General features: G+C 52.1%; 3 protein-coding genes across 8 annotated transcripts; 2 read left to right on the top strand and 1 right to left on the bottom strand.

The window, feature by feature from the left end:
• Positions 1-13,211: 13,211 nt before the first annotated feature.
• KCNAB1 (potassium voltage-gated channel subfamily A regulatory beta subunit 1) lies at positions 13,212-81,788 on the top strand. 6 transcript variants are annotated; one of them, XM_086467573.1, is made up of 14 exons: positions 13,212-13,483; positions 58,034-58,077; positions 64,242-64,279; positions 65,696-65,775; positions 66,569-66,613; positions 67,749-67,793; positions 68,075-68,118; positions 72,257-72,343; positions 77,047-77,132; positions 77,612-77,732; positions 78,145-78,239; positions 79,720-79,840; positions 80,954-81,042; positions 81,699-81,788. In XM_086467573.1, exons 1-14 carry the CDS (start codon positions 13,212-13,214, stop codon positions 81,786-81,788), a joined length of 1,257 nt encoding a protein of 418 aa, XP_086323699.1. The 6 variants fall into 6 exon arrangements, with proteins under 6 accessions (XP_086323699.1, XP_086323701.1, XP_086323700.1 ...); XM_086467574.1 differs by lacking the exon at positions 13,212-13,483 and adding an exon at positions 16,590-16,831; XM_086467577.1 differs by lacking the exon at positions 13,212-13,483 and adding an exon at positions 34,799-35,022.
• Positions 81,789-85,525: 3,737 nt separating this feature from the next.
• SSR3 (signal sequence receptor subunit 3) lies at positions 85,526-89,181 on the bottom strand. Its single transcript, XM_086467961.1, has 5 exons — positions 89,020-89,181; positions 88,246-88,372; positions 87,733-87,831; positions 86,618-86,749; positions 85,526-85,944 (listed from the first exon to the last, which is right to left on the bottom strand). Exons 1-5 carry the CDS (start codon positions 89,156-89,158, stop codon positions 85,878-85,880), a joined length of 564 nt encoding a protein of 187 aa, XP_086324087.1. The 5' UTR covers positions 89,159-89,181; the 3' UTR covers positions 85,526-85,877.
• An 18,237-nt stretch (positions 89,182-107,418) lies between these two features.
• On the top strand, positions 107,419-131,954 carry TIPARP (TCDD inducible poly(ADP-ribose) polymerase). Its single transcript, XM_009961860.2, has 6 exons — positions 107,419-107,443; positions 109,545-110,545; positions 124,462-124,630; positions 125,812-125,993; positions 129,864-130,139; positions 131,240-131,954. Exons 2-6 carry the CDS (start codon positions 109,608-109,610, stop codon positions 131,685-131,687), a joined length of 2,013 nt encoding a protein of 670 aa, XP_009960162.1. The 5' UTR covers positions 107,419-107,443; positions 109,545-109,607; the 3' UTR covers positions 131,688-131,954.
• The last annotated feature ends 2,299 nt before the right edge of the window (positions 131,955-134,253 follow it).

The raw sequence follows: 134,253 nt of genomic DNA, 5'->3' as shown, positions 1-134,253 counted from the left end.
CACGTTTTCCTGTTGTTCTTACATTTGCTGCCTACACGTTATGGAAATTTAGTTGAATTTCTGCTCATAGGAAATGGCGAGCTTGTGTAGATTTATTCTTTTGCCTCTGTCACGGAGTGGTGGGTTTTCACCCCGGGGAGGAGGTGGCGTGTGACAGCCCTCTGCTCTTTGCAGCCTGCGCGGGAGAGCGGCAGACCGGTGGCCGGGGGTCATTTGGAGCGGGGGACGCCGCCGCCTCCTCCTCGCAGCCCTGCTCCTGCCTTGGGCAAGTTGATCTTGATCGATATCTCAATTGCCTCGTTTATAAAATGGAGGCAGTAATTCTCACCCACGTCTGCCACAGCCTCTTGGAGCCCTCTGGATGAGCTTTTTGTGATGTAAGTGAAGTATTATCGATACAAATGTTCTTTTGTTCCTGGACCGTGATCGGTAAGAGCTGTTGGTCAGAAACGCTGTGAGTCGGTGTTGGTTGTAGCACAGGTTCTGCTGGAAACAAATTTTCTTTGTAGCTCGTCTCGAAAGAAAGCTCCCTCGTGAAATTACGGCCTTGGAGCACGTTTTAACTTTGCGTCAGAAGAAGCTGAGGATAGTCGGTTTCCTTACTGCGTTGGTACCTCGGAGGTAAAGGGTGCGATGACAAGAAGCGAATCTCTTTGGTGTGATGCAGAAATCCTTCAGCCTTTTAACGCTGTAGCGGTTGTTGCTTGTTGTAAGTAGGCTTGCTCTCGCTGCTGCTGCTGCCACCGGGTTGTGTTGCCTTGACAGCAAATAGGCAAAGAGAAGGAATTGCTAAAAGGCGATGCCAAGAATATAGGGCGCCTCTTTAAACCCAAACCTTTCTCAGTTTTGGCTGAGACACTTGAGTTGGTCTCCCTGTAAATAAATGAGGAGTCTATAGTCCTGTAATTATGATGTAACTCGCGAGAAAACGTGCGTGGCGATGGTGCTGCCCGTTGGGTTGGGGGCTGGAGTGACTGTTGTGCTTCTGGACCACAAACTTGCCGCGTACCTGAACCGAAATCTCTTCCTCACTGCATGTTGCACACTTGGAAGTCCTTGCAGTTGCATCTTAACTATAGGCATGACGTCTGCCCGTGTACTGTGTGTATGCTGAGGTTTGACAGACACTTTTACCGTCTTTTGATCACCTGGGTTGCTTTCGTGCCTGTAATGAGATGGAGCTTGACAGCAACTCCTGTGCTTTTTAGGAACGTACTTTGGTGGTGGTTTTTTTTTTTTAAGCCAGAAAGTTGAAGATGGAAAATTTTAGGCATAAACTATTGCACTATAATCAAAATGTCTTATTGAAATGAAATTTGTGATCTTTGGCTCCCTTCCCCTTGTTTGACACCTGTGCCATGCATTGTAGACGTGGTGGGTTGTTCTTAGGAAGGTTGATGTTATCATCCCAGCGGTTCTTGAGTGTTTTATGGAATCCATGTGTATCGGACAGCCAGAAGTGGAGAGAAACAATACTCTGTTCACATTTCTTAAAAAAAAAAATATATATTTAGCACCTAGTTTACAAACTAATAACTGTAGCTGCCCTGTACAGTTGTCCACCTCGAGTCTTCAGTAAAACATGTCAGCAGTTAGAGGAATTTGTATTGGGGGCATTCCCCATCATTCTCAATTTTTAACATTTTTCTGCTTGTGAAATGATAAAGTACTGTGAGCCTTAATTTTTATCCACAAATAAAAATATTATGTTTGAACGTTGGTGTGACTTTTTTTTTTTTTTTTAGGGCTTACACGTAGAAACTACGCTATAAATGGCCTGTCCATTTTGGGTTGAAAGAGCTGGTTTGTGGCAGTCGTGCTTCCTGGCTGCAGACCGTCCTGGGGCAGGGAGGTGTCGCTTGCCGTGACAGGACACCCCAGGCAGAGTAATGGGGCACTCCTTGCCCCGTGGGTGCATTTTTACAGCGATATGCTATGGCAAATGGCACTTCTTCTTCCTGGAAACATGCACAGAGCCTTTCCTAGGGCTCGGTTCCGGCAGCCCTGCTGCCTCAACGACCCCGGTGGTGCCCGCGCAGACCAGGACAGGCTGCCCTGTCCCTCGGGGTGCTCCTGGTGGCTCCCCAGCGCCCTCGTGGGCAACTCCTCCAGCTCCTCCTTGCGGTGGGGTTGCAGCTGGTTTTGGGGCAGACCTGCTGGCGCGTGTTTTTTAGCAGCAGGTCACAAGTTTTAAGACCACGTGCGCTTTTCCCCCCCAGAAAGAAGGCGGCGGCTGAGATTATAGTTGGGAACAAAACCTTCACGCGCAGGCGTGAGGAGTTGCCGTCATCTGCGGGAGCGTGTGAGTGGGCACCGCTCGTTTATCTTGCTTGGAGATCCTTTCTCGCCGTGCGCAAGCTACGCTCTGTAACCGAAGCGAATGACCCCGGCGGCTCTGACGTGGGAATGAGAGATTTGGCCTCGAGCGCCGTGGTGGTTCTGGCTCCGTGGGCAGCGCCTGTGCCCACGCTCAGGCTGGGCCGGGCGCACGGGGAGGGGGGTTTGATTGAGCCATTGCTTATGATCCGCTCCCCGATGGGTGATGTAGATAATCCCTTATCCCCCCCGCCCCCGAGAGGGCAACAGCAAGTTGTTCTCGTCCAGATCCCCCGGCTGCCCCCTGCTCCATCTCCTGTTGCACCTCGGCAGCTGGAGCTGCAGCGGTCGCCCCGCGTTTGGGACCCGCGTACCTCGCAGGGCCTGCAGGGCTTGGCTTTTTTGGGAGGGATTGTCTTCCTGCAAGGGGTCTTCAACACTCATTTTTGTGTGGTTTTCTTCCGTAGCTCAGTAGCGATGCAGACTCGGGGGCAAACCCCGCTCTGTGCAGCTTCCAGCCTTCCAGGAGAGCACTAAGGGATTTCAGAGGAGCAGCGGGAAGGACCCGAGCTAAGCAGGGCAGGCGTGTCTTGGCTGAGCGTCCCCTGAAGCGCTTTGGGAGCTGGGGGTGCAGCGGGGGTGGGTTGGAGCAAGGTGACGGCTGCGCAGTCGGGCTCCTTGGGGAGCCCAGGGCTGCCCGGGTGGCAGGGAGCAGGGACACTTCTTGGGTCTGTCCTCCCAGTTCCCAGCAGCAGGGCCAGCGATGCCACCAGTGCATCCCACCGGCTCTGGGTGCAGCCCCGCGTCCACCCAGGGCCCGTGGAGGTGCTCGGGGTCCATGTTAGAGCAACAAACAAGTCAGTGGGAGCAACCCCTCGCAGCGTGAAAGCAGCCGGGGAAAGAATGAATGAGTGGTTGCAGAAAAAAAGCCAGAGTGCTTTTCACAAAACTGTAACTCTCCACGAAAGCTTTTTCAGAAACTTCATGAAACGAAAAGAAGTTTGGATTACTGACCTGGTTTGTGGTAGATTTGGAAGAAGTTTATTTTACCTTTTCAGCGCAGGCTGTTCCTGCAATCCTGCACGCTGCAGCATGGTACCCTCTGTGTCCTGCTGGAGTTTCCCCTGGTTTCATTTCCTCCGTTAAAAATACTTCAGTTAGTTTTGTAGTGATGTTGTATCCGTTAAGTTACTTTAAATAGTGGGGCACCGATTTCTGGGGCTGCTGTTCTTGCCCTGTGCTGGCTTTATTTAAAGGAAACCTTATTCTTCTCTCTCTCTCTCTCTCGCTTCACCTTAGCCCAGTAATGGTCTTTCTAGTTGAACAAAAAGCTTCCATCTCAAAACGTTTCTGCTGCGTTTTGTGGTGAACGCGGCTCCAAAGCGAAGTTTCTAACTTTGAGTTTGAGGTCGGCTCGGTCGCCGCGTGGCTGCGGCTCGGCCGTGGGCACCGGGGCTCCCCACTGCTGGGACGCGCCTGCTGGGGTTCCCCGGCGCTTGCTGTGGGGCTGCTCTCGTTCCTGCCCGGTTTCCTCGTCGAGTTAGAAGCGGATTGCAAAGAGACTAATGATGTAATAGCTGGTTGCAACTGATTTCAATGCAATTCAGGCCATTAACCCACTTGGCTAACACGTCAGTGTGGAGAAAGCCCTATGTAAAGGAGTAAAGTGGGATTGTGAAGCACAGTGTCGCAGCCAGACCGTTCCCATGTCTCTACCTAAAGATCAGGTCAAGAGTCCCTTGTGACTTTGCCTTCTAAAATTTATTTTCCCATCAAATTTCTTGCATCTCATCACTGGAGATGAAGTGCTCTTGCTGTCCCCAGGATAACCAGCCTCTGATGAAGTGCAGTGCCGGGAGCTGAATTGCATCTTATCAAGGGGGGTGGATTATTTCTGTTCCTTTAATTGCCTGAACATGAACTGCAGACAACCGAACCAGTGCCGTAACTGAGTTACTTGGTTATGAAATGGAAGAGTTTTAACACCTGAATGACTTGGCTGGCTTTTGCACCGTTGGTTCCTTTATGGTTTTGCTCTTACTGGTTTTGAAGATAGCGAAGGCAGTCCTTGAAGATGACATCCTAAACTCTTAAAGGTCAGGCAGATGAACCCCCCCCACACACACACACAAACCCACCCCAAAGCAGGGTGTGTAACCGCACGCAGAAACGCTGATTTTGTTCCCGTAAGCACCATGGAGGAACTGGGCATCCAGTGGGAATTCTGCTAGGAAATATTTCCAGGCTCATTAAATGCTTTCATTAGTGAGAGGATAAACCCCAGCCCCAGCCCCCTCCACACCACATGGCTCCCAGTTACTGTCCCCCGTGTCCCCGACCTTGCGGCTGCCTGGGGAGTGGGGACACGCTGCCCGGCCCTTTGGGGAGCTGCGGTGCCGGCAGAGCCGCCGCGGGGGAACACGGGGCAGCCCAGACACGCAGCAGCTGGCTGGGATGTTTTTTCTTGCCCTAATCCTGCCGCTGCCTGTCTCTGGAGAAGCAAATCCCTGGCTGGGTGACAGGGGGCTGGAACGGGAGCCCCTTCCCAGGGCTGCGCTTCCCACATCTTCAGCCCGGCTGCCGGTGGCTTTGGAGGGAGGGTTGTAGGTGTTCAGCACGAGGGAGTGGGAACGGTGGAGATCATGGAGTTTCCAGGGATCCGTTTGGCTGTGGGAGGCCGGGCCCCCTCTCAGCGCTTCCCCCACCCGAGCAGCGTCTCCGTGGGGCTCTGCGTTGTGCCCTGCTGCTCCCACCGGTTCCTTCTGTAGGGTGTGATGGATTGAAATGTGTGTTCAAGACCCCACTTGGAGCTGGGATGTTATTCTTGTTGATCGCTCCCCAGAGTGTTTTGGGTTACAAAGGCCAATGTAAAGCTGCTTGCAGGATTTCTTCCATTTTTGATGTTTTCTAGGGGAAAAAATAAAAAAGGCTAAGTGTAAGCTTCATGGACAGCCCGAGTTTGAATTGTGCGTTAATTACAAGAAATGTTAATTAAAAAGAAACAGTTTGTGCTCCTGACAGGAGGGTCTGGTAGTGGGTGACAAAGCTGAGGGGCTGTGCCTGGGGTGGGGTTGAGGACTGTCCCTCGTGTGGGTGTCCCGCTGCTCCCCGAGGTGGGGGCCAGCCTCACGCTCTCCGCAGAAAAGCGTATTGGTACCCCCACTCTCCTTAATGAAGAAGAAATAATTCAGAGCTGCCATGCATAATTTAGGGCACTCTGACGTGGGCTGCCATCCGAGCGTGGGCTTGTGGGGACCGTGACCCAGCCACGGACACCGGAGTCCCAGGGCTGTCGTTTCCCCGGTGGAACCCTGCGGTGCCACAGGGCAAGGGGAAGCTCAGCCCCTTTCTCCGCCGTGGCCTCCCAGTCCTGCAGCTCTGCCCAGGCTGGTGCTTGGCTCTTGCTCACATGTCGGGTTTTACGCCCAGGACTTATGTTCTTGTGCGGATTTTACCCTTTGAGTCCGCTGCAAGGTGTTCCCTGGTGATGCGGTGCTGCCGTTGCGGTTTGCGCCGTGGCTTAGTTTTGTTATTGTTTGGGCAAGGTGACGTGTGACGAGTCACTTGTGAGCACCCAGCGTGTGTTTTCATGGCTGATCTGCCCAGGGCTTGCCCAGCTCTCTGGGTTTCTTGGTGTGGAGGTGGGATGCTGCTGAGGACATCGGGAATGCCTTAGGAATCGGTGGGGTTTTAGTGGTTTTGGACACACAAAAAAGGAATCTCCTTGGCCACAGCCCCGTGAGATGTCCACCGGCTCCTGTGGAGCTCCAGTCTCAGCGGCAGGGCTTGGGGGTGGGCTGGGACCGAAGCAAAAGCCACAGGGAGCTCGCTGCTCTGCGCTGGATTTTGCAGGGGCGCGGGGGGGAGAACGTCCCCGCTGTGCAAAGGGGGGTGGCTGCCGAGCGGGGACCCGGCGCCACAGCCACGCCTGGGTCTGAAGGTGGCTGAGTCAGGGTTTGGATTCAGGACGATTTTTTTTTTGTGCTTTGTGGAGCCAACGTTTATTTTTAGTCGCTTCTGTAGTGCTGATTGCCATGGTAACGCAAGGGCATCGTGCGGCTTCTCCGAGGGCTGTGCTGCTTGGGCTGCTCCGGCAGCACCGGACCAGGAGGAGCAAGTGTGGGGACAGGGCTCCTGGCCATGGTTTTTGGGGAGGAGGTGGCAGCTCGATGTCCCGTGGCTGGTCCTTCCCATGAATTTGGCTTGCAGTCAGGGCCGGGGCTCGCTGCCACCCCCAACTGGGGCTCTCCGCCTCTGGAAACCGAACGCCATCCTCCGAGCACACAAACCTGTCCAGGAAGAATTTTAAATGCATCCTTGGAGCATTAAAGCTGCTCAGCAGGGAATTAACTGCTCAAAACCTTGTCGACTAAAGCGGATCAGCCTTTTTTGTCTGAAATTTATGCAGAAAAGTAAAGAACAACGTGGGCGGTTCTGCACCTTTTCGTACCGTTTGAAAGCAGGTGCTGAACGATCGGAGGGTCGTCGGGCTTCAAAGGCTGGTGCACGTGTCCAAGAGCAGAGCCAGGCACGACCTCCCTCCCCTGCCTGCCCTGGGCGGCCGCTCACCTCCAGAAGGGTCTGAACATCTGAATTCCCCTTGGCCTTGGAAAATCTCCCCCTTTCTAATCACGGATTGCTTGATCGCTGCTTGCTCTCGGTGCAATCCAGAGCAAACCCAGAAAAGCCGCTCGTCAATAATCTCGCTGAAGACTCAGTGAGGAGAAAAAAAAAAAAAGGTTAATTAACATATCCAGGAATTTTTCTTTTTGCTTGGGTGTGACAGGACTGGTATTTGGCTCCAAGATTATAGCTAAAAATTATTTGAGAAGATAAAAGGCTGAAGAGAGCCTACTTCCACTTCAGCTTTTTAATTTCAGCAATTGACTCACTCGACGCTGAATGTGATCCTGCGCTCTTCGAGCTGCCCAGCTCCCTTACGCCCTTCAAGGAGGTAGCTGGGAGCTTTCCAAGGGGCTGCCGGTGGGATTTAGGGAGTATGCTGCAACGTGCAACTGCTCCACCTCCATGTCATGAAGAAATACGGCGCTTTTTTTACCCTCTGCCCCTTTTGATTGCAGCGGTCCTTCAGTCAGAGGTAATAAATCCGGACGGCACAGCGATGTGGCCGTACAGCAGCAAATTGCAAGTGGCTGTAGTTGCCCGTGGGCCAGCTCAGACGCCCTCCCGGGTGGGAGTGGGCAGTCCCGCTCTCCCTCCTGCGCTGGGCAGCAGATGGGTGAAAAACAGGCAACTCGGCTGTTTTTTGGGTGCGACGGCTGATCTGAGATCTGCTTATCTGCAGGGGCTGGGGCTGCTCTCCCCACGCAGCGGTGGGGAATCCGTGGGCAGACGGTGCTCGACAGAGTCCATTGCACGAGCTGGGCTCGCTCAGACCACGCGGGAGTGCCCGTCCCCGGCTCTGCTGATGGCGCTGGGTTTCTTTCCCATGTGATAAACCCAAGGGCAGGCAGTTGACCTCAGGTTCCGTGTGCCAGGGAAGAGAAACACAGAGAAAACAGATGCTCCTTCCCCAGGAGAAACCCTGTAATGGTGTGCTGCCTGCTCCCGGGGTGGGAGGAGGGTGTCAGAACTCGGGGCTCTCCTGTGAGCCAGGAGATGCATTGTTGTGCTCCCTGCCAGGACAGGGCTGGATATGTGGAAATACGTTAACACCCATTTCTGGTGTATTGGATGTTGAGATTTCTCTTTAAAACCTAAAGTATGGAGATATAGCTGACTCTTGGCCATCCAGTAATGCCTGAGATGCAGTGATTTTCACCTATTTCTCCCCAAAAGCTGTTCTTATCCCTGTGTCGGGGCAGCACAGTGCCTGTCCAAGGCTCCTCGTGGGCAAAAGGCTGGAGGGGGAGTGTGTGCTGCAACGCTGCTGGTTTATAAACGTATTTCGTGCTACTGTTGGGCTCGGATCCCTGGCAACTGGGAGGGTCTTGGCCCCCCTGTGCTGCTTATTTAGGGGCTTTTTTGGGTGGGTTGACTTGCAGAGCTGGCACGTGTGGGGAACCAGAGCGCCGAGGGGGGGGCCAAGGAGCGGTTTTATAAATGAAATGAAACCTGGTGCAGATACATAACGTTTTTTAAATGTTGTTCGAACCTGTTCTTTGTTTCCCAGGTCGTACCTGCTTGCTGTGAATAGAGGAGTGAGCGGAGGGGGGGGCTGCTCCTCCGTCCTCGGAGGGCTGACGAGATGCCGGATTCCTTTCCAGCTTATTCCAGGAAAACGAGAGCAGCAGGGGATGCCGGACCTGCCACACGGAGTTTTTTGGAGAGCTTGCCTATTACTTCGAAGCAGGCTGACCTGGCTGATGGGGGGTCCTTCCCCTGGCGTTCAGGGGTGCGAGTACCGACCGCGGCACAGGGGCCGCTGCGGGGCGCGTCCAGAAGTTCAGAACCGTGAAGGTGGATCAGGAGAGGAGCTCGGAGGCGTTCCTCGGGCTTTCTTTGCAGGTGCTGAGGATGCCCGTGCGTCTCCTGCCCGGCTCTGCCCACGCCGCGCTGCCCGGAGCGGGCAGAAAGCAGCCAGGGCGCTGCCGTCCGAGCGGCGCGGGAGGGAGCCGAGGCTCTGCCCTCCTCACTACATTTAAACGCTGTCAGAGCAGGGTGAACCACTTAAAACCAATTAAGTACCTTAATGAATCTTTCCCCGATGGGGTTTCAATTACCTTGAGGAGAAGGCAGTGTGGAGCAGGCATGCCGTTCGCCTAAAGGCTATCGTTTAGACTCTTGCTAATTGGATCACGCATTTGAAAATTACTGTGCTCCTATGGGATGAAATCTATATGTTTACTTAGCTACCACTTACAGATACTCTCTGACTCAATCTCTACCTGCAGAAGGCTTGCATTTTTCTGCTAAAGTCCTCTAAATAGGACCTTCCAGGTTATTAACTGCTGCTAATTTGTCTGCTTGAGATGAGCCATGTCTGTGTATGCAAAGAGATTTTGGGAGAATATACACATAACTGAAAAATTTTGGGGAATACCTGTGTTTAGAGGCTAGTGTGGAATCTGAAAAGCTAGGGTGGATTTTAAGATTGTTTTAAAAGTCGATGAGTTTTAAATGAGTTTTAGTAGAACTGCCGTATCGGAATTTGCATCCTGCTTTCCTTCAGCTTGGAACGAGGCAAAATGAATTTGTTGTGAAGACGATCAGGACAGACTTCCCTTGTGTAACGTTGTGAGGCACTTGTTGACCAGCACAGGGATTTAACAGAAATGCACATCCCAACAGAAAACTGCTTAAGAGATTTTGAAAAAAAAGAACACTTTAAAAATGCAAACTGTGCGAAGTGTACTGATTCATCATGGGAACCTCGAGCTTGTCAGAGCAGAAAACATCGACTGGAGGTTTTTAGAAATGTTTCTCTTATTTACATCTGAAAAAATAGGAGGTTTGACTAAAACGGTGTCTGAGCCAGAGGAGAATGTATTAAACCCGTGTTCTGATTCCGGAGGTGGCAGGGCTGGGAATCGGGGGAACATTCTGCTTCAAAACTGGCGACACGAACAATGTCGTTTGGGTTTTTTTCACGGCTGTTCTGTACCTCTGCACCACGTGTTACTGCTGCAGCCTCCCTTCGCTCCAGCCGGCTCGGGATTGCGCGTTTAATACAGATAAGTGCAGGGCATTACGCTCGGCAGCGGGGGGATTAACCCACCCGCGCGGGCTGGGCGGCTGCTGGGGCCAGGAGGGACTCGGCGGGGGCTGAGCCACGGCTGGGGACCCTGCTGAGCCCCGGGACCTGCTGTGCCGGGGGTGGGTGCGGGGGGACCCGACCCGCAGGTGGGGGCGCTTCTGCGGAGAGCGGCACGGAGAGTGTTTCCATATGGTCTGTCCAACTCTAGGGACAGCGGCTGGAATAAAAATTGAATTTTATGAAGCGTTTTAAGAAGAGCTGTAGAAATTTTCAAAGCCTGGGGTGAGAGTAGTAACGATAAAGTTATAATTTCTAGTAAGTTGCCGGTACAGAAACGGGTAAACATGTTTCTATACATTTATATGGTGTATAAATAAGTTAGAAATACCTGAGTACAATCAGAACAATGACTGCCTAGAAAAAGCCGTATAAAGGGAAGGTGGAGCCCCAGTCCTAAGCAGGGACCAATTTGAAGCTTCCCTCGCCGCCGGAGCACTACACCCCAGCCCTGCACCTCGTGGCCCCCGGCCGCCTGCCCCCATGGGTGCGGGGTGAGGCATCCCCCCGGGCGCTGCCGCCTCCCTGCTTTCCCTGCAGGAAGGGAGCTCGTGGCAAACTGGTTAGTGATTAACCACCGGCCCTCGTCTGGGAGGCGTTATAGGAGCTGACTGGTCTTGCTCTAGCAGTGTTCACAAGCGGGGCGTCGGTCAGTTAGTGCCAAAGCGGGAGAGGATTCCTGGTGCTGCGGGGGGCTCATCCCATCCAGGAGACGCCCCCCCCAAGGGCCAGGCTGGACGGCCGTGCTGCTGCAGCGCAGCCCGCTCACCCTCGCTCGGCGAGCAGGTGAGGAAGCCGGGTATTTCGATACCGCCACGGAAATGGGGTATCAATGTTTAAAGCCAGCTTTGCTTTCAGGAAAGCGATCTTTCTGCATTTTTCATAAGGTGAGCCAGGGTCTCCTTACCTGCCAGAGCGTATAATCGCCGAAGAGACAATATCCGATAGCGTTACCTACCTAAGTGAGACGTGGTGGGAACATCCAGCCTCACAATAGCCTGCTGTATGACCAACAATGCTCCGTTGAGAGAGGAACAAATTGTCAGCATCTGCTTTTAATTTAGTTTACTTTTAAGGTGACTGATACCCTTTAAGGTCCTTGGGAACAACAGGGTGTTTCTGTGGTTAAGGAAATGCTAAACATGGAAGGCTGAGTAAGCACAATATGCCTTTTATACAACTGCTGAAGAACTTTATTTTGCCTTTGTTAGCCAAATTCCAAGTGAAAGAACTCAAAGAATCTCATCAGGCTGGAGACTACATGTCTGTAAAATACGTATCTATCACTTCAGCTGCTCAGGGTTGATTTAAAGGCTTCTGGAGTTGCTGGAAACCTCCTTCTTTTTGGGAAGTGCTATAAAGTTTAATGACAAATGAGGAAACGTGTTAGAAAAGGCACAGAACTAGAGTATTTTAACAGCTCAAAGTCCGAGTCATTTTCCTAGAGTTTTGCAAAACTTCCAGCGAACATTTCAGTGCCGTCTCTGCTGAACAGGTCGGATAACAGCAGTTTCTGTAGAAGGTGAATTTTATAGGATTTCTTCCAAAAGGGAGTGGAATTGCTTTCTTAAAAAGCGCCTAAAAAGGGCTTTTTTTTTTTTTTTTTTTTTTTTTTACTGCAGACACATCCTGAAACGCGGTGGGCCGGCAGAGAGCTGTGGCTGCGAGCAGGACCGTCCCCGCGCTGGGTTCCTCAGGGGGAGCACGGCCGGCAGACCTTCCCCAGGACCGTGTCTGGCTCAGGAGCTCCCTGGCTCCCGAGGGCTGGGGGGAACGGGCAGAGGCTGCCCGGGTGGCCAGAGGCCGGAGGGACCCAGGTCCAGGAGGGATGATGGGAGCTGGGCTGGTCCAGAGGGGACCCGGCCTGGGAGTGCCTGGAGGGGAGGTAGGAAGGTGGTGGATCCAAACTCTCCCGCAGAGCGACAGGTAGTAAGGCAGGGAACACCGGCCACAGCTCGGAGCTTGGGAGCTTCGGGATGGACCCGGGGAAGAGGTTTTCCAGCAGAGAGTGGTGCAGCGCGGGAAGAGGCTGCCCGGAGGGGACTCCAGCCTTGGGGGTCTGCAAGACTCGGGTGGGAAAACTCATTTAGGGCTGGTGGTGGAACTGCTGTGAGTGGGAGATTGAGCCAGAGACCTCCAGAGCTCCCTTTTCCCTGATTCCATCTTCATCCAGACCCCTGACCACCCTGCAACTGCTGTCAAGTCGCCTTTCCCTGCGAGACACGTGCGCCCTCCGCTCAGGGCACGGGTGGGCGATTACTCTTCTTTTCAATGCAATGGCTTTAAAATCCTGCTTGTCTTTAGAGGGTTTTTTTCCTCTTTGCCTGCCTCTCTCTCTCCAAACGAGGATATGTTTGTGCTCCCAAAGTGGCTGCTGTGATTAGTGCTGTAATCTCTGTACCAGCCTTTACATTTCAAACCAGAGAGGGAAATTAATTCTAGAATCTGCTCCTTTCATGCTTTTTTTCTCGAAACACCATTTGCTCAGCAGGCAAATGAATCGGGAAAAGTCGTAACTTTGTTCTCATCTTAAGGGCGATCAAATCCCCGAATTTCTAAGAATCCGTTGGAGAATGGAAGTTCCTGCCGGACTGGGTGGCCCCAGGAGCTGGAGCACTGCACGTGGGAGGACGAGGAGGGATGGACCAGCCAGCTCAGCCCTAACGCAGCTGGGCTGGTGAAGGCACCGACGCTCCGAAGCCGCATCCGACAGGAACCGCGCTGCCATTTGCTCGGGCGAGCCCACGTGGCCGCGGGTTCGCCGTCAAGGTGACACGTGTGACTTCACCTACGCTGGCTGGAGCCCTCCAATATTTACAGCTTTACTGAGCTGGAACTTTTTTTTTTCCCCACCGCTGTCCACCTAAATACCTTGTTTTGTACCAGTCTGGTTTAGGTGCGCTGCTTTGCACGTGTTTATATATTGTTTTTTAAGAACTGTCCTCCTTATTCGTTGCAAAACGAAGCCCACCGGCCGGAGGGAAGCTGCCACAGATGTTTCCATGAGAAGGTCGCAGCTCTTCTTTCTGGTTAAGCTCCGCAGACACATATCTAATTACAGCTTTGTGGCCGGCGTGAGGTTATAGAGGGAGGAAGGTCCGTGCTGAAAATCAGTTTAAATGATTTGAGGGCAGCGACTTAGTGCTGGCGGCGCTGCCTTCGCACCGAGGCAGGGCGCAAAATGCTGGCGGCACGCACGGGCACCGTGGGCAACAAAAATGCCGAGGAAGCCCTGAAGCTGAGGAAGCAGTCGGTGCTTTCCCTGGGGAGCAGGGAGAGAGCCCTGAAGAGCTCCTCGGAAAGCGGGAAGGACGGCCGAGCCCGGGCCAGCCAGCCGCAGCAGCGTGCCCGGCGGCTGGCTCTGCTGCGGGAGCTGGAGATGAACTGGTACCTGCGGGTCTGCGAGCTCTCCCACGAGTACACCATCGCCTACACCACCGGGATGCCCCACAGGTACGTACCCCGCGGGCTGTTTGGACGCTAGCAATTTGCCCTCCAGTTATAATAATGATAATAATAATAGAAAGCTTTTTGGCCTTACCAGTCTGACTTTTCTGATTATTTGTTTATTTTGTTTTTTTTTTTTCCCTGCACTGTGGTGGATGTGCATTGCAGAGCTGAAAATTCTGCAGACTTATTTCTTAGTTTCTGTAACTTCTTTGGCACGAACGGCCCGTGGTTGTTCAGCCTTGTTTCTCATGAGCTGTTGTGCCCAAGTGGCTGCAATCTCGTTCGAATTCAGTTGAAAAGTTGCCGCCGTTGTGCAGGGACTGTGCGGGTGACGGGAGAAAATGGCAGGAAAGCCTTTGCTGGGTGCTGCTGGCCCCGTGTCCCCATCTGTCCCTTCCCTCCCCGGACCCGGGCAGCGGCAAACAAGCTGCTCAGGAGGGGAAATCTGCAGCTGCTGGATTTCTAATTCCATCGATCTTAAATGTCGCAGCCTCCAGAATCTGATCTTACTCCTTTAAAAAAATATAAGGGGATCTTGGTATTAGTGGAAATTAGACGTGCGACTCTCTAATCCCCTGTGCCGAGTAAGACCCTTAATGAAATAGGAACCTAAACAGCAATTGCCTGGCAGGGCTATCTCAGTCCTGCCACCCCCCAGCAGCAGCATCGTGGGGACAGGTGGCTGTGCCGGGTGGTTTCGGGGACTGGAGGGGCGAAGATGTGGGTTTCATTCACCTCAAGCAACAGGGCTGCTGCCAAAGGGGGGGTTCAGCCTTTTGCCCAGCAATACTCACGTGCTTCAGTAAACAGTAGGGATTTCAGCTGAGAAATCGGGTGAGATCTTCCCTAATCCCGGACAGAAGGGGGATGCCTGATAGCGCCCGGCACAAACCGAGACCTCGCAGGCACGCTGGGGTTAGAAATGAATAAAAATGCCATTAGAATAAAAACTAGAAGTGGGATAACTGAGCGGGAAACGAGATAAAACGATGAGAGTTGGAGCAAGTAGTTATTAAGTGCAGGGATGTCTAACAAGCAGAATGAAAGGCACACGAGTGGGTGTGCAGACTAAGGCGGAGCAGCGCGGCGCCCGTCAGCCACACCAGCCCCTGGCCAGGCACCTGTGGCCTTGAGCGGTGCTGTAACGGCAAAGCACCGGGGAGCAGCTTTTGGGAGAACGAAGCTTCTCATGATGCTGATCCAGACAAGCCCCTAAAACTCCGAACCAGTGAAACTCTTCTGTCTGAAAAATTCAGAGGAGCTTGTGGAAATATTTCTTTGCCGTTGGTTCGCCTCGCGTTACAGGTGGGGAGAGAGGTGGATCTGAGAGGAGGTAAAACAAAAGGCGGCTGCAGCAGAGATGGCGGCTGCAGCTTTCGTTGTCACGCTGCTGGGAGTTAAAAATAGGGTTCCTACGAGGTGGGCAGTCACGGCTGCAGCCACAGGGCAGGTTTCCCTCCGTCGAGTGCACTCGTGTGGCAAGGAGGAGAGCTTGAAAGCATCTCCTGCCCCCCGCCACTGACGGTTCGACTCGGTCAGCACCGTGAGACGAGGATCCCCCGTCTTCGTGCAGCAGTGTGTCAGGGTACCGCGGGGCTGGGGGGCAGGGCAGGCCCCCTCCCGCCGCCCCAGCTGGGGACATTGGGGACATCAATGTTAGTGCCCGCAGGGTGCTGAGACGCAGTTGCAGAGAAAGAGTAACCGGGTAATCCAAAGGTCCATGCCAAGCTCCCCCCTGTGACATTGAATGATAGGCTTTTAAAATATGTCCTAGGTTTGGGATCAGTCTTTCTTTATCTGCTTTGAAAGATTTAAGGATTAGTTGAGTCCATGATACATCCATCACTTGATTATTTAACTTATTTTTCCGATGTATTTGGGTTTGAAATGACAGCCAGAAAGTGGGTTGAGTTTTTAAAATAGAAGGGCCTCAGAAATCTGCCTCCGTGGTGTGTATCGTACATGATTTGTTCACTGTGGGCTTGTGTGGGCCAGAAAAGGTTAACGTGGTGCTCCTGGATGTTACCTTGACCAGAGGGTGCTGGATGTCCTCGGGCACTGGCGTTGGTGATGCAGCACAACCCGTGCTGTTTTTCCCACCACCCCTCAGGGATGAAGACCCTGAGAACCAGAAACTTTTTGTTTACCGTGTAGCAGTGCTGAAATAGCTGTTGGTGTCGTCCCTTTCTTTTCAGACGCAGCGCTCAGACATGTACCTGTGTCCTCGCCTGCTGCCCCGCGCCGAGAGGCAGCTGGTTCTGTGGGGTGGGAGGTGTTGTAGCGGCTGGTGGCATCTCAGGGGCTTTGCTGGCTGCCCTCCCACAGCCCTTCTCTGTCCATGCACCGGTTCCTGTGGGAGCACGCAGCCTCCCGAAAGCTGGTGCTCCTTCCCTGCCCCGGCTCCCGTGCCCGTAGCTCATTCCTTCCTCAAGTATTTCCTTTGTCTGTTTTTCGGTTATTTTATTCTTCTTGGTGTCTGCCTGCTCCGTAGCCTTTGTTTTCTAATGAATTGTCAAAGCCCCAGGAGGCTGCAGACGCTGGGGAAGTTTACAGACTGGGTAACCTGAGCTGTGAGAGTTCACAATGGGCTGTGAGAAAACAACATGTTCTAATGACTTGCATCAGAGATGCTTGCAGCATTCGTCCCTCCAGGCCAAGGCCTGAAATAAACCCTGTGAGAATATTTGTTTTATGTTTACTGGCCTTGGATTGAATCCCAAACAAATATTTCTCATTATCTAAATATAAGACCTGGGAAAAGGCTTCAGTGCTCTGTTCCCACTGGCAGTCCTTACCCCTTGGAGTACTTGACCACTATAGGTTTCAGAAGATGAACAAGTTTGCTGATCTTGGCCAGAATCCACCCTGGGCATCAATTAAAACGAGCCAGTTGCAATAATACAAAGAACGGCTGGGAGAAAAATCCTGCCCCGTAGTCCTGCGGTCCTCTTGGGCAGCACAGCCCAGCTGGTAGCGACTTGTCCCGCTGGGAGTGCGATGGCGCTGGGCTCTCCTCTCAGCAGCCTGTCGGGTGGCAGCTCCTGAGGACCCCCCACTCCAGCATCTGCTGGGCGCCGAGGCTCCCTCCCCGCAGCCCTGCCTGTGGACCATGCATTTGTACAAGCCCACCTGCGCGGAGATCCCCCCGCCCAAGCCCAGCCTGCCGAAGCCGAGCGAGGCGCTCCTGAAGGGTAAAAAGCAGAGCGGGGCGCCCAGAGCCTGCCCGCCCGCCGCGGGCTGGCCGGGGAAGCTGAGCCCGGCCGCCGAGCTGAAGCAGCTGGAGAAGTTCCTGCACCTGCACGGGCTGTCGCTGCAGGAGACTGTCCGAGCCGAGACGGGAATGAAGTACAGGTACTTGGGCATGGCCCGTGCTGGGACGCTCGGTGGCTGGCTCTTCAGCAGCAAACGCCTAAAACCACGGGGAATTCGACCTAGCAGCCTGTTGGGCTACCAAAACCTGCAGACGTTGTCTGCTTTGGTCACTTATTCTTCTCTGAGTTTTCTGAGCGCCGCAAGAATTAGCGTGACTTTGAGCAAGGCTAAATGCATGTGACCTGCTCTCTTACAACTTTGACTTTGATCTTTCTCTTCTAACATTAGTCCTGTCCAGCTACTGAACTGCTTCTGTCAAATTTGGGTAAAAATATTTGCTCCTTCTGATATTTTGATGAAAACTCATTTATTTACGTGCATTAAAAGGTTAACAGCCGAACAGCGGAACAGAAAACGCAGAGAATAGAGGCGTTCTGTCGGTGGTGGTGTCCCCACTTTGCCATAAAACTGGAGCAAATGGACTGAAAGCCCGAGAACCAGCGTCTGACTGGGTTCAGGCTGTGAAATAGATGTCTCGTGTGTTAGAAAGAGCATGCGAGGGAGAGAACCTCATCCTTGCGGGGAACTGGGACAGCCTGGGGGAAGAGGGTGTAGGCTGGGGATGATGGGTGAAGAAGATATTGGTGTGTAGGACGATGGGTGAAGAAGACATCGGTGTGCTTAGTCTACCCGTTGTAGTTTTGTTTTGTTTCAAAAGAGATTCATTTGAAAAGGACGCCATCCCAGATGGAAAGCAGGTACATTCGCTGTGCTTCTAATAAAAGAATGTTTTCTTCAAAACATTTGCTTTCCCAAGAGATTGACTTCTGCCCGTGGCTGGTCTGAGCTTAGAATTGAAATAAGACAAGACTTTTACTATTTTTATGGAAACAGCACAGCGGTGTCACAGCTTTAGCTGCTGGTCAGGGGAGTTTATTGTTGTTTGGAAACACTGTCCAGGGAGGACAGAGTGTGTGAAGTGCTTTGGAGCCGGCTTCAAAAGAAACGGCAAAGGGCTTTGTGCCTCCTCTCTGCCGACGCCGGCTGGGAATCCTTGGAGCAAGCTGGGGTGACGTTTTGGCGTTGAAAGCCGCTATAAATAAGCAGAGAATTGAGCCCACAGTGTTCGAGCGATGAAAAGGGAAAAATGCCCAAAGGCAAGGGAATGGCATCCCCAGGATGCCATGCTCCGAGCGGAGCTGTGATAGGCGTAATCCCTGGTGTCGCCCTGGGTTAGCGACGCTGTCCCTCAGCGAGATACGGTGATTAACTGGGTGTTTTGGGTCTGGGAGCTTGCCTTCTGTCTGATGGGAAATGCTTTTGCTCCCCTTCTGATGATCCTGATCCCACGCAGCGGTTGTGTTTGAAGTGGTCGGTGTTAGTGTACACATGAAAATTCCCATTTATCTTATTTCTCTGCTAATTCTGTGCTTTCTGCGGTGTTGGTCCACCCCAGGCACGGTTTAGCACTTACTGTGCCCGTGCTGATAAGCACAAGGAACGTCGCAGCCGCACAGTGTTCCCATAAAGCGGTTGCCATCTGGAGTCTCAAGTTTCCTCCGCAGGCGATTGTCCTGCAAACCGCCCCGATGCACAGACACCTCCCTGGAACCGAACCTGGCTGCTACGGAGTCAAAAACACATTGGTCAAAACTCGGCAGCAACGTTCATCTCTCCTTGTGGAGCAGAAAACCTGCCCAGCCGGGAGGAGAAAACCTGCAAAGAGGTTGGGGAGAAAACTTCTGTAGGGATGGATACCCAGCGCCCAAACCCGCTGGAGACTGAGTTTTTAAGTCACAGCAAAATTAACTCGTGAGCTATTCTGGGACCGTCGTGTGCTCCAGGAGGAGTTGGTGTTGGCCTTGAGGCTTTACCCAGTGCCGAGGGCTGAGGTTGCACGCTCAGCTCTAGCACGGGCTCCGTGCAAATAGCTTCATCCAACCGCTCTGTTTCTCGGCTTATAAAATGCTCTGTGTCCATCAGAGCCTTCAGCCACGGTAAAATAAAGCGTACACTTCATTTCTGTTGAAGCTGATGGATTCAAGCATATGCTTAATTTTAAGCACGGGCATCTTTCGTAGTTGACAGAAGCAGCCGTAACCTACTGCGTTCCACACATATCGTACCCAGGAGAAAGAGGACGTCTGCGGGAGAGGGGGCTGTGCTGAGGGCCCTGCTGCAGGGCGGGAGGGGTTTTCCAGGAGTCACCACGTGCTGCTCTCTGTAGGTTTTTTGCTCTTCTAACTTTAGAAGTACAATGGCTCTTCTGGTCTCACTGTGAGCTTGAATGTTTTCTTTTCCAGCGTGGCTTGGTTTGCCTTCCAGACATTTCTTTAGATATCCATAGGTCTAGTCTAAAGACAGCACAATAAAAACCCCTTTTTTATTAAGAGCTATTTAATTATGTGTGTAAAGTAATGAATTGTTAACAAGAAACACTTGCTAAATACTCATAAGCTGTTTTATTTATGGGATGATTAGTTCTTTTTCCTTTTATTGCTTTAGCAAATACAGCTTAGTTCAGCCTATTACTGAATAACCGAAAGTGCAACAGTGCAGGAGCTTAGTTTGTTTCTGACGACAATAGTATGTCTCTCACATGAAACGCCGCTTGCAAAGCCAATTTGGTGTCTCGTTATCCAGCTGGGTGTTGATTGCCCGGCTTCCTTCCCTACACACTTCGCTGGGGTGTGAGCTCTCAAAGACTGACCTACACGGGCTGGGTCTGTCCTCAGGGCTGGGAAGCTGTGACTGTAAAACTTCTCAGTGTTCTGCTCATGCATGGCTAAAACAGCATCTCTGCCCTCGGGCAGCTGCAGTTTGAGAGCCTGGAGGTGAAATGTTATACGTGTGTATCTGCAAAAGCACCCAGGCAACTTCTGCAAAACACGCTGCTGGCAAACGTGGTGTGTGGAAAGCACTTATGGAGGTCAGGGACTCCCGAGGCGCTGCTGGATTGAGCCACGCAGCAGCCTTTGGAGCTGGGGGTGTAGTTTTCTATTTGGTTTTTATCCACTTTATCTTCCGTTGAGGTTTTGTTCAGGCAGGGTGAATTCTTCCTGCAGCACGCAAGCCCCCCCCGGCACACTCCCAGGCTGTCCTGCGGGCGTTCCCGCATCCCGCGAAAGGCCTGGGACGCAAATTAAACCCTGGAAGTTTAGGATTGTCCCGCTGAAGCTCTTGTAGGAAGACCATCCAGCAGGCAGCCCCGCGCAGGACGCTTCCTTTGTCTTTCATTTTTCGATCGCGGTGGGCCGTGTCGCCAGCGCAGAGCGAGCGCTCAGCCGGTGCAGCGAGGAGGTGGGGACAGGGACGGCGGGGAGAACACGGGCACAGACAAACCAGTGGGAAAACTTGCCCTCGCTCTGTTTTTTTTTTTCTTTCACCCCGAGTCGCTTGCGGTCTCGTTTGAGGCGTGAGGAGGTGAAGGTGGCTCGTGCTGGTGCACGGCGGGCAGAGGTGCTGGCGGTGAAAACAGTGCTGTGACCAGATAGCTGAGCTCTCTTAATTCTGAAAAATGAAAGTACTTACTGTGGCTAAACCCAGCAAGAGGCAATGCCGGAGAGCTCTAGGGACCAACTGATGGCGAAAGGGCTGTGATTTGTGTGCGTGTCTTGCGTTGGTACAAGTCTGTGTCGGGAAACGCAATGAAGGAGTGACATACACAGCCTGCAGTGCCAGAACGAAGGTCCTTCTTCAACTACGCCGTTCCTTACTTTCCAAGTATTACTAGAGATCAAACGTGCTCGATTTACTAGAAAGGCTCTCCAGTTTGGTAACCTCGCCAAGACAATTGTGGCACTTGGGTAACAGGATCAAATCCTGAAATAGCAAAAGGCTTTTGGTGAGTACCAGGATTTTGTGGTGGCTGCCAAAGGCACTGACCAGCATGGGCAAAACCGCAAAATATTCCTGCAGAAGAACTGCTGCTGAAAAGTGCCCCCCGTCCCTGAGTTATGTAGACAAAAAGGCAAAACGCTGTTTCAGAAAATGTAACGTGCATAACAGTAAAACACTGGGGGTTTAAAATAAATTTCTGGGAGCTGGCATTTTGAATCCCGCAGTCGGTGCTGGCCATCCCATTTTGAATGGATACAGTAAGCTGGGCTATAGAAAGCAGAGGGCTCCGAGTGATGGGATTGTCCCCGCACCGGGTGATTAAACAGGCTTTTAGCTTAGGAAGAAGATGACTGACAGGGTTTACAGCAGATGTGTTTAAAATCAGGAGCAGCCTGTAGCAAGTAACTCATTGTCTGCCATAGCGCAGGAACCAGGGGGAATGCAAATGGAATTTCTGGACAACTGGTTCAAACCCCAGAAGATGCTTTCCCTGCATCTTGTATTGAAGTTGGGCAACGCACTGGCACGGGATGTTTTGGATGCTGAAAGTGTGAGCGTGTTCAAAACGCTGTCAGGTGTCAGGCGAGGCCGTCAGGGGCTGTTACACCCAAAGGGGTGGGTCTGACCTCTGGAACAGCAAATTTTTCAACGACAGAAAGCAGAAACGATACACCAGGAAAGGCATTACTGCGTTTTTGTGCAGGTTTTTTAATAACCTTTTCTCAGCAGCCGCTCCTGGGCGTTGTGTGGGCCGCGCGGCTGGTCCGCAGGGATGCTCTGCTCTGCACCGGTACGGCTGTGCTTGCACTGCGAGACAGGTCAGCGTGCAGGGGGGCGGGCAGGCAGATCGCACTCTTCAGCCCTTATCCCTTCTTCTGGGGTCGTGTTTGTACCCCCACGGGGCTGCCACAGAAGAGGGGAATTTGGGAACGATCACTTTGCCGTAGCTGCTTTTCCAGGCTCCCTTGGTCAGGCTCCTTTCGTGCATCGAAGCTTTAAAATATCTAATCTTTAGATGGCAAAATATATGACAGCACTTGATGTGGTCCTATAATCCTGCACCGTAATCCCGTCCTAATCTGCTCAGTTCAGAGCACAGTTGCATTATATTTATTGGGATATAGCTTACACCATTAATGTTTTCCCTGTTTCCTGTGCAGGTTGATCTACAGAGCTGCATCCAGCTCTGTCCCTTTTCTAATAGCCAGTGGAATTTTTCCTAAGTGCTTCTTTTTCGGTCTGTTCAAACTATATGGCCTGCTGTCTAGTGCAATGGTGGTGGCAGATATTCCCACGCCCGTCCTTTTTCCATAGGATTTCAGTTCCCACTCGTGCCTTGGTTTTTGCAGGGTTGTTTTTGCAGGGTTCTTGCCCATGCACCAACGGGGGAGGACGGGATGAAAAGAGGGGCCGTGTGTGGGTTAGGATGTGAGCAGGGTATCCACCTGTGCGTACAGCGTTTGTAGCTCACTTCTTGAAGTGAGAAATCCCGCTTTAGTCCTTCGAAGGACGGTACCTACAGCCTGTGTGCGGCGGGAGCCCCATCTCCCCGGCTGGGTTTCAGCAGGAGGAGCTCTTTAGCTGCTCGTACGGTGCTGGCTACCTCATCCTGCTGCTTTCTGTCATCTCCAGCGACAAACACACGCGTGCAGCGTGCCTGCACACACACGTGCGCACGCAGCCGTGCACACACGCTTGCTTTGGCAGTATAAGGTCCTCAACGGCAGCGACAAAGCTCCGTAAAAGCTCGGCTCCACCCCACTGGTACTCCCAGGGTTACTCACGCCTTTTGGGGGGAAGCTCCCCGTGCCCTGGGTGGAAAACGAAGCAAATTTCGTCCTCCCAGTTCACCAGCCCAGCGATAAATGTCAGCTAACCCTTAGCTGCACGCAGAGCAGCAGCTCCTGCCGGCGCCCAGCAGGGATTTGCACGCTTGCTACTGCTTTTCACACACCTTCTGCTCCTGTCAAACTCCAGCTTGAAAGCCTGCCCTGCCAGCTGCTGAATAGCTCGCCAGCTCCGTGGGCAAGGTGCTGCCTGCTGAGCCTGCTCTCCGCTCCCCGCCGCGGCACCGGCGGTGCGGAGCGCATCCAGCCTCCCTCCAGGGGGCTGACTGGGAAGCTGGGGATATTTATGGGTGTATTTATACACAGGTTTGAAGTCTGCAGTCTGTGTGCGTGCCCTGGGGTGAGGCTCAGTCTGTACAGGCTTGGTTAAAACGGGTTTTATCTGGGAGTCTTTGGGCCGACTTTGGGCTCTGCTGAGGTTGGGGCCTCGCTGTACCCCGCACTGACACAAGCGGCTGAACGGTGGATCAAAACGGGGGTTGAGTTTAGGAAAATCCCGGCTAAACCTCCTCTAGCCGTTGTCAGGGTTGGTGGCTTGTTTCAAAGCTCCATCCTTCAGGAGATGATCGTACAACCGGGCTCCAGTGAGGCTTTGAAGAGATTAGCTTCAATGCCGGGCTGAGAGCAGGTCTCTGCGTCGCCGACGGCGGCGTGTGCTCCGGCAGTGCTGACTCCGCGCTTGGCGCCGCAGGCGGCCGCCGTTCAGGTGCAGTAAAGATGGATTTGGGTCTTCAATACAAATCCAGCACTGACGCAGTCGCAACTCTTTTGCTTTGCTTAATTGAAGTGAATAACCAAACACGATGGCAGCTGCTCTTCCAACATCTTTCTTCCTCCCTGCGGTTACTCCTCCTGCCCCACACCAATCCCTCCCACTGCAGGTCTCCCAGTATGAGCAGAAAATGCCCCTTTTCAGCCCCAGCAGTGCAGGTCTGTGCTTAGGGATTTCCCTTGATTTTCTCTCTTGGTTATCAGTGCTAGTTTGTGCACTGATGGGTATTAATGGGGAGCTTTCATTGCGTTCAGAATTTGCAGGGCATGCAAACTTGGGGTAATGTAAAAAGGAAACTTTTCTGGAAATGTCATACTTTATCCAGTCTAGGAGATTCCAAGGGCAAAACATTTAGGATAAGTGCCCTTCTAAGACCTGGGGATATGAGGAAGAATTTAGCAGAATCAAAATCAGTGTCTGAGAGGAGGCGAAGCTGCCTTGTGCTTCCAATCAAGCTCAATTTTAACAGAGAGCTGTCGGGCACAGGGACCCCTCCTCACTGGATTGCAATTTTCTCCTCTTCCTCAGGATTACTCCAGCATCAGGAAACAGTTGCCGGGTCAGGGGGGTGGATGGAGATTCAGGTTATGGTTGATGCCAGCCCGGAAGGAGGGGGTGCTGGCTCCCGGGGTGCCGCTGCGGGGCTGCCCCACGGCGCAGCCCCAGCCTGCGGCTGCTTCCCGTGACTGACTGCAGTAAATAACACGGGAGTAACAAATCTGACACGGGGCAGAGCTGGAGCGGCGCTGGGATGGGGCATCTCCTGGGGATTCTGCGCTCGGTTCTTCTAGGTGTTCTTTCTGGTGCTGTCTGCTGTGAAACACGGGGTGTAACGGCACTGTTTCGGGATGGTGCTTCAATCAAGGGCTCTCCCCTCCTCTGGGCAGGTGCAAGTTCGAAGGGGTCAGGCGTGCTCTGGGAGTACCAGCATCACCCCTGCACGCTCAGCAAGCGGTGGAGCTCAGCAGGGTGATTCTTCGCACCCATCTTTGAATCAAAAGTGGGGTGTTTTTTTTGTACAGTTGAAGCAAGCCAAAATCATAGAATCATAGAACTGTTCGGGTGGGAAGGGACCTTAAAGATCACCTCATTCCCACCCCCTGCCTCCCCCGGCTCTGCTGCTGCCCGGGGAGGCCGACGTGAAAGGCAGCTTTTCCCACGGCCGCGCTGCCTGCTGCAGACCTGCTGCTGCCTGATAAGCTTTTCCTTCGAGTTTCATGTGCATTTTTGTAGCAGCTTGGCTTCATCCCCGTGCCAGGAAGACTCCAGAAGACAAACACAATGTCTTCGTAACTCCGGTAGCATGGTTGCTGTTTTTTTCCTGGGGTGCTTGTGCAGTACTCGGGGGTCCTTAGCTTGTCCAAGCAGGCACGGGGAGGCGGTTGGGGGGAGCTGCTCACGGTTCTCCAGCCGAAGGTGGGGTGAGCAGCTCCCCACCCCAAGCCCTTGTTGCCCGTCCCAGCCGGGGTGATGAAAGGCACATTTTTCACTGCAGCAAAAGACACCCCGTAGATTGCAAGAGTGATTATTCTTTTCCCCTGAGGACCTAATGAGCGGTTAGGCGTTTGGCAAGTAAGGATCCTCTTGCAAATCCTTTTGTTAATGAAATGGGCGCCACTCCAGTATGAAAGTGGCTGCTCAATGCCAGTTTGGGATGCGCCTGGAGATCAGGGGCTACTCACCTGGCCAGCGCTGGCCCTGGGATCCAGCTTGGCTCCTCGGCTTGGCAGTGCTTGGAGATCACCTGAAGACTTGACAGCACCTTGCGTTTAATTTACTAAAATGTCGTTACATCGCTCTGAGGAGTGTTGTGCTCCTGCCTTGGGTGCAACAAACCCCCAAATCAGAAAGCCTTTGCAGAGGGCTCTGGAAGTGAAAAGAGCAATGTTTTGTTTTTTTTTTCCCCTTAGTCCAAAGGGAGTGGAGGGAAAATTAGGGAGCTAGAGAGGTCCCGCAGCCCTGGCTTTTGTCCGGCAGCAGCGTGGACTGCCTGCACCCCTGGGCGAACAGAGAACGGCCCCAAAGCCTCCCACCCGGGGGTCTTGCTGGAGCAGAAGTCACACCGTTCAGGTAAAAGGCAGATTCCAGAAGTCCTGACACGGTGATTTTTTAACCAGTGGCGTAAGCTGGTAACTCAGTCACCGAGGAAGTGCTGACACCACAGTTCTTGCTGTACTGCTTTTCCTGGCAGTGTGAAAAGGCAATGATAAAATTAATTGGACTGAAGATAATTTCTTAGTAATCTGCTGCATTTCAGCAAATGACATTGTTCTGGGTGATGTGATAATTCTCCTCAATGACTAATTCCAGCAGATGCCTCTCGTTATTTTGGGAGTGCTGGTCAATGTGAAAAGGCTTCTCTCCGATGCAGGGAGTGAGGTCCTGTGCCAGTTTTGCTGGATGTAACCGGTGGGATTCTTACCCCCTGCTTTAATAATCAGAAATGCTGTTGCAACTGAAAGAGAGAATCTCAGGAGAAGAATTAAAATTCCTTTTAAAAAAGTACTATTTGGGAAGGTGATATTTTAGTAGTGCCTATTATTCAGTGTTGGTTTATATAAGGTGATCCCTGATGGAGACCCTCGGCTTTCACTTCATTTGCTCACAACAGAGCACGGGTCCCGGCGCCAGCCAGCGGAGGATGCAGCTCAAGCGAAAGCTGAGGGTTCCCGGGCGAGTGGGACATTTGCCGAGGGGTATCCATCGGAAGAAAGTTTTGCAAACAATGCAGTCTGCTGTAGCTCATCTTTATTCTGACCCTCTGCCAGCTCATCTCAGAGATTCAGAAGTTATCGCACAATAATTAGTCATCCATCTGCTATAGCGCGTCCTGGAAAAGGGCAGAACGGAGCTGTGTATTATTCAGCATCCAAGACCGAGACCTTAGCAACATATTTCTTTATATAAGTTAATTTAGAGTTTTAAGCTGTTACAAGTAATGCTTGGATGATATTTGACGTGTATGAATAACAGAGTAATATACATAATTGCCTAAAATCTGCTATTCAACAAGCACAGCCAAGTTGGAAGAACATCGCTTGGGCTGAGCTTTATTTGGAATGCGTTTATCAACCAGGTTATGCAAAGCACCTGGGAAAAAAAAAAAAAAAATCTGCATTTTCTGTAGGCACAGTCTAGAATATGAATATGGCAAAATGCAGACCCATGTGTTTGCCACAAGCTGCCAACCTCAGCTCGTTTCTCGAACTCTTCACCTTCCTTTCGCTATTTTATATTGTTAGGGTAGAAAAAGTGGCTGTAGCTGAACACGTGGAGTTTTCATTTCCCACCTCCTGCAGGGAGGTGGTGTGTGGCTGGCAGACACGGGCTGGGTGCGGGAAGAGGGTGTGGGGGCCCTGGTGCCGCCGCCCTTGGAAATCCCCGAAATACCACAGAAGTGAGGAAGTGTTGACCAACCTGAGGCTGCGTGTTGTGTGCTGTCTCCAAGCCCGGCACGGCCACCCGGAATGCCCGGGGGTACGGCCAGGCTCCCCAGGATCCCGCTGCCAGGGATGCTCCTCTCCTCGGGGCCTGGGATGGATTGCTTGTGGCTGGGATGCCCGTGTCAGGGGTGCCTTGCCTGGGGTGGGGGAAACCCAAGGTGACCTCTTGTGCTGTGCCGTGGAGCTTCGTGCGGCTCTAAGTGTTTTAATCATGTTTAATCATACTCAGTGTTTTACAACGCATTAATATAATGGTCATTTCTGGGGCCCTTCTTGCAAGCTGCTGGCTTTCAGTCATCCAAGAAATTAAATATATAACGTGGAAAAATTAAATTACCTGGTTTGGCGTGGGGGAGCAGAGCAGGGCGACAGGCAGTGTGCTGGTGGATGTTTTCCATCTGCAGGGGTAAGTGACCGACTAATTGAATTGGGCGCCTGGTAGGTTACCTCCTCTTTGTAAGACATGACGACTCTGGGTCTCGGTTTCAGTATTGATTCTTTCACATTACATTAAGCCCCAATTTATTCAATATTCCGTAGAGCTGGACAGCTATTGCAAAGCTCTTTGGTAGCTCCTGGGAGGCTGTACTGGAGGGGGCTGTTGGCTCTCGATGGGGGCTCCCAGCACCCAGTGTGGGGCTGGTAAGTGGGTGTCTGGGACACGCAGGGGTATTGAAAATTAGGTGGGAGTTTGTTCAGGAGCGGATCTCTATATGATGCACAGATTGCAAAGAAAGAAAAGAAAAGGGGGGTGGGGTGGGTGTCTGAAACTGGGTGGGTTTAGGGAGTTGTTTGGAAAAAATTTTCTGATAGCAGGTCTCGTGTGCTATCAGAGGCAGCCTGGGCTGGGCATTGCAGCCAGCCTGGCTGAAAACCTGCCAGAAAGACGCATTTTAACTAAAAAACATTTAATGGGAATTTTGATCAGTCTTCCTCAAGTGCAATTACAAATGCAAATTCAGTTTTTCATGCGAAACCAGCGAAAATAAGAAGACTGACTGCTAGCTAAGTGCGGTGCTTTTGTTCTGCAGCTCAGTTCCTTGACAAGCTTCCAGCATCGTTATCAAAAAAGAAACGTTCCTCATGGGTTTCGATACACCCAAAAGAGCAACAAATCTCTGCGGGGTTTGTCGCTGCTGCTTCAGATGGGACCGCTCCTCAGCCGAGCCCGTGAGCACCCCGCGGCAGCGGGGCCTCGGCCGGTAATTGCAGCTAATGCCACGGAAGCCCTTTTGGGAGATGCATCCTAGCGCCAGCTCGCTCCTGGGCTCTTCTGCCCGCTCTCCCGGGTGGCAGCGCTCGTTATCTCACCAGTGTCCATATCAGCCCAATTTACGGAGATATAACGGAACTGCTGCCATCATAAGTAATTAGCCCAGCAGGAAACCTGTTTTCCAACAGCTATCGAGATGGAGCGAAATGGCAGAGAGGGGCGCACGGGCTGTATTTATAATCAGAGCTTTTATGGCCCAATGAAACTTTTATTGGGACATAACGCAGAATTTCCCTGAGTGCGTCCTGCTGTGCTGCCAAAGAATTATGGTGCGGAAGTCTGAAAATCAAGGATTTGTGACGGTAGGTTGAGATAATTCTCGCGAAGGCCAGTCTTGGAGACTGCTGCCTAAAATGCCTGCGCTGGATTTTGGAAAGGCAGCTGTGGTCAGGCTGCGCTGGCTGTGGCGAGGTCTGGTCCGTTAGATAAAATAAAGAAGAATATATTTTGGGTGGAAAAGCTCCAAGGGCAGAACTCTGTATGCCCCAAGCCCGGCTTCTGGCGCAGGATCCTGCTGTCACGGTGCTGCCGGGTGCATTTTCAGTGGTTCCATGCAGCTTCCTGAGGTTTGGCTGATCCAGTTACACTGAGCACCTGGTCAGAATGTCCAGCGTGGTTAAAACTCTGTCATGAACGCTGAAATCATATTTTTAATGTGCCTCTAGCCTGGAAGCGGTGATTTCTTCTGCATCTTGCCGGTCCCCGGTGCTGCTCCGGCCATGGGTGCAGAGGGCAGGTCCCCTCCCCGCAGGGAGCAGAGGGAAAGCTGCCGGGGCAGCAGCACCCACAGGGTGACGCGGCGGCTGGTACTCGAGGGCTCTGCTGCGTTTTGCACCCGAGAACCCAGTTAGGTGCTGGTTTTGCCGGCGTGGAGAGGGCTGGTGGGGTCTCCCCTGTGGATGCCCACCTGAGGTCCCGTAAGGCAGCGCAGAGCTGCTGTCAGCCCGGGCGGCCGCCGGCGGGGAGAGACTGCGGCCGCGGCACGGGGCAACGGTTCAGGCTTTGGATTTAACGTTGTGTGTAATGGTGCAGCGGTGGGGCCGCGCCGACCCTTGGCGCTGCCGCGGGGAGCCATGGCAGCCGTGAACTCCCGCGTCGCATCGCGGTGGTACCGGGAACAAGGGCAGTTGGAGCCACGTTCCCCCCCTCCCCTCCGAGCTCTCTGTGTGCCTGCCCGCAGCGCCTCGGGGAGCATCCGTGGGGCTGGTGGGGAGGCCAAAATGCGCTGCCCCAAGGGGTGCCCTGGAAGAGGTGGGGCTCAGACAGCCAGAACCCCCCGGCGCACACGACTGCTTTGTGCCGCGGAGCAAATGCCCTTTAGCTGCCACCCGAACGCTGCCCTAGGGTCAGCGCAAGCTTCAGCCGAGGGGCACGGGCACCCAGCCCCTGGCAGGCAGGCGTGAGGGTGCTTGGGACTCCAGGGCTCCTCCAGACTTGCACCCCAGGCACCTTGCTTGGTGGCACCTGCTGTCCCCAGCTCCCAGGAGGTCCCCAATGCCCGGCAGGGACACTGGCCCACCCCTGGGGCTCAGCAAAGTCCCCCCACGAGCCCTGCGAGGGGCTTGTGGCTGCACAAGCGTGACCTGGTGTGAGCAGCCGGTGCTCTCGGTGCAGCCCCCAAGCGCAATGGAAGGTATCGTTACCCAACCCCCCTGCTATATGGTATAGGTGCAGACACAAATTAAACAAAAAAACAGCTAAACTGAAGATAATTTTATGCATGGCTAAAAAAGAAGGCTTCTATCAACGCAACTGCAGAGGGGCTCATCTGACACTGGTGCTGACGGGTGCTCCGTTCGTTGCTGCCTTCTCTTGACGTTGAAGAGTTTTCAGTTAAAGAGCTTAAACCGGCCGAGATGGCATCATTATTGGTGACCTGGATTGCTGGTTAGCGTGCAGGGATGTAGGTTTATGTAACTGGCTGCCTGTGGTTGGTGTCCAGCTCTCCTCCGTATCGCAACCTGCAGCCAAACATCACGGTGTGTCTTCCACAGCGCAGAAACCTCCGACTGAAATAGGGTGAAAGCGTTCCCCAGTTACGTTGTGATTCACGGAGAACATCCCGGGGTTGCTGCCTGGCTCGCGGCCCCCACGCGTCCTTGCAGACGTGCCAATCCTGCCGCCCTTACGAAGCAAACCCGGGTGATTCGGATGAACGAGGAGGCAGGCAGCAGCCGAGGTGCCTGCAGCGCTGAGGGGTGGTGCAGAGAGCGTACGTGGGGCAGCCTTCCTGGGTGCTCACCCGCTCGGGCACGGAGCCGCAGTGCCTCATCCCAAGGAGATAACCGGGCTGGATTTATTTCATCAGGTCTTTCGATTTGTTTTATCAGCACTCAAAGTTTAAAAGACAACTTTGTAAGAAATTAAGGTTAAGATCGAAAAATGCTCAGGTTATTTGTGTAAGACGAGATCTTACACAGATTGATGAAAATTTCCAGTTTCCTTTTTTAGGTAGAAACATGAACTTTGTAGAAGGTGGTGAAAAAAACCCCATCTTCTTTTGTAAAAGGAAAACTCAAAGGCACTGAAGGGTTTTACTTGGTGAAGCACGGACAGCACAGGGATGGAGGCAGGGGTGATTGCTCTGCCTTTTACCCCACGCTCACCAGCTGATGTAGCCTCGTCGCCCTTGCAGAGCGTATTGTTTAATTAGCATACGTGGCAATCGCAAGTACAGCCTGCTGCTGAGGTCTGAGCAAGAGGGGTATGGAATTAAGACCTGCCATCTTAAAATTGACAGGGCCTGCCAGGATTTATATGCAGTATATCGGTATTACTGAAAATACAGGTTTAGCTGGCAATCAGCTTAAATGTAATGAAATTGGTAAGATGCTAGTTGGTGTTTGTCCAGGGGAATGCTCTGCTTTGGTAGAATAGCGTAAGCAGCCTATGACTGCAGCCATCAAGAAGCACAGTCTCAAGGTAACATTTCAAAGTTGCTTCGCTATAAGGTGAAATCTAAACAGAAAGAGAGCGAAGGAAGCAGCGCGCCCAGCTTAAGCCATGCCAGGAGCTCGGGGCTGCGTCAGCTTGAAATGTTTCATCCAGCCCAGACCACAGGACCTCACTTTTGGGCTGCAGAAGCATCCTTTTCCCAGTCGTTACAGCAAGAGCTGTGCTGCTGCCGGGCCCCCCGGGAGCGGGGAGCCCCTGCGCCCCCCGGCTCGGCCGGCGCTGTGAGCCCTGCCTGCGGGGAGCACCGACTGTGGAAGGGCTTGTCCGTCACCCGCTCAGCTGCACAGCCCCAGCTCCCCTCGGGGCCTCCGCAGGGACCAAACCTGCTCTGAATAGAATATTTTTTTTTTCCTTTTTGGAAGTTTCCATGCTGCTTGCCGCAGCGATGCGCGTCATCCCGCCCCTGCAAGGTCCCGGTCAGGGAAACGGACTGTCCAGGGCATTGAAACTGTGTGTTTGTGCAGGAGCGAAACATCTCCTGGCTTCTGCGCTTGCCCAGAGCATCCTGCTTGTCTGACTTTGGCTCTTGTCTTTATTTTGAACCCTGGGAGGGTGGCAGCGGTTCCTGGGGCGGGGGGCCAGCAGGGATCACGGGCAAAGCCAAGCCAGCGCGGTCGTGAGCATCCGTGTTAAAACAGATTTGCTTGATGAAGCGTTTTGAGCAAGTTGTTTAATGAGCGGCTGTCGTCTTCCTCAGGGGGGAAATGCATACGTACGTCTTGGCAAATAGCTGCGTCTGTCACGGTTTGGTGGCACTGAAGTGGCACGGAGAGCCTGGCCGGAGGCTCGTGGCTCGGCCTGAGCGGCCACCGCACCCCAGCACCGTCCTTTGCTGAGGCCGTCACGTACCTCTTGTTTTATAAGCTCAGGATTTTCGTGATACAAAATTATGTTATTCTAATGTTTTAGCCTAGAAGTGATTATCTTGTTCAGGCAAATGAAATAAATCCCGTATTTAAATACATATTTCTTTGGCAGAGGCTGTAACCCCTCCGAAGATAAGCGGCTTGAGTTAATATGCTCTGCGGGATGTGCCAGAGCAGAGTGCGACTGTCCCTTTCTGTCCCTCCCCTGGCACCTGAGGGCATGGGCAGCCGTGGCAGCAGGGACGGTGACCAGGACCTGGGCGACGGTGACCTGGGCGCATCCCCAGGACCAAGGCGCACCGTTCAGCAGTGCTGGCAGAGCCAGCTGCTGGCTGCGACGGGAGCACCCCAGACACGTGTGGAACAAGATGTAAAAATACATCTTCTTGAAACGTCTGTGCCCAGCAAGAGGGTGCCGCGTGCCCATCAGAGAGAGAAATAATCCCGGTTTTGTCAGTCTTGCTTTGGGCTCTGAAATGCAAAGCCGGGCTCCAAAAGTCACCTGGGCGCTTAGTGTGCTGCGTTGGGCTGGCTGCGCCGTCAGAGCCCTGGGGGTGCCACCACCACCGCTCCAGCCGCATCTCCCAGTCCCGTGGAGACACGGAGGATGTCCTGGGTGAGGTCCCACTGTGGGGCGCCTTGGTGTCAGCGACCCCCATGGTTTGTGCCCCCTGAAGACACACTCTTTTCTGGATATTTGTCAGGGTTTATTTGTGAGCTGTGATACTAACTCGCTGATTAAATATCTGGGAACCCTCTAAAGCATCTTGTGTCTGAGACAGAGCCTTGCAGCCGTCAGTTCAGGTAGTTATCCCTTCGCTTTCTGGCTTCCACCCCACAGATCAGCCCTGCCCTCGCGCCTTCCAAACCTCATGCCGAGGGGTCTGAATGCCCCAAACCCACGCCTGAGGGCGAGTCCAAGGGGGCCGCTGATGGCTGCTGTCTGATTAACTGCCAATCATCTTTCGGAAAATATCATAAAGCAACTTTATTTACTCTGACGTAATGCTTTCCGCCCTCAAAGGAGCGTGCTGCCTAAGCATTAGAGAGCCATTAGACAAACGAACGGCGAAGAGCTCGTCAGAAGCTATTCACCCTGTGGCCCCGCGTGGTGGGTGGCCTTGGCTGGCTGCCGGCTGCCCACCCAGCCGCTCTCGCACTCCCCCTCCTCAGCAGGATGGGGAGTGGGGGGAGTGGGGGGGGGAAAACCCCGGTGTGCCCCCACTGCGGGGGAGGAAACGGGACATTTGTCACCCCCCCCCCCCCCCCCTCCAGACCAGGTCGCCGTCGCCACACCGGCACCTCCGGCTTCTCTCTTCTTGCCACCGCTCCTGCTCCACCTTCGCGTGCCTCGAGCAGGAGAGAGCCTGGCAGGCCACCGAAGCGGCTGGGGGGGGTGTCTCCATCCTCGAAGTGACTCCCACCCCAAGGGGACAGGGTCCTGGGCAACCTGGGCAATGAGCAGGAGGTGGGCGAGAGGACTGCCGGAGGTGCCCCCAACCTCACCCCAGCCCTCCTGGGAGGCTGAGGGCTGATTTAGGAGTGGGGTGCGGGGAACCCCCGTGGACCTTTTCCCAGGGCTGCGGATGGGACAGCGGGTGACGGCAGCCCCGGCCCTCGCCCACCCGCCCACTCTGCGCTGCCACCCGTGCATACCTCAGGGGTCTGCACCCGGGGTGTCCCCAAACCAGGCACCTCCCCCCACCCCCCCCCACCTCCCGTCCTCCCCCAGGGCTGCTCTGCTGGGTGGCAGCGACAGACAGGGGTCCTGGGGGGGGTGTGGGGGTGTGACCCCAAACCTCCCCCCCATCCCTACCTCGCCCACCCACCGCTCCAGTGAGCAGCTCACCAGCCCAGGGGTCCCCGGGCTGCCCCTGCCCTCGGTGCCCAAAGCCAGCGCCCTGGGAGAGGCGGCGAACGGCGGTGGGCAGGGGCGAGGGGGGCTCCCCTGCTTCGACTGCAGCCCCCACTGCAGCAAGGGATGGGGATGGTTTGCTTCAAAGACTTCGTGCTGCGGCTGACACGGCTGGGGGAGAAGGGATTAACCCTGGCACTGCTGCGAGCGTGGGTCTGCAGGCGGCAGCTCCGGGTGCCAGAGACACGGGATTAACGTGTTAACTCCCTGACAGGCTGTAGCAGAGCGAGTTTTCTCCCCCTCCCCTTTATTTTTTTTTTTTTTTTTCATAATTAGCCCATTTTAACATCGGATTGTTCCCCGCTAGAAGAGGTCCTCTCCTGGCTTAGCGGTGCCGGCAGCTATTTTTTTATGGGAGGCATCTTCCTGAAGCGCCTGCCTTCCCTCTGAGCACAAAGGAGGCCCGTTCCCTCCTTCCCTGCTTCCCTGCAGGCTCCTGACGCGGGAGGGGGGGATCCCGGGAACCGCTGCAGAGCCGTGTCCGCGCCGCCCCCCACGCTCGCTGCCAGCCCCGGCGCTCGGGTGGGCTGCGCTGGGTGGGATGTAGCGGGCGGCTGCACCTGGGAGAAGGAGAACCGATGGATATCGCTGGTGCTTAGAGAGACTGGCTGAGCGAGCGGATGGTCCTCCAGCCGGCGAGGCTGCCTGCTCAGCAGTTCGTGGTCCAGCGGGCGTGGGAGCCAGCGCTTGCAGCATGCCCGCATTGATTTAAACCCGGCGAGCAGCAGCGGGGCTGCATCGAGAGAGAGCGGCGGTTGCTGCTGGCGGTTCATCATGAAGGAACAGCTCCATGTCTCTGGAAGCACCTGACTGGATGGATGCTTTTGTCTGAGCGGCGGCAAATACTGCGAGGGGAGAGCTGAGAGCGAGCGGAGACCTGCTTTCGCTATTGCTTTGTCAAGTTCGGGGCGTCTCTCCTCCCGGCATCTCCTGGAGACCCCCGCTGCCTCGGCCACTTCTGCGAGTTCAAGGTCGGCAGGTTTCCTCGGTGCGTTTGGGACCGAGCCCCGCGCTGCTGGGCAGCCTGCAGCCCGCGTTGGGGCAGCCAGGGGGTCTGGCTGCGACCTGGACGGTGACTAAAGGTGTACCGAGGGCGCGATGCAAGTGTCCATCGCCTGCACAGAGCACAACTTGAAGAGTCGAAATGGTGAAGACAGACTCATCAGCAAGCAGAACACCACTACCCCGAACGTAGTGAATGCAGCCCGGGCAAAATTCCGGACAGTGGCGATTATTGCTCGCAGTTTGGGGACATTTACCCCTCAGCACCACATTTCTTTAAAAGAATCCACCGCAAAGCAAACGGGCATGAAATATAGGTATGGTCACGGTATCGTTCTTTGTTACGTTGCAGTGTAATAGCTCTTTACTTTGCCTCTAAAGATTTGCCTGCCTGGATGCATCTGGTTTTGCAGAGGAGCTCTCTACTAAGGTTATTAATAGATTTTTAAACTTGTGCATAACTGGATAGCGTTTGGGTGTCAATGTTTTTGCAGGCATATGCATTTGTGATTTTATACAAAAAAAACCCCGCTTGCCTGGGTAGATTATATACCACATTGTGAATTTATGACAGTGGCATTAATATGGTTTCTCTTAAGTGCTCAATATAACTTACATGGGTGCTAATGAGCAGAAAAATCAATTAGCAAACCGCGTTTGAGGCTGGACAGGAAAAGTTCATTTGCAGTACGTTGTGTGGAGTGAAAAGAAGCGTCTGCCTTGGGTACCATTTCATCATAGTGATCGCTCACTGACTTTTCACCTGGTTCACTCAGTGAAGAGGAGATCAAAGCCAGTTTTAGGTGAAAGAAATAAATCATGGGTATTCTTATAAAATGCCTGGTGCATCTTACAGGTTTTCATTCCTCCTAACCTAGGCAGGAAACCCAACGAACGGCTGTGACTTCAGCCTGAGGTGCTCGGTGTGGGCGGCTGCTAAGCTTCTCTGTCGTGCCTCCAGCTGAAAACGAGCTGGATTTCTGTGACTTTGGCGGTCGGCTTTTGCCTGCTCAGGATGTCCCTTTCAGCAGCAAATGGGCGATGGTATCGGGACTGGGAGAAGGGAACAGCCCGGGGATGCTCTGCGCCCCTTGCCCAAGGCTGCCTCTGCGAGCAGCCCTATGCAGAGCAGCCTGGCACAAGGGGGTCTCCACGGGCAGGGCGAGGGGCGCAGGGCTCCGGGCAACTTTAGCCGCGCTCGTTGCCAGCCCACGGAATCATGGCTGACGCTCCTGCGTCGCCAGCCGTGCCCGCTCGGCGGGGGGAGCGGCGCGGGGCGAGGATGCCGGTTTGCAGTTACGCTGGTTTTACGGTCCTGGGGGCCGACGCGAAGCCAAGGTGGCCCGAGCGCAGCTGGTTGCAGGAAATCCAAGCTCGGCACAAGGGCTTGGTTTGGGCGATCGTGCGGTTCTGAAAATTTCCGTACGAGCTCTCGAGGAACCGCACAGACGGGGCGCGTGGCAGCAGAGCGAATGGGACGCTCCGGGGGATTTGCTGGGAGTTGCTTGGACGGTTGATAAATAACACGGAGGCTCTGCCCGTGTGGAAGCCCGGCCTTTGCCACTGCTTGTCCCCGTCATTCAGCCGTGACCAACTTTTAGCAGAGGCATCGCACGCTCCGGCTGCTCGCTCCCCCGGCACGGTGCTGGCAGCAGAACTGGTCCGGACGGCGCCAGCCTGCGGTGAGGGCAGAAATGCTGATTAGTATTTCCCAGAGGCAGCTCCCAGCCAGACGGGGTGCTGGGGGTGGGGTGGCATGGCGGGGCAGGCTCAGGGCTCTGGGGGGGTTCCCAGGGCGGGTGGCAGTCCCGGCTCCTGGGTGCGGCGGGCTGGCCCCGGCTGTGTGGAGGGCAGTTTGGGGGGTGGCAGTGGGTCCTGCCCGAAGAGAAGCAACTCTCAAAATCCGTATGACTTGTGCTTTGCCCAGATGCCTGCAGCCTCCCGGTGGAGTAGGGGCTGGTGGAGCGGTACCAGCCGGGAGCTCCCTGTGACCCCTCTCCCCTCCTGGAGCCCTGTCCAAGCCATTGTGCCTCCCTGCCTCAGTTTCCCCCATAAGCACATCTGTAGGAGACGTGTCTTTGAGTGTGTTGTTCAGAGACCTGATCTGTTACCCAGTCGTGGCTTCTGCTCGTTAGGCTCACGGACACCGTGTACTAATTGTCAGCAGTTATCTCTGCTGATTTCCCACGGGCTCCCGGCGCTATCAGTGTACCGACACGCCGGGTAATTGCAATTCTTTGCTGCCCCCATGACACAAACGCTCCTGCAGCCTGCGAAGTTGGGCCTTTGTAAATCCTTGCTGGCTTATTTCTAGATAAGGTTTCAATACCGAGGGCTGAACTCTCCCGCTGGTGTTCGGCACAGCCCTGACGGCTCCCCCGGCTTTGGCTGCCCGAGACCTGGGGAATTGCATCAGGAATAGCATCTCGTTGGTGACAAGGCTGATGTTTTATCTTTATGACTAATCCCTGTTTCTGGTCCCAAGTCTCTCCATATCTAGAGCTGATTTCTCCCCCAAGAGGAGAAGTGAAGGGGAGTTTGGAGGAAGAGCTGACTAAACCTCCAGGCTCAGCTGCGATGCTGCTGTATTGAGATAACCTTTAGTTAGGGAAGACGCCTACCAACGGCGATGGAGCTGGTATTTCGCGTTCATCTCTGGGCCTGGTTCCTCAGCCGAAGGGAAATCCAGCACCCGGAGAAGCCAAAGGCTTTTCCCAATGGCTGCAACAATAATCCTGTAAAGTCCTCAGCTCCCTTACGGTCGAAGCTGAAGCCCTTCCCAATTCATTTTCTGCTTGAATTATGTCCCTGATGCTAAGCTATACAGTGCGTGCTGCTCCAAATGATGTGCTAGCTAAGCTGCCCCTTGTTTTACGCTAAAAATACCAGTGCCTGCTCCCTCCTTGGACCCCGAGCGCTGCTGCTGCTGCCCCCCTGGCAGGGCTGCCCTGCAGCTCCCAGGACACTTCCCAGCTCCGGCTGCCCGGGGCTCCTGGTGCCACTGGGATTATGTAAAAGGGAGAGACAGCGACGAGGCCTGTCACAGGGGTGGGGGTGGGAGAGGAGCCATCTCCGGGGCTTTTCGTCAGACAACACGTTTCTGGACCCGTTCCAGCTCAGAGACCGAATCGGAATATAACAGGCAAAGTTTACGGGAATAAATATGTTCATCGGGGAACATCTGCAGATATCAGGGCTCAGGTGCGCTCCTGCGGTGTTCGCGTGAGCGACCCTCTGCTTCGCGTTTGCTGAATCTCGTTTTGCATCCTCCCTGTCGGGCTGTGGCATCAGCCAGACGGGACCTCCCCGGACATCACCCCTGCTGTCCCCGCTGGGGACAGCCTCGGCTGCCTGCGGGAGGCAAACGGGGAGAGGGGCTGTTCCCTTTTATCCTTTTTAATGCTCCGGTTCAGTCCCACTGGTGAGCCTGCCCGGAGGCTCGGGGAGAATATTTGGGATCACTTCAAGTCTTTCCTTGAAAATGCTGTAGTTGCAGTGCTTGGCTTGGAAAATTGCAATCTGCTGCACCGCTGCTGGAGACAAAGGATGTATTTTTGCATCCCTCCGGTGCGCAGCACGGGAGGAGGGCTGGCAGGCCGGGTCTTCACCTGCTTTGGACCATCAGAAGGTCGCAGCTTGGGTTCTCCTCCCTCCTCATTTGCCGTGTTTTTTTTTTTTAAAAAAATTTATTGCCAGCCCAATTCAAGCTGTCAATAAAGTGGATCCAGCCCTGATCCTGGTGCATGGGGCAATTTGGGATGTGCCGTGGCCACCACAGAGAACAGCTTCTCAAGCGGAGGCTCGTACCAGCCTTCCCGCGCTCATACCGACAGCCTTGCCACCACGCGCGCAGCAGGGCAAAGCCTCCCCCCAGAGCATCCCAGCTCCCTGTCAGCCCAGGACGTGGCAGGGAGCTCAGCCCTGTGGGGCTCGGGGCTAAACTCCAGCTCCAGCCACCGCGCTGCCGATTCGGGGCCATCAGCAGTTCAGAAATAGCCCTTTGTGAGAGCTCTGCCCGCGCATGGGCACGAGGGACCCAGGTTACGAAGCTCATCTGTCTATTTGTGCTCATAAATAATTGATGGGGGGCAGCTCTGACCGTTAACCCCCGTGCAAGCCTCAACAAAATATCTCTAACAGCCGAGGCAAGCCGGTGGAGTTATTACACACGCAGGATGCCCAGCCCCATCTCACGAGCCGCTCATGGCCACCATGCCCATGCCACCGCAGCGCTGGGGCTCCTGCCTGTGCTGTGGTCTCTGCAGAGGGGTGTCAGTAATGGCTAATTAGTTAGCGATAATTACAGCCCGTGTGAGGAGGCCAGCCTGGGGACCTTGTCCCTGCTGGGTCAGGTCTACAAGGGATGCTGCTGTAGGGGAAATAGTGCTTTTTGCAGTCGCCGAGCACTGGACGTGCAAGGATGGTGCGTCGCCTTTTGCGAGGTCTGGAGCAGCTTTAGCAGCCAAAGAGCTTTCCCAGCCGCTCGGGAGGTGCTGAGCTCTCCCCGGGGCCGCGGTGCTCAGCGACCTGTTCAACACCGGCCGCTGCTGCGGAGGGAAAACCCTGGTCTGAACCCAAATGCACACGAAGGGTCTGGAGGAGACCAAGCTGGTGGGACACGCGGTGCTGCTGCCTGTCCGCTCCCTACCGCGGGAGCGACGGGTGCATCTCAAACCCGTGGGTGCCTGCGTCTACAGCAAGCCCGGCGCAGGGTGGCCCGGTCCATCTTTTTCTTACTTGGGATTTTTGCTGGCTCGCTGCCTGGGTGCTGCTGCTTGCCCGGCTGCAAGGCTGTGGGACCTCCCGGCGTGCCCTGGCGCCGAGGCAGTGCCCCGGCCGCAGTCCAGCGGAGGTCGTTGGATCCTGCCGGCTAAAAAGTCGTCAGCAGTTTGAAGGCATTTTTCTCCACCGCGTGCCTGAAATTGTGGGTTATTGTCACAGCGCATTAGTAAAGAGCTGCTAATGCATCGCGTCGCAGCGGTGGGCGTGTTTCTCCCGCGGCTCCGGTGGGATGGCTCTCTTCCCCAGCCCCCCAGGGAAAGGCAGCCGTGGGCTTGACTTAGCCAGGGTCAGAGCAGCGTTCTGTTGCCTCTGCGCACCGATCACAGACGTTAAAAGGCACAACAAAACCACTATGGCGCAAAGAATTCCTCATGCCACTTTTCTGCCTAGATAAATACCCACTGGCAAACCTAAGCAAGGTATGTAACCCGTATAGAACTCCCAGTCCGATGGTTAACGCAAACCTTTCCAGCGTTGTGGGCTGGCAGGTCCCAGCCCGGAGGGGAGCGATGCTCTGGAGCACCTTCCCTCCCAGGGTCGTTGGGGAGGGGGAGAAGAGCAGACCTGCCCCTGGGAAACATCCCACGGCCATTCCCCCTCCCTGGAGCGGTCCCTGGCACAGCTGCTGAGCGCTTGCAGAGGGGAGGACCCATTGCCTGCGGGGGACGGAGCCCTGCAAAGACCCAGAGCCGTGTCTGGGACGTGTGATTGCCATCAGGAAAATGACTTTCGCCTCCGTGATCGCTGGCGGTTTCTTCCACTCCTTTGAACACACCCCGGGTCAGAAGCAAAAATTGCCACGCTTTTATTAAAGTGCAGATTTCTTACGTAGAAGCGCGCTATTATTAACGCTAGAACTGCGTGGTAAAGCACGCCCTGTATGCAGATCCCGTGCAACGTGCCTGGCTCCACAGCCGGCCTGAGGGTGGGCTTACGGGAGCCAAAAGCAAACTTCCAACCTGCCAGCTCGGGGAAAAGGCCCAGGCCGGTTTGGGCTGCAAGATTAGGTTGGAAAGAGAAGATAAACCTCTTACGCTTTCCGAGGGGTGTAAGTGAAAGCGGGTGTTTCTTTGCAGTATTTCAGGACTCGTGTCTTCTTAGTCCTTGCGTCATACGACAAGCATCAACCTTAATAACTACCTCAGGTATTTCGGAATCCACGGTTTGTTTAAGTCTTGCTGCAATTATGAGTAGTTCAAGCACTCAGGTGCAAATGGCACAAATGTTTTCATATAAAATTACATATTATATTATTTCAGTAGCTCTCCACATCAGGTTGATTTTTATGGCTTATCGTCTGATCTTCATTTTATTGTGGTAAATCAAGACTAATCCAGTGAACAGAATGGATTTACACTGAATTCACAATGTTTTTTTCCCCCAGGACTGTAGCTTATAATGGCTACAAAGAAGGCAGGAATAACTCAAAGGAGGAGAAAAAGGAACCAGTCGAGTAAACAAAATCTGTGCCGATTTGCGCTGCTCTCAAATTCCTAATGGCTCTCCAGGAGTTTGTAGCTGCAAAGTAAGGCCGTGGGTTCGGTGTGGTCTGGAGTGTTCTCATCTCATTGCAATGACGCCAAAGCCATGTTTAACACTGCGATGTTAAAACCAACGGTTTACTGTGCAAACTCAAAAAGATACGGTAGTGCACGGAGTTTGTCGAAGGGCTGCTCGCTCCCTGCTTCACGTCTTCGGTGAACGAAGACTTTACACTCGTCTGAGTGTCAGCACTGAAAATGCGTCTCCTCTTCCAGGTTTTGGATGAAGCAAAGTCCTCTTCTCTGTTTGCAAAGCAGACTGCCCAGGCGGTGCCTGCCTGCCTGGGCACGGCTGCTGCCCGGCTGCCCACGTGTGGCTTCGCCGCGGGGGGAGCGATGCCCAGCGCTGCGGTGCCTGCCCCGCTCTCCGCTCCCCCAGATACAGCGAAGGGATTTCTTCTGCTCAGGGTTTCTCCTTCTCCCCTCTCTCCTCTGGAGACCCAACCAGGCTAAGAACCTCCTACAACAACTTTAGTTAATTGAAAAATGGATTTTTGTTGTTATTTCCGAGCGTTCTAATATTCTTCATTAAAATGTTTCCAATTTATTAGGGACTTTGGAAACATCTGTCCACCAGCTTAATTCTGTATCCTCCAGCGAGGTCTAGCTCAGGGAGAAATGCGCCAGCCGGAGCAGCGCTGGCTCGTGCGTTAGCGCAGGGCAGGGACTGTCACACAGGGGACGGGTGTCAGCGTTTGACAGATCTCTGCCCCGCTTTGCCCTGATAGCTCCCACCTCCCCGGCGAGAGCGGCGTGCAAGTTGTTTCTCATCCCCCAAGCATGGTGTCCCGGACCCCACGGAGCAAGGTCTGGGGATGCTGGATTGCCTGTCCCCACATCTGCATCCCGCTGGGGACAGGGATGCTGTCCTGCGGTGGTGGTGGCACTGGGCAGGGAGGGGGCACGGCCACAAGCCAGAGCTTGGTTTGCCGTGGATTCCCAGCCCCCCTCCCATTTTAATCCCAAGAGAGAGCGATGAGCTGTGGAGGACAAGATTGAATTCAAGGACAAATGGTGTTTAAAAGAGCACGCTTTTCATGTCGGGTTTGTTAAGCAGCAGCAGAATGATGGTATTTTAAGGAAGCTTTTAAATAATGCAGTCACATTCCGGCGAGGAGCTGCACAGCCTCGCGCAGCTCGCCAGCGGCCGAGCCGTGCGGGGCACGGGGCAGCGGCGCAAGGTCACGGCAGCAGCCTGGGCGGCTGTCCCCGTCACCGGGGGCTGTCACAGCAGTGCCGCTCCCAAGGGCCACTCTCCTGGGGCAGCGATGGCCGGTGGCCGTGCCCCTGGCACGAAGCAGCACGGAGCAGCTCCCTGGCTCGTGGCAGTGGCTGAAGCAGGTTCCTGACCGACCGGCTGCTAAACCTCACCCTGCTCTGCTCTGCTCGTCCCGAGCCGTTCCCCGCAGCGTGATATTTTTCCATTTAAAATCTGCGTGACAACGTTAATCTAATGCTTAAATGGATGGAAGAAAAGATGTAATGCAGAAACACTGCTAATTTAATTACTTGTGAAGTGCACAGTTTAAGATATTTAAAATGTATTATTTTAGCGTGGCTGCTTTGGCAAAATCCAATTTGAATTTTGAGCATGCTTATTTTTATTTTAGGCTAACGTTATAAACCGCCATCTGTAGAACACATTTGTTAAGAAACTAATTCTCAGTGAGGAGAAGAAAACGCTCTGCATGACACCCGGTGCGAGCCCAGAGGTTAAAGCTGGGGTGACATTTTCCCTGCTACAAATCAGGGGACACCTTCCCTTCGCCGGGGGCTGAGCACTGTGGTGGGAGAGGGATGACTCTGTGGAGCTGTTTCCACAGCTCCTGCTCCAGCAGAACTTCCATGCAGTGTTTGGAAAATATCCAACCAACCAAGGTCTGGCGGCACGTGGTGGTGGGTAGATACCTGGTGTAAAGTCAGTGGATGGATCTTCCTGATGCTGCCGTGTCCCTTATCCCAGCCCTGTTCTTCGGGGTGGTCTGGGCGATGCTTCCCATCACTCTGCAGGAGTGAGAGCAGCGTTTGGTGGAAGCCTCTGGAGGGGTTCGAAGGTGCTTGCTGCTGAACAAACCCCTTTCAGAAGCTGATCAGAAGCTGCTCTCTAACCTTGTCCTCTACCCGTGCCACAGCAGCATCGCCTGCAGGACCTGCAGCATTGTCCCTTTGGCAAACTGAGTCTTGCTCAGTGTGGTAGCTGAATGTATTAGAAATGTTTCTCCAACTGTTTTTGTAGTGCTAGCAGGTAGGAGGGAGTGGGGAGCAGTGCTTGGTGTCCGAGATGCCTCGCCCAGGGTGGCTGGGCGCTCGGTGAGAGCTCTACAGGCACCTTGCTGAAGGGTTTTGGGAGCTATTTTCTGGCAAAGCTCTGCTTGGAGAACAAGCAGAAATAATCCACAGGGCTTGAGGAGCAGAAGAAGCAGTAAGCTTATTGAAAAATAGGGTACTGAAGCTCCTGGAGGCCCTTTGTACGTAGGACCCGCAGCGAGGTCCGGGTACCTTGCCTCCAGCAGCTCCCAAAGAGGAGAGCTGGTGCGCGTTGGATGCCTACTTTTTGCCGGCAGCGTGCAAGAGCGGCGTGAGAGTCTCTCGCAGGGCCTGCCAGCAGCTTCGCTGCAGCTGGGTGCAACGCATCTGGGGAACCTCGGCTTCAATAAATGAGATGGCTCCTTGCACGGGAAAGGGCGCGAGAGAGGTGATAGCGGGGCTGGGATTGCCCACGCGTACACCCAGTTGCACGCTGCTTGTGAAGGGGTGGTGTAAGTCACCATGACAAATGTGCCCTCTATGTAAACGAGCTGCTTTAGAAATATTCTGGGTGTGAAGTTGTAAAACTTTTATGGCACACCCATGTTTTCCTGTTGGCGTTACGTTTGCCGGCAAACCCAAGCACTGCCTGGTCACAGCTTCAGCTCTGCTGGCTGTGAAAAAGCGACTGATTTCAGAAGAGCTTCAAATCCGTCAAAAATGTCCTTTCTCTCTGAAAGGGTAAAAGTCCCGCACAGCAATTAAACCAAAAATTCAGTTATTTTTCACAGCGGTGTCCGTGCCTGCTTATTTTTAGAAGAGTTTGTGCAAATAGCTTTTACCTAACTATTCATGCAGGAATGAATTGCCCCTCCAAAGCGAAAGGCTGCCCTTCCCGGGTCGACCCTGCTGCGGACGGGGCAAACCTGCTGATGGCCCTGCTGAGCGCCCAGCGTTCGTCCAGGGCCGCTCAGATTCCTTCCCATTCGTCAGTCTCGTGATTTTGTCAGAATTAGCCTCTCCTGCCTGTGGAGAAAACACTTGTTTTCCCAGTTTCAGCTTATTCAACCACTCCAGCTTAGTGACTAATGCTTTCCAAGGTGGGCCAGCAGATGGGGAAGGAAAAACCAGTGACGGGGTTTTAAATGTTTTATTTTGCATCTTTCAGTCTGAAGTAGTACTGAAATGAGAGAAAATGTCATCTATTATTTGCCACCCTGTGGGACATGTTGACTGTTGACAACCCAGTCAGCACCCTGTGCACAGGTACGATTAGCTTACTGGTTTCCTACATGTGTGAAGTGGTGGAATGGACTGGGCAGGGTAACAGGGTCGGGCACGTGTTCCTGGTTTGCTGGGTCTTTGTCTGACCCTCTGAGAGCCGTAGCCCCGCAGGGTTGGGTTCCACTGGTGGGGGTGCTGTGGCTTAGCCCATGTGCAGGTGTGATGGAGAGCTCCCTGGGAATAACTCGATTCTTTCAAATCCTTGAGGAGTGGCAAGATTATTATTATTATTATTTTTTTTTTAACAAGGATAACGTAATTCCCTCAGACAATTGAAATCCTGCGCTTTAGAAGCATCACTGCGGAACGACAAATATTTTGTTCTTTTCCTCTCTTTCCTCCTCGGGTCCCACGGCTGACGAACCGCGGTGGGGGCCGGAGAGCCGTGGGCTGCTCACCGTCCCAGCCTGCCGTTGCTGGAACCGAGGGCCACCCCCCCGGCAGAGTTATTCCCTTGGGAACACCGGTGCCAGCGCTGCCCCCGCTCCGGCATCCCCACTGGGGCAGCGCTGGGAACAGACAAGCTTGAGGAGCAGCCTCAAACCAAACTCCCCGCAACCATTTCTGCTCCGAGAGGCCGCGCGCGGCCCCGGGGGCCGGTTGCGGCCTGCGGTGGCCGAACGGCTCCACGCCGGTGCCGGCACCCAAGCCGCCCAGCAGACTGTCTCTCGGTGGGGCTCGCCGGGAGCCGGGGTGAGCGGGAGGGAGGGAGTGGGCAGCGGCGTCGCAGGCGGGAGCCTCATTCATGGCACGGATCCGGCGCGGGGAGGCTGAGCACGCCGGCACGTCTGCCAGAGCCACGCGCGGCAGCCCCTGCGCTTGGCTGCGGCCCATCTATTTTGCCTTATCTACATTTTAATGCGTCATCTGCAACTTTTCTGAGGATGCAGCCAAAAAAAAAAAAAAAATTTTCTGGGGAATTTCAGCTGAAGCGACCACCTACGCACCCGGTGGCCCTACGAGGATGGGAGATGAGTTGGAAAGCGTGAAGGGAGCCAAGAAACGGGGGCCAGGCACCAGGCACCATTTAGGCACCTGCTTGTCCCATCACTCCCTACCCCTCCTGCCGCCCAGCCGGGGCTTCCATTGCCTGGGACCCACCTCCCGGCTTCGCTGCTGGTGTTCTTCAGCCGATCAGTACTGTCCCGTTTTGCCTCTGCAGCTATTCCCCTGGTGGCAGGGATTTTTTTGCTGGTTTTTTTATTGTTGACCTAATACTTCCCGTCACTGCTGCAGCGGTGGGGACAGTCACCAACTCCCCCAAACCCTGTTTTAATGCAGTGGGGACCACAGGGTCTTCCGATTCATCTTAAGGTGAAACAATTTTCATTTAGAAAAGCGGAATATTTATGAGGGACGAACGGGAAGGTAGTTTGGATCAGGTAGGACTTTGGTTAAAGCTCACCATTCTTGCTTTCCAAAGACAAAGGCTTTAAAGCCCATCCTGCAATAAACCATTTTCTGGGTAAAATGTGATGCTGACTTGACAGGCAGTGGAAAAGCATCAACAGAAAGCAGCGGGCACGGCTGGCGAGGCATCACACCGATTCTTGTAGCGTTGCCCAAAATGAAGTGGGGTCCAGTGTCTTGTAGCTGCCCGTAACCAAAGCTCGCCCGTGGTGCGCAGGTGTCCCAGCAGCACACGGACCTCCCTGACTTCGTTATCTCTGCGCAAGTAAATCGGTTTAAAATACACAAAACAATGGAAAGCTGCGCTTCTGCACCGCTGCAATTACTGCTAATACGGGCGGTAATTTAGTGGAAGCTGCTGTGCGTGTTGTGAAGTGTTTTGTTCGCAAAATGGAAGACAGAAACCATTATTTTTCTCTCTTCCCACCCACACCACTTAGAGACAACCTCCTGCCATCGGAGCTTGCTGAGGGGCAGCTACCGCTCGTCTAAAATCTGCAGGTCTTTTTGAGCTGATGAAGCAAAATTAAATCCAACTTTAAAAGCAGGAAACCACTCGAGTTAATTAAAGAAGAGAATTAACACCTCCATGTTGCCTCACCCTCGGTTCACAGCAGGACTAAGCCGCACTGGAGGCTGTTGCAGCCCGATGAATCGTGACAAATAGCATTTACGTGGCTCTGAGATGTTAGGAAGAGCTGAGCGTCTTCCCCTGGGGAGGCAGGGAGCTTGGAAGCCTGAGCAGATGCTGACAGGTCACTCTGGGCACTTGTGAGGAGACGTGGAGGTGGTGGGTTTTTCCCAGAGCGCTCAGAAGTACGGAGCGGCTTTGCTCAGCCCGAGCAGTGCTCTCTGGTTCGGCACTGCCAGGCCAAGGAGATGTCTGCCTGCCTGTCTTGGGGGAGGTTCAGAGGAGCAAAGCCCCTGCGGATGTGCTGGAGGGGTAGGTCTCACCATCATCACAGCTCCGGGAGCAATGTCACCCCAAACTTTGACAGCTCTGGACGAGGAAGGCTCAGGAAAGTCTCAGTGATGGTGGAGAGGAGAGCACGGCTGGGCGGGAGCGGAACGGCCCCTCTCCTGCCTCTCCCTTCCCCGCCCTGCCACGTCGCCCTGGTTTGCACCCCGTGTCCTGGGGACCCCGCAGACCTTCTCCTGGCGTGAGGGACAGCCCCTGCCCCACGGAGCAGGGATCCCACCGCCCCTTGCAGGGTGCAAGCAGGGGAATTCGGGGAGCCACCGCTGCCCCTTGTTGCCCACCTTAATGCGGGAGCCAGGGATGGGGTCGGGGTCTGCCGTTGCCCGGGGGGTGCAGGGCGGCTCTCTCTGGCAGGGAGGGAAGCGGGGTGCGAGCAGGAGGGGTCATCACCATGGCACGAGGGAAGCAGAAGCGCTTAGGCTCAGCACGGCTCCCAAGCCCGGGATTACACTTTGCTGTTCCCCGCTCTGCAGGTCACAGATGAAGGATGTCGGAGTGCTCCAGCCGGAGGGGGCAGTTGGAAAGGGGCTCTACTTTTGTCAGGATTTTTTATTATTGCTTGAAACAGCCTCTTTTTTTTTTTTTTTTTTCCAGGGAAAAAATTGCATATTTGATTCCTTTTTCTGTGCAGAAAGGAACGGTTCTGGAGCACTAATGGGGATGTTTCTAAGCAACGTTGTTTTCCCACCGCCAGCTTCAGGAACACTGACTTTTTTTATACGTTTTTGTAGCAATAAGCCAAACTATCTGCAGTTTACGTGGAGGAAAACCATGTCATAGTTTCTCCAGTTTTGCTTAATCAGAGGGGGGCGGGGGCTGTATCATCACCTTGGGGCACCCCCCCCCCCCACCTATGAGGGTGGGTGCATGTGCGTGAGGAAGGCTGTGCCAGCTCGGGGTGCCCCAAGCCCTCCTTTCAGTAGCAGAGGTGGAGGACATCCCGCATGCAGGGCCAGGCACCTGCAGATGTCTCTCCCCCGGGCTGGCTTTGTGCCCTCCCCGATTCCCCCTGCTCCGTTCAAAGCCCCCCTCTCCCCTCCTGCCTCCTTCTCCCCCACCTATGGCTCCCTGCAGGTTTTTTGCACGCTGGAATACTTAGAAATGCCTGGGGAGTGCTGGGTTCTGCCTCCCCCGCACGCCTCCCTCGCGCCGAGGCCGTCAGCGTGGCCGTGGGCACGGCGGCGTGGGCACCAGGAGCCGGCGGTGCCCTGCGCAGAGGGGGCGAGCGATGCCCCCCATGGACCTGGGACACCCACTCGCCAGCAAGTCCCTCCCTGGTGGCCCCAAGGCTTGTGAACAGGGTCCTGGGGGTCACCTGTCACCTGGGGTGGCTTCGGTAGGCAGTTATTGCTGACAGAGGTTGGCTTCTGTAGGCAAAACCACCGACACAGGGCAATTAAACTGGGGCTGGAACAAGCGAGAAACAGGATTATCTGATTTCTGTCGAGCACTTCTAAGCCTGATGATTCTTCTGTGGGTGTGGAGTCAAAAATGTTTTAGTCATTGTATGTGTTATTGCAGAGATTTTATTTAAAACTTGTGGTTTTCCTTAGAAAAACCTCTCATTCTTTCTCTCTCTCATTCCTCATAGATAGATATATAGATAGAAGGATGGATAGACAGACAGATAGATGGATAGATAGACGGATGGATGGATAGAGAGGCAGATAGGGCAGTTATCCTGATCCCATTGTACAGATGCGCATACTGGAGGTAGCTAAGCTTAAAGCAGGGTTTGCTCAGCGCACCTCCGACCGAAGCAAAGCTGCTCAGCAGCTTCAGCTTCCAGCCAGCCCAGCCGTCACTTAGTGCTTCTAAATCTTAAAACTCTTTGCTTTCAGCCTCCACCAAACATGAGGCCGTTTGGGAGCTATTTCCAGGCTGGCTGGCTGCAAGGGTGGGGGGTGGCTGTCAGCACCCAGAGCTGGTCCCAGCTGGGATCCTGACTGGGATCAGCTTTAGCACGATGCAGGAGGTAAGCTCAGCCTGGTGTCGGACACCAGGTGAAGTTTACCCTGTGCAAGGAGGCAGGTGGGTTTGGATTGAACAGGAGCCACGTCCCCTTCTGCAAACCAGCGGGGACCCGGCAGGGTTATGGCAGCAGAGGCCAAGGCAGGTTCAGACCCCTGAGGGCACCGGGAAGGGAAGATTTGGGCTGATTCGGGTGTGTGTTAATGGAAGGGACCAAACCCAAACTCTCCCCGCTCCAAACAACGAAGGGCAGCGGCAAAACAAATCTCCCACCTGGATACCCAGGGTGTATCTTCTTAGAATTGCTTTGTCCCTTAACCATAGGAAGAACCGCTTGTAGGTTAATGAGTTAATTAAGCAGCACAAGTGGCTCACACCATAAATCCCCACTGGGAGGGTGCTGGCTTGGTTTGCCCTGCCCCATGGAGGGGGCTTGTGGTGGGCCTCAAGCTGCTGCTCCTCAAGCTGCTGCTCCTCAAGCCATGCGTGACGGGAAGTGTCTGGTACCCGGGTGATGGTGTGCTGTGGTGGGGCTGGAAGGTTAATGGTGAAGGTTGACTTAAAGAAAAGAGTTGTCCTTCCCTGCTCCCTGTTGAAGTCCAAGGGGAGATGGGCTTGCTCTGCACCGGGGCTGGGTGCTGGGGTAGGGGGTTCCTCTCCTGTTGCAGTAACTGGGGAGCTGGGTCTGTGTGGTTTTGGGGTCCCCCCTTGCTGGCTGTGGCTCTGGAGGGATGGGGAAAGCACCTGCCAGCGGTGACTGAGGGGTGCTCAGCGCTGCCTGGGCATGGGGACCGAGCTTGGTGGCTGCTCCTGGTTCCCTGCAGCCTGGCGTTATGCTGCCTTCAGTGCTGCAGCGTTTGCTGCCATCGCTGGGCTCTCTTACCCATTTCCCTACACCAGAATTAATTAAAAGTGAATAATTACAATCGCTTTCTACCCTGTGCCACAGGAGACAAATACCATTCCTGCCATATGGCATGGGCTGCTTTGTAGACAGGTTTTCTCCCCTGTCTTCTCCTCCTTTTATTTTAGTTAGAGACTGGCAGCTCTGAAAATCCCCCGGACCCAACAGGGTGCTGGTGTGCCACACCACGGTGCTGGTGGCAGACCTGGCCGTGGCCTGTGGTGGTGCTTTGCTGCTGCGGATGGGAGCCCTGCCAGCGGTGTGGGTCTCTCTGTGGGTGGTTTTGGGGGGCCCCTCTACACCTATGAAGATGTGGGGCACTCAAAGCCCTGTCCTGCAGCCACCTGCGTGTGTGGAGCCTGGATAAGGGTGGGGGGTTTGGCTGTTGCTTGTCCTGGGGGATGCTGAGGTGCTTGGCCACAAAATGGGGACCTTCCCCTGTGCTGAGACCCAGGCGCCTCGCTGGAGGGGTGTGAGGTCTGGGGGTGTCATGAGGGGTGCAGGGCTGTGCTGTTACGTGTTGTCTCACCAGCGGCTCGTTATAAAAACGCCACCGTGGTGGGTTTTTTTTTTACCAAACCCTCTCTCTGGATACCTTCTGCCAGAGCCGAGCCCCTGTGGCCCCGCTGCTCTCCGGCTTTCCTCTCGTTTCTCACGGCTCCCTGGGATCTCTCTGCTCCGGACTCATCCCAGGCACGCCATGTTCCCAGCCCTCCTAAAACACTCCTCTTCCCCGAGCCTGGCAGCGAGGTTTGCCGAGAGGACAGCCGGCTCAACCTTGTGTAGCTGCCCGCAGCCCAGCTCAGAAAAGCAGGAGGGCACGGGGCAGGGCTGCGCAGGCTTTCTTGCTGCCCGCAAGAGAGAGACATATATATATATAAAAAAATTACATATTCCTTTTGGTCTCGTTCAGCTCTGACTGCACTGTCAGCACTTATCCTTCTGAGGAAATAATTAAACTAAAAGTTATCATAAAAGCCATTAAGGAGGCACTGGGTGAGCACAAGAGGCAAAATGACGAAGGAATTTTTCGGGTCTTTAGCGATCCTGGCTGCCGTACCAGGTTAAATGAGGTTTGGGCAGGGGCTAGGCTGGGCACTGCTGGTTTAAGGCAAGGCCTGTGTATTTCTCATCTGCGTGACGTTCCACTTGAAAAGGTTTTCCTCAGCTTGGCGAGGCGAGCCCTTAACAACCATGGGATTATAATTGGCTACCCCCCATGTACCCTGCGAGTTAATTGGGACAGCAGCATCACAGGGAAAGACTGGGGTTTTTTTAGCAAGAAATGGTTTAGTGTTGCTTAAAAAGCTGGTTTTAGCAGAGGAGATCTGGAAGGGGCTTGCAAATAGTGAAAAGGCTTTTCCTAGTGGTGTAATGGAGTGGAATTGAAATAGCAAATTTTGGTTAAATACTGCAGAAGCTTCCTATATGCAGATTTATGTTGATGAAGAATGAATTTTAAAGTGATTTCCAGCGATACCCATGCATGCCCTGGAGCGCTGCAGCTGCTGCTGCGTGGGGCAGTTGGGAAGGTTGCAGCGCAGCTGGAGGAGGGCTTCTAAATGCAAAACCAGCAACGAGGGGAAAACTTTCCAGCTGGCTTCTAAGTCTTCTTTCTTTGTCATCACAGGAATGATTTCAGACTTGCAGGTAGCCGGCACTGCTCTAGGATGTTATTCCCATCCCATATCCTTCCATGCATTTAGGGCTGCTGCACAGTCAAATTAGTCTCACTTCTCATTGCCAAATGTTCATTTCAGTTTTAAACTTTTGGCTCTTGTCTTTTTAACCGAAATTAACATTTCAGACTTAACTTAATCTTCCTACGTGTCTGCATTAAAAGGCAAAATCCCCTGGGAATGGATTTCACCTTCCTTTGTTCCTGAGACTTGAAAAACTGTAACTTTCTCCCTGTGTCAGGCTTTATCCCAGATGCCTCTCATTGCTCTCATCGCCCCTCTGTACTCCTGCAGAACATGTCCGTGCCCTCTTTTCCCTTTGTGTTGCTTTTTGACTTCCTGGTGCAGAACCAAAGAGCTCTTGAAGTCAAAAGGTGCTGCCTTGGCCTTTCTTGTGCGTTTCAAACCCTGCTTCCTCAGGCGTGTAACAAGCTTTCCTTACCCATCATTCAAATCTGATGCCTCTCTCTAACTTTGTCCTTGGTTTTGCCCATAACTTTGCTCACAGCAAAGTGGCTAATGAGCAAAATGTCGGGTTTTTCCCCCCACACCTTTGGGGAACGTGTACACAAGGCTGGATCCAGGCAGTGCTCATGGTGGCTGCTCTCCACGTCCCTGCACGGACTGGTGCCAGCCCGCGGACACCAGTCTCGTTTAGCCACTCGTTGTAGCAAAATAATTAACTCTGGCTTATTCAGCGTCACAGTGGGTCCCAAACCAAAGTACCTTTTCTGAGGATAATTTCTGCAGTGCTTAAAAACTAAGCTGTGTGGTGAGTTTTGGTTGTGGTGGTTTTTCTCTCTGTCTATAAACAAGCAGCTGTGGTGGGACACAGGGAGCTGTGCTTCGTCCCCAGCCGGGGCTGGAGCTGCCGCTAAGGAGTGGTGTGTCTGCTGGAAGCAAGGGAGGTGAGAATGGGAATTAGTAAGCGAAGTGAATCCGGGAGTGCTTTGTGCCCTTGAGTCAGAGGGACCTAATAACTGCTGCCCAGGCAGGGGCTCTGCTCTTTGCTGCAGGCTGGGAAGAGGTGTGAGCAGCGGAGCCCAGATTTTTTTCCAGGTCTCTGTGCAGCTGCAACAACCCCTTCGGCTGCAGACCTGGTGCCCGCTCGTCTGGGGCGCTGCCTGCCAGACCACTGGGCAGAAAACTCGAGCTCATCCCGGGCAAAATCCCTACAACGCTGGGGGCTGCGGCTCTGAGCCCGAGGAGGGTGACGAAGGAGCAGGCGCAGTGTGTGCGCAACTCTCTCCGCCAGCAAGAGAAAACGAGGACTTGGTTTTCTTGGTGAAGACCTGCCAAGTGGCAGAGGGATTGGTAACCAGCCCTGTGGCTCTGCCGCCCGTTTGGGTCCCGCTGCTCGGGTTGCTCCTTACCAGTGGGAATGTGCCATTCCCTGCCGGCCACGGGCTTCCCAGCCTTTTCCCCTCCGGGACTGTTGGCACGTGCTGCCCGGTTGTTTGCGTGGGGTTGGCTGGTGTTTAGCAGCAGCTGCTGGTACATGGGTGCCGCTGGCGGCGTCTCGGAGCGGTGCTCCCCGCGTCGCCGCTTGCAAAACACAGCCAAGAACCCGTGCTTCCTTGGGAGATGGATGTGCCCTCCGCTTGGAAAAGCCTAGTCAAGGGAAATGTCATCCCTCCCCGCGTGCTGTTTTGGGACCTTGGTGTATTTTTAACAACATCCCTGAGTTGCAAGCTGTGTTTTCAATGAATCAGGCGTTAATCTCCTGCGCTCGTTCACCCAGCGCAATCTGGTGAAGCCGCCGGTGCTGTGGGAAGGGTTGTGCTAGCTCAAACTCCCGGCTGTGCAGGCAGGGAAAGCGTCACCTTTGGTTTATCCCAGGAAAGAAGAGCTGTGTTAAACGAGCTTGCAAGGCTGGGCTCTCAGGGGGGAGCTCTGTGTCCCCATGCCTTTTGGTGGCCCCCGGCACCGGGACAGCTACGCTGTGCACTACTGCCATGGCGTGCTCGCCTGCCCCAGTCCTGCTCCCTGGAGAAGGGAACCGGCAAGATTTAAAATTAAATTTAAAATACACCTTTCTTAGAGCTACAAAGAGCAGAAACGGCACAGCGCATCCCTTCCCTTCGCAAAACAAGTCGGTGCCCGATGGGATTTGGTGGCGAGTGTGGCTGTAAATGTCCTTTATTAAAGGTTTCAGTGACCCAGGTGCTTTTCTGTGAGGATTGCGCTGCTCCTGCCACGGAGGGCTGTGGGGCTGCCCACAAAGACCTGCACCCTTCACCCAGCGGGGGCTGCCCCTGCTCCTGTGCACCTTGCCCCATCCCATCCCCTGGGGAGGTTCCTCCAGCAGCCAGGCTTGCCTGCCTTCGCCTCTGCTCTGCCCTAGCCGGGGTCCGGGCAGCACGTCGGTGTGGGAGCCTTTGGCTTTAGGCTTTGGTTTTGAAAGAAATCCGGGGCGAGGTGTTGGATACCTTCGGGTCTTGCTGGTGGTGCAAGTTTGGGATAAAGATGATGAAGGCAGTTTCCATTTGGCACCCAGAAGCAGTGTGGAAGGTGCCGTGGCAGGCTGCAGGGACAGGGTCCTGGCTACAGCAGCGGGTAAGCCTTAGTGCTTCCCTGCACGGGGTGGGGGCGGGCAGCGATTTGTGGGGAGCGGTGCAATTGTTCCAGCTCTGCAAAGTGCAAGGGAAGCTGAATATCAGTGAGAGGAGAAGCAAGAGAGCTGTGCTAATGAAAAAAAACCTGAGTGCAAGAGAGCTGACTTTTAATCAGCTGCTTCTAGGCTAGGCGAAGTGATCCTGAGAGACCTGAGGCTCCTGCAAAGTCCTCTTTAATGGCTACTCCATCTCTTAGCAGTGCCAACTTACAATTTAACAAGAGATTATTTTTTTTTTTTTCCCCTCCTGAAAGAACGATTCAATAGTATAAACCCCCAGGAGTGGTGGTGGTGCCGCCAGACATCGGGGAGGTGGGCTGGGCTGCCGGGCTGGGGCTCAGAGATGGAATGATGCGCTCGGGACTTTAGCGGCAGCGAACAGCGCTGCTGGTGCTGGCTGCCGGGCAGGCGGGACGCTGGGTACCGCTGCTTGCAGATGCTTGTGGCTGCCCGTGGGGGAACTCTGTCACCTCCCCACCTGGCACTAGCAAGTGCCAAATAAAGCGGGTGGGATGGGCCTTGGGTTACGGGGGCGATGGCCTCTGTACAGCACTGGCCAGGGAAGGCACGTGAGTGTCGGCTCGGCAACAGCTGAGTGCTGGTTCATACAATTATTTTGTATAAAACCTTCGTTTCTGGACTTAAATGCTGCAGAGTGTCCACCACCAGCCCAGGAAAGCCTCAGCTGCCCACAACTCCTCAGGAGGGCCACGGCAGACCCCCCTTCCCCCCCTTTCCCAGCTGATCCTCCCCCTCCCATGCCATCCCTCTGGAGCCCCTGCACGAGACGGGCTCCCCGTGGAAGGCAACTGCAGCCTTTTGGTGATGCTCTGCCCTGGTACCCAGGGGTTTGCCCAGGGAGGGTGCTCAGCCTGTGCATGGCCAGAGCAGCCGATGCCGACTGGGCACCTTGGGCTTTGCCAGAGCCTGGCTTTGCTCGCCTTGCTGTCCCGATGGCTGTCCTGGCTGCTGCTCCCAGTGCAGATGTCCTCGGGGGCTTGCGTGGGCTGCTCCCAGTTCGTTTAATAGATATATTATTTATATAATATATATACTTAATATATAAAGTAACTGGTTAATTGTCTCAGACTCAGGAATTAGTGCAACGGAAGCACAAAGGGCTTTTACTGTCCGGTTACTTAGAAACCAGCCATTGATTTTCACTTGGCAATTTTGCAGCTTCCAAGCGTGTGTGTCTGTGTGTTTGTGTATATATTTATATGTTTGTGTGTGTAATATAGCTATGCATACAGCTGGAAGCTGCAAAACAGATGTGAATGTATACACATGTGTTCTTGCTTGGTGGGGTTTTTGTTGTGTTGTTTTTTAGAGGGATAGAGGAGAACCAGGTCTCAAGAACCGCTGCTCTTTCAGGCAAATTACCTCTCTGCCATAGGGCCAGTAGTCAAACTGGTGGCCGAGTGCTGCCCAGCAGCCCGAGGTCCGCGCTGGGAGGTGAGCCCTCCCGAGCAGGCTGGGTTTCTAGCTGCGTTGTGGCTCTGCGTGGCGGTGTGGCCGCTTGGCTTCCCGGCTGCCTTCCTGTTAATTAGAGCGTGCAGTCAGGTGAAGCGCTCGCAGGCAAACGGAGGGCTGGAAACGATGGGAATAACTGGGGGCTATGACCTGGCGATGCTCTCCAGGCTGGACCATGGGTGACCGCCTCCCGAGCAGCTTCTGAGCTCACTTGCAAGAGGGACCTCGCACGGCAGGGACTTGGCGTTTTCAGTGTCGGTGCCTGAGTACAGATGTAAAATCTTCCAAGTGCCCGGGTCACACGTGTGCTAAGTAAATGGCAAAGACAGCTTTGGAAATTCAAGCACGATAGTTCTGTCCAGCCGGTTATCGCTCGCCGGAGCGAAGCCTGGTTCCCACGTGTGTGTGCAGGTCCCCGGCGTGCAGAGGGACGAGCCCTGATGTGGCTTTGTGACACGGGGGGGACCTGCAGGGATGGAGGACAGGACAGCCAGCTGGTACCTGGGCTGAGAGCCTGAGACAGACCCCGCTGCTGCAGGGAGAGGTGTCTGCTATAAATGTATGCAAACACCAGAGGGTTCCACCCGCGTTATATGTGTCTATAGGTAGGCATCTATGTGAAGGGTGTGTATATGTGTGTATATAAGGGGTGTATGTGTGTATATACATTAATATCTCTGCAGAGAGAGGGGTACAGCTCCATGGCCAGGCTGTGCCCTTGCAGCCACGTGCCTGCGCAGAGGCAGAACCAGTTTGAAAGGCAAAGCGTAGCTTGGTGAGAAATAAGGCTTAAAACAACCCTACTCTCCTACATAAAATAAACGTAAACTGGTTGGAAATGCGCAGTAGCACTTGACTTCTCCAAAGGGTGTAATGCAGCGGGTGGGTTGTCTCCAGGAGCGACGTGGAAATCCCACTCCTGTGAGCCTGGGCTCCTTTTTCCGACCAGAAGGGCTGCAGCTCTGGCCGGAGCACGCAGGCAGCTGCTGGGGGTTTGCCTTTGAACTTTATAAGGGTTGTGCTTTGTGCTGCTGAGCAGGGGAGGGCCGGCATCGTTTGTGCTGTTCTGTGCACGGATGGGTTTTGGTACGCAGGGGTCCAGCTGTGCTTTCAGTCAAAAAAAAAAAGAGAAAGAAAAAGAAGAAAAAATAGAAAAGAAAAAAAAAAATCAGGTCAGTGCCTGCCCCAACCGTGCTGTGAGCCCGGGGGGCCTGTGGTGCTGGAGAGGCAGCTCCAGCTTTTCAAGTAGCTACTTGAGGGCAAATTCTTGTCTCTCCCTAAATTTTCAGTTTCTTCGAGCAGCGCTAAATTTTGGGTACAGCAGTGGTGGGGAGCCCTAGGGAGGGGTGGGAGGGTGAGTGTCCGTGCCCCAAGCGCTGTCTGCTGGGGTCAGGCTGACTGCCCTGACCTCCTCAGGATGCCTTTGGTTGCTCTCCAACGTGGGAAATTGTGCTACATGAGCAAATACCAGAAATGGCCAGGAAATCAAGCGTGGAAAAAGAGAAAGAGCTGAAAGAGCAGGGCACGACCTGTGCTAATGGTGGGTGTTTTATCCAACCCCTTTCACTGTCCTCTGCCTGTGGGTGAGAAGGGCTTTTTCTTTTTTCTTTTTTTTTATTTGGCTTTAAATAATTCATCAGGATCAGCAAAAAGCACAGTGATTGTTTGTGGTGCTCTGCAGCGGAAGGTAGATAGATGGTCCCTAAATTATGCCTTGATCTGGCAAAAAAATTGCACAGATCCAGCTGCAATGTAAAGGTTAAAGCGGGAGGATATAATTAAAGGGGTATTTTGTGCTGCAGCAATAGGTTTAAGTTAGGGTAGGGGCTTAATATATGGCATGTTTTGTGGCCTCAGGGCTAATTATCTTGTCTCCGGCCTGGCTGTGGGAGGTGAAGGCTGATAACTTCATCTCACTGGGCTGGGGAGTCGGGGGCTGCTTGGTTCAGGGGGAATCCACGAGCTTGGGAGCCCCAGCAATAACCGGGCCAGGGGGCTGCTGTGAGGCATGTGAAGGCTTTAACAAGTGTGAGAGTGAATTAAAAAAAAGTGAAGCTGAAGAAGGTGAATACTTTAATTGGTTTTAATACAATGAATGCCAAGTGATGATGAAAATGAAGGGAACGCGTGTGCCTTACGCATGGGGCTCCAAACGACGTCAGATGTGAGATACATCTGAACGCATTTGGGTTTGTTCCCAGCCCCATGAGTGCTCAGAGCTTCTCCCACAGCCTCTTGAGGCAAAGGATGATGGCAGCACATCCACCCTTCTCCAGACTGGGTGGCCAGCATCCCAGCTGAGGGGAGGTCTTCCCCTTTCTGAGGAAAACATTACCTGGATAAAAACAGGCACTTGTCTTCTCGGGCTGCTGTTTTCCCATGGGGCTAAGTTGTGTGTCCCTTGGGGGCTTAATAATATTTTAATTATGTTCTTTTCCTTCTAGAAACCTCGGAAAATCTGGACTGAGAGTCTCGTGCCTCGGGCTGGGTGAGTAACCTCTGCGGCTGTGACCCCCACTGCAGCCACACGCTGCCCGCAGTGATGGTGGCTGCTCCTGTATTTTGGGGAGGTGTGCGCTGTCTCGGAGCCCCCAGCCTGCCCTCAGCCTCGCCGAAGCCCTCGTGTGTGTTCACAGCAGCTCTGTGCATCAGCCGAGGCGCTTGCCCGCGGCGCGAGGTGACTCCTTCCACCCGTGGCGCTCGAGCAGAGCTGGGCGAGGGCTTATGGCATAAACCCCTGCTGCTGTGGCCTGATCCCCGCGAGGGACAGCCTGCAGGGACCGCGTCAGAGATGTCTGTGTAACGACCCCGAGACCTCTCGGTGTCAGAGCTCCCGTCTCGGGGGGCTGGCAGTCCGCCTGGGCTGCGGGCAGACCTTTGTTCTATCCAGCGGGTGCACCTTGTTATTTCTGTTCCATACCGGCTTGGAAACTAAAGAATATCTTATCAATTTTTTATCTTATCCATATTTTATCAAGAGGAGCATCTATAAGCACTGTGGTACGTACGTGCTGGCCCTGCAGGTCTCACAGTGATGCTGCAGTTCCCGCAGGCTGTAGCGCGTCGCCGCTGCCCTTCAGCTGCGTGTGCCATGGACTGGGCAGCTCCTGGTGGCTTTACTCATGCGAGTAATTTCTGTGATGGCCGTTGAACTGCTCACACGAAGAATGCTTAAAAGTGTGTGTGTGTCTGTGTGTGCATATATTTTTTTATATATATATATAAACCCCCCAGATGCCGTAGAAAGGAGGAAGATTTTTTTCTTGCTGCGAGCACCTTCCCGTGGTGCAAGGCTGGGGCATCAGCAGCGTGAAAGCCCTGGGGATGTGCAGAGACCCCCGCCAGGGATGGATGCTCTTCTCTGCCAGGGCCCCTCCAGCCCTGCGTTAAAGAAGGGGGTCCTTGCTCCCCCAGGGTCAGGGGTGCTGGCATGGGGAGGTGGAAGCACCAGGATGTCTTTAGGAAAGCGCTGGGTGTGCTGAGCTCCTGTGCTGCTGCCTCCGGGGCGAGTGGGTGAAGGCAGGAGCAGGCAAGGACCCGGACTCTGCCTGCGTTTGGTGCCTGCTGTGGCTACGGGCATCCCCTTCCAGCTCCCTGCTCCAGCCCCAGCAGGTGCCCGAGGGGTTAGCTCATTTTTTCCGACACACTTTGAGATTTGATTTTAAAATAGAGTGAAATGTGAAAGTCACCCTGTATCACAAGTCATATAAATAAGGCCTATTCTGCCAAGAAGAGCTCTTCTGGTTAAAATAGACCCAGGCTTTGAAAGGGAGTTGTCTTCTTATCCGTGCAGAGATTTTATTTATCATCCTTACGGTTTCACCGAGAGCTGATGCTGTTGTGGTGGAGAAAAGCTATGGGAAGGAAGTAGAAGCAGGAAAAAACCCCCATGTTTTGCAGAGCTTTTCTTTAATTTCAAGCATGTGGAACTGCAGCAGCATCTAAATATATTGAGCCTTTGTGAGCGCAGCTGCGTGGGATAAGTGGGGGCTGAGGATGGAGCAAGTGGCTGCTCTGGGCAAGGGCAGGGCTGGGGGAGAGCTGCAGTGGGCATCAGTTCAGAGCGGGGCAGCGAGCCCTACAGCTATTTGTGTGTGCGCAGGAACTGAGGGGGTGACTGGAAAGCCTGGAATCCAGCTGCCACCTTCTTGTGAACGTACAGGTATTTCTTCTGCAGCACAGCTCGCCCTCCCCTCCCTCAGATCCATCAGGTGCCTGCTTCGAGTGAGGGCTTATATGACTCTTCTAAATAGCTTCTCTTTTGCAGCTCCCTAAAAGACAAATGTGTTTCCCTAAACTCTCTGCAGCATGAAAATCTAATTTCAGGTTTACTAAAGTTTCTGAAGGCTCAGCAATCTTTCTTAAAAGCCTTCCAAAGTCTCAGTGAGGTGGGAGCGTGCTTCATCCTGTGGTATGAAAGAGTCAGCGGAGAAAAATGCGAAGCGGGACAGAAATCCAAGGCAGGCAGCGCTAAGGCAACGCGTACCCTTTAATTATGTCCTGCTTCTCCCAGCTCACACTCCCTAATTAATTCGCTTGCTGGGTGCTGCTCGCGGTGTGAGAAGCGCGGCGCGAGGGCGCGAGGTCAGACGCGTTGGCAGCGCGATTCACAGGCGAGGACGTTGGGGAAGGGTGGCTGAGCATCGCTCCCAGGTCGCTGAACCTCCCACGGGAGCTGGGACTGCTCTGCTGGGCTGAGCGCCCTTAGGACCGGGCTCCTGCAGCACCCTGGTGCTGAGCCCTGCTCCTGGCTGGGCTGGGCTCTCACCTCCTCCTTTGAGCAAGTTAAAAGCCAGGTGAGGCTTTAATTGAGGAACCTTAATAGCCCAACCCCGGGCAGATGCGTGGGCTGGCACGAGGCCCCTTCTGTGATGCTGGCTCTGAAATGGGATTGTGATGCCTGGTGGTGGTGGGGGAAATAAGGTCGTGTGTTTCTTGTAGTTAATTCAGAGCGAATTCTGCCTGTGGAGGCTGCCTGTTGCTTTTTAGAAAATGTTGAGACAGCCTCCGACAAGGCGATTAGCCCAGGCTCCAAGGAAACAAGCAGCAGGACCAAATCAGCCATCCCGAACTCCAAAATCCAGTTCAACGTACAAATACGGAGAAGAAACCTTCCCAAACGAGCGGCTCCTGCAGCCACTGGTGGGATAACCCGGCCTCGCTGTTGAAAATAGACATTTTGTGAGCAGAAAGGGGTCAGCTGCTGCCGCTGCCCCTCGGTGCTTTGCTCTGGGGAAAAGGTTTTGCAAAGTCAACCCCGAACGCCCGCTGGCCCGGGATGATGAAGATGATGAAGGGGGGTCCGATTTGCACCCAGGGACTCGCAGCGCGCAGGGCTGAGCATGTGCCGGTCGCTCAAGTGCCAGACCCGACCCACGTGCCAGATCTGCATGTGGCATCGTCCTCGCCAGGAGCGAGCCAGGGATAAAACTGTGCTGGCAGGAGGAGCAGCTTCGGCTCCCAGCCAGGAGCCCTTTTTTTTTTTTTTACTTCTCCTGCAGAGGTGACACATCTGCTGGCAACGACATTATCGAGTGGTGAATTTTGTGTCAGCAAATAACGTGCTAGTAATCCCACCTTGCTAGGCTCTGGGATGGAAATGGAGCCAAATCCAGTTTTAATACAGACATTCCTCTGTGGAAGGTGAGGATATCCAGCTGGGAAATTGCTTTCCAATGCAAGGGAACAACGTGGTGGGCAGCAGTGGGAGGTCTATCTGCCACTGCCACGCTCGGGTATGGGGGGGGATGTTTATAGCCAGTGGATTGGGGTAGACAAGAGAAAGACAGTGACTTGGTAAGGAGAAAAGTAATAATTTAAAAAAACCTACATCTTTCTCTAGTATATTTTTCTTCCGAACCACTCCCATTGGCTGAGGTTGTGAATCATCCTCAGCCGCTGTTTGAAATGCCAAGTGCGCCTCGTGCTTTCTGGAGGGATTTCTTCTTTTTTTTTTTTTTTTTCAGTTGGGGTTGAGCAGCGGGTGCTGTGCCGCAGCCCTGGCCGCTTTGGGTGGGGGTGCCCACCACCACCCACTCGGACTGCCCAGGGTGGTGATGGGAGGGCGACTCCTGTGCTGCTCTCCCGGCTCCCAGCGCTGGCTGGGACCGTCCCAGAGCATCTCGCTCTGCCGACAGCATCTGATGCTTTAGAGATCACCTGGCTGAGTGCAAACTCGCCTCCCTGGCTGGTTTTTTGCAGTGATCAAAGAAAAAAAAGTACTCCAAGGTTTCCCTACCCATGTGGTCCCGATAATGCTTCCTGTTTGGGGTCACCCCCCAGGGTCTGGGAGCATGGCGGGGGGATACAGGCAGATCCAGGGCAGGTATACCCAGCTCTGCGTGCATCTACGTGTATTTAAAGAGATAAAGTGCTTACTCTCTGTAGGCGAGCCACTGCAGCTCTCCGGCTGCTCTCCATGTGCCCAAACACGAGCGTTTTGCCCCCGTTAAGCTCTGTTGCTCAGCGAGGCACGGCGGGTGTTGTAAGGTCGTAGTGACTGAAGTTTGAGACAAGGGTGGGCAGTCCACAAGGTGTATAAATAATTCCTGTTCTTCTCACCTGTGCTGGGGACCTGTGTACATACTGAAGAAAAAAAAAATCACTTTGGGATAAACAGTCTCAGCCCATTTTTCAGCAGAAATGCATCTTAATATATTCCTGTAAAAGTAACACTTCTGAAGCTTTAACATGGAAATCGGGCTTCATTTGGATTTTTTTTTTCATCTACATAAAGAAGCCTAATGACAAACTAAAACCTATTTTAATTTTTAGTTTTATTGTGTGAGACCAGAGCACTTTATTCCAGCAATGACCTTTCTGGAGGTCTGCAAGCAGGGGGGGCAGCTCCGGGCTGGGTGGGTGCTGCTGTAGTCCAGTTACTGCCCTGGTAGAGAGCAGAAGTAAATGCAGGATTAGTTGGGAATGTGCGTGCTCTTTGCTCATGCTTTTTGTTCCGGTAGCACTAGATGTGTTCTGTGTTGCTGATCTGTGAAAACTTGGCTTTTGCAGAGCTTGGGTTATCCTGCAGGAAAGGGAGAGTTTCAGCTTAAATACACAGTAAACACATCTTTAAAAATAACTTGATTTGTACTCAAAGAAACCTGATGTATAAAAAAAAAAAAATAAATTCAGTCTGACCTTTTTTTGAGGGAAAGGGAGCAAGATTCTCCTAACGGAGCCAACTCTTCTTGTTCTGTTTCCAAGCAGGGAGTGATCAAAGCGGCCCCAGCGTTAGCAGCAGGCACCCTCTGCTTTCCAACTCCTGCTCCGGGTTCATCTCCCACCCTCGCTGTGCGCAATGAGCTATCGGATACATTTTTAATGAAGAAGTGGGAGCGCTTACGTATCTATTGCACCAGGCCCTTTGCAAGTGCAAGCAGGCAGGGAGAAAAAAAGTTGTGTTTTTTTTTTTTCCACCTCAGCAGCATCAGAGCTCGACCCGTCCCTGGCACTGCGATATCTCCTCTGCCTTGCCCAAATCACACTGAATTTTCCAGCTCAGGGCCTGAACCCCTCTGCCCTCGTTACGGACAGACGATATAAGGCAGAATTTTAAATTCTGGAGAGTTTTGCGTGAGCGATGCGAGCTTTGACCCACCCGTTGAATGAGTAACACGCGGTTTTATACGTAGCTGGTGTAGCTGGTATACATAGCTGGTCTTGGAAAGTGCAGGGAAAAGTTGTAGCTCCGAGTGATGTCGTGACGAGCTGGCAGAGGGCACCGGTGCTGTCGCAGCCTCCTCTCTTGTGTCTCGGCGTTGCTCTCCACGGGGTGTTTCGTGAGGTCGGGTCTGTGGGGCAGGAGCGATGCCTGCCGGCCTGAGTACGTGCTGGGTGACCAGTGCCCCATGTGGGTCCTGGCGCTTCCCCAGCTTGCTGCTGGCTCTTGCTCCAGTGTCTTAGGAGATAGGTGTTCCTTATAGATACACACACGCAAAATATATATAGGAAATAATACTCCTATGGCTTAGGAATATCCAGTTAAATCCACACACTGTTTCTACCACAAGATTTTATATTTTTTCCCCTGAAGCAGTGGTCATGAAGAAATAATGCCCCAAATTTTTCATAATAATAGGCCAAAGTCTGCAACTAAACTGCAGCTGCTGTTTGAGGCTGCTCATGGGCTGTGCTGGTGTCGGATCTTGGTCTTATGGAAAAGTTCCTGGTGAAAAGTCACTTTGGGTTTTAAACACTTCATGTCAATAGAAATACTTCCTTTTTGTATTTTTTTTTCTCATTTTGACTTGTATGATGCTAAATGCTGAAGCGCAAACTTAGGAAGAGATTCACTCCCCAAACGACGTGTTTCAGCAGCATCATAAATTTTTTCCGATTTGTCAAATTTGGAAAATGAACTCAGCTCTGCAAAGAGCTTCGGATTTCCATAAAACTGTGTATTTTGGCAGCATGTGACCTTACTGGCATTTCCCTGAGCAGGTTCGTGTGCCAGTCCTGGGTCCACGTGCCCGGCCGCACTGTCCCCTCCAGGAGCAGGGACTCCAGCACCTGGGATGCAGCAGCCTCTGAGCCAGTTAATCCCATTTTAAACCTATTTAATCCCAACAAGCCTGAATTTTGGTAGAAAGAATTTTTGGGGTTTTGTCTACAAAAGCCTCTCATGGTAACAGATTATTGTGTTCTTTCTAGGCACATGGGTCACTTTTGGAGGTCAAATCTCAGACGAGGTAAGTAATGCTTGGTGTAAGTATAATGCACGAAGCAAAACCCAATATGAGATATTTTTAAAGGAAACCATGGCTACCGAAATCAGAGGAGCCAGCTTCTGTGTGAGGAGATGGCAGAGGGTTACTGTGCAAAGCAATACAAAGCTTGCGCTTCTGCTACAAAAAACCTTGTTCTAGAAATCCGACATTTCTAGAAATCAACTTCAATAAAAAACCCATCTATCCCTTAAAACAATCTTCTCTTCTGTGTGTTTGGAGGGATATTTCCTCCTTACCACTGGCGGTGGCACCGTTCCTGGAGCAGAAACTGGAAATTATTTTTGCATCATGCATGTAATCAGCAGCAGTCAGACACAGGCAGGGGCTTGGCTTACAAGGAGCTGCCTGATTATTATTTTTTTTTTGCATAATAAAACAAAACAAATGAAAATGAGCTTGGGTTCCTACGCGCTCTTGCCCACACCAGATGGCTCTCAATCTCGGTGAATAATCCTCCCAAGCGCTGGGCAGCACGTGGGTTCCCTCTGTCTCAGGTACGCTGCAGATGCTAGTCATCAGAAGCAGAGCAACCTCCCAGCTGCCTTCCCTCGAGCACATGACAAACCCCAAAATAACTTTGGCAGAAGGAAAACAGCCCAGGAGTCTGAACTCAAAGATTTGGGTGGGGTTTTTTTTTCTGCCTTTTAAATCACTTTGGTGGTTTTTCTTCTGCTGGCGGCGGGTCACGGGGTTCATTCCTGTTTCCTGACGTTGCAGGCTGAAGCGATTCGGTTATAAATTTGCTCCCTGGCTCTCCTGCCCTCCTTGTTTAGAATAAATCAATGCAAGGTGTTCAGGCGTGGGGAAAAGAGGACTGAAACACAGCTCTGTCCTTGAGGGACGCCCACCTGGGTGCCTGCCGCCCTGGAGCTGCCAGCCCCCTCTGGCTGCAGAATCCCCCCCCCCCCCCGGGAGCTGTGAGGCTCTGACAGGGACCATCTGAAATGACCTTCAGGTGGTGGCGTGCCCCGTGATGTCTGCTGGAGAGCTGCAGGACAGCCTGTCGGGTGGCCAACAAAAATTAAAAAAAAAAAAAAAAAATTAAACTCTTAACCACAGAAAGATCCTTTCTGTATTAAACTCCGCAGATTTGCAGTGTATAACCCTATTAAATTCTTGGCCGCTTTCCTGTTAGAAAGTTCCTATGAGAAGAGATTAATTCCTCCAAAGGGAAGTTGATGTAAATCTGTGTTTTGGTGCTTCTCGGGCCGGCGCCTGAACCCCAGGTGCCCTGCTGAAGGCGATGCTGACACCCCTCCCATCCCCGCTGAAGCCCCTTTGCTGCACGTTCAGGGGCTTTTCCCCACGTGGGAAGAGCCGCTGGCCCCTCGGGATGTGGCCTGCCCCACCTCACCCCTCCATCTCTGCTTCCCCCAGGTGGCAGAGCAGCTGATGACCATCGCCTACGAGAGCGGAGTCAACCTGTTCGACACGGCGGAGGTGTACGCGGCCGGCAAGTGAGTGCCCAGCGTCCTGCTCCGCTTCCCTGGGGCCCCTCTGCCCGGCTCTGCTCCTCCCCGTGTCACAGTCACTTGTGATGGATAATGCTCTGCCTCTGGTAGTGCTTGGGAAGCTCCCCTCTTGCCGAGGAGGAGACAGAAAAACCTTTATATTTGGAGCACTCTTTAAAAAAAAAAAAAATATATATATATATGTAAAAAACCTAACCCAAAACTTCTCGTACCCAGCTGAAGACTGAAACATATCGCTTGTGCCACTTGCTGCTGGCACAGGGAGAAAAACATCCTGAATAAATGAAAAGTCAGTGAGCGTCTTAATGGTGATAAATGGCTTGTGCCACTGCCAGCTCCCGGCGCGGGGAGCTGCTCTGGCTGCAGCAGAGCTAATGCTCTTAGTGTGGCTGCGGGATTGGGGGGAAAAAAAATATCCATCCGTAATATATTTGACTTTGGCTGGTTTATATGGCTTTGTATTTAGCATAAAAGGTGGACTGGGATGGCACGTCCCTGGTGTGGGGACAAACCAGCTCTGCCTTCCCAGGGCAGAGGGGTGGAGGTCTCTCTGTGGGAGTGGGTGGACAAGGTGCTTTATACCGATGGAGGGGACCGTCCCCTGTGACGGCGATGTCTGCACACCCTGTCCCGGCCAGTGTTGGGTCCCTGTCACCCATGGAGGGGAGAGGGGTGCTGCAGGCTGGCTGCTGGGTAGCACTGTCCAGGGGAGCTGGGGCAGACGGGAGCCGGGATGGTGTACCTGGTGCTGAGCATCCCCCTGTCTCCTCTCACGCAGGGCTGAGGTCATCCTGGGGAACATCCTGAAGAAGAAGGGCTGGAGGTACTGTACCGGACGGCGCTCCCTGCCACCCCCAAACCAGCGGGACCCCCGGGGAACGGGAGAATCCTCCCGCTTTTTAAAAGCAATGCGCGTTAGGTGATGCTGGAGCGAGGGCTGCTCTTCCCAGGCGGTGCCGGGAGCTCGCCTGGGCGATGGTCGCGCTGGGAACGCTCGCCGGGGTCGTGAGGCTGCGGCCGTCCCCCCGCGGCGCTGCCTCGCCCGAGACCATCGTCCCTGTGCGCGGCACAGCTAACGCAACCCCTGGGCACGTCCCTCGTCGCTGCCGCGCGCGGTGTAGCCGGACAGACGATCTGTGCGTTGGCGTCCTTATCTGGGTGCGTTAGGGATGCAAAGCCGTGATGGGCCTTCATCTTGGGTAGCCTGGCAGGAGGCGATACCTAGTTTAAGCGATGCACATTAGCATATGTTGTGTAGTTTTAAGAGCATTTACATAATCTTTAAAGACCTCCCCTGTGTGTCTTATTCAGCCTTCAGCTGAGGAATGGGTTCTGGCAGCGCTCTCTCCAAAAATCAGTATCCCCTGCGTTAGGGGGATGATTATTCAGTAAGAAATATTCCGGATACCATGGAAGAAAAAAAAAAGCTAAGTCTAGCCAAAGCTGGAGAAATTTTGTGTTATACATGTAGTTATGCAGCAAGGTAGTTTGCAAATGATAAATCTTTGATTTAACATCATATGGGAATTTAAAGATTAATTCAGGGAATGTATTGCTCTTGAAGTTTTAACAGCTCTGGGAATACGGCATGATAATGAGAAGCACTGGGCTTGGGCACCAGGAGGGAATCGTGATGTAGCCCTTGGTTAAGGGCTCTGGAGATTGCTTACTGTGTGATTAAAAATGTGTCTCTCTTTTGGTCACTTCACTTGAATTAGCTTCAGTTTCAGGACACCAGCCTATAGTCACCCCCTGCTCCTGAGTGTGGGAGGAGAAGTGGCCTCTCGGCCTGTTTCAAGAAGGATTACAGGGATGTACGAACGCTCGCTCTGAGCCCAGAGCTGTGAAACCAGGCACGGCCGCCGCCACGGGAAGCCAGAGTGTTGTCCGCGGGCAGCATCCTCCTGGGTTGCTTACAATTTATTTTAACAACAATATTTTTTCTGTTCTGTTTGCAGGAGGTCCAGTCTGGTCATAACAACAAAACTGTACTGGGGTGGAAAGTAAGTCTCCCAGTTACTCGTAGCGGTGTTTGGTGCTGCGTGCTTTTCCCTCTCACAGCCGTACAACCGGGTGGAGATCGATGGTGCCTTGGGGGGGGGGGGGGGGGGTGGTTTGTTGCTCTTGTCTTTGAGACTGGGAACCCAAATGAGGTTCAGGGTCTCTCTGTTGTATGAGTTGTAACTTCGTTTTTGGGGTGTTTAAACCAGAATACATAATTATCTCTCCCTGATGGTGAGCACCTCGGACCTCTAACAGCCACGTACCGGTTTTCCCTTTGCAGAGCTGAAACGGAAAGAGGCCTTTCGAGAAAACACATCATTGAAGGTACGTGTTGCACGGGGCGGGGGTCTGGCTGTGCCCGAGTGCCCTGCCGTGGGCCTGGTGGGATGCAACCAGCCGGACCCCAGGGCAATTGCTCTCCCACGAGCCAGGTCTAGCTTGGCCTTGCTGCTCCTCCGTGCCAGCCCTGCGTGGGGTGGTTCCCAAGCTTGGCTGAGAAGTGCCCAAAATGCACCAAAAGTTGGTGCAGAGGAGGGCCACAAAGATGCTCAGGGGGCTGGAGCAGCTCCCCTGTGAGGACAGGCTGAGAGAGTTGGGGGTGTTCAGCCTGGAGAGGAGAAGGCTCTGGGGAGACCTTAGAGCGGCTTCCAGTGCTGAAAGGGGCTGCAGGGAAGGTGGGGAGGGACCCTTGGTCAGGGATGGCGGTGATGGGATGAGGGGTAACGGCTTCACACTGACAGAGGGGAGAGTGAGATGAGATGTGAGGAAGAAATTCTTCCCTGTGAGGGCGGTGAGGCCCTGGCACAGGCTGCCCAGAGCAGCCGTGGCTGCCCCCTCCCTGGCAGTGCTCAAGGCCAGGCTGGATGGGGCTGAGAGCAACCTGGTCTGGTGGGAGGTGTCCCTGCCCAGGGCAGGGGGTTGGAACTGGGTGGTCTGTAAGGTCCCTCCCAGCCCAAACCGTTCTAGGATTATTCTGGCTTTTTTCAAAAAGCGTCAGCAAACACGTTGCGTGCACAAAGCCTTCTCCACTGCGCCTCTGCGCAGGAAAACCTTTAGTTTGGTTTGTTTTGTTTGGGTTTTTTTTGATATAACAAGCGAGTGTGTTGTCCTTGGCTGGCCACACGTGCATCACTTGCAGATCTGTCCCTTGTCTGCAGCCAGCGGGGTTTGCCACGCTGGGGTTTCGTCGCTCGCCACCTCGTGCGGGTTCCCGGCACCTTTGCACCGTTGTCCTCGAGAACAGCCCCGATCCCAACTGCCACGAGATGCCAGGAGGCAGGAAGGCTCCAGCGGGTCTGGAGCTGCTCTGCTGACACCCCCAGCGTGGTCGGCGGCCGCGGCCGCGTGGGCTCCCTCGGCGGAGCAGGGAGGGAGGAGGCTGCAGGGCGTGATGTCAGCCTGCAGAAATAGCCTCGGGAGCGGGGCCAGGTCCCGTCCGCCGAGCAGCCGGCTTGGGGAGAGCTGTGGTTTGCTCTCGGTGCTGTTTCTTCCCGGATGCTCAGTCGCATTGTACGTTGCCTCACGCAGCTCCTTGCAGCCGGCCCGGCATCCCGCTGAGCGCTGCTGCTCGCTGCCTTACTCCTCCGTCGGGGTTTGTTCACCCAAGTCTCTGCTGGCTCTGGCACGTGCTCCTCGTCTTCCTTACGGCTGCGTTTTTGTTCTCTCAGGTACTTGTTGTGGGAGAGGGAGTGAGAGCACCCACAGTTTTCTGCACGGAGAAGCGCGTTTCACCTGTCTGGCTCTTTCTGGAGGGCTGTTGGGTGTCGGGTCGTGCAGTGACCATGGTCACAACCAGGGCAGGACTTTACACGCAGGATGCAAATAGAGCAGCGCCCCTAAAAACACACGTTTCTGTCGTATTAAGGATCAGCAGTGCCCGCCAGGACCTTGTCCCAGTGAGAGGTGCCAGCCTGGGCTGGCTTCCAACGGGGGCTGGAGCAGACCCCAAGAACCCCCCCAGGAGGACCCTAGGACTGACAACCCCCGCCACCGTGCAGATCACGAGTGGGTGCCAGACCCAGAAAAGCAGCCAGCGACACGGGGCTCTGGGTCTGCCTTTAAATCCTGAGTGAAAATAGCATGGGTTTGGAGAAAAGCCGCATAAAGATGCGGAAGGGAGCTACTGGGGGCTGGGAAGCCTTTGGGGCAGAAGAGGAGCATCAGGCTTGGTACCTGTGCTTCGGGTCTCTGCAGAGGGATTCGCACCGCCCGCCTCTTGTTGCTGTTTGACCCACTTCTGTCTGCTGCCGCGGAGGGATGTGCAGAATGTGCTCTCTGGGTTACTAGGAAATGATGTGCTCTACGCCAAGGGCCTCGGGGGAGCCCAGGGCAGCAGTGATGCCAGCCTAGGTAATCCAGGGCTGGAGCCCCAGGGGAGCAGGACCCTCCATAAACCAACGCGCCACAACGGCTGCAGCAACGGAAAGTGATGCTCTTCATGGCACTGCACGTGCTGGAGTAATCACCCTCCTCTTTGATTTATGAGAGAAACCCTGATTGTTTACAGTGGTGGTTGGTTAAGCTAATGTTTGCTGCCAAGACTAATTAGAAAAGAAAAAAAAAATCGGGCTCATCTACATTACTAGCGTGCTGTGGTGTCGGCAGTTTGATGGCACGGGGCGGGGGACACCAGCCCGTTCCCAGCTCACACCGCAGAGCAGGCGGGGGGTCCGCTTTGGTCTTTATCGGAAGGTGGCCTCCGCCCGCAGCAGGCCGGGTTTGCCCGCCAGAAACGGCAGCTTTAACTTGCATTTGGCCATTTGCATGTTTGATCACCAGAATCTGCAAAAGGTGGCCCTTTTGTCACGACTTTTGACAACCAGGAGTTGTTCTGCGCACGTTAAAACACAGATTATACGGAAAATAGTATTACTATATTTATATTATCCCCCCCTTGCCTGGGATGTCACTGCTACCCGCGTCACACCCTGGATAATACTGTCCCAAACGGGTGAGGTGGGATGAGCGTGGTCCTCAGATAACTTGGGTGAGCAGGGCAGCCTCCTCCCTGAGGTGCAGATTTGGTCACCTCCCATCTCAAAGGAGCTGTTTCTCAGTGATACGGAGCATCGCCAGGGCACAGCTTTGCCTCAGTAACCAGCTCATATGTCTGGGATTGTCCTGGAAAGTTTTCATTGTTTAGGATTTGCAGAATTTAGCTATGTTAGGGTATGACTTTCTTATTAAGGTGATGCTGGAGAAAGTTTTTTTTGATGATGTTTTATTGAACTTTTATTAGAGTAACCTCCCCGTGAGATGGTGTCCCAGCTGCTGGTGGCACTAGACCCAGAGGTGCTCGGGAAGGTTGCAGCCATGTCACAGGCAGTCCAAACCCACCCATTTTCCATTTCTTGCGGAGCTACTTCATGAAATGATAGAAAAACACTGGCAGCAGTGGAAATGGCAGTATTTGCTATGTGTTCTGTGAAGCTGAGGTCAATGTTAGCTATTTTCTATAAATACATTTGGCAAAAATGGCCTTTTTTTTTTTTTTTTTTTTTCCCATCCCCAAATTCAGCGAACATTTTATGACTGCTCTATTTTGGCTCATTCTTCACGAACATTCATAAAAACATTTTGTTCCTGGGAAGATTCATAGAAAATAAATGTTAAAAATCTTTTCTCTCTCTCCCGCACGCACACATTTATATATATATATATACACATGTGGGCTTTTAATGCCATCTCCCATCAGCTCCTCCTGGAGAAGCTGTTGAAGCCTGGGCAGTCCTGGACCGTAGCTGCAAAACGGCGCCTTGTCCTGCCCTGCAAAACTTTTTTCTGCCCGATGCGATGCATGGGTGGGGGATGCTGCAGGGAGGGCAAAGCCCTGCGGGGTGCTTTATCTGCTCATCACGACGTATCTCACCGAGGGCCACCTTCCTGCCACCCGGGAGGATTTCTGGAAGGCCCCCCTGGGGCAGGGCTTTGTAGGGGGACGACACAGGACCGAGGCGCCGCGCCCCGGGCTTGCACAGAAAGGCTCTGTGATGTGATTTAGATGAAATTAACTCGGAACAGAAGCGGAGCGCTGAAGTCGCTCCCTGGCAGCTGCCTCCCGAGGGGCTGGCCGCGGACACGCTTGGTGACCGGTGTCTGTTCCAATCCAAATCTTGGCGTAATGAAAAAATAAAGCAAATTCTTGTGGAAGGGGGACGTTCTGCACGTGGCCGAACTGGTGTTTTCGTCTTAATACAGCTGCATAGACACGGGACAGCCTTATGCAGCTTCTTTCTCGAATGCTATGCGGTTGTGCGCGTACACGTTGTGTATCTGTGCGCGTACACGTTGTGTATCTGTGCGCGTACACGTTGTGTATCTGTGCGCGTACACGTTGTGTATCTGTGTGTACAAACACAACGAGCTCTGTTCCGGCGCTGGTGCGGTGCTGTTTGGTACCTGCCAGCCCTGTGCCGCCGCACTCTGACTCTGCCAGTTCTTCTCTCCGCTTTGCTGTTCCCAGGGCTAAAGGCTTCTCTCCAGAGGCTGCAGCTGGAGTACGTGGATGTCGTCTTCGCCAACCGGCCAGACAATAATACCCCCATGGAAGGTTAGTGGAAGCTTGAATTAAAGGTTTTGACTGTGACTGATCCTGGCTTACAGGCTTAGGCCAACGATGGGAGGAAGCAGAAACTAATTTTTTATTAAACATTCAGGTGGGACAGCTTAAATATGAAATACCTCATTTGTGATACCCTGGAGCCCTAGATATTTAGACCTCAGTGAAATGAATTTGTATCTCTTGGAAGGAAATTGAAGTTTCCTTTATGTCCCAGTGGCGGCTTTAACATTGTTTGGTTTTTTTATTTCCTTTCCCTGATTCCTTCAGATAAAGTGAATTTCTGTTTGCGTTTAAGGCAGGTCGTCTTTGTGTCAAATGAAATCTGTATATCCCTGCCCCTGGTGTGGCCAGCTCTAGAGAGGGCAGCGTGCCAGCGCCGCCGTCCCCATCCTTGTCCCCATCCCCTGGGCTGCCCAGGTAGCCCGTGCTTCTCCCAGTGCAAACCCCAGGCTGGGATCCAGTGCACGGTCAGAAACAAGAAGCGAGTGGCAAGCGTCAGGGTCCGCTGCCCCGAGTGCACGAGCAGCACAGGGCGAGTCTCTGATGGGCTCGGTCGAGGGGCCGCGCAAGGACGGGCACCCCGGGGCGCAGCGGGGTCGCCCCGCGCACGGAGAGCAGCGATGCTCTGCCCGGGGCTGGGCTCAGCCTCGGCACCCCTTGGTCCTGGGCGGGGGGGGAATGGTCTTTGTGAAATTCAGACTGTGAAATTCAGGGAATGAACTGAGTAACTTGCAAGATCTGTGACTATCTGAGCGCTTTAATTATGTTTCATAATTTCTGATAGCCATGTATGTATGTTTGGTATGTGGCCGGATACCCCAGTCACCCGAGAAACTTCACCAACATGTTTTGGGGTTAGTGCCCTATTTAATGGGCACCAGTTCCCATTCCTTCTCTTTTCCCATCGGAGTTAACACAGCCATTCACACTACGGCAGAAGATTAGCTTCACAGCTAAATAAAAAATAGCAAGAAGGAAGACTTGCAGGCTGCAGAAGCTGTCATAGATGAGTACATGCAAATCAAGCAAACCTGGAGCTTGACAGGCCCCTCCGAAGCTCCTGGCTTGACTTTCAGCAGTCGTGACACCTCTTTTCTTCACGACCACAGGGCTGCGCGGCCCGGCACGAACCTGGGATGGGCGGCAGCACTGCTGCCCCGGCCGGCGCCGGCAGCTACGGGTTGAGGGAACTGGCCCGGGATTCTAGGACCAGTGCAGGTTTTGCAGCAGCTGACGAGGTGAAGGAAGATGACGTGTTGTATCCTGGAGGGAGGAACGGCCTCTCTGCTCGGTCAGTTGTCGCCTAATGAGGCAGCGCCGAATATGTTTCCCGTGCCCGCGCAGCACAGCTGATCTCGGGCGTTTGCAGCTTTCTAGATGCTACAGATACCGCTTGGCAATAAGGGATCAACCGTGGTGCTCGGTGAGATTTTGAGCAGGGTGAAAAAAGGGACGTTTTTGTTATGAATGGTGTGGTGTTGATTCTTCCTGTGCGCTTCGTGCTTTTTTTATGGTTCACCTACTAAGCCACTTCTATCCCAGAGCATCTGCTGAACCATCTGTCGGTTCTGCACGATCTGGCGTGCACAGCGAGGGCTGAGCTACCTTCACAAGACATACCATCCCCGCTCCATCTCCTTACGTGCCGACGCTTTTCCCCACGGACAAATCGCCGCTTCCGACGGAGAGCGACTTGTAGGGAACCTTGGAACGTTCCCCGCTCGTGCTGGGGCGCGAGGGTCCTGCTCGAGCAAACCGTGTGGTTGCAGGCGGTCAGGTGCCACCAGACGAATCCAAGGATGAGCTTTGAACGTTCATTTTGGCTTCTTCCCTCGCTGCACGCAGGCAGGGGAGGTTTCTCTGCTGTCACTCGGGGTCCTCTGTCTGTGGGCACTGGCAGGCGATGGATGGGCCATTTAGAAATACCACCCTGACCAGAGCAGAACTGCATCCCGCTCCCACGGGCTCAGGCTGCCTTGGGAGGCGTGGGCAATGGGGAGCTGGTAAGAGAAGATGAGCGTTTCATGCAGATTTCTTTATTGTACGTGACTCTGGTCCCCAAAGCGGCAGGCAAAGCTCGCTTAATCTAAAAGTCAGAAATGTATTTACCTTTCTTAAAAGTCTCAGAGCAAATTAAAAAAGCTTTTCATCGTACAAGCAATGCAGTGTCAGCTCCAAGGAACATCGGGAGAGGAGTACCCCGCACAAAGCTCTTCGCGTAACCCTGCAGTCAGGTCCGGCCGGTCCCTGGCCAGGACAGCCGTGCCTCTCCTCGCCCCGGAGCTGGTCTCGGCTCTGCCGGGGCAGGCAGGACGAGGGGCCGCCCTCGCCGGGGTCGGCCGCCCTCGCTGGGGTTGGCCATCCATGGGGGGGTGATCCTGCCCCTGGCACCCAGGCGGCTCTGCCATCGCGCGGTCCCCCCCGAGACGGGTGACGGGAAGGATCCGCGCTTCTCTCGGCAGGTTTCACGCCTCGTTAGCCAGGCTGGAGATCTGATCCCCGAGCGGTGCCAGCAGATGCTTTTTGTCATCCCGAGCAGCTCTTCCAGCAGACGAGCAGGGCAGCTCCGGCTCCAGGGAAGGAGGGTCCCCGGGGTCCCCTGGTGAGACCCCCCCCTGTTGCCATGGTGCTGAGGGACCGCTGCACGGCCAGCCCGCAGCCCTGGCGAGCAGGGAGGGAAGGTGACGTGGTTCCTACCAGGGAACTTTAAGCTACTTTGAGATGATTATTTTGCTGCTGGAGGCTGTTTTCTGGATTTTGAAACATTCGTTTATATTTAAAAAAAAAAAAAAAATCTCGCCTTCTTAAGTGACGCCATTTGTGCCATCCAGCTGGCAGACCGAGCGATCCAGGCATGTGCTCTTCACAAAGCATCCCATCGCCATGCCCATGGGAGCACTCTCTGGTAAACAAGAAGATTATATATATATATATATATGTATTTTCTGAGTTGACTTCAGTTTTTCTTGAAAGGAGTAGAGGTGGGAGAAATGAAAACAGCCACGGACAGAAGTGTGTAAGAGGCGTATGATGGGATGCTTATCAGAATTCCTAAATGGTAGTGCAGCAAAAATAGAAAACTAAGCCCGGTGAGCAGCCAGCGCTGGTGAGGAGGGAGGGATTGCCGTACAGCTGCCTGTCGCACGCAGCACGCCCGCGGGTAGCCGGGTAGCTGCTTGATAACGGGGCGTTTTGTTGGACCAGAACACGCCCGAGAATAAAATGCATAGAAATAGAGAAAAGTGTGGCTTTGGCCAAGAAGGGGAAAAAAAAAAAGGAAGAAAATATCTGGCATTTGAGCTCTACTTTTCATCAGGGGAAAAAAACTCCTTGAGCCACTGTTTCCTTCCAGAGGACATCTCCCTTTTCAGTGGAAAGGCAGAAGCCCAGCGCAAGAGGCACCGTGTCTCTTGTACAGCCCCCCGAGGTTATAAATGGAGACTTCACCATCTTTAGCTGCTTGTCGCCGCCTGCAGAAGAGATCTCACAATAACGTCAAGATTGGCAGTGTAATCTCCCCTCTGCCAAGCTCCTTTCTTTTTTTTTTTTTTCTTTCTTTCCATAAATAGGACGAGAATCCTCATGACATAAAAGGCAGCTCCTCTTGCTCTTGAGACACGATGCCCGGAGTCATTGTCCGAGTAGCAGCAGCCGCGCCCAGGGCTGCAATAAACCCACAGGGCTCCCCTGCGCAGCCCTGCGTCCCACCGGAGCTGTTCCCTTGGGCTTTGATGGGTCAGAATTTCGCGGTGGCGGTGGAGCACGTCAGGGCTGCAGACCCCACCGGTTCCCAGACCCTCCTGCCCTGGGGACCCCGCTCAGCCCCCAGCTCCTCCTCCTCCTCCTCCTCTGCAGCGATGCAGTGGCCACTGCCTGGGTCCCCTGCAGCACTGCAGACCCAGCAGGCTGCTCCCGGGGAGAAATCAGGCTTAAAAATGAGTTGCAAACAGTCAGCAGGGGCTGTTTTCTTTATAGAACTAGCAAGGCATCCTGCCAGGCTCTGTAACCTCCCAGGCAACCAGAAGGGACAGACAATTTTTTTCTCCTTTTCTTGCAAACTAAAGTTTACGATGGGTTTTTCCCCCCCCAGAAGAAGGTAGCGCTGCTCAGCAGCAGAAATTAAAGATCCTGCCCTGGCGCGTGCGGCCTCGCAGGCTTCCGTCTTCCCAAAGGCAAACGAGGACCGTGGGACTGCTGCCCACGCCGGGTTTTGCAGAGGTGCCTCCCGCTCCTCCCGTGGGCTGCAGGGCCCTCGGCAGAGCGGGGGTCAGCCGTCCGGTTCTGCAGCTTTATCCCCAGCGTCCCGACGTTCTGAAGTAAAAAGACGCAGGACCGGATACGTGCTTTTAGTAAACAAATTCTAAAATATATTTAATTTATCTTTTCTTTTTCAGCTGTGCTGCCCTCTTGTGTTAATTTAAAAAAAAAAAAATATCATAAGGCAGTGGTAGGCAATAGCCAGTTGGTAAAAGCAGTTTTTAAAGAACTGCAGGATAAATGTCTTTACGTTCATGCTGTCAATGCTTTTTCACCCATGCTCGAACATGAGAACACAGCAGGGCTGGTGTTTAACACAAAGGTGCTCAGGCTTGTCAGTGTACTTGGTATTCATAAGTGGCTTTGGGAAGGTTTGGCGCTGAAAAATTGGTCCCCGTGCAGCTCTCGTACTCCTTTTTTTTTCCTTCCTTTAGAAATTGTCCGAGCGATGACGCACGTGATAAATCAAGGCATGGCGATGTACTGGGGCACGTCACGCTGGAGCGCAATGGAGATCATGGTAAGGTCGGTTTTTAGGGAAGTGTTGACACCTGGTAATTCCTAAAGATGTCCCTGCTCACCGCAGGGGGGCGGGAGGACATGACCTCTAAAGGTCCCTCCCAACCCAACCCAGTCTCCGACTCTGAGAGATGCCAGGAGCGTCCTGCTGGTCCCTGCTCCTTGCGGTGGATAAACCACAATAAACAAGCTCAGCTCCAACCACCTCGGGTGGAAACTCCTTCGGCTCGCCGCTGAGCTGGTGCTGCGGCGGCAGCTTCGGGCTGGGGGAGGCAGAAGGTGGGCGCGTGCCCCGCTGCGGTGGGCGCGGGGCCGGGGCCGTGTTTCATGGCTGCGTTCACGGGGACGCGGGTGCCCTTGCGAAGAGACAGCAAAACTGGAGTTTGTCGGCTCCTGTGCGCTCGAGGAGGGTTGGCTGGGAGGTCCCACAAGATGCTTTTGCTTAACGAAGTATTTTATCTACCGATTCCTTCTCTGCAGGAAGCCTACTCCGTAGCCAGGCAGTTTAACATGATACCGCCCGTGTGTGAACAAGCTGAGTACCACCTTTTCCAAAGAGAGAAAGTGGAGGTTCAACTGCCGGAATTATACCACAAAATAGGTAAAGACTGAGACTGCGGCGCCTTTCGGCTATTTAATTTGCAGAAAGAAATACAGGGCAGGCTGACCTGGGGCTCTAGGTGGGAAGAGCGCTCCCCTTCCCTGGAGCTGGAGGGGACAGACAAGTATCCATGTAACGACCTGAAAGAAAAAACAGCTTACTGTGCCTCTGATAGAAATAGGTGTTAATTGCCATGGCTGCTGCTTAACTCTTGGATGTGGATCATGCAGGTGCCACCTCTCCCCTGCATCAGAACACCCTGACGCCTCCTTGCACGACTCCTGAACCGCCAGCAGCAATGGAAACAAGCAGCAATTGTTTTGCTTTCATTTTTTTTTAACTGAAAGTGCTATTTTTGATACAACTCTGTATCAAAAAATCCCCTAAAACCTCTTCTCTGTTTGCTCTGCAGGGGTCGGAGCAATGACGTGGTCTCCACTAGCCTGCGGGATCATCTCAGGGAAATACGGCAACGGGGTCCCTGAAAGCTCGAGGGCGGCGCTCAAGGTATTTTTTGGTGGTGGCTGCACGTGTGAGAAAAGCAGATGTGCTGCTTTTGGGAGGGCAGGGAAACAGCAAAGGGAAACCAGATCCCTCAGGAGAAGGCTGGCCCGTGTGCTGCTGCATCGATAGAACAGCTCGGTTTCTCCGGCAACCGCGCTCCAAAGGACAGGAGAATCTGGGTGACAAAGACACGGGGGTTCCCCCCCACAGCAAGCTGGTGGTGGGGCAGCATGCGACGAGCCGGGCTCTGGGGGGCTGCTGAAGGATGCTGTCACCAGCCTTACACTGACCAGACACGGTCAAGGAGAAGGCACGAGCCCGGGTTTGCCGTTGGGCTGGATGCTTCCCGCTGGCGTCGGTCCAGCTGCTGTGACTTCAAACCTTTTTAAACCACGTGGAGTAGGGAAAACAGACGTGGGGGTTGTTTTTCTGCCCACCCTTTCCTGGGCACCAGCCTACCAGGCAGCGAGTGCGTGGGGTGAGCTCCCTCCAGGGAGCCCCACGGGCAGGGCGCCCCCCAGCACCCCGTGAAACCCGTGGGTCCTCGGCGAGCCTGTCCTTTGCCCTCTCTGACAGGTTTTAGCCTTGCGGTGTCGCCACAGCGCTTGGTTTCTCCCACCATTATCCTGATTTTTATTCTCATGGGGGGTTATGGGGTCTCCTCCCACATCGTGCCTGTGGCAGGCATGTTATTTAATGGTTTGAAAAATGGCAGAGCGCTAAAATGCCACAGATTTGGGAAAAAACCCAACCGAAACAGTATTTGAGCCTCTGTATCAGCTGATGGGCAAAAGCCAGCGCCGCCTGACAAGTGCCAGCGGGCTGACGTACGTCCCTGTGCTGGTTTTTGCTCAGCTTGGTGCTTTTTAAAGGAAAGATGCGGTCTACCCTCGCTTGCTTGCGAAGGGCAGCGTTTTCAAACGTGGTATTTCATTGCATTTGGGACTTTTTTACAAAATAAAATATATTAGTAATATTTGGTAAAATCTGGCCAAGCAGGGTAGCATTGCAGAGAGGGATCCAAATTAAATTGAGAGTGAAGCAGAGCAAAGTTTCAAATCTGGAGCTGGGAGAAAAATCTCAGCTTTGTTTAATTAATTTTCTAACCTTGAACAGTCATAGTAAGGCTTGGACAAGATGTTCTCTCACAATTTTTTTTTTTGGGGGGGTGGGGGGAGGTGTCTGTGTCAAAATCTTCTCAAGTTGACTGGTATTTCACTTTTTTTTCTGCTCTGTGATGGGATCCAGTGGTCCCAAACGGAGAAGGTTCTGGACAGAGTCCATCAGCTGCATAAAGCCAGAGAGATACAGACGTAGGGTCTCACAGGAGACATCCTGGTCCTGTCGCAATTGCTTTGGGTAGAAAAGCGCTGTTATCGCTACCCATCACCTCCTGGGCTGGGTGTGGCTTTTAAAGAGCCTTAAAACTTCCCCCTGTGGAAGACCAAAGCTAACCGTCGATTGCCGTGTCGTTCCAACCCAGTGCTACCAGTGGCTGAAAGAGAAGATCGTGAGCGAGGAAGGCAGAAAGCAGCAGGGGAAGCTGAAGGACCTGTCGCCCATCGCCGAGCGCCTGGGCTGCACGCTGCCGCAGCTGGCCGTCGGTAGGTGCCGGGGCGGCGAGGGCTGTCCCCGCGCCTCCGCCGGGGTCGCGAGCGCAGGACCTGCCGCGGGCGGGAAGGTTCGTGCCTTACGGGCTGTCGGGAGACGAGCGGAGGCGAGACCTCGTACCCACCCGCCGTTCGTCGGTGCTCCTGGCGGTGGTCGAAGCGGCAGCGGTGGGTCGGGAAGCGGCGAGGCGGGAAAAGATGCGTCGGCTCGCGAATAGGATGCGTCTGACTTTGGAAAGATGGCTTTGTGCCCGCAGGGTGTGCAGACCGATTGATTATCTGAAGCACCCAAATGGTTATTTGCTATGGAACAGGATGCCAGAAGCACAGAAAGACCGAGGGCGGGCAGGGCAACGCCTCGTTAGGACAAGGCTGACACGTTTCAAGGAAGGCGGGAAAAGAACAAAACAAAACACGCTGTAGGGTGTTAAAATGCCATGTAGTGCTCTTGGAATAACCCCTGGTCCGTTAGCCTCACAGAAAAATAACTTTTTTTTTTTTTTTTTTTTGAGGAGTAAAATTAAAATTTACTGAAAATAAGATTGTTTCTGGCATCATCATCAGGCTTTGACTGAGAAGAGGGCTAGCGTAGCTCGGGACACCCTCAGGGGTCCCACCCCGACCTGCCCGTCCATCTGAACGGTCCCTCCCCGGGTGGAAGCCGTCAGCTGGTCGGCACGCTGGGCTGGCAGACACAAGAGGCTGCTGCTTTTTAAAGAGAGGTTATTGGGGGGGGTTATTTAATAATGATCTTTGCACTGCTGAGAGCCAAGGCTGAAAGTTAACCCCACATCTGTAACGATGGTTCGAATAGCCGAGGGGTGAATCCTTGTGATTTGTGACAGGGAAAACCCAAACCCAGCAATTAAGGCAGCGGCTGGGGCAGGGGCCAGGGTCGGACGGGTTGCTGGAAGATCTGCCATGAGGTTTGCTATCTGACCCACCCATCATCTCCCTGGTCGTGCTGGTGGAATAAAGAGAAGGTTGAGACCAATAAATTGTCATTACTTTTCAAGTAGAGGTAGAAGCTCTGACAAGCACTAGGGTCTGGAGCAGTGCCGTGCCGTGAAGCCTGTGTTCCTGACCGTCTTGTGACTTTATTCCCAGCGTGGTGCCTGAGAAACGAGGGGGTGAGCTCCGTTCTTCTCGGATCTTCCAACCCGGAGCAGCTGATAGAGAACCTCGGAGCCATACAGGCAAGTGCAGGTGGTGGTGGCACCTCAGCAGAGGTGGGGGGGGTTAGCTGCTGCCCAGCTCCCTGCGGGGCTAACACCAGCACACCTCGAGATTAGCGGCCCCCCTGCTCTTCACGGAGTTTTAATGCTTTGTATTTTATTTCTGGCATCTTCCAGTTCTAGCTACGCAGGTTAACTAGGCAAACCTACGGTGCATCGCCACGGCTCGCCACCACTCGTGGTGGTTAGGGCCGTACCCAGCACCGAGAGGGGGGCAGCAGCAGGTTTAATGCACCTGAAAAAGCGAGCGCCCCGACTCCAGGACCTGCTGTGATATACTCCGCGCCGTCTCCCGCGGGGCACAGGTCACCTGCACCCCCCTGAGTAGTTGTGGTCTGCCGCCTGGCGTGACCAGAGCTGCCGCTGGCGCCCCTGCCAGCAGTTCGCTCCCCAGCGCAGCCGAGCGACAGGGTGCCGGTGCAGTTTAGCAGCGCTTCTGCGATTCTCTCGTGGGATCAAGAGACTGCAGTAGTTTTTCCTTTAAGGGAGACAGGTATTAGCTGAATGCTTAAGTATCTGTCACACGCAAACCCAGAGGAAACATTATTTGATAAAAATCCTAGATTTAAATTTTTTAAGGGAAGCTTGATTAAACATCGGTTTTCTCCTACCCCTAGGTCCTTCCAAAGATGACATCCCATATTGTAAATGAAATAGATAATATTCTGGGAAATAAGCCCTACAGCAAGAAGGACTACAGATCATAATGCAATGCATGAATTCCCCGGACTGCATGGTTTAAAAAGTGCTCTGTACAGAAGTACAGCCCCGAGTCAATAACCGGTCATGAGAATCATTCAGCAGCTTGCTGCTCGGTGTCTACTGTCACTGGATCCTTTGAGATGTGTGCTGTTGCTACTAATTTGCAGTGAAATTTAAAAGCACAGTTGATCTCTCTTCTAACCAAGGATAACCTTGTATTTTCTTACATTTGACTGAATTCATCAATTTTTACTTTACTCTTAGCACCTCATGCTTGTGCTGTGAAAAACACTTGTAAAGCAAAAAATAATTTATAACCTTCAGGTACTTGGTAATTAAAGAAGGATGTACAGATCTATTTTTTCAATGAAGAAAAGCCAGATACAACTTTAGGTTTTAATAAAACCACATTTGGGAAATCTCAACTATAAAGTTTTCTTCAGGTTAACAGATAGAAGGGGCAAGCTCAAACTTTCTGTTTTCTTTTTTTATGCTGAATATATGCTTTAGATTTCGTTTGTAGTTGAACAAAGAATGTAAGGCAGAGAATTAGTTTAGAAATTAGATAGCTCAACTCCTAACTATACCATTGCTGCAGCTGTGGAGCGCCCCTGGGGAGTATTTCTGCGTACGAGCCAGGAGAGCACAGTTAGAAAACCCAGACGTGCATGTCAGGTTACTAAAACCAACGGCTGTTTGCGAAATTCATACATAAACCGAGAAATCCATGATAAAATATTGGGTTTTGCATCTGTAGAAACCTGCCTCTACTTCTGCCTGCTTGTAGAAAGAGCTAATGCAAATTTCAATATTCATGAGCTTTTAAGGATATCGATACTTATAAATAATATATAACTGCTGACAAAGACCAGAAAAAAACCCAGGTACGTACTTTGGTGGAAGGTCACATTTGCTTTAACTTGTTCTGGAACCGGGCACAAGTAAATGCACAGTATTTTTCAGACAGACAGACATATTTTGAACAGGCAGTTTGCTGCGGGCTTTTTCATCCCTCCCCAGGAGCTGACCGTCAGCATTTACCTGTTGATTTGCCCGTCTGAAGAGCCACGTCCCGTTTTCCCGTGAGTTCGCTTTGTACAACGTGCCCGCGCCCTCGGTGAGTAAATCCTCCTCCCTGGGACGGAGCCGCGGGCGCGGGGCACGGCCGCGTACAGCCCCCGGCGGCCCCTTGGATCCCAGCCCCCGAGCTCCGGGGCGTCTGCAGGGCGTGCGGGGGGCACGTCCGCGGGTACTCGAGTTGTCTCCCTCCTGTATGTCATCCCGTGAGCTGTGGTGTGTGTAAATGATCTCAGCTGCTGTGTATCCAGAAACGCAGTCTGACTCTTGACTTCTGCTTGGCCACAATAAAAGCGTTTTGTGCATCTAATTTTATACTTGGAGACCTGTTACTAACGGCGAGGCCGGTTTCGAGGCAGCCACGGTTTACGCTGGGCAAGGGAGGCGCGTCGTTCCGCGGGGCGACGCCGATCCGGCGGCTGTCCCCAAGCTGGGCAAGGGGCAGCGACCGCGGGCCGGGGGAGCAGGGACAGCCGGGGAGCCAAGGGCTGGGCCGGCTGCGCCCCTCGGAGAAGGTACGGCTGGAAGGGACTTTCCTCGGGCGGACGCGAGCCCTGCAGAACGTTTTGGCCCGAAATAAGCGCCACGCGAATGTCCCCCTGACGGTTCACTGGAATCCTCTCCGAAAGGGCACCGGGCTGGCCAGTCACAGCTAGCCGAGGTGGAGACCTCCGCCAAAGCCCTGACTCCCAGGATGAACTATTTACCTACTTCAAATCGACTTCAGGGGCAGCCCAAAGGCTTTGACCATTACACAGGTAACAGCTTTAGTGTCATTATTCTCCCAGTAGCAGACTAGTTCCTTTCTTTTAACCTCTGGAGGTACTATTTCACATTCTCTCTTCCCCTTCTCAGACACAACATATAAAAAAAAATATTAATTCCCAACTTTTTTTTGGTTAATTTTATTGAAAACTAGATGGCATTGTCGCTTGGAGCAAAAGCTTAGCCGTCAGCTTGCCTAACACTGAGGGCGAGGGGATGCCAAGCAGTAGCCTAGCTTTAGGCTAACCTCCAGCATTATGCTGAAGAAACTGGGTGCTGCTCACTGCGGGGATTGCACAAGGGGGGGAAAAACCCACCCAACCCCCCCCCCAACCAAACAAAAAAATCCAAACAGCAACGCCAACCCCCCCCAGCACTTTCCTGGGAAGCAGCCCACAGAAAAGATGAGGCTTGCCGTAGAGAGCAACCCCCCCGCCACCCCCCGCTGTTGTTTCAGGCTGTCAGCGCCGCAGGGTGCCCTCGCCAGAAAGGTCCCGACCCGCGCCGCGCTCCGGGCCTCGGCGCTACCGGAAAGCAAAGGTAAGAGGAAAAGCTGTTGGTGAAGGAGTCGTGGGACTGACGGTAACGGCAGAAGAAAGCGCTGCGGCAAATCGCTTTTCGCTACACGGCGGCTTTCCTGGAGGACGGGGAACTGCCGGTGGGGCAGTCGTCCCCCTCCCAAATCGGCAGGCCAGCACCGCGGCCGCCGGCGCTCTGTGCGCTGGGCGAACGCGAGGTGCCGTGGGGTTTTGGTGGGAGCCCGGCAAATCGCCGGAGCCCGGCAAAACGTCGGCGGTCAAGTCCTGCTGCTCACAGAGCCGCCAGCTCGGCCTCGACGCCGACCTTTCAGAGAAGCTTGTTAGAAATTTGTTTGACGCGTGCTAAACGCTCCAACACCTACAAATTCCGTCCTTTACCCACAGCGGGGGGGGGGGCAAGGAAAGTGAAAATTACACAAGCGCTACGGAAAGGCTCCTTTCGGCAGCGGATAAGCAGGCAGAAGCGATAAAAATCCATATACTTTGAGGGAAAACAACCAAGTTAGTGTGAAAAGTGTTGAACGGCCGACCAGAGAAGTAATTTGTGAAAGTAAATTACGGAGTGGAGAGTTGAGACTGAAGGCCCTCGCCTAACCCTGCCCCGAAGGACGCTGAAGACAGCAGTGCTGCAGCAGCCAGCAGGCGCTGGGTAAGCGGGTACTGCTGGTGGGAGCCTGTCCTGGCTGCGCTGCTCAGCAACAGGGACGTGACCAACGCGGCAGACTCCAAGGCAAGGCGGGCACGCTGTCTGCTGCGCTCCAGAATCTTCATTTTACTGTATTTTACAGAAATACAGAGCCTACTGAAGTAAAGATTAGCAAAGCAATTGTTAGGTTAAAGCTGATTATAAGCTTTCTCGTCTTCCCTCTTTAGGATTCCAAGTCCGTAACGGCAAAATCTGTAACTCCTGCACTACGATCCCATCGATAGTAGTGGAGTTTAGTATTTAACATACCAGCTGCTGTGCTGACACATGGAAAAGCAAAAGGATTGTCCGATAAACCCATTACAAAAAGCCAGCTGAAGCATTTTTGTTAAGCTGTGCCAGGAAAAGTGGCTGTTTTGGGCGTTTTTGTTGTTGGTGGGTTTTTTTTTTAATTTACAACTTTAGAGCTGAATGAAAAAAAAAAAAAAAAGGCAGCACATTCAAACCACTTCAAAAGTATTTTTCTGGAGCCACTGTTTTAAGTTCTGCCCTCACTCCACGTTACCCAAAAGTGAGGAGTTTCCAACGAACATGCGTGCTGACTTGGAGAAGACTCCTCTCTTCTGGAAGCAGAAAGAGCTGACAAACCTGCCCATGCTGCTGGCCCGTGAAAACACATACCTTTTTAAAACTAAGAATGGAAACACAAGGAATTAAATGACAAAAACTGCTCTTTTTTTTTATTAGAACTTTCCAAGTTACACTGAAAAAGGGTGGATTGTCACTTTCCGTGGTGACAAGCAGGCTGCTGATTGTCCCTGCGGTGGCTGCTCGCGCCCCGCTTCCTTCCATCGCTCAGCCAAAAAGATTCAAATCAGTTGTTGAATAACACCACGTAGAGAGACCCAAAGCAAATACAATCGAATCGGTGCGAATTCCCACCCTCCCCCCTCCCCACCCTCAAGCAGTCACGCTGTAAAAAAAATGTTTTCCTGTTCCACCCTTCAACTTCTGCAGGGCAGGTAAACGTCTCCCAGGAATAAACGGCCGTGGGGTTTTCTTTCTGTCTACTTGGAGCCCGTGGACAGCAGAGCAATCAGGCCGGACGAGGCACTTATAGAGAGAATATAGTTTCTGTAGGGAAAAGGTTAAGGACACGTAGAGAATCCGCTGCTTTTGCACCGAATGTTTAGTGGGAGCTTTATGAGAAGCGAGGGACTGAAACGGGCTGCCTCTGTGGGAGTTTTAAAACGGGACCAGGGTGACCTGACCCCCAGCTGGGCTGTCAGCAGGACGCGGAACCGTGCTCCCCTTTGACACGAAGACACCCAAAAAGCTCAGCCTGGGCTCTTAAAAGCAGTTAGAAATCCTCTTTAAGGCGCCTGTGCAGCCCTGACTGACAGCACTCACTCCCTCAAGCCACACACGGTTGTACTTGTGAAGTTCCTAAACTAACCCACCCCGTAACGGACGAGCACCCGGCGACTCGCGCTGCCGCCGCGTCTCCGTAACGACGTGAGCCGCCCCCTCGCGCCATGAGCGACACGGCAAAGCCGTAAGAATTCCTGTGCCTTGTCCCAGTGACATCCTTCAAACACCTCCTGTCGGACGACAGACTGTCACGCGGCTGGGAGGTGTTATTTTTTTTGGTGATCTCCGCTTTTACGTCGCAGCGTTCCTAAGCTGAGGTACTACAATGAACTGCCCGCGTTCACAGAGTAATCTCCCAACCCACACGAGAAATCCAGCTGCTCGTGGTGAGGAGGAAGAGGACTCCGGTCGTTTCAAGCGTGGCAATAAAGGATACACAGTGGGGTTGAAGTTCTTCAGCACAAAAAACGAAGCAATGATGACCAAGACCAGAAAGAGAGTATTGTTGTAGAAGATGGAGAAAGTTGTTGCCTCGTAGTCTGCAACTTCATTTTTCTTCCACAGAATCCTGGGGGCAAGCGGAGACGTCCTTTCAGGCGTGTTCACCTGAGGGACGCCCAGAGGTGCAGGCGCCCCCACGCTGCTGCTCTGGTTACAGCCACCTTCTGAAGCCAGAGCGCAGCGAGAACCCCCAGTCGCCTCGCTGGTGGAAGACACAACCCTGCGCCCACCGTGCACTGGGGCGCTCCAGCGACCAGTGCTGGTTTCCCCACCAAGCGCAGCGAGAACCCCCAGTCGCCTCGCTGGTGGAAGACACAACCCTGCACCCACCGTGCACTGGGGCGCTCCAGCGACCAGTGCTGGTTTCCCCACCAGGCACACCCCCCCCCCCCCGCCCCAGCCCTCGGAACAACCCTTTTTGAGAGTTTGCCTCTGTCAGACGCCACCGGCGGGGCTGGCGATCAGAAGGGAAGGCTTTTGGCCCCCAAGAGCTGCCCGGTCACGCCCCGGTGTCTCGTACATCACGAGCTTCTACTCGGAGGGCTCCCCGCCACGTTCACCAGGCGCAGCCTGGGTGTCAGTGCGAGCTGTTCAACGGGAAACCGAGGCCAGTTACAGCCGTCGGGGGTAAACCAGCACGACCAGCAGCGCAGCCCAGCCGCGGAGGGAAACGCCGTTCTGACAGCCGGTGTGTGCCACCGGGCAAAACACATCGCGCCAGCCTGGCCTTAAGGAAAGGTGCTTTATTGCTGAAGCCAGCTGCGATGCCTCCTCTTCAGAGAGCTGCTAGAAGGCCTGCACGGGGAGCTGTTCTGCTTTGCAGCTCAAGGATTGAGCCTTATAGGGCCTCATCAACAAAGGTTTCAGTGTGTGAGACCTTTCACTGATAACTCGCCTCAGGAAGGCTTTACAGGTGAACAAAGAGCTGACAGTACAGCTGCTACTTACCAGGACACAGGTAAAAACAATGGCCAAGCAACAGCTCCTAATATCCTGCCTAGAGCCTTAAAGATACCAGGCAGGGCTACAAGGGAGAGAACAGAGGGTTACCGTTCATCCTTCTCCTTCCGAGACATCTTCCTGTTGTCTGCCTCAGACAGCTTGCGAGTCACTTCTTTGGAAACAGCGTCTTCTCTCTTCTGTGCCACTCTGTAAGAAACCATGGAGGTTGGAAAAGCAAAATAAAAAAAAACCCTGGGGCTCTGGGAAGCTGTATTTACAGTGAAGAGTAACACTTCACGGAGACACTGAGCATTTTTGCCAAGCTGAAGGGACAACAAGTAATAATCAAGTTACTGAAGGGATCAGTGAAGTACAGTTTGGGGCAATACCCACCGAGAACGAAGGTACTTTTGCCATTTCATTGTACTCTTGGCTGACAAGGCTAGGCTACGCCATAATTAGAGAGAAATGACAGAAACCAATTAGGAGATACTTCTATGTAAAACAGTTTTTGAAGTAACACTTCAGACGTTCTTATTCACAAAAAAAAAAGCGTTGTAAACGTTGGCTTTGTTGAATTATTTAATAATAAATTCTACTTCAAACAGCCACCAAACTTACTTGTGTTTGAGAACAAACTTGACGTTCTTATAGGCAAACGCTACTAGGTAGGTGCTGATGAGGGTCATGACGCTGTACAGGACGGCGGACTGAACGAGATCCATGTGCCATATCCTCCAATAAAGCCCTTACAAGAAAAAAAAAAAAAAAAAGCCATTTTGAGTGTTCTCTCCCTCCGAGGCAAACGCCCCCCGCAGGATTCCCCCGCAGCTCACGAGCTCTGTAATTCAGCACCAGCTCTGCCAGACCAAAGCCATTTTCCTCCAAAAATCACTTGGGGTGATCTTCGAACCGCACTAAAACACACTTCCGAGCAGAGAAACGCGCTTCGCCGGGGGCGGGAAGGGGCCTTGGGAGCCCACGTCACCCTCGGCTCTTGCGGGCCAGCTTCGGGCAGCGCCGTGCTGACACGTCAGGGCTCGACCGGCCGCTCGTCCATCTTTGCAAACCACAGCACAACCACCCCGCCCCCTGTTCCGAGCGGGACCGGCTTCGAAGCTGGCTCTGACACAGCACGGAGACAGATAACCCCACCGGGGGGCGGCCCAAAGCCGACCGCGCCTGGGGCAAGGTCCCAGCAGACCGGGGAACCCCCCCCCCCCCCCCGCACCCGGCAGCGGGCCAGGAGCCCGAGAGGGGCTGCGGGGAGCCCCTGATCGCCCTCAGGGCCTGCCGCCAGCCCCTGATCCCCCTCAGGGCCTGCCGCCCCCCCTCAGGGCCTGCCCTCCCCCCCCCGTCAGGACCCCCCCCCCCCGGGGCCTCCCCGCCGCTCACAGATGGGGATGGCGGAGACGATGAAGGCGTTGCCGAAGAAGAGCGCGGAGGACTTGGCGGAGAGGTTGCGGCTGAAGTCCTGCAGGAGCAGATCCTCCTCCGACTGCTGCCGCCCGCCGGGGCCGCCCTTGGGAGCCATGGCGGGACGCGGGCCCTGCCACAGTCAGCGCCACCCACGACTGCTTCCGGGTCAGGCCGCCAGCGGGGCAGGGGGCGGGCCCGTCCCACAGCACTTCCGGGTGGCGGCGGCGGCGGCGGCGACGGGGCAGCCGGCGGCGGGAAGGGCCCGCCCCCTTCTGTCGTCACTTCCCCCGCCCGCTGCGGCGCTGAGCCTCTCCGGTGGGTCCCGGTCCTCCCGGCCCTTCGCCCACCCCGATGAGGCCCGGCGGGGCCCGCCTGCGCCCCGCACCGGGGCTGCCCCGGGAGGCCGGCCGGCGCCGCGGTGGTGGTGGCGGTGGCGGCGGCGGCCCAGCGCACGGGAGGCCGCCGGCCGGCGGGAGCGCGGGTCCCGGCGGCTGAGGTGAGTGAGTGCCTGTGGGGGGCAGCGGTGGAGGCCGCGCTCCCTCCGGGGCTGGCGGGGGCGGCTGGAGCTGCAGCGGTTCGGCGTGGGGCGGGAGTGGAGCGCCGCGGGGAAGCGGCGCGTTTCCCCCCGAGGTTTTCTTCTCCGGGAAAAACCCGGGCCCCGGCTCCCGGAGAGCGGGTGCCGCAGGCAGCCCCGGGCCCCGGCTCCCGTAGGAGACCCGGAGAGCGGGTGCCGCAGGCAGCCCCGGGCCCCGGCTCCCGTAGGAGACCCGGAGAGCGGGTGCCGCAGGCAGCCCCGGGCCCCGGCTCCCGTAGGAGACCCGGAGAGCGGGTGCCGCAGGCAGCCCCGGGCCCCGGCTCCCGTAGGAGACCCGGAGAGCGGGTGCCGCAGGCAGCCCCGGGCCCCGGCTCCCGTAGGAGACCCGGAGAGCGGGTGCCGCAGGCAGCCCCGGGCCCCGGCTCCCGTAGGAGACCCGGAGAGCGGGTGCCGCAGGCAGCCCCGGGCCCCGGCTCCCGTAGGAGACCCGGAGAGCGGGTGCCGCAGGCAGCCCCGGGCCCCGGCTCCCGTAGGAGACCCGGAGAGCGGGTGCCGCAGGCAGCCCCGGGCCCCGGCTCCCGTAGGAGACCCGGAGAGCGGGTGCCGCAGGCAGCCCCGGGCCCCGGCTCCCGTAGGAGACCCGGAGAGCGGGTGCCGCAGGCAGCCCCGGGCCCCGGCTCCCGTAGGAGACCCGGAGAGCGGGTGCCGCAGGCAGCCCCGGGCCCCGGCTCCCGTAGGAGACCCGGAGAGCGGGTGCCGCAGGCAGCCCCGGGCCCCGGCTCCCGTAGGAGACCCGGAGAGCGGGTGCCGCAGGCAGCCCCGGGCCCCGGCTCCCGTAGGAGACCCGGAGAGCGGGTGCCGCAGGCAGCCCCGGGCCCCAGCTCCCGGAGAGTGGGTGCCGTTGTTGGCAAGTGTTTACGTTGTTCCGTTTTAACGCCTTCAAGTCCGGTCGTGCTGCTGAAAAGCATTTCTCTGTCGTTTTGACTCTCAGGAGCGTTCCCTGGTCTCTCCCCCCGTACACGCCAGCGTGGGAAGCCGCAGCGTGGTCCACGCAGCTTTTTCTAACCCTCAGCCTTCAGTTTGTGATAATAGCATGCGGGGGGAACCTGCAGGAATTTGGGGGATTAACAGCCCTTCCACCTGAACATGAGGAAAAACCTCTACTCTGAGGGTGGCAGAGCCCTGGAACAGGCTGCCCAGGGAGGCTGTGGAGCCTCCTTCCCTGGAGATACTCAAAACCCGCCTGGATGCAATCCTGTGTGACCTGCTGTGGGTGACCCTGCTCTGGCGGGGAGGTTGGATTAGGTGATCTCCAGAGGTCCCTTCCAACTCCTGACATTCTGTCATTCTGTGAGAGTGTCTTCTGTGAAAGTGTGGAGGGCTTGCCGGTGTGACACGGCTGTAGGGACGGGTCCCCGATGGCCTGGGGTGACTGTAGCGTTCCTTGTCTGCTGGGACAGCGCTTGTTCCTTAATATTTGTCACACTTTTTGTGAGAACTTGATTTAACAAAGCAGGTTATCTTTTTAAAACTTAAAGTCACTCTTCTCACTTATTTCCCCCCAACTGCTGATGTTCTTTGCTCGCAAGAAAAGGCGGGAGGCGCACACGATGAGGAAATGCGACCTGGAAATGAAGTTAAATTGACGTGATCAGCAATCATAATTCACTATGATGCTTACAAAACGTTGAAGTGCAGTAGGGCTCTGCCTTTTAACCTTGTCCTAAATTTCTGAGACCAAACTGAGAGTGGATTTCTCTGATGCAGAGTGTGTTGGACGTCGCGTGCTAGCCGGAGGCTGTCGCTGCTGCCGTGATATCTGCAGGCAGCGATGGGAGTTATGCCGCTGCCAGCGAGCCCTTCCTTCTTGGCTTGGGAACACCTCCTCCCCGGCAGGGCTTCCCGAGCGGGGGCAGCCCGTGGGGCGAAGCACAGGAGCTCCGTGTCCCAGCAGAAACACCCGTGAGTACCGATGGCAGCCAGGGGCCCAGCCTGCCCCCCTCGCCCACCCCCTGCTCCTCCTCACGTACCTGCCCGCGGTCAGGAGTAGTGCCCCAGGTCGCCTACTGGTGCTGGGTGTTTCGGAGCTGGGAAACGGGTGGCTGCTGGGATTTGGCGTGTGTCCCGGGAGCTGCAGCTAACTGGCACGTGTGGCTTTCCTCTGCCGAGGCACTGCCCTTCTTGGGTGCTTTGAGTGGGTGGTGATGGCTCCCACACCTAATTGGATTGTAATGTTAGTGAGCCGTAGAGTCTCTGTTTCTAAATATTCCTGTGGCTGTCTTAAAATGGGGAAAAACCCACCTCAAAACACATAAAAAATCGTTTCAAAAGAATAAGGGACTTGGCTTTTTTAAGGAGATAAAGTGTGGAAATAATTGAGATCATCAGAGATGTTTTAGGGGATTGGTATTTTGAGATCTTTAAGGTGCACATGCGTATTTCACTGGACTTGCAAAATTGCCTGACTTTCACCAATTCCTTTCTTTTTCTATAAGTATCTGTTACATGAAACACGTGGCTCCCTCTTCCTCCTGAAGTCTCTGTTCCTTCTGTCAGCATCTCTGCTGATGTGAACCTGTTCGGAAATGGCTTCAAGCCCTTTGTGGCTTCCGCTGGCGGGACGTGCCGTTTGCCCGTTGGGCGGCGTGCTGGGATCTGCGCTGAGGGCGGTGCTCCAGCGGGGGCGGAGGTGGGTCCGGGTCTCCTTGTGAAACACGTTGAAGCTAAACGTGGAGTAGGTGACGTCACTATTTGGTCAATGTCACCAACTTTAAGAATTTTCTTATTAAAGAACACTTAGAGTTGTATAAAGTAGTTGGAAATCATGGGAAAGAGTAAGGTTGTTTGAAGGTTCAGAGGTAGTAATTGACTCTGTTCTTGCACAGATTTCTTCCTCTCATCTGGGTAAATTTGGGTTGTGCTGGACTGTAATTGAGTCTTAACTTTTTGTTCTTGGTTTGGGTTTACATGGGAAGGACGCTGTTGTTTGGGAACAAAATCTGCCCGGTGGCCATCTGTCTCTTCATTAGGGTGAAGTATGACATGGTTTGAGGCAATGAAACGATGAAAGGTTTTCTTGCAAAAACAAATGAGCGCTTTGCTTTTTTAAAAAATCCTGGCGCTGGCAAACTGTAGCTTTAAGCAGAACACTGCCTACAGCAAACTGTCGCTGAAGCTTCATACTCACTTTAAGTATGTCATAGTTGCTTCCCCAAAAGTAAATTGGGCCACTGATTTCTGTCAAAGCAATTCCAGTTTTTGTTTTGAGTGCCGAACTCTGCGTGGTGCTGGCTGCATCTTGTCTGAATCCTCCTTCAGAAGCTGTTGGGAACATAAGGCGTCAAAATCGGAGCAACAATGGCTCCGTGACCCAGAGGCAAAAGTTCTGCTGATAGTAGAAATAATAATGCTGTTATCTTTGTAACTTACAAAGTATGTTTCTTACCAAATTTCTTTCTAAAACACAGAAGCAGTGATAAATGTTCTGGAAGTACATGGATTATCTTCACTGCTCTCACCTTTTCTCTAAATCTCTAAGCTGGACCAAGCTGAAAATGTTAAATGAGGGCAGTGCTATTTCCTGGCAGGATTTGTTTTGTCTGTTTTAGTGCTGCCACTTACCCTTGTGAAGTACACGCTCCAAAACATGTTTGTGTTGGATTGGAAGGCAGAATCTCCAAGGCAGGTTATAAATAGTAAATAAGTCTGCTCTTTAGCAAAGTTTTATTTGTCATCTGTGCTGATATGAATCTTAACGTCCCAGGGTCTAAGAATGGTTTTCATTAATATGACTCCCTTGCAAAAAAAACCAACCAACCAAACAAAACCCCTAACGAGTCCATAACTTATTACTAGCGGGTTTTTAGGTGGTTAATTTGTGCCATCTCTTCCTTTAGGTGTCAAAATCCTGAAAGAATCCCTCATGTGCAGAAGGGGAGGCTCCTGTAAGACAGCAGGGACGGGGAGCGCCCTCAGGTGGGTCAAGAACAGAACCCGAGAGCTGTTGCGGTGGCTCTTGCCGTCACCGTGACGGCGCCAGGAAGAGGTGCCCTGGGACTGAAGAGCTGTGAGTCTTTGTGGCTCCAGGAGCAAACAGTGGCACGGGGTCGTTCTGGCCAGACGGCGGTTCCTGTTCTCCCGCCAGCCTCCAGCAGATCGGTGCAGGAATACCGAGGGTGTCACCCCTGTCTGGCCTGCCTGTGGGGTGGGGGGCTTGGGCCTGCCTAGGGTGGGTGCCGGAGGTCGTGGAGCTGTTCTTGTGTAGCCAACGGTCTTGAACATCTCGGTGATTACTGGTCCTTGGTTAGTAACGTTCTGGACATCTGTTTATTTCCCGCTCTGCCTCTTCCATCGAATGAATGGGCTGGAGAATCTTGGGTAGCAGTTTGTTCAAACTACGTTTGCTGTGTTTCTTCACGTGGTGTGAGGTGCCCTTTCTGTCAGACCCTGATTCCTCTTGCCCCGCTGTGCCTCCCTGAGCCCTCGGGAACGCACGGAGATTGTGTCTGTGAGCGAGGCTGCTCAGCTGGACTGAAAACTCCGGATTGCCTTGAGCTCTGGTTCAGCTCTGCCGAAAAGGTTACGAGCTCTTACAGCGTGATGGCTCATACGGGCCTTCTAATCGAATTCAAAGGCTCTCGATAACTGTTTTTCAGCTTGGAAAAACTGTGGGGAAAAAAACCTCCCCGGAGATTAATACATTATGTATGAACAGACCAAATAGGACTATTTTTGCTGTCATCTAGTGTTAATATTAGGACATCCCGGTATTTCTTACGGCTGAGTGAATGTCTCTGTTGCTGGTTACCATGGCAGCTGACATCTTGTTTAACCGCGGAATTCTTAAAAGCCCTCCGACAGAAATGTGTCTGCTGCGGGACAGTGGTCGCTGTCACGCTCCGACAGTAACGGTTGTACCAAAAAGAAACACTGACTGGCCAGAATCCTCTCCGAGTCCCACAGAAAATAGTATTTGTGATTAAAGCACAGGTCGCCCCAGTGGTGGTTACCGCTGATCTCTGTGGTGTGTACAGTTCACGTCTGTACCAGTAACGTAGCACTTGTGTGCAATTACAGTGCACGCCCTTAATATCTCTGTAACAGAACAACTGTTCTCGACGTGGGCTTTGATACACCCTCTCTGTTCTCTGCTTGTATAACATCAATTTGTCAGGGTAAATCTTCAGACGTGCATTTAAGAGAGACCTGATATTTTAAAATTGTTTACTTCAGCCGGTTATAGGATGTAAGTCAGCAAGGAGTTCAGCTGGCTTTCAGAGAAGGAGAGTCTCGTGTCTTTGATGTTGTCTCCAGATGCCTGCACATGGTTTTTTTCAGTGGTGTATATTCTGTCATACTTGGGGGTGGGTGTGTTTTCCTCTTTTTAAGTTAGTCTGAAGAGGATGTTGTGCCTTCGGCCTCGTGTCAGTGTTTACTCTGGATTTGATGTTTTACTGTGGAGTTGAAGCACCTGTGCAGTCTCTTGCATCTTTTTCAGGTCATTAACTATATGCTGGTACTATGTGGATTTTAGTTTAAATCCTACCACCGCCGGAGGAATGATCCCACTCGTATGAAAATACCTTTTTATTTTCCATACACAACAACATTGTGAACCTGTATCCAAAGCTAAAGCATAAATTTCACTGACCTTGCAGCCATTAATTTTGCTGTCTACTTACCAGCCGTTCTGGTTTTGTTTGCCTCTCTAAAAGGGTTTTGTGGAGCACAGAAACAACATCTATTCTTTGCTTTCAGTGACTGTTTCACTGCCCAGTCCTCCGGCGGTGACTGCTTCTGTTTGCGCTTGTGTCACTGTTCTAGCTGAACCATTTCACTTCACACATCTGGAAGACCTCTGTCTGTCTTCTCTGTTGTTTTTAGTAATTAACTGAAATTGAGAACATTTCATACCAGTGTGGATACAGCCTAAAAAGTTCACGACTAAGACTTAATCTTGCAGCTGTCTATTGCAGTTCTGAGGGGAAATTGTGCGTTCTCCTCATTCTGGCTAGAAGCAATCTGAACAGGTTTCCTCCTGTGTTTCCTCTTACATTCCCCCGCCCCTCCCCAAGGGGGAAATAAATTCCATAGTTTTGAAAACTGCTAGGTTTTCACAATCACTTCTAAATCTAAATTCAAACTGTCTTTCTCAGTGACATTCGTTCCAGAGCCAGTGGACTAAACTATGTCCAAGAACTAAAGCAAAGCAAAAGCTTCGCTATAGTTAAGACTGAAACCCTCTCTTTGTTCAAAATTGCACTCTTCTCATGTTCTGAAATCCCTGTGTTTACTTGGATGTACTGAAATTTATCATGCAGTAAGGGATTAGTGTTCTGAGTTTTGGATCAGCTGATTGGGGATTGCTGAAATACAAAAGAAAAACCTCCTTTGAGTAAACATCCATGACGCTCAGAAAACCGAGTGGCTTCTGCTGTCTTTGTGTGAAGTAGGTGGATGAGCAGCTTTCCAGCTCTTCTGTGGGCTGTGCTTTTTTGGAAGCATTCTGTGGTGTCTGAGGTTTAAAATCGGAGATGTAATCTGGGCTGTGTTATTTTTCAGCCAAATCGGTTCCTCGACGTGGTTTGGAATGTAGCCCCCAAAAAGAGCACAGCTGGGGGGGGGCAGCCTGGGGGCTGGTAAGGAATGGTGCTGTCTTGGGCCAGCGTTGTTTCCAGACACGGTTTTGAGAGGATAGCCTTCGATCGGGGCGTGAATTTGGAAAGGATCTGTGGTGCTGTGAGGGGAGGAGAATGTCTGAGCATCCTTCTCTGGGTTAGGAGAAGGGAAGGTGGTTGCATTAATCATTGAGGCGAACAGAGTACGTTATTCAGTGCTGTTGCTTCGTGAGCTGTTCTCTTTTACCTTCGGTGGGCACTGCACTGAAATAATGGATTGCTGTGCTCACCTTTAATTTTTAAAAGCTGAAACTGGCTGGATTTCTGTCACACTTGCTGTACCTGAAGGGAGCTCGGTGTAGCATATGTGACCCATTTTTGGTGCCTTGAGATGGTCTCATCTGCTCCAGTTTCCTCCTTTAGCATTTTTAAAGTTTTGGTTGATAGGTTCCTCTGTGTGTAATGAAGGAAATGACGCCCATTTTGGGCTTGCTCAGCATTTATCCCACGTAGAGCGTGGAACTGACCACGCTTTTGAAAAGCAGTCATCAAACACAGCATTTGGAAAATAACTAAACTCTACAGCTAAGAGTGAATCTAATATTCGAGGTTTGGGGCATCTGTTTCTCAGACATCAAGGTCTGGTTCCCATGTTGCTTTGAGATCTTCAGGTACATCCTGCAGGTAATCCAAATAAAAGCTTCTGAAAGCAGGAAATGCAAAATTCCGGTATTATATTTCATCCTTTTGCATATCTTTCACTTTTTATTCTGGTCAACCACAAAATGCCCTGTTTTGGGTCCTGTGGAGGTTTGTGCAGACTGGTGCTGCACGTGCCGGCTTTCCAGCCAGATGTGATCCGAGGACGGCAGTCAGGCCCTTTGTTGTGTGGGGGTTGCTGGGGAACTGCAACTTCCACCTGCTCAGGAGGACTCCTGGGGGGTGTGCCACCTATCGTGGAGGTACTGTAAGCTTTCTTACAGGTCACGCTGGCCTTTTGTGGTGTGTTGGAGAAACACGGGGTGAAAGAAAGCCTGGGGGGAGGCTGGGGAAGTTGGATGAATGAGCCTTTAGCATAAGCAGACCTACCATGTTGTGTTTCGTGTGCCTGGAAGACAATGGGCAGGCAGTAGGATGGCAAAATGAGCTGAGGGTGCGGCCGAGGCAGCGAAGCAGTGGCATAGAGCCCAGGTTTGTCGCTGGCTGTGTAGCAAAGACCGGAACCATCCGTTTAGTGGCGGCCTGTGGTTATATATTTAGGCACAAAGGATGCCGGGCAATCGGAAACAGTCGTTTAAATGTGGGACAGGCAGCTTGTGTCTCTTCAACAGCACGCAGATTATAAGCAGCTCACACGTAGTCCCCACACTAGGGATAGATCAGGTGATCTGCAGTGGGATTATGGCGGTCCAGTTCAGCAGTCTGAATCCCTGTTAGTGGGAGGAAGTCAGCCAGATGGGATTTCTGAGTCTGAAATGTCGTCCAAGCACCCACACACCCGCTGTATCCTTCAGCGGCGTAGGAGGATCTCATGGTGGTTGGTGTCGCTTTCTACCTGTGAGTTATCTCGGGGGTTTCCCGTTCCTGCAGCCTTGAGTTCAGCAAAAGCCTTCTGGATCATTGCCATAGGAAAATTTTAGCCTATAACATGTAGACAGAAGCGTTGTCCATCCATGTGCTGATGGCTCCTAAAATGCTAGCATCTAGAGTAAGAAGGCTGAAGTAGAAACGGAACTATCAGGGGAAGAATGTTTGGATGAGTGACTAAAAGGGGGTATTTCTGACCACTTAATCTCCTGAGTGGTTATTTGTAATCGTATGTAACACAGACGAGCCTTGCACATCGCAAACGCTTGAACTCACCCTGGTAATACCCCTTTCACTATGAGGTCTGTGCAGAATGAGGTACAGAGGAATCCTCTCCAGCCACCTTTACAACTCGAGGTAATGGTGGAGCTCAGGTATAGTTAATAAAAAGTCTGGAGATAAGAAGAAATCTGGTAAATACTAATACTGAGGATTCTGGAAGAGTCAGGCTGGGTGTAGCAGTGCTAGCGCTGAGAAGGGCATCACTTGCTAGCTGGGACAGAGAGTTCTCATGGGGTATCTGTCACAGGGCAGCAAGGTCCAGCTCTGTGCAGGTGTGCTCTGCAGCAGCAGCGCTGGATCCGAGGAATCTGGTGTCCACACCTACTGAGTAGGACAGGAGCCAGGCTGACTGTGCAGACCCGCTCAGGTGTCTGTGGTGGTCTGGTTCTCCAGGTTGGATGTACTGAGCTTGGTGTAAAGCCCCTGTTGGGGGGAAGCAGTTCAAACCTTCTGCAGCTCAGCTGTACGGAGCTGCTCCTAGCAGCAGCGCAGCTACGTGCTCGTGGTGGTCCTGAGCACGGTGCAGGCTGGAGCTAGCTCTGGACAGAATTGCTTCAGGTTCGTTTGTTTCATGCCACATTGCTATCGACTGGAGATTAATCTGTCCACAGAAAACAGGATTAGCTTTGTGTTTTCTAGCTAGCCAGTCATGGCTAGACTCAACCTGGACCTATAGGTTAGAGAAAATTCTTCCAAGTTAGGTGCTTTTCCTCATTTTAAAAAACCTTAGGAAATGTAAAAGAAAAAAATCTTCATGAACAGAATTAATACAGCAAGGCAGTATCCTATACCCTTCTGGAATGCTGAATTCAGCAACACACAGATTGCTGGATTTTAGAAATGAAGCATTTATAGTGTACTCCCACATAGTAATTCTTCCATAAAGAAAAAAAATATCTTTCAAATGCATATTCTTCACCTAAAATGTAGAGCAGAGCATCTCTCCTACTCATAGTCACTTAAGGCTATTTCAGACGAAGCACATCTGGTGAATATAGCAATCATTTGGCCATTTTCTGCATGATATTACCTAATGCTGTGGTTTTATTTGTGTTCTGCAGACTGTATCCATCCAGCTGCTCACAATACCCACAGCAGGGAGGCTTTGGGTGTCAACTCAGAGACAAACCGTATGCCGTGCAGCACTGAAGGAAGACGTGCAGGATTTCTAAAGCAATGGGTTCATCTCTTCTAGTCGGTTGCTCACACAGGTATTAGGCAAAATGAAGGAGTCGCCCCTTTTTCTTCCAGATGTTTTCTGTCATTACTCAGAGGTAGAACTTCACGGTGTTGCTGCAGCTGGGCTGGAGCTATGCCTAGCCTGGTGGATGCACGTGACATGTTTGGGTACAAATTCCATTATTACCCTTTTCAGGAGGCACAATTAAGTTTGAGGATTTGAACGTTAACAGCATTTCCCGAGCTTTGGATTTTTGTTCTTCTTCTCCTGCGTCTTAGAAGAAAAATGTTTCGTTGAATTTGGTGTTAATTTCTTCCATTTGTTTATTTTATTTCTAATTTAAGATGTGAATGCTGCTGTTTTCCTCTGTGTTGTTTGAATCATACAGAGCTTGGGAGAAAGAGCAGTCAAATTTATAATACCTCAGCCTTTTATATTGTAAGGATTGACCTGTTCAAGGGATGTCCGTGGGGATCTTAATTCCCACCTTCAACTTTTCAAGGGTGTTGCGGGTCTTTGTAGAATCAGTGTTTTCCTGGGTAGCTCAGGCTCTGATGAAGGTGTGCTGTGGTGAGCAGCTGGTAGCTGTTTTTTCAGATGTAAAACACTACGTAGTGGTACCTTCCAGGTGTCCCTGCATACTTTGTTTGGTCGAAGAATGGACATTATTTATGTGTAGATAGTGAACTCCCTCTGTGTTTCTTAGAAGTAGCTGTTAATTTTAGAACTGCTTAAATTTTAGTTGTCGAGCACTGCCTTATAAAGGAACATTCCCATTCTGTTTCCTTCAAATAGGAGTCAGCCTTAAGGAGGAGCTGCCCCCTCCTCGTTACTGCTTACCTTGTGCAGGATCCATGCGCTCCAGAGTCATCCGTGGCTTGGAAATAGCCTTCAGAAAAATCTCAAAAGCTGCATGGTGTGACATGAATCCGGTTGTATCGCTGGGTTAAGGGTGCTTGGGAAGTGTGGCCTTGGCCTTAACCAAGCCTGCGTGGCTTGTGCTGATCTCAGAGACTTCCACGAGAGGGTGCCCCAGTTCCACAAATCCCCGATAAACCCAACGAGCCTGTCCCCGCTGCCGGCGTGTTTTCTGTCACTTTGTGTACAGACTCGCGTGTCCAAATCAACACCACAACTGGACGGGTGCTCTAATATCTAAATCAACACCAAAACTGGGTGGGTGCTCTAGTCAGCTTCATGTCCCAGGGCGTGCCTCCAGTCTGGAACAGGTACTGGCCGCTTTGCGGGTGAGCAAGTCGGGGAGCTCCGTTTTGACCACGAGCGCTGGTTCCCGACGGCCCGTGCACAGCGCTGAAGGGCTGTCTTCAGACTCCAGCACAAGATGCTGCTGAGACGTCTGGGCGTGCTCGCGTACTGGAGCGGGTTACCTGTTGCTCATTTGCGCCTGACGCCCTGCAGATGCTCACTAGTGCATTTTAAGAATAAGGTTTGGGATTTTTTTTTTCTTTAGTTTTGAAGCATCACTGGTTTTTCCCCTCGGGCTGGTACAACAGTGGTTAGAACAGCTGCAGAAGGGAACTCCCATCTAGGAAGATGACTTCGTGAGAGGCTGCTGACTTAAGTATGACTGATAGAAATTTATTTTGTGATAAAATCATTTCTTCTTTCATATGATAGACGGGAACTCTTAGTAACGCTTCAGCTTAAGCTGTATGATGTTGCTGTACTGATATGCCAAAAGCACTGAAGTATTCTGTAGGCCAAAGTTCTCGGTCCATTCCTCTAAGGCGGCAGTCCCAGGACAGTAAGATATTTCTGTAGGAATTATTAACTCTAACAGATTTCCCAGGAAAAGGGCCCGCTTTTGAATCGTGCATTCCCGGTCCAAATACATGAATCGTAAATCACTCGCAGAGATAAGATTATCTGATAGTCAGCAAAAGAACTAAAAGTGTGGTGATACTCCTGTGTGTAGGATATGATTACTTTTTTCCTGAGAAACGCTGTTTTTCCCAAACTTTCAGGTTTTATTAAATAAGAGAAACAGAATGGTCTGCTTTTAAAAGTTTTAATTACTAGTACAAGATATTAAAAGAAGGTGAACTTGAGACCAAGGAAACTACTATTTTTCGTTACTGCTAGCTGCAATTGTAGACGCTGGGTCTGGCCTCAACAGGTTTCACTTACTAATATTGATGAATTGGAACTACTCTAGTTTTGATACTTTTCTTTTGAGCAGTGTAAAAGAGAAGAATACGAGGTTTTCCTAAAAAAAAAAAAAAAATGGCTGGCACAGTGAATATGTCATTTAACTAGCAAGATTTTTATTTTAAAGACTGTACTAGCCACCACCTTCCATCTACACCACTTGTAGATTATCATGTGTAAGCAGATGAGGGTTTGGGTTTTTTACTTGCTTGTGGATAGTACCAGGAGAATAATCTGTGTTTATATTTTTCTGGAAAACACTGTGGTTTTAGGTCATTGCTGACCTCCAAAGAGCCAAATGCATCTACCAGTCAGCTGTGCAATACTGCTTAGTTACCCCAGATTCCTGGCTGTACCCGGGAGCGACAGGGCTCGAGGAGGAATAGCGATTACTATAGTTATTCCCTTACTGATCGCCTTGCTCTGAATACAGTGGCGTTTGCAGGAGCAATTCTCCATCCTGACAGCGTCTGGAAGTCAGCCCTTTTTAAAAACATAGCTGCACCACACAGGTGGCCCCCTCTGTGCCCCCCAGCAAAGCGGGGTCCCAGCTTCTCTTCTGCTGTCGGGCATGAAGCGCTGCCCGCTGCCCGGAGGTCCTTCTTCTGACCCGAGGTTGCGTGTGCCCGCCTGGCCAAAGTTTGGTCAATGTTGAGCGTTTCCAGGGGAGGGAGACTTGAATTAAGAGAAAATTTCATCTCGGCATGCTTGGACCGTGAAGCTTCTGCCCTCCTCCTCTTCAGGAGGGAGCGAAGCGAGATGTAACCCACTAGGTGTCAGTCCAGCAAAGGCTACGCGAGCAGAGGTGTCAGTAAACCTTCGCTGCCCTCCTCGCTCGTCGTTAGTGAAAGCTGGCTTGCATGGTTTCCCCTTCCTACGGACACTGCAAGCACCATTTTTCACTTCTTAAAAAAACCCAAATGAAATGACTAGTCTTAATATTAAGAGGGTGGATAGAAATATGCACGGACAATAAAAATTGTAAGTATTTAATTGTGCAACTCGTTAAGAGAGAAGAGAAGAAATCTACATGAATAGGTTGACATATGATGAAAAATGGACTATTGCAGAAGTCTAATAGGTATGGAAGGGTTAGCACAGCCTGATAACGGGGTGAGCCCATTGGAGATTCTCTTTTCTCTTAAAAAAATGTCTGCATCGTTGACATTTCTTTTCCCTTGGTGCTTACCTAACCCAGCTTGCTGGCACATGCCCGTGTCAGAGCAAGGGCAGGGCTTGAAATTTTATTTGAGGGTGATTGTCACTTTTTATCAAGCATTGGTATGGAAAAGAACCATCTGCTTGGTTAATTTTAAAGCATTACAGTAAAAATTAGGTACATAAACAAATTCCTGAGTTTCATACTGCTTTCTGTAATAAATGTATTTTAAAAAATAAATTATTCAGTGCTGTAAAACATTAATAGATTGATTGTTTTTCCACTGCTAAATTGAAGTCAGAAGTTTAGTGTTCACGCTCAAATAAAGGTGGTGTGACTTTGTAGTTTGTTTCCTACTGCAAATGATTCGGTAGCTTGATGACTTTCATGCCCTTCTCTTATTTTCAGCATTCATGTCTGCTGCTGCAGAGCAAAGAGGAGTGTGCCTTTGTGTGTTCTCTTTGACTTTGGAGTGCTAAATGGTTGATCCAGTGTGTAAAGGGCTGTCGTGCGAGTCACGGGACCCGTGTCCTCTTCCTGTTGCCACTGTGACTTGTTGCTTAAACTTGAGTATGTCTCATTTTGTATTTTTGCTTAATTGCTACAATTAAGATTAATATTAGTATAATTATATTACATAATAATGACAATATTAAGGGAAAAAAGCCTGGAACTATAGATGTAAGTATTTTCTGTAGTAATATATGTACTGATTTCTCTACTTGTGCACGGTGGAAAATCAGTGCTGTAAAGCAGTTTCCAAAAAAAAAAATCTAAACTGTTGTGTAGTGATTGATTAAATGGGAGAAATGATAGAGAAGTTCTTGGAGGAAGCTCTGGTCCCACTGGTCATTCTCTTCTTGATTTGCTGTGTCAAGTGAGGTAGATGGCTTATACTCTGTATGTCTAAACTGCACTGGGGACAGTAGCACTGGGATTCCTCGCGAGAGGAGTTTTCTTGATGCCGTGAAACCAGTGAAGGTCACCTAAGCACAGTATTACGCATGATCTCAAACTAAGTTACATCCCAATCCGCCTAACTTCCCGTAAGCACGAGTTTCAGCCATGCAACTTCGGTGTTGAGTAGCATGATCTTGGAATGATAGCAGGGGGTTTGTGATTATCATACTCTCCATTAAATGAATTCCCGTACCATCAAGCAAAAGTAGTCTTGCAGTACTGATGGCTCTGCGTGATGACCTTGAAGCACTTCCTGGAAAGGCTGCCTTATTTCTGGAAAGGACATCTTCGATACTATGGAACGGTGTGTGCCACATAGCACCACGCAACATCCTGCCTTTTCTGTTCAGCCGTTTAGATGTTCATCTGCTCCATAATTGAGGAAATAAAAATGTCAACACGTTAAAAGTCTCAGACAGTTGAACTGAACTAGATAGTGCAGTTTAGAAAGATATCCTGAAGGCAGGGGAAGTATTTTTACCTTCATTAACTTCTCTTCCTGGGTACAAAGATTCAGGAGAAAAAGGTTTTAACACCTGTTGGTCTATATAACACTGCATTGGTTTTGCTCCCAAAAATGTCAACCCACAGCATCCTCAAAACTGCGTCTGCAGTTTAATGAGGGACTCCCCACACTCATTGCCAGCCACCGCCAGTGGTTTTCCCTCTGCTTCGATGGCAGAAGATCCTTTACCATAGCTTGGTTTTACCTCCATGTGATGAGAACCACAGCTTTTCCCCCGTGTGTTGCTGCACGTGGGCACATCCAGAATCACCACGGCCCTTTTTTAACTGTCCTCCAGGAGCCTTTACTTGCCCTTGAAAAGTTAAGTTGACAGTAGCTTTTCATGGTTTCTTCCACGATGTGTACCTTAAAGGGAGTGCTCCATTAGGGCAGCCGAACAAAGGTGCGAGGAGGCAGCTTGCAAGGTAAAGGCACCCTGCGAACAGGGGAAATACAACTGTGGAAAAGGTTAGACCTTGATCTCTGGCGGTCTGTATTAATTGGGTTATACTGGAACCTTCTTACTGCTGCCTGATCTTAGAATGGTGGAGTATACCCCTCTTAAACTTGTTGGGAGGGGAGAAGTTGTGGAAGACAGCGAATGTGGAGCCTAACAGCTCTCTTCTGCTGGATTGTCTGGCGGAAAGACCTTGAGCTGAACTAGGAGCTTGTGGCAGAGATTGTTCCTCTCCCTTTTCCTTCTTACGAAAATGCAGAGCCTGTGCGAGAGATTTGGGGTGTAAGGGCTTCCGAGGAACTGCGAAGATGCAGCACGCCTTTTGCGTGCCGCCTTGTTCCCCAGCATCCTTCCAGTTCCCACCAACGTTGGGTGATTTGCCTTCATATAAAACATCAGACAAGGACAGTTGGGATGTGTTTTAAGGATGTTCCTTGTGCAAGTAGTGAGGTAGAAAAGGAGGCCTTGTTTATCACTAGAAGTGTTGGAGCCTGAGAACCTTTTTTTTTTTTTTTTTAGCATGAGCATTTAAGTCAAAGACATTTCCCTTCTTTCATCAGCAAATAAGTGAAGTGTGCATACTGATTATTCCATTATTTGCAAGTCAGAATTGTAAATTGCTGCATTCACTCCAATGAAGTTTACCATCTGAAAGAAATAATTAAAGCTTTCTTTCTCTTGCTTGAGATTTAAACGTGTATTTAAAAATGAGATCATACTTCCAGGGTGGTCATAGTTTCTTTATACATTTGTGTGGGGTAGCCTCAGCAGTGGGTGTATAATCTGCTGGTGTGCTGTGATGTATTTCCTTTAATTATACATTTGTTTTGAGAAAGATGGTTATTCCAGGCCTCCGTCTTTCCTCAGTTACATCCTTACAGTCCCGCTGCGGTGGGAGTTGCGCGTACCTTGGTGTGTAGTTCGGCCATATGTGCTACTTATTTATATCTCATGCATGAAATAAGCTGTTCCAACCAGATAATTTCTGTTCTGGTAATGGAAGATAACTGCAAGTGCGTATACAGCTCTTTCTCGCTAAATGAGGATATGACACATTGCCAGTCACCGAGCTTGGGAAAGCTCTTCTCTTGTCGAGTCCAGACAGAGTGTGAGGCTGTGCCTGTCTGATGTTGCAGACACTCAAGAGTTCAATTAATTTACAGATGATAATTTGTTTTCGGCTCCTGTAGGTACGGATGCCTTCTTTACTCAGCCTCTATTGTGTCGTTCTGTAAGGAGTCAGCTCCAACTGCGGGGAGCTCAATGTTTGTAATTTGTTTGTAGAAATGGTGTATTCTCCCTGCATTATAAACGCAGCTGTGCAGCGTTTCCAACACGTGCTGTAAAGCTTGTGCCATCTTAAAACAACAGTTTCTTTCCAGATGCCTGTATTTTCTGTATATGTCATTTCATAAAATCACTGAGCACAAGGACGGAAAGGCTGGCTTTATTTGAAAAGAAAACAGCAACACAGATAATGCAGTAGGTGATCCACCGACATAAATTTTACCTTCTGAGGTTATTTATCTCTCTGTAAGTTGTTTTATCTGGCCACGTTCGTGGTGCAGATGCACTTAACTGTGGTGGTGTCGTGTCTGGGTGAGTTGATGGACGTGTCCTGTTGAAATCTCCTGCAGCCATACAAGCGCGTGATTCACCGGGGCAGCGTCCCGGGCCGTCACCCCAGCAGCTGCACTAACCCACCGTGCTCTCCCACACGCACAGCCAACAGATGACAGCATGCTGATGGCTTTTGGACAAAGGGAAGTTAACGAGTTCCACCTCTAAAGAGCCCCATGTAAATAAATAGCGACTTGCTGTAACTCATTCCGTTTGCTGCGCTTCGTGGTTTCTTTTTAAGTGTCACAAGCACAGACCCAAATCCTGGCAGCCCCCTGCAAGAAGGGGGCTGAGCTCAGGCCGTGGGTCACGGCGACTTTGCCCCAGGGTGGGCTTCTGGTTTGCCTCTTGGTCACTAAGTGTTGTTGGAATAACTCGCCTGGTGAAATCCGGGTTGGAAGTTGAGGTGCCGGCTCTGGCTCTGGTGCCTGGGCCGGGGTGTCGGGGGCAGCTCGCTCCCCGCATCCCAGTGCCCGGTGCTGCCGTGGGCCTGGCCTGCTGGGGTTTCACCCGTGGAAATCCTCCTTGGGGCCCGCAGGGGTTTACGGAGGCGAAACTCGACGCTTAAATGAAGCGCGAAGGGATTTCTTACCCCTTTACTGTAGGGGATGACCTGGTGGCCGCCCTTCCAGCTTTCTCTGGTGTCCCTGGGCGCGAACGGCGGTCACGAGTGTGGGATCGCGGCCTCCTTCGGCCTGCCCGCCTTTGTCCCGCCGGGCCGGGACCCTCGGCCGGCTGCCGGGGCGGAGCGGCGCGGCGGGGGCGGGCCGGCTTCCCGGCAAGGGGCGGTGGGGAGCGGCGGGAGCAGCAGCGCCGCCGCCCCGGAGCTCCTCCCCGGGCCGCGCAGCTGCCTGCCCAGCGCTCTCGGGAGAAAGCGAGACTTATAAACGGCGAGGGGAGAACATGTGAGGAGCAGAGGGAGCTGCTGGGGCGGGAGGGCCGGCCTGGCACCGAGCGCGGGGCGGGCAGGGCGGCGCTGAGACCGGGCTGCCGCTCCCCGCAGCGCCGGGGCTCGGCTCCGCCGGCGCCCGACCTGCCTCCCCCTTCCCCCGCTCCTTCCTCCCTTCCCCTTCCCCTGCTCACCCCGGCGGCAACTCCAGAAACGGCCCCGGGACGTGCCACAGGAGACGCGGCCATTTCGGCGTTTTTAAGGTGGAAATACCGGCGGGCGAACGCCCGGCTGCAGCAGGCGGTTAATTTTTTTTAATTATTATTATTTTTTTTTTAATTATTATTTTATCTTCCTCCACCAGAAGATTGGTCTTGTTTGGGAGCTATCCTTAAATTGGGCCAAACCGCAGGAATCTCCCTGGAGGGGAGCGCAAGCCGGTAGGTTCCAGGGGGGCAGCGCTGCGGGGGGGACCCCCTCCAGCCCCCCGGGGAAGTTCAGGGTGCGCTTGCTTGGCTCGCTGGGTTTTGCGTTTGGGCCCTTGCTTTTATTCTGTTTCCTTATAATTTATTTTGGGGCCACTGGACTTGCTTTCTTCAGCAGAGGAGGAGGAGGAGGAGGTGTGGTTCGCGTGAGAAGGCGAGTGCTTAGGGACTGAAATCTCCTACCGAGAGCTCTGCCTCTGATGAAATACGTTGTGCAAATACTGCATTGCTCTCGGTGACTGTTAGCGCCGTTTCTAAAGAATAGCGACTGATTTTTGGGGTGACAAAATGCCGAAATAGAAATGCCAACGGATTCTGACGCTCTCCCATTCCCGCTGCTTTCCGTGTTTAGAGTTGTTGGGAGATTCGACTCTATACAGTAAGGCGGCTCTTTAAACATAGCAGCGAAACTGAAGTGAGCAATAACAATACTGAAATAGTGTTAAAGGTACGGCTGAAAAAAAGACCAGAAGTCACTTATTTAGCTCCTCGGCATAGCAGGACCCCCTTGAACCCCGGGAGATCCTCTCGTGTATCGCAGGGGCTGTGAAATCTGGGCACGGTGAACTGAAGCGTCTGATTCCTTTTGGAGTTGAGGATTTTTAAGCCTTTGAAGGTTTTAAGGTACCCTTGGTGGTTTAGAAAGAGAATTGCCTGGCACGTCTGCGGCAGAGTAGCAGAGTTAGCAATAATTTTGGAGTTCGTTTTAACTGGCGAACAAATACACCAGTTGCTTTAAATTTAATCTGAAAATGCAAAACTGGAGAGGTACAACTTTTTTTTTTTTTTTTCCCTTTAAAAAAAAAAAAAAGCCTTATAAATGAATGTTCCAAAATAAGGAAGACTCTGTGAGAAATTTTCCAGAGCAAATCGTCAGTAGTAAGGAATTACTGCCAAATTTTACCTGTCTTCTGGGGTTTTGTTTTGAAATGAGAAGTTACTTTGCTTGGAATGCATTTATCCAGGAAGTAATTCCGAATGTGCTCCACTCTAAGCTCTGAGGCTGTAGGCGAGGAGATTGAAGAGGGTTTAATTAAATGTAATCAAATATTACAAGAGTCCCGATTAAAAGGTATAGAGCTTGCATTCTGGTGACGTACGAGCCATACTATTTATTTGTCCTTTAGAAAAAAAAATAACTTTTCATCTTACAGATAATTTTTTTTTCTCTTGTCCTGAGTAACGAGCACCCTTTTGTTTTCTTTGCTGCCCGGCTTTAATTCCTGTTGACTAGCCTAGCAAGAGGGAAACGAGCTCGGTGTGTCACAGCAGGGTGAGGGAGTGCAGCCTGTGCGTGTGAGTCAGAGCGTGAGAGAGCGTGTGGGCATGTGAGAGCGGCCGTGTGTGAGGTGGGAGTGTCGGGACAGGGATGAGGCAGTCGGTGTCGGATGCGTAGCAGGAGGAACAGGGTGTAAGCGCCTGAATTCCTGTGCCTAAAAACCCCCGAGGATTAAATCCTGGCGCTTGTTCAAGTCTGTACGAAGTTTGCCCTTTGTCTGAGGGAAGCCAGCAGCTCTCCGCTGCTGCTGGGTGGGTGTGTGATGGAAGGTACGTGGGAATGCGTTCGGCTGCCCGCTCGTCTGGGGGCAGAAGCAGGGGTGCGTGCGTGTTTAAAGCGCGGTGGGGACGCTCGGGGCTGTATGGCTGCTGATGCTTCTGTTCGTGGGTCTCTGTGTGAGAGGGAGGCATGAAAATGACCAACACCACGTTCACTTTTGTGGAAGATGACGGACTCAAGCGCTGTTTATTATTAAACATCGTCGCGAGGGGGAGGGCCTCAGACCATCCCCCTTTCCTTCCTCCCCTCTGGGGACTGTGTGTGCGTGCCGGAGTGTCTCTGAGATTTCGTGTGCGAGAAGACGATGAGTGTGTGTTTGGGATTAATTAGCCTGAGTTTAGCTGGTTTCATGCTTTACGTGCCTAGGGGCTACCCACAGTCACAGAGAAGGGAGGAGTTTGCTGTTGCTGGCTCGAAATCCTCTCCAGGGGTGATCTTGTTCGTGTCAACCATGAGCAATTAGAGAGATTAACTGTCTTGTTTTCCTTTCTGTCCTAGATTGATTCTTGTGAGGCTCTGGGACATTTGAAAGTGATTTGGAGAGAGCAGAGTCTGTGTCTGATGGACGCCGAACCAAAGCCAGCGTGTGTTGTGCAGCAGGCTCACTGCCCAGGGATGAAGTGCCCTCCTTCAGAGGACTTTCCCCCTCAGATAAGACTGTCTGAGAAGATCCCACCGGTGAAGCCTTGCTTCAAGAAGAAGCAGCAAGCGCAGAAGAGACTGGACACAGAAACTCTCCGGGCTTTGCGGCCAATCTTTACCAGTTTGCTGGGAGCTGGGACCTTGGATAGGGTCTTTGTGCCCCGAGGCCAAAATGGTGGCCATAGTGATTTATGTGAACCTGCTGTGAAAAAGACCCTGGACCTCGGTACTTCTTGCCCCCAGCCAGAAAACAATGTGACTGTGCTGATGCCAACAGCTCCAGATGTGCAGAGCCAATTGCCAGTAGCTCGTCCTTCTTCTGGGCATCCTGAGCAGGCTGTCCAGTCGGGAGAGCAAGGCTTCTCTCCAGAAACGACTCCTGGAACCGCTGCTGAGAATAGTAATGAGTCATTCCAGGATCACCCTGTGCACCCACCTTCTAGCGATGGTGCAGCTTGTCCTTTGTTCCCGGACAAGATTCTGGAAAGCTACACGTCCGGCGTATTCCAAGGGAATAGCTGTCCGATGCAATACAGTTTGAACCCAAGCAATAAATTCAGTGCTGGGATATTCCAGGATAAAAGCGAAGAAGCTTCTCTTGATCTGGTATTCGAGCTCTTGAACCAGCTGCAATATCACACCCATCAGGAAGACGGAATAGAAATCTGTGTGGATTTTCTCCAGGGCACTTGTGTTTATGGCAGTGATTGTCCCAAACATCACACAGTCTTGCCTTACCATTGGCAGGTGAGGAGGACAGCAACCCAGAGCTGGCAAAGCGTGACCAATGATTCCCAGGAGCATCTGGAAAGACTCTACTGCAACCCTGACAATGATAGGATCAAAGTGAAATACCGGTAGGTAACTGAATTTACTCCCTTACTAGCAAGGGTGCTTAAGCAAGCAGCGGTGTAGAAATACAGCAGAACGTGCCTTCTTTTTTCCTAATGTTTTGTATACAAGTGTTTTATAAACCCTGTGGTGATGTTGCCTGGATACTATCTAATAAGTTTGCCACAACAGAAAATTCTTGCACACCTATTAAAACTGCTGTTTAGCATCTGGAAAGTGTTCTTTGAAGCTGAAGGACTTGAAACGTGTGAAAAAAGAAAACTGCAGCTCTGTAGAAATTGAGAGAGTTGATGGCAACTGTTGTGCAATATTGTACTTGTTCTCAACGTTCCTAATTAGTCTTTTCTCTGTGTTAGAAAAAGTGGCAGCAGGAGTGAGCCTTTGCAGCGATGGAAACAGGAATGATACAGCACTTGCTTTCTGTCCCTGTGAGTCCAGGCTGACTGTGTGCACTCCAGGCACGGTTTTCATGATTACATTCTGAGCAACTGCGATGGGATAGACGCTCTGTTAAGTCCTTTGACTGGAAGTTTGATGTAGTTCCTAATATATGGTGGTGTTTTAGCTAGTTTACTATCGACAACCTGAGCAATGCCTTAAGAAATGCTGCTCATCTATTTAAGTTGTCGTCTGAAAATGTTAAACCGTTTATTAGAAGTTACTGTTTCCTCTACACAGAGTAGCGTTTAGCTACTCGTTTTCTGGAGTTGGAAAACAGCTTTTAAGTTTCCCTGGGTATGTTATCGATTTAGGCTTGACCCGGCACACCGAGATCTAAACCAAAACTTCTTCAACTTTTATAATAATGCAGGTTCCATGATGAATAGCAGTGGGGGGTGCTGGTGTTTCCAAGTTCATCTGCTCTCTCTAGTCCCTCTTCTCGAGTGCAAGGTGTAGGCTGCTCTCCTCTCTCCCCCCCCAGCCCCGGAGGAAGCGCACAATGCAAGTGTCTCCTATCTTACCTGCCCTGCCGTGGTCTGTGAGCCCAGCGCAACTCGTTCTGCTCTCGGTCAGTTCAAAGCAACGCTTCTGCAGTTGTGGAGTAGCAACTTCAAATTGCCTTTGCTGTCCGAGCCCCTCTGGGTTTGTTCTCGCTGCCTCTTCTTCTTTCCGCTTCCTGAGGAAAGTATATCCCTTTCTCCTTAATGTTTTAATTTTCATTTACTATGCTGAGATTTCTCATTAGGTACCAGAGACCCAGTCTAATGCTTAAAGGCAGTGTGAGTCTTTCCTTTCACCTAGCTGCGTGTTGGATTGGGCACCAAAACTCAGGTTCCATCAGCCTACGGATTCATCTTTTTTTACTGAAGGCCATACTAGAATATAGGTACCCCACACTGAAACTGAAAGTGAAGTAGGAAATAAGAATTACATGTAATATTTTATATCATATTTTATAGAATTGGCTTGAAAAAAATACGCTGGTCTATTTAAAAAAAAAATAAAAATCTTGTAACTGCATAGCACATAAAATTTGCTGTGTTTCACAAGAGAGAAACTTCCATTTTTTCCAAGTATTTTAAATGGTTTCTGAGAACAAACCAGCAGATGTAGAAATAAAACAAGCCCATGAAAGTAATTTAACTTTGAGCTCTGTGCAAATGATCAAAAAGTTTTCTTTTTGAAGCCCGTATCACAGAATCCATCGCTACACTCATGATCTACGTGTTCCAAATGATGGAGTTAAGAATGATTAATTTTAAAAGAAACAATGCTTCATAATTGCTTATTCATCTCCAGCCTGTAAAATTGGCTGAATAGCGTTGTCCGCCTTTACACTTACTTTGCAGGTTTCCAGTCTGGTGGGTATTTTGGTCTCTCGGTACACAGAGTTTCTGTCTGTCTGAACTGGTTGGGAAGAAACTTAGTGGGTGTGCTGCCAGACACATGACATTCTGTGACCGTGAATGAAGTCAGAGAAGCAGCGTGGTCTCAGAAAACCCAGGTGTGCTGGGGCAGAGCTCTGCTGCCGCTTCTGCAGTGGCGTGAAACTCTCCTGGCGAAGTGGAGGCAGATTCTTTGAACACGAACTAGGCTTTATCTTGTGGAGTTGAGCTGGCTACCCAGTGGGTGTCTGCCTAACTGTTTTCTTCAGGTAAAAGTAGTCTGAAATTGTTCTAAACATCAGTATTTTCTAACTAAAATCTGTTTCAAGCTGCTCATTCTATAGCCTGTGCTCTTCTCCCTTCTCTTAAACGACGTTCTGAAGGTCTTTGCTTCAGTCAGTGCTGCAAAATCAAGCCCCAGTGCGAGGCTGGGTGACTGCTGTAAATGTGTAATATCCGCTTGCCATGGAACGACAAATTGGCAGTTTCTGTAACTCTCGTGTGTATTTCATCCCTTGGAAGAGCTTCGGGTTTGTGAGAACTTGGGAGTGGGTTTGTGAATGTCAGTGAGAACTTGGGAGTGAAACTTTTTTGAGACTAGAGCTTCTGATTTTAAGCATTGAGTCTGATATGCCTTAAAACTTAGACTTCGCGTGGCTTTAAGCTAGATTTTTGGCGTGGGGGGCAAATGTTTTACCGTGTGTCGTCACCAGTTTCTTCTCAGGCAACATCACCTTGTGTCAGAGGAACCGGCTAAGCCTTTAGAGGCGGACTGCTTGGACTTGGTGCGGCTCTTGGTGGAGTTCACGGGTGGTCACTGCAGCCTGGCCTCCCTTATGTTCCTGGGCGATGTTGTGTCTCCTGGCAACAAGATGCAGATAGCAGCGTGTTGAACCTTGCCGAGAGGCTCGCAAACATGCTAGAACAGCTCATCGTTCACATGGTTACCGCATTATTTGGCTAAAGCTATTAATCTCTTGTGGTCAGACTAGCTTTACAGGCCTATCTATACGGATTGCATACAACAAGGAAATGTCTGTTCAGCAGTTTGCATGTCCAAGAAAGGCCGCGCAGAAGCCGGCCTGACAACCAGTGGGCGGTAGCTGTTTATTCTCCTTTATTTTGAACACAGTTTATATGGCATAGGAAGTAATGATTGCAGTCTGCATGCAAAACACTGCCGTGGTGTGCTGCTCCAGGAAAGCTGGGCCGCTGAAGGAAGTGGTGTGCTGGTGGCTCAATTAGAGAGTAAGTTGTACATGCAAATAGGACGTTCTTGAAGTAGCTATTTATATAAATCTTTCTTCATCTTAATCTGTTGAGATGAATAATGTAAAATATACATTAAGTTGTTGCCTTGCACCTAAGGGAACATGATCTTAAAGTAGGAGAAGTGGCAAACCTTGTTTAGTTACTTCTTTGTAATACGGCTGCCTCAGATACTTATTGCAGTTGGGCCTCAGACTGGATATAAAGCTTTATCATGAATTGTTTATATTTCTGCTTTCTTAAGTCTATCAAGTATTTAGAGCCAAACACCAAGCTCTCAAAACAAATGGGGGAGTATGAACTTAAGCAAGTGAAAGTACTTCGAAGCACTCAGTTTTCTCTATACGTGTGAGGAGAGGGCCTGGAGAAGTTCCAGCTTGCAGCAGAGTATTGGAGAAAACAATGCCAAGGATTGCTTTCCAGCATGAGAGTACCCAAGCTGGGGTATTTTAAGCTCTTTAGTAAGGGGAAATACTTGGCTGTAGAACTGAGCAGGTTTCCCCCCCTCCACCTGTCCAATCACACATATGTTGCTTTTCAAAATAAGCAACATCACTACTGATTACAGGAGGATTCGTTTAAAACAGCTCTGCAGTTCCTGACCCATCAGTTCCTGCTCTTTGGCTGAAAATTCCACCCCTTCTCGTGGCCAAGAGACATTCCCGTGTGCCGTGGGAACCGCAGCGTCTGTTCAACTGCGTGTACCCCGGCGTATCCCCACTCCGGTGAAACAACTGCTTCTCGCAGTTGCTTTGATTTCTCGCCCCACTCACCGTAATTTCTGGTAGTCTTGTGAAATGGCTCCTTCTAACTAGAAGAGAAAGGCCAAAATGAAATAGCTCCAGTGGGGGAGAAGCAGGTGGACCTCCAATGGTACGTGCTGTGCCTGGGAGCAGTTGACTAATTACACGGTATACGTGCGTGGTTCTTGGATGAAGTCAGAGTAAATATTGTGTGTTCCCCAGTGGGGTTATCAATGGGCATATGGAGGGACCTGGGGAGGAACAGTAAGGACAAAAATAAATGTCCAGGAAACTAGGTGTTCTGTCGTTCTTGTGTTCGTGGGATAACTTGTTTCTCTGATGCTGTTAGAATATGCTTGCATGATTTTAAAATCATACCGATCACCGTGGAAGCATTTCAGTTGTTCAGCGACTTCCGCAGGTCGTCTGACCAATTGAATAGTTAAATTTAGAAAGTTATCTTTCTGGTCTGCGCAGCTGCCACAGTGTGTGAGATAACTCATGTGTTACCGATAACACCGGAGATGAGAAAACAGCTGAAATGCACTGTGCCTGGCGATTTTGTGCGTGGTGTTTCTTGAATATACACAGCTGAATGGTTTTGAACTTCTTTTAATTCCTTGCTAGAAGGAATGCAAGACAGACACTCCAAATAAAAAGCATGTGAAGTGGTTTTTAGAAGTGTTTTCCTTGTGCTTGATAATAGTATGCTCCAATGAATTCCTGTTTGCTCCGCTTTATAGTATCATTTGCATATGAAATAAAACTAATTGGCTTCTAGCTATACGAGTCTAGGGAAGTTTACAAGTGCGATGTTGAGCTGCCGTAGGAATCGGCAATCACTCATATCCCTTTTCTCGTTCCACGTCAATAAACAGATTACAGTTTTGGAAACAGCTGTCACCTGGCTGCAGGTTGAGGTCAGTCTGTTCCCTGTGTACTTAGGGTAATAAAACAGTCCTTTCTGAAACAAAGATTTATAATTGGTGAAACAGATTGCTCAGAAGAGCTGCTTACAGGTAATCCAGCAGGCACCGTGCTGTAGCATTGTCTGCCTGCCCGTTTCGGTGAGGATGAGGAACAGAAAGAGTCTGTTACAATTATTTGCTTAGCAAGAGCAGTGATCGTGAAGTTCCTTCCTAGGTGGTGCACGAATTTGCTGAAATCAGTGGGGATTTGAGCTGAGTAACGCTAGCAAAATTTGATACTTGTGGTCAAATGTATGAAGGAGTCGTTTTTTTGGGAAGCTGGATGTGGAGAGTGCGACGTGAAACATCGGGCGGAACGTTCATTAACTGAAGCATCCGGAACTGGTGGTCACTAGTCGATGTTAGACGTGTGTGTGACCACCTTTTGTAGGCCTTGATGAAGTGGATGCAGTTTCATTATTTATCATAAATCTCAGAGGTGTTTTAGGTCCTGAGATTGGATAGAATTCTAAAAAAAAAACCCAACAAGAGCAGGCCTGTGTGTGCAGAACATGTTTGAAAAATGGGGCTTTGAAAATGGGGCTCCATCTAAGCGCTTTGGAGCGTGTTCCTGTTGCGGCTTTGTGAAATGCCTCTCTCGTGGCCTGGAAGCCCTGCCCTGTTATCGGCCCTGTCGCCACCCAGAGCTGTGCTTGTGCTGTCTCCAAAACATCTACCGATATAAAAATTCGAGCTAACGAACAAAACTCTCTGCAAAATATATCCTCAACCGGTGTGGGGAGGAGACCTTTGAAACTCAGACAAGGACATCCATGTTTATCCTCTTCTGCAAATAGAAGATGTAACTTGGATTTGAATTATGAGCTATGGTACATGCAGGAATCTTTGGAAGACTTGAATGCGTTTGACGTCCTCATTGCCACGGTTTTTTAGAACTTAACAGCACTTCCCACCAAAGGACCGCTTTAACCCAGTACCTCCCGTTCACAAGTGGACAGCAGTATGTTTCTTGGGAAGTGCAGAAGAACAGAACAAACATCTCGGTGCAGCCTCTTGTCTTCCAGCAGTCATGCCTCAATGACTTCCTGATCCAGAGGTGGTATCCGTGGGTGTGAGAGAGCTTGGTAGTTTGTTGTGGGGTGTTTTTTTCCTGCCAGAAAGGGTCTGGGGCCAGGCTTTCATCTAAGCTCTGTATACCTCTGGACCAGTATCCCAGTAGTTGTTTCAGGTTTACGAACATGCAAGTCAGGCTAGACCCTCTCCCTGTGAAAATGACAGAAATTTGCTTCTCCAAGCACCCCCAGTCACCAAGTGTAAAGGCAGGAAAACTTGTCTTTCCAACCTTAAAATAATATATGTGTAGGAAAAGCAGTAAAGCTACTACTATGTTGAGAATTATTTTTTTTTCCTCTGATGATGGAGCCTTTTAAGTGTAGAGTTAAATCTTCCTGTAGCACTTTTCTCTTGCCGGAGCGTGTCTCGCTGCACGCCTCCTGCATGGCTTACAGTCCCAGCAGAGAGAAGCAGGGTGACGTGATGAGGGAACAAATTAAGTAAAATACGAAACTTAATTTCCTGCCCTGTCACCTGCTGGCCCGCTCTTCAGCTGAAGAACGATGAGATACTGATAAGATCAAGACTGCGGGGTCGTGTTCACCAGCTTGTTTGTCTTCTTGCCCTGATGCAAAGAATTGCTTCTGGGAGGGAAGGTTCCTGTTTTCCTTTCGCCCTCCTTACAGCGAGAACCAGGATTTGGCCGCTTTTCTGTTGCGATGGGAAGGGCTGTTTGGTGAATGTCCCTTCGCGAGTGTTACCTGGGCCCTTGCGTATCCTGTGGATATTGAGACTGGTTTCAGTGGGAGCACGTTTTGGCTTCTGTTGTCAAATGTCTGATGCCCTATTTCAGTACTTTTGCTTAAAAAGAAAGATCTTGCTAAGACATTTAAGTGAAGTTTGGTTTCACACAGGGGAGTTTAAGCGCTTGGTCCCTCGCCCAAAGCTGGGCTACAGCCTGCAACTTCAAACAACCGTTTGCTGCAAATAAGGTGAAATATTGCCCGTTTTGGGTCACCAGAAAGTGTAAATACCCGACTTCTATCTCCTACGGTAACCGAGTTCAATTTGACTAATCTTTCAAACTTATCTACAAAAGGTTTGCATACCTGTGTGGGTCTCCTAAGTTCATCTGTTCCCCTGCGTGGCTTTCAGCTTGTTGCTGTTGCAGAGGGGAACTGGTTTAGTCACAGAGAGAAAATCAACAGTTTCATCATCTCGGTGGTGTTTAACTCTCAGTCTTGCTTTGTATCACAGCTGTTCTGATGGGAACCGAGTTTCATTTCCTGTACAGACCTTTGTTGATCGCTAGGTTTCTTTTTTTTCTGAACCCTGTTTGCGGTAAGACTCATGGCACATAACTGAACTTAGCAGAAGAGTTCGAAACCGCATGCGTTTTCATAGCGCTTACCAAAAAATATTTCTCCTAGTCACCTCTTTGGACCTGACATCTGGCGAGCATTTGTCTTGCTAAATGAGAGAGCACAGGCGATTCCCGTATCAGCCTGAAGTTCTTCTGAAGGATGCAAGGAAGAGTGAGCCCAAATACCCTTATTTTAGCAGGCAATGTTCATCTGAAAAAAAAAAAAAAAAAAGACTTCAGTGTTGTAGTTGAGGTACCTACTCAGTTCAGTGTCCTGAAGAGGTTATGCCTTTGTGTTATTGCTTGTAGTAGGGTGCAGAGAAAATGTTAGCTTGACTCGAGGAACCAGGTTCTGCTAGTGAGAGCACTTGCGGGATTTTATTTTGAACTGCGCTGTTGTACAACACCAAATTTGGAGGTCTGTGCTGTGTTCTTGAGAGAGTTCAATACGCTTGTTCTTTCAGTGGAAATAATTCCACCGAAGTGCTTTATTTTATAAATAAAGACCTTTATTTGGTTAGTCAGTGAAGAGAAGTTCGTAGGAAATCTCTGGCCCCACCTCAGTCGCGGATTCTTTCTGAAGAAGCTATTTTAGCCTCTCTGTGTATCTCCCTTTTCTGGGGAAGAGGGGGGACAGTAATTGTCTACCTCAGAAGCAAGATGAGGCAAAGTTTTGTGGTGTTTGCAGAGAGGTTTAATACACTTTTCCGTTGAAAAAGACAGCACTGTGTTTATTACTGGTTTCAAGCCGTACTGAAGGCTGCTGCTGCTGCGTGATGCAAAGAGGTGGCGGGAGTAACGCTTCGCCCCGCCGAGGTAGTTGAACACATTTCCTGCCTTCCCAAACGTCTGACAAACTCTAGCCTTCTGCCTCTCCTTCGAGCGTGGCGTCGCCGCCGCACGTGAGCAGCTCCCGGGGGCGCAGTCGGTTGCGCGGTCGCGGGCCCGCGGTGCCTTACGTGTTCTCTCGCGCTCCCTGCGGGGCACGGAGCAGGGCGGCGTGTGCCTTGCTGGGCCGTTGTTGGGTTTTCCCTCTCCTCATCCCTATGTTATCCATAATCTCTCTGGTCTGGAGGATACCCTTTGCTTCAGAGGGTGTACGCTGTGTCTCGGGAGCAGTAGATCCTCGTGCTGGGTGAAAATAAAGTGATGTTGTGCTAAAGAACATATCAGATGTAACCTTGAGCGTCTTGCATTCTCACTGTTCGTGAAGCCTAAATTTGGGGTCTTTTGCCTATATTTAGGCCTCGGGCAGCGGAGAGGTACGGTTGTCACATTTACTTTCATCACTGGTGTCTTAAAGCCGAAGCCAGGAATGTAATCACGCAATCACTTGCTGTAATCACAATTCAGTTTTTTTCGTGGCTTTGCATTATGTAAGCTGGTAATAGGCTTTTTAATATACAGAGGGAGTGCTTTAACTGAAGAGCTATTATTACACAACTTTGCTAAATATATTTTAGGATTTCAGAGCTTAAAAAACAGTAAATATTATAATTTGAAAAAGTTAATACTTCTGAGTGGAGAAATACACTGTTAACATAAATGAGCACTGGAGTAATATATACTTTATATGAATCAAGTTTTTTTTGTGAAAGAGTATCTTTCTTTATTCCCAGTGTTATAATTAGGAAAAAAAACAAATCAAGTAGGCTTTTGGGCACATAGTTTGTTTTTCAGATGCAGTCACTTAAATAAATGCATTTGCCTCAAATTTTCAGCCGTATAAAATAATGCCCTGTTATTCTGAATAATTTATGGTTGGGTAGAAAACACGTGGGGAGTTTAGAAGTTTTTAGTGAAAGTATTCAGGGAAAAAAAAACAACACTGTTGTGTAGATTTTGGGTTGTTTTGATATTCTGGTCACTTAATTTTCAGTAAAAATTAAGGGGAAGCAGCATTCTAAACATTTTACCAACTTGAAGAATAAAAATACCATTTTTAAAGCATTCCTAATTTAACACAAGTTTGATTTTTCAGGAAAATTCTGCGATGTTACGTCCTGAAACTGCTGAACCTTTCCCTATTGACAGCTGAGGGGAACGGATAGAGGAGACCATACTAAGAAATATCTCGACCACGTTTTTTTCTTCAAGAAATAATCAGAGCGCGCTTTTTGGGGGGTCTGAGCCGTAGACTCTTACTCTGAGAGAAACTTTAAGTAAACCCAGGTGGCGACTGCCCAGAGCCGGCGTCCCCATCTTTAGGTGAAAAGTGGTGGTTTGTATTAAACACCCCGACAGCCAGTGCTGGGCACGGGGGAGCTGGGAGAGCTCTGCTCTGCTCGCCCCGGCACGGGCGCCCGCGGAGAGGAGGGTCACTGAGGAGCGCTGTGACCTTCACAGTCAGGCAGACGGAGCAGTTCTGCGTGGGAAGGGGGAAACGAGAACGCTGAACGTGGGGTGTCGTACATCAGGGAGAACGTTTGAGGGGATGGTCATCAGCTGTTTCGGTTTGCCTGGGTTCTTGTTCGGTCAAATGGTCGGCCTGAGTCAAGGAGCGATGGCCATCCTGTCCTCAGTTTGCTTACAGGGGAGGGAATCTGATAAAGAAAGGAGGCAGAAATGGGGAGCTACAAAAAAAACCGTACAAAATTCCAAAGAGCAGACGATCACTACATTTTTCAGTACTGGGAAATATTTTGGCACGTTCTATACAGGTTTCGCAGAAAAATGTCTAGCCTTCAGAGAAGTTATTTTCACTGTAAGCTGCCAGCCTCATAAATCCTAAAGGGAGGCTTGTGAGGTACGTAGAGGCGCGCTTAGCCGTGCACGGATTTTGTTAGCTGTAGGAAAAAACCTACCGTAATTTGTGTTGCTGGAGTTGTACGTGAAGTCCTCCTGGTTTGCAGCCCTCCCAGAAGAAAGCAGTGTTCAAACCCGGCCCTTCCCCACCCGCTCTGCGGTCAGAATGCGTCTGCACACGCGTGGCCTTTTCTGCCAGCCCCGAGGTTTAGGAGTTGGTCCTGAAGATCTGCTTGCTCTGCCTTCAGAGCGCGAGGAAGAGCAGTCCCGTACCGTGCTTGTCTCCGAAAGTGGTTTTCCTCCTGCAGGGTCCCTCCGTGGCCTTGCTGTGGTTCTCCTTGCGCTGCTGCAGAGCTCGCTCTGTCCGTGGGAGGCTGCGTTTTGACACAGGTCAGCCCCCATTAGGAATACCCAGTCGCGTACTGGAAGCCAGCCATGGCTCGAGTGCCTGTGGAATTTGTATTCCAGTCTTCGAGATTTTACGGACCCTTAACTCCTTAGGCTGTGAACCAGTATGTGGTTACTTTTAAAAGAGCTCAGCGCGCTGGGGCTAGTCTCTGTTGTGTTTGAAGTGTATGTTGATTTTCAGATTCTCTTTAGTCTGCCCTGCCTTAGCATAGAACTACTGCAAACACTTCTTCGTTATCAGTTTTCGCTGTAACTCGTACAACGTACACTTATAATAAAATTAAATAATCCTCTGGGGTTTACCAGTTCTTTCAAATACTCGTAAAGAAAAGGTTTTCCGTTTCTTTGCGCTTTCCTGGAGGTCACAGGTCTTTGGAGTAGGGAGAACCGCGTTACGGCATTTGACTTGGAAGGAGATCAAAGTGAGAATGAATGCTGAAATGGTGAGGTTTTGTATTGAGCCATGTCTTTTGGGGTGTTTGTCTCGTACAAGACGCAGCGCAGTGTCTGGGGGTCTTGGTTCAGCGCTTGGACTTGTGGGTGTATCATAATCCCGAAAGAGTGAGTCCAACTCCTCGCTCCAGAAGGATGATACGAACAGCGTCCATCGCTAAATGGGCTTTTCTCAAACGTGACAGCTTTGTTAGGTGCTGAAATTCAGAACTGTAAAACTGCGTTTTGATAAGAGAAAGCAAATGCCCCCAAAGCGGCATTAAAAATGCGTTCATGAAGAAATTCACTCAGAAAATCATGACTTGTGGTGCTGCCTGCAAACACTATAAATAATAACACAGCTTGGTATTTCAGAGAGATGATTTCCTCATGATTTCACACATTGTTTTCTAATAAAGCAGATTGTAGCTTGTTATGGAACAAAACGACGCCGTACCAGGAAGCTGGGGCGATCTGTTACTAGTCAGTTCTTTTTTAAGCCCCACATGAACATTCAGTCCCTTCATACTGGTCATTTGTTTTGGTTAGCGCTCGCTTTCCTCCTGACTGGCTCTGTCTCGGGTCGCTCGTGTCTGACGTTCGCCTCGCCGCGCTGCTGTCCCGCGCGTTCCCTCGAGTCGCGTGGGTGCCCGCGCGCTCGCCCCCGCTGCAGCGGGCTTTGACTAACACGTCCCGCGCCTGGCGGTGGGGCGCACCTTGGGCGGGAAGAGACGGGTTGTCGGAACACACCTCCTGCACGGAGTAGCTGGTTTCCTCCTGCACTCGCCTTCTAACCGTAGGGATGTTGTGTGCTGTTGGCGCGAGCGGGGAACGCGCTGTTCAAGCTTCCCCAGATGTGGTGTGGTAGCATCGTCTTGACAAAGTTTTCGTCTCAATTGGTGGCGTTCTGCGGCAGCGTGTCGAGAACCACGTGCAGGGAACCGGCAAGATGTTCCTTTTCGGTAGGGAGTCCTTGGTGTAAAGGGGAAGAAGGGCTGGAGCCGCTCCTACTGCAGGCAGGTCTGCCGCGGCAGGGACAGCCGCTCTGGGGCCAAATTGTCCCTGAAATCGTAGAACCACAGAACGGTTTGGGTTGGGAGGGACCCTAAGGACCATCTGGTTCCAGCCCCCCTGCCCTGGGCAGGGACACCTTCCACCAGAGCAGGTTGCTCCCAGCCCCATCCCACACTGCCAGGGAGGGGGCAGCCACGGCTTCTCTGGGAACGGGTCGGACAAAGCTCGTGCTGGTTGGGGCTTGGTCTGGGGGTGCTGGGGGAGTTGCAGAAAGAATGATGGTTTTGCCCAAAGAATTTCCAAAGTAGCTCGTGGTGTTGCATTTTTAAGACATTTGATTTGACTCTTGGGCCTATTCTATATCTTTTCTTTATAGAAAGATATAAAATTTCTCCGAGCCGGTATGAAAGCTTCTTGAAAACAAAGAGAGCAATCTAAATTTACCCGAACAGCAGTGGATGAGATCCCCTGATGGTGAGCCCGCAGGAACAGACGCGTTGTCCTTTTTGTCAGGAAAGCCCTTAATACTTCACACCGCGCGTGGCACTTCACAGACCCAAACGCAATTAACTGATGATGATAAACACTCAGAGCAGCTTCGCACCTGTACCTCCTGTGGAGACGTGAAGGATCATCCCAGCTGATGATGTTTTTTTGAAGTGGGAACTCTTCAGTGTGTTTCTGTGACAGTAGTATAATAAAACTCTTCAGCAACTGTACCAGCGAGAGCGTGAGCTAGCTAGCGAAACTGCAGCCATTCTCGAGCCAATCTGCAGCCATAAGATCGTATAGCTGTTTAGAATAGCTGTCGCTTGATGTGGCAGATTTCACGCACGGCGCTTTGATCTCTATGGTATTAATGTGCCAGAGTTTTTTAAATGAACGGTGGATTTCAAGTATCAGCTTGGTTTATGTTTACTGCTAAGAATTCAAAGAAAATATTTTATATAGTCTCAAAAGCTGCATTTCCAGTTGCCAAAGATTAGCAACTGTTAATGAATACCAGTAAGCTGACAGCTTGTAAAGAGATTGTGAAAGTAGAAAACTAATTATGTAAACAGCGTTATTTTGGAAATATGTTAATCCCGATTCTAAAAAAAAAAATTACTTTGGTAGGGAATGAGTATTACTGGCATTTCTTCCAGTTTCTATGAATTTCTTAAGTTCTTGATTGCTGGTCAGCGAGTGATTGCCTGATGATCAGCAGAGCTTCACTTGAGAACGTCCTTTAATGGGATGTCTCTCCCTTAACACCGGCTAATGACAGATTGTTCGAAACTGTTGGCTGGGGCATTGCGCCGTCGCTGGTAAACCGGTGAAGTGTAGAGGGAACGCGCTTCTGTTTTCTGCTTTAGACGAAGGGTGTGCTCTGGTTCTTCAGTTGTGGCGCCCTGGTGCTGGTAGGTCCTTTTGACCGCGCCGGTCGCTTTCGGTGAAGCTGCATGCTGGCGTTGGTTTTTGTAGCAGCACCATAGCTCCCAAAAAAAAGGCAAAAAAAAAAGGCAGTATTCCTCAGTGTAGGCTCCAAAATCGTGAAATCATGTTTCCTTTTCATATTATGCGAGTTCTCTTCTGCTGCACGTGATGAAAGATACTCAAACTCTCTGGTGGATTGGCAGCAGATGCTCCTCATCTGGAGCCGTTTACGTTTTCTTTTCTTCCCCGAAGCACTAACTTTCACAGGAATAACCTTTTGAATAGCGTGTGGCTGCTTCATCAAACGTGGTTGTGTGATGTATTTACTTAGTGTGCTCAAAATGTCCAGGATATGTGTATTGATTTTGGTACCCTCCGTGCATACCGAGTAAACACCGCCGGACTGGGAAGACTGCTGGGTTTGGGTGGGTTTGTCTTTCTGTGCCGACGACCGTTGTCCCCAGAGACTTCTGAAGAGTTACTTTGCCCTCACGGCTCTGCAGCGTCCTGCTCTTCGCACTTCTGTCAGCGTTGTGCCCGCTTCAAGCTCGTGGGACGTCCTTGTGGTCACGGGGGCTGTGTGACATGAGCAGAGCCGGGCCGTGGGTGTCTCGGAAGAGGACCATGCAGCTGCAGTTCTGACCGTCTGGTTTATTATCTCTGAACGAGCTCTTTAATGGATTACAAAAGGTGAGAATTCTTTGTTTTTCTTGTTCTTTCCAGGGGACATGAGTTTTGGGTGGATTTGAACGTTATGAAGTTATATGACAGCGTTGAGTTTGACCAAATGCGGCGGCTGTCCACACCTTCCTGCCCCAGCTCCAGCTCCAACTACTACACAGTCTGGAAATACTTCTGCAGGGACCACTTTGGCTGGAGAGAATACTCTGAGGTATTTAACGCGTTACAGAATCCTGCTTTTGGGTTGTAACCCAAAGCTGTCTGTGCAGTGTGTGCTATAAACTGTATATACATTCTCAGTCTGTTTCCTCTTGGAACGTTCAGGAAAGCTATTGAGAGTTGAGGGAGAGAATCAGGCAGGTCAGCGGTGCGCTGAAAAAGCTCTGCTCTGCTGGACTGCACCTTGAATTGTCCCCAAAAACATTGGAGAGACAGAGGCTGACCAGGTTGTCAAATCTGAGAGCAAGCCAGCCCGTGTCAGTACCAAGAAAGTCCTTTCTAATCCCTAGAAATCTCGTTTTGAGACGGGGGGGAGAGCTTTCTGCAGCCTTCTTAGCCCCACTACCCTTTAGCTTTGCAGCTTTTAATTTACTTGCCTGTCCCCAAAGCCAGCGCAGCGCAGGACATGAGCCTCCAGCACCTGGCTGCCTCCCCGGGGACGCTGCTGCGCTGGGCGGTCCCACGCCACCAGCCCTGGCGACCTTCTCCGAAACGTCCGGCGTGCGTCTGCTCACCGGTGGCTTGTGCACGCTCGTCCCAGTGTCACCGTTGCCCGTCCCAGTGTCACCATTGCCCATCCCAGTGTCACCGTTGCCCGTCCCAGTGTCACCATTGCCCATCCCAGTGTCACTGTTGCCCTTTGGCCTTTAACAGCCACCGTTTTCCATGTCGGGTTTTCAGTAGGCCTTCTCTCGTCCGACTCTTTAGCTCCATTATGGACACAGAAGTCAGGTCCAGTGTCCACCAGGATCGTGCTAGACAAAACCAGAGTACTTCCATTCATTCCAGTAGCTCTCCAGTGAGCCTTTGAAATACCTGTGGTAGTTAAGAGCTCATCTTTGTCCGGCCAGAGCCGTACGTAATACCTTGAATGAAACCTCGTCGGTGTCTGAGAATTCTGGCAGTACCAGAAATGCCTCCGCTGGTGTAAAGTAGATCCTCTTCATCTTTTTCAAGTGTCGTGCTGCCTCTCTGAGCGTGGTAGGAAGCTTGAGGCAGAGCACTGTGTGCAGGTCGGGGCTTTGCGAATGAGGAAAATAAAATGCCAGAACTCGGGAGGGTCTGGAAGGGAGTAGAGAAAAGGATTCTTTGAGGTCTCTGGCAAAAATATTGATTTTTGAACCTGTAATTTATCGTGTGTGTGGTTTTCTTTTCTTAATTTTCTTGAAACAGCCTGTTGTAAGACTGATAGAAGAAGCCAGCTGCCGGGGCCTGAAGGAGGTTCGGTTTGTTACCTGGCACAATCAGTATATCCTGAACATCAAAGATGGGTTCCAGCAAAACGCCTGTTTCAGAAGAGAGATCAAGAGGAGACCCCTTCTCCGCTCGTGCGTCGTGCTGATGCCGTTTTTACAGTAAGTATCCCAGCAAAACGGGAACCCTGCGTTTGTTCTCCCTGTTGGTCTGAGCGTGAGAAGCGTCTTCCTTAAGTCGGGCCGAGGAACTGGGCGTCACTGGGTGGGAAAACCAGAGCAATAACGAGGAATCTCGGTCATGTTGGCAGCTCCTGCGTGCCATTTTTCGAGATAAGTATTATCTGAGAAACTCCCTTCTGCTGGGCTCTGTTGTTCTCGAGGTTATGATGTACCTTGTGGATTGCAGCACATCGCAAGCACGGATGTACCCCAGGGCTGCCAAAGTATTGTCCAGCTTTCGGCCCCTCACCGGCTGCGGCGGTTGCCGGGCTGTCAGTTCTGGGTCCCCGAAAAAGGCGCGTTCCAAACCAGGTGGTAATTGTCCAGCACAATCAAAGCACGCCCTGGTTGTGTTGGCGTCTCTGCTGGGGGCGAGCACGCTCGCCCACCGAAGCCTGGGCGAAGAAAGTGTTGCACTGTAGTCGTTTTTGATTACAGCTCATAAAAATGCCGTTTTTGTGATCTCATCAGCGCAGCTGGAAACGTTCTTGTCGGCGTTCAGTAGTTAGGAACGTGTTGTCCTGTTAGCGAAGGGGTGGAAGTCATTAGTCCTGACTGGCAGCTTGGCGTGCTGGGCCAATCAAGGAGCTTTAGCTGCTGCAGCAGGGCTAGAACGCTCATTAGCTGGCAGAGTCGTTACCGCGCCTAATTGCGAGGCGAACGTGAGTCTGGTCGGAGCCTCAAACCCCGCGATGTCTTAGAAACGTTTTCCGATACGGTTGCGCAGGAAGGAAACCCAAAATCACTAAAGAGGTACCGGGAGGATGCAGGTGAAAAGACCAAGCGCGGACTTCCCGGTTACAGCAATTCTGATTATCACCTTCATGAAAAAGGAGGATTTCAGGTATTCTCCTGACGTTTCGCTACCAGTCACTGTTTTACTAATGTAAGCCTGTAGTTTTGAGGTAGGCTAAAATTAGGCAATTCCCACTCGTTTTAGTGGATCCTTGAGGGTTCGACACTCGTGAGGGCTTGGCCATAACTCTTCGTGCCAGCTACCAAATCTGTAGATTAAGCTCTGAAATTTCTGTTGTTCTGCAGTAAACCTCATTCTTATTTTCCCTCTCTGTAATGCTTACTTAAAAATCTACCAGTTCTTAGCAAGGAGCAAAAGAGCATTTCAAATTCTTAGGGGAGCTATCCTCAAGAAGTCAGTATTTGCCTCCAGGTACCACTCTATGCTACCTGAGATTTTTTATTTCCCACTCCTCCCACCTGCTTAAATCTCTGGTAAAATTGGGAAAGAATTCTCGGATAGAAACTGTGGGAAGTGGGTGGTAGTGGTTGACAAATGTTCACTTTTTAATGGCTTCCCTCCTGTCATAAACGCTTATGAATAATTTACACAGAAGAAACGAACCAAGTACGCCGAAGGATTGCTGCATTTTTATTGAGTTTGATGCCTTGCTCATTAAGCCGTGACTTACGGTTAATCCGTGCTTGGTCTTCCAGTCCAGGTGTCAGTGCATGAGGCGCCGCAGTAACGTTTTTTACCCGTCGACTTTAGGAGGAAAGCAGAATTAAACGCGCGCTGCAGACTGCTCTTTTTAGTAATCCTTCGTAGGAAAATCCATCCTCTGGGTTGCTGTTGAACGGTGAATAAACAGCAAGAAGAATTTTGAGTGGAGTCAAATTCATGCAAATGAAAACGAAGCGAGGTCCCTGTGCAGCTTCGACCAGCAGGCGAAGGCCACGTGAACGCTGCTTTGAAGAGCGTGTCTGCTCGGAGAAGCGCGAGTGCCGTCGCACTGTGCTGTCTCTCTGAGCCGAACCAAACGCTGCCATTCCAAAGCAGGCGTTTTTTCCCCCCAAACATTGGTTTTTTTTCTCGACCTGCAAAGCCCACCCTGCAATGAGGAAATCCCACTGAGTTATTTCTGGGTCACACACGCAAAAAAATCACGCAGGGCTCTTTCAGGCTCGGCTGTCACGAGCGTGGAAGGTTCTGAAAGGCTGTAGGGAAGGCGGGAGCAGCCGCACAGCTCGCCGCTACCGAGATGACTGCCGGGGAGAGCGGGCTGACGCGCAGGGGCGGCCGGCAGTTGCTGCGCGGTTGGGTTTCGGGGTGCCCCGGGAACAGGTCGGCCACGGTTACGCAGCTTCTCGGGCAGCCTCGTGCCGGCGCCGAAGGAGGTGGGTTCCTGAAGAGCCGCTCTGGAGGGCGCGGCTTTGCCTTCAGCAGCGCTTCGGGAGCTTGTCTGCTCCCCGGTAAACTTGCTTTGTAAAAGCCGGCCGAGGGGCGAGGGCTCGCCTGTCGCCGCCGCCTGCGAAACCCCGTTGCGTCCGTGCAGGGAGGCAGAGTTTGGCCGTGGCTGTTGTCAAACCTCAGCTTGCCCCGAGGTGAATACACGAGGGATTCGCTTTCCCCACCTCCTCCCAGGCGGAACAGGTTTTCTCCCTGCGCTTTGGCAGCGATACGTTACCAGAACACGAGCGGCCCGAGAAATTTCATCAACTTTAACGTTCGTTAAACTTTAAAGTTTAATTTAAGGTCGTCTGTGGGGCTTAGAGACAAGGTTCACCCTGTGTCTTCCCAGCCAGGCGGCGGGTACCTCTCGCTTCGCAGTCTTTCCTAACAAGAGCTGCCTCCTCCTGGGTGCACCGTACCCCGTCTGCGTTCGCTGGGGGCTGCTCCTGGGGCCAGCAGCACTTCTCCTGTCAGAGAACGTCGGTAAAATCCTCAGCTGCTGAAATTTTGAGGTGGTTCCATGTACTCTTGCAACTGAAAGGGCACCTCGGCAGCTTGCAGGAGCTGAAGGGCTGTGCGCTCAGGGGGTGAGAACCGGAGCCTGAACCTGCGAGCTTGGCGCGTCCAGGGTATTTTCATTGACGTAAGAGGGAGAACTCCGGGAAGGGCGGATTATTCAGCTGAGCGAGGCTTGCCTGTTCAGGCTATAATCAGGTGAACATAAGCCACAGATGCCGCACTCTTTATCTAAATTTAGCAGCTTCGGGAGCGTGAAAAATTCCAGAGGTATTTTTTAAGAACCAAGTCCTGCCACGCCGCAGTTGGTGACCTTAACTGGGTTTTAGTGGTGTCTGTTCTCCTGGCATCCGTGCTGCTTTCCTGCCACGGCCGTTCCAGGCAGCAGCTCCCCTCCTTCACCCCTTCCCGACTTCTTACCGGGCAGCATTCCCAAGAGGAGGGGCTGGTCTGCCGCAGGAAAATAAGCGACTGCAAATGCAAATCGACATCTGGCCTGTGCAGATGGGAATGAGAGCCTTCCCCAGCGCGATGCTGGGGAGCGCTGAAAACACAGCGTCTCCTCTTCCACGTAACGCGGTGAAATGTCGGCACGTTTCGCCTGTAAAACGTTACTGGTCGGGGTTGTTCATTGCTCGCACCGTAGGAGAAAGCGTTTCTGCTCCTTGCAGTGTATTCCCAGGAAATCAGGTCGAGTGTTGGCCACACGATTAATCTTTTCTTATTCTCTGTGTCCTCTTTGCCGTGTTGAAATCCCCGATGCTCTATAGCCGAGGTACAAAACACTGGCGTTGGGTCGCGCTCTGCCCGCCTGCGGTGCGTCACCCCGCCCCAGAACGGGGGTAGTGGCGGCGGGAGGCTGCGAAACGCCGCCGCCAGCTCCCCGCGTGCGACGGCACCCCTGGCAGTCGCGGTTCGGGCGGTCGCTCGCGCGGATGGAGGAGCTGGTTTGAAACAGTTGGTTTGAAACAAGCGTTTAAAGGCGCGGGAGTTGTGACAGGTCTGAGGGGCAGCGGCTGCTCAAGGTCCGTGATGAAATAAAGGGGAGCAGAAGCTGTTCTGCTCGCCTGTGTTTAAGCACAACCTTTTTCTCCTTCCCCGCCTAGGACCTTGGGTGGCCACTCGCCAGCGCCCTCGCCACCCGCCGACCCGGCCTCCTCGCACGTCTTCTCTCCGACTGCTGTTACCTCGCCAAACTTCTATCCTGAAACCTGGATTAGTATGGATCCCTCTCAGGACTTCATCCAAGTGCCTGTTCTGAAGGAAGATAAAAGCTATAGAACCATTTATAACCTGTTTCACAAGACTGTGCCCGAGACCAAATACAAAATTCTGAAAATCCTGAGAGTGCAGAATCAGTTCCTTTGGGAGAAATATAAAAGGTAAGATCGTGCAAATACCATTCTTTTACAATGGTGGAAAAATACCTTAAAATACGTAATTTGGGCTGCAAGATAGACATTGATCATTAAGTAGAATACATAAACTCCAGACTTTCTGAAGAAAAGGAGCATCTTCAGTTGAACAACCTTGTCCGAAAAGTCTCTTACCCCGAGGTTTCCTGGGTGAGGTTCAATAAACGACCTGCTGATAACCTCTGAAAAATGTGTCCTCACAGCAAGTCTAGGCTATTTAGTCAAAAAATCTTTCAGTTCACTTTCAAGCCGAACCAGGAGGAACTGTTTTCACCAAATAATCTCTGTGTTGAAGGTAGCCCTTAGGGCCTCGGCTCCCCAGAACAGGGGCACCCAGGGTCGTAGGGTGCTCTCGCAAAGACGAACTCTCGTGCCGCTCGGTCCCACTCGGACCAAAGATGCTGTGTCCGAAAGTCCGCAGAGCACTTTGTAACTGATCCGAAATCAGATTTGGGGGTTCCCCCTCCCTCCTCCAGAAACGCAGAGCCTCAGGAGAAGCCGGGGGCTGGGCTGTGTGAGCGGAGACTGACTTTCTTACAGCATTCGTGCTGCTCTAGGGTGAGCAAGAGAGGAAGAAGTTACCCTGAAATAAACCCAAAAGTAAGCCTATAGACAACAGTAAGCAAAATTCCAGGGTAATTTCATGTTCATGGGGATGCGTAGGCACCAAAACATCCACAACGTGACATTTCAGCATCCTCTCTCTCAGTAATTCCTCTCTCGGGAAGCCGTAGAGGGGGTTAATTTTTGCGCAGCCCTCGTTTTCCCCCCGGAGGAGGATTTCCTCCCGCCTCCAAGGTGGAACACAGCAAAGACGAGCGGCTTTGCCTCGGCTGCTGCGGCCCTGCCGCCGGCGGCCTCAGCTCAGGCCCTTGCAGAAACCCTTCCTTCCCACCGAGGCTTCCCTGGGAAGTGGCAGAGCCGCTCTGCTGCCCGCGCGGGAATGTTTCCCGTCTCCTCTGGCAGCCCTGCGCCTCCCGAGGACAGCTAAGAGCTGTAGCGGGAACTGCTCTTCCCTTGCAGATCGGCAGCCAGTGCCCGCCCTCACTTTCCCTTTTCTGTTCCAGGAAAAAGGAATATATGTCCAAAAAGATGACTGGGCTCGACAGGATCATGAACGAAAGGCATTTGTTCCACGGCACCTCCCAGGACGTGGTGGATGGCATCTGCAAGCACAACTTTGACCCGCGCGTCTGCGGGAAGCACGCCACCATGTTCGGACAGGGCAGTTACTTCGCCAGGAAGGCGAGTTATTCCCACAACTTCTCCAAAAGGTCACCCAAGGGCGTCCATTACATGTTCCTGGCCAAAGTGCTGACAGGCCGGTACACGGTGGGTAACCACACCATGAGGAGACCTCCGCCGGTGAACCCCGGCAGCATCACCAGCGACCTCTATGACTCCTGTGTGGACAATTACTTTGAGCCTCAGATTTTTGTCATTTTTAACGATGATCAGAGCTACCCTTATTTTATTATCCAGTATGAAGAAGTTAGCAACACTGTCTCCATTTGAACGCTTGTGCTGCTAAATTACTCATTTCGATAAACTCTCTTACCTGGCACGGGTAGCAGGTTTTTGTGGAAAAAACATTTGGACGTTGCAGACCCGATTAAATTACTTGCTTGGGAGGAACTAAATCTCAGAATATAGCAAAGAAGAGCTGAAGTGACCAATTGTGCACTTGCTGTTTGATTATGTATGTGCAAATTGTAAATATTTTTCCATTGTTTATAGTTGAAAATCTGTGCCTTTTGTTATAAAACACTGTTTATTTATGTTAGTAAATATTCATGTTTAAAAACGTGTGTGTGTGCGTTCTGTGCATCTCAGAGCAGCTACAAAACTGCTGGTGCCCTGATCTTGCAATCTTAAGGATGGGCATTTCTGGATAATCAGAACCAGATAATTTTCATCCCAAGTATATTAAATAAGAGATTCTCCCAACCCCTATTTTTTATTGCTGTATTCCAGACAGACTGGGGGAGATTACAAAACTAACATTCTGCTCGTGCTTTGGATGGTTCAGCAGGACAACACAAACAACTGCATCATTTTCTAGAACTGGCTCTGAGGAGGAGGAGGAGGAGGAGGAGGTCAGGACGGCAGGCAGTCCAGGGGGGTTTACAGCCCGGTGGCTTCCCAGCAGCTCGTGGGACGTCCCGTTTGCCGCTTGCTGCCACCGTGGCGGGGGTGGGCAGGGCAGCGGGGCAGCTGCCAGAGGCCAGCAGGTCTGTGCCATCGAACCTGGGCACGTGCCGCTGTCCCCGTCCCTGCCAGCCGGCCCCAGTCGCAGGAGGGCAGCTCTGGGGGACGGATTTCTTGGAAAAGAAACCCCAAACGAAGCCTCTTTTTAATGAGGTTTTTTTGTTTGATCAAGGGGGAAAATTTGTGTTAATGTCACCTAAGGAGGCTGCTATTAAATAAACGTAAAATACGTTAAAATAATACATTAAAACACATAATCTTCATTTAACTGGGGTACTTGTTGGGTTTTCCAGGCAGCAGCGCTCGGCTCGGCGCTTATCAGAACGCTCAGCAGTGGTGGGGGAAAGCAAGAGGAGGGACTGGGGTCTGCAGCTGCCCAAACCCGCGGGGGCAACAGGGGGGTCGGCCCATCCCAGCTCCCGCCTCGCTGGGGAAGACGAGCTCCGGCGCCGCGCGTGTTCGTTTCGACGGGGGGGAGAGGGAGAGCGCGTCGTGCCGAGTGACAGAGCAGACACTCGTACGGGGCGACGCTACGGGGGACAGAGCTGGCGGGGGGCAGGAGCGATGCTGTGGGTGACGGCGGGGCTGGCTGGAGCTGGCGGTTTGGAGGGGCTCCTGCCCGCCGCGCTGCGCGCCCCGGCGGGACAGCGGCGAGCGAGGGCTGGTCCTCGAGCCACGCTTGCTGAAAAAACCCAGCCTCTCGAGCGGGATCGGAATCGGGTTCAGAACCGAAGTCAGGCAAAGGGAAATAAATCATGATTGCCTCCGCTCCAAACCTTGGCGTAGCTTGTGGTCTTGGCTCGGGCCGTTTCCTCCGAGTCACCTCTGAAGCGCCGTGGCACGGCGCAGCCCGTGCCGCCCGCCGGGCCACCCCGCCAGCCGGCTCGCCCACTGACTCTCGCCCGGCCTCGTTCCACCACAGCCATTAGAAGCTCGTCACCGGCGCGCTGGGGTCCCTGCCACCTCACCGCGGGCGGAGCGGGCGGGCTGGCCTTACCGCCTTCGTTACGCGGGCAGTGACGCAGCCTGGAGCCCGGGAGGGTTCGGTGCTTTGTCATCGTTCGCCTCAAGCAGCCCGAGTGAGGTGAGCCCGCCACGTCCTCTCCTCGTCAGGGTCTTCACGGAGCGTGACCCATCTCCTCACAAAAGCTCCACCTGCTTTACGAGCGCAGGCGTGGCCTCGGGGCGCTCGCTCGGTGGGGGGGGGGGGGGTTGGGGGGCTGCTGTGCCTCTGCCAGCCCCCCAGGAGCGGGTCCGGTGGGTCCCTGGAAGGGGGAAGGAGCTTCAGACTCGGCACCCTCTGCCCCGGCAAACCTTCAGCTGAGCAGGAGCCGCGCTTTTGTGATAACCTGCTCTCGGTAGCCACTTTAGGGCCACCTAATAAAAAAGTGTTTTGCCACGGAAGAGAATTATTTCCTCCCACCAGCTCTGCTGCTTGTTTCTGTCCCGCTGGGTCACTCCTTGTTACCCGTAGCAGATTAAAGCAGCTGGTAGGTGAGGAGAGGGGGAAGATCCAAGCAGCTGGTTCCCGTTAACACCCAATCTCTGCTGAGGCTCTTGGCAGCGCAGGGGAGAGCTCAAATTTGGGGCGGGGGTGGTCTTGGAGGAGCAGACGTTGGTGTGGGATGGGAGCTGCCAGCTGGGATGTGCAACACCGAGGAGCTGGTCCTGGCCGTAGCTTGCCTCGCCAAGATGTGACTTTGGAAAGGTAAGGGGGTTTGTGGAGGAAGAGATCGTGGCTGAGGATGAAGTAAAGCCGAGATTGCCTCCTTTGGAAAGCTGCTAAATGTTCCGTCTTCCCTCCTTTCCGATGAGAATTGGGCTTTGCTGCAGTAGGGAAGCAGCAGCTCGGCGGCCCTGCTGTTGTGAGGCG

The sequence above is a fragment of the Leptosomus discolor genome, chromosome 7 (assembly GCF_034619465.1).
Source record: "Leptosomus discolor isolate bLepDis1 chromosome 7, bLepDis1.hap2, whole genome shotgun sequence".
NCBI classification, from domain to species: domain Eukaryota; kingdom Metazoa; phylum Chordata; class Aves; order Leptosomiformes; family Leptosomidae; genus Leptosomus; species Leptosomus discolor.
Note: the sequence above shows the minus strand (reverse complement) of the source record. Positions and strands in the feature narration are given on the sequence as shown.

Excerpts from the sequence above, each read along its gene's own strand:
- KCNAB1 (XM_086467572.1), top strand. The coding sequence starts at position 34,802 with ATGCAAGTGTCCATCGCCTGCACAGAGCACAACTTGAAGAGTCGAAAT. Across the intron at positions 77,133-77,611 it reads GGAGCGCAATGGAGATCATG|GAAGCCTACTCCGTAGCCAG; the intron begins GTAAGGTCGGTT and ends CCTTCTCTGCAG. Across the intron at positions 79,841-80,953 it reads GCTGCCGCAGCTGGCCGTCG|CGTGGTGCCTGAGAAACGAG; the intron begins GTAGGTGCCGGG and ends CTTTATTCCCAG.
- SSR3 (XM_086467961.1), bottom strand. The coding sequence starts at position 89,158 with ATGGCTCCCAAGGGCGGCCCCGGCGGGCGGCAGCAGTCGGAGGAGGAT. Across the intron at positions 87,832-88,245 it reads AAGTTTGTTCTCAAACACAA|AGTGGCACAGAAGAGAGAAG; the intron begins GTAAGTTTGGTG and ends GGTTTCTTACAG. Across the intron at positions 86,750-87,732 it reads CGGAAGGAGAAGGATGAACG|GATTCTGTGGAAGAAAAATG; the intron begins GTAACCCTCTGT and ends GCTTGCCCCCAG.
- TIPARP (XM_009961860.2), top strand. The coding sequence starts at position 109,608 with ATGGACGCCGAACCAAAGCCAGCGTGTGTTGTGCAGCAGGCTCACTGC. Across the intron at positions 110,546-124,461 it reads AGGATCAAAGTGAAATACCG|GGGACATGAGTTTTGGGTGG; the intron begins GTAGGTAACTGA and ends TGTTCTTTCCAG. Across the intron at positions 124,631-125,811 it reads GCTGGAGAGAATACTCTGAG|CCTGTTGTAAGACTGATAGA; the intron begins GTATTTAACGCG and ends TTCTTGAAACAG.